General features: G+C 35.1%; 9 protein-coding genes and 1 long non-coding RNA gene across 14 annotated transcripts; 5 read left to right on the top strand and 5 right to left on the bottom strand.

Annotated features, from left to right (window-relative positions):
- Nucleotides 1-1,525: 1,525 nt before the first annotated feature.
- On the bottom strand, nt 1,526-12,581 carry LOC101896519 (putative inorganic phosphate cotransporter). Of its 2 annotated transcripts, XM_059131124.1 has the most exons (3): nt 9,249-9,394; nt 5,540-6,213; nt 1,527-3,103 (listed from the first exon to the last, which is right to left on the bottom strand). In XM_059131124.1, the coding sequence occupies exons 1-3, from the start codon at nt 9,295-9,297 to the stop codon at nt 2,387-2,389; spliced, it is 1,440 nt and encodes a 479-aa protein (XP_058987107.1). In that variant the 5' UTR covers nt 9,298-9,394; the 3' UTR covers nt 1,527-2,386. The 2 variants fall into 2 exon arrangements, with proteins under 2 accessions (XP_058987108.1, XP_058987107.1); XM_059131125.1 differs by lacking the exons at nt 5,540-6,213; nt 9,249-9,394 and adding an exon at nt 11,914-12,581 and having other exon boundaries at nt 1,526-3,103.
- A 5,161-nt stretch (nt 12,582-17,742) lies between these two features.
- Nucleotides 17,743-19,246, top strand: LOC101895199 (cytoplasmic tRNA 2-thiolation protein 1). Of its 2 annotated transcripts, none has more exons than XM_020036381.2 (4): nt 17,743-17,900; nt 17,971-18,109; nt 18,175-18,332; nt 18,387-19,246. In XM_020036381.2, the coding sequence occupies exons 2-4, from the start codon at nt 18,062-18,064 to the stop codon at nt 19,210-19,212; spliced, it is 1,032 nt and encodes a 343-aa protein (XP_019891940.1). In that variant the 5' UTR covers nt 17,743-17,900; nt 17,971-18,061; the 3' UTR covers nt 19,213-19,246. The 2 variants fall into 2 exon arrangements, with proteins under 2 accessions (XP_019891940.1, XP_058987029.1); XM_059131046.1 differs by having other exon boundaries at nt 17,786-17,878.
- Nucleotides 19,247-19,897: 651 nt separating this feature from the next.
- LOC101895030 (uncharacterized) lies at nt 19,898-22,519 on the bottom strand. Of its 2 annotated transcripts, XR_009344098.1 has the most exons (8): nt 22,283-22,516; nt 21,797-21,847; nt 21,548-21,608; nt 21,218-21,278; nt 20,969-21,036; nt 20,690-20,735; nt 20,238-20,301; nt 19,898-19,994 (listed from the first exon to the last, which is right to left on the bottom strand). It is a non-coding gene; the product is annotated as an uncharacterized LOC101895030 (long non-coding RNA). The 2 variants fall into 2 exon arrangements; XR_002194476.2 differs by lacking the exon at nt 21,218-21,278 and having other exon boundaries at nt 22,283-22,519.
- A 1,032-nt stretch (nt 22,520-23,551) lies between these two features.
- On the top strand, nt 23,552-25,421 carry LOC101896340 (putative uncharacterized protein DDB_G0286901). The gene is made up of 4 exons (XM_005182383.4): nt 23,552-23,692; nt 23,747-24,344; nt 24,595-25,027; nt 25,090-25,421. Exons 1-4 carry the CDS (start codon nt 23,653-23,655, stop codon nt 25,207-25,209), a joined length of 1,191 nt encoding a protein of 396 aa, XP_005182440.1. The 5' UTR covers nt 23,552-23,652; the 3' UTR covers nt 25,210-25,421.
- A 1,146-nt stretch (nt 25,422-26,567) lies between these two features.
- On the top strand, nt 26,568-33,511 carry LOC101894592 (NAD kinase 2, mitochondrial). Of its 2 annotated transcripts, none has more exons than XM_005182373.4 (7): nt 26,568-27,165; nt 29,869-30,175; nt 30,423-30,651; nt 30,715-31,058; nt 31,119-31,252; nt 31,314-31,439; nt 33,279-33,511. In XM_005182373.4, exons 1-7 carry the CDS (start codon nt 27,126-27,128, stop codon nt 33,380-33,382), a joined length of 1,284 nt encoding a protein of 427 aa, XP_005182430.1. In that variant the 5' UTR covers nt 26,568-27,125; the 3' UTR covers nt 33,383-33,511. The 2 variants fall into 2 exon arrangements, with proteins under 2 accessions (XP_005182430.1, XP_011292046.1); XM_011293744.3 differs by having other exon boundaries at nt 26,569-27,165; nt 30,411-30,651.
- Nucleotides 33,512-33,539: 28 nt separating this feature from the next.
- On the bottom strand, nt 33,540-35,619 carry LOC101894862 (probable ATP-dependent RNA helicase Dbp45A). Its single transcript, XM_005182375.4, has 6 exons — nt 35,462-35,619; nt 35,212-35,405; nt 34,806-35,153; nt 34,224-34,749; nt 34,011-34,164; nt 33,540-33,853 (listed from the first exon to the last, which is right to left on the bottom strand). The coding sequence occupies exons 1-6, from the start codon at nt 35,535-35,537 to the stop codon at nt 33,553-33,555; spliced, it is 1,599 nt and encodes a 532-aa protein (XP_005182432.1). The 5' UTR covers nt 35,538-35,619; the 3' UTR covers nt 33,540-33,552.
- Nucleotides 35,620-36,504: 885 nt separating this feature from the next.
- Nucleotides 36,505-37,568, bottom strand: LOC101894430 (small ribosomal subunit protein eS24). Its single transcript, XM_005182372.4, has 2 exons — nt 37,418-37,568; nt 36,505-37,110 (listed from the first exon to the last, which is right to left on the bottom strand). Exon 2 carries the CDS (start codon nt 37,098-37,100, stop codon nt 36,708-36,710), a length of 393 nt encoding a protein of 130 aa, XP_005182429.1. The 5' UTR covers nt 37,101-37,110; nt 37,418-37,568; the 3' UTR covers nt 36,505-36,707.
- Nucleotides 37,569-38,705: 1,137 nt separating this feature from the next.
- Nucleotides 38,706-50,014, top strand: LOC101894266 (uncharacterized). Its single transcript, XM_005182371.4, has 3 exons — nt 38,706-38,880; nt 40,998-41,092; nt 48,746-50,014. Exons 2-3 carry the CDS (start codon nt 41,042-41,044, stop codon nt 48,917-48,919), a joined length of 225 nt encoding a protein of 74 aa, XP_005182428.1. The 5' UTR covers nt 38,706-38,880; nt 40,998-41,041; the 3' UTR covers nt 48,920-50,014.
- A 1,494-nt stretch (nt 50,015-51,508) lies between these two features.
- On the top strand, nt 51,509-55,084 carry LOC101894098 (dymeclin). The gene is made up of 5 exons (XM_005182370.4): nt 51,509-52,438; nt 52,495-53,233; nt 53,994-54,491; nt 54,550-54,672; nt 54,734-55,084. Exons 1-5 carry the CDS (start codon nt 51,825-51,827, stop codon nt 54,881-54,883), a joined length of 2,124 nt encoding a protein of 707 aa, XP_005182427.1. The 5' UTR covers nt 51,509-51,824; the 3' UTR covers nt 54,884-55,084.
- Nucleotides 55,085-67,494: 12,410 nt separating this feature from the next.
- Nucleotides 67,495-68,516, bottom strand: LOC101896169 (blackelin-4). The gene has a single exon (XM_005182382.4). It carries the CDS (start codon nt 68,266-68,268, stop codon nt 67,906-67,908), a length of 363 nt encoding a protein of 120 aa, XP_005182439.1. The 5' UTR covers nt 68,269-68,516; the 3' UTR covers nt 67,495-67,905.
- Nucleotides 68,517-110,883: the final 42,367 nt, after the last annotated feature.

Raw genomic sequence — 110,883 nt, 5'->3', positions numbered from 1 at the left:
CAGCATTTAAATGTACCATCGCTCGTTACCGTGATACTGGTAGCGTAGCCCGACGTCAAGAAGTGGACGGAAGAAAAGCGTCAATCACCTCAAGCAAGCTCTTCGCCGGGAATGGGCCAAAATACCGCAGAGCAACCGAAGGTGACCAATTCGAACAAATCTATACAAATTGTAAAATCTATCTATCTATCTATCTGTAAAAATCTATATATTTGTCAAAACATTTTTGACATATCATAAATAAGTTTTAGGTTTACTTAGTTTGATTTCAGCCCTTAAGCTCCTTTGTTTTTTTTTTCAAAGTCAGATGATGAAGTCAGTAAAAAAACCGGGTGTATGTATTCTCACCTTAAGTTTAATTTGGCTGTTGTTTGTCCGTTATTGCATGTAATTAATTTACAAGTGAAGTTATACAATGACATATGTTAATAGCTCAAGTTGAGATGTGTAGTTTGCCGATGTTTTAGTGTGGACGTTATGTCAATGAAAATAAACCAGTCTATTCATCATTCTGAGCATTATAAGTTGTGAAGTTTATTTTGTCAACTTTTTGTTTGTGATATGTGACAAAGTTCATTGTACGTACAAAAACTCCTATAAACTATTTGAAAAATAATTGTAATTCACATATTTATTGCGGCATCATTAGCTTTTCCTTTAGTTTTTAAGTTGATCATTTCTTTATTTTTGTTCTGACGCGGGAACATTGAAATGTATCAATACATTTTTCAACCTTGTTAGCCCTGCCAATTAAATGTCAAATTCACAATTTGCACATTTCTGCTCGGCCAAATTCATGTAGCTAAAACAAGCAGAAATGTGCACCACTCAGCGCCATTTTTTTCTCGAGAGAGCTGCAAGTTTTGCTAGTTTTTGCAGTACGGGAACGTGTTGTAGCAGAATTAGTACTAATTAGTACTAATTTGTAGGTTCTGGAACACAACTATAATTTCGCAAATTCGATTTCGTCAGAAGAGGGTTGCCATATTAATTTTAGGAAATTAGTTTACCTTTATTTTGTTTTGCCATGTAATCCCTATTGGCTCAAAAATTAATTAATATTTAAAAATAAATAAATTTGGTTTTTTATTTACTTTCCTTAAATGAAAGTGGCATGGCAGAAGAATACAAAATTTTAGATTTTTAAAAGTTGTCTTATAAGACATTAATAATTTTATAATATGCATTTTTCAAAAAAATAAATACTAATTTGAATAATTTTTCATTCAAAATGTTCAATTTCAATATTGGTTTGACAATTAATTGTCCCAGCAGCCGTGTCGATGCGACTACCTGTATTCTTCTACCATGCTACACGAGAAATAGCGTTTGGGTCACAAAAGAAAAGACAATCGTATGATTAGATTGTTTATTCGATTCTTAAATTATTTTACAATTCAATATCTTAAGAAATACTTGTACTAATCCAACTTATTCTACCTCAATGCCATGGTAGAAAATACAGGTAGATGTATCAATGTTTGGGAACATTGATGTGGCAAATTTTTTAGAATGTCTTTTTTTAATTATTAATAGATCTTTATAAATTTTCTTAAACGACACCAATCTGACGTGATTATGATAAGAATTTTCCATATATTTTACAAATTTGAATAATTTTTCATTCAAAATTTTCAATTTTAAAATTGGTTTGACAGTTAATTGTCAGCATGTCTCAGCAGCTGTGTCGATTTTTCATTCAAATTTTTCAATTTCAGAATTTGTATGACAGTTCATTGTAGCCGCACCTGTGTCGATGCGACTACCTGTATTCTTCTACCATGATCAATGCACACGCAAGGTTGTTCGGTCCTTACGCTAGAGGGTGCGCAATTGTTTATGCTACTCAATTCGCGCATCGCTATCTTTCCGTGCGGATCTTATCAAATCCTTTATTATCAGCGAATATTATTGCTGTTTGGAATTTTCCATACTTTAAAATGCATTTACCACTTATCGGATATTGCTAACTCACTTATCAGTAAACATAAACATTTGTCATAAGCATACAATAATCTATAACTTAACAGCTATTTAAAAATTATACAATACTAATTTCACCTAATTTTATAGCCCCTTAAAACTTCACAATTTACATTAGTCAGTAATTACTACATTGTCTAACGCACGTCATTGCAGTCTTTGACTATACTCATGGTAGAATTAAGAAGGTAAAGTTATGCGATCATATGTTTACAATTTTTTTTTTCAAAATTATCCATTTGACAACATCTCATTGTCAAAATTCATAATTATAAATCGATTGTTTACACATAAATCAGAGATGGTCATGTAATTTGACAAGGTAAATTACAGAAAATGCATAGCTGGGAATGCTTATTTTTAATGACTTTACCTTCTTAATTCTACCATGACTATACTTCTCTTATGGGTGAGAGTCAGTGTTTGCTGTCGGAACACTTTCGGTGTCATTTGATAATGATGTGCTCGTACTAACCGAGTTATTCACATTGTTCCATGGTTGAACGGTAGCCTTGCCGAATATTAAAAACAAACCATTACAAATCAGATATACACCCGCTGTTATAAAGAAAACTATACGCCATTCATTGGGATCTTCTTCATCTACGACAATAGCTCCTACCACAAGCGGAGTACATATGGATAGAAGATTTGATACCGTGTTCGTGATGCCCATCAGCAATCCGGCAAAGTTGGGCGAAAGATCCATATGGTTTACCAAGTAACCACAAAAAGAAGCTGCGTTCAATCCAACACCTATGGTCAATAAAATAATGGCTGGAGTTTTTTGATCTTCTGTCATGTAACCAAGTCCTATCAGACATACCATGGGCACCCATTGACCAATGGTGTTAAATATTTTTCGAGATGCAGTGACGCTTGTTATATTACGATTGATTAGTGTATCGGCTATAGGACTTACGACTATACACAAGATCCACATTACAAAATAGGGAAGTGCGGAGAGTAGAGCATTTGTTTTCACATTAAAATGAAGCACATTTGCCATGTATGTGGGTATTTCATTCAAGAGTGTGTAGAAGCCCCACGTGTAGCCAGCGTGAGCCGCTGTCAGTCCATAAACACATGCTGATGTCAATATTGTTTTCCAAGGTACGGCCTGAAAGAATAAGAAGAATAATATTAAAGTAACTGAACATAGTAGAAGAATACAGGTAGATGCATCAACGCTTGGGGACATTTATGTCAATTTTTTTCAATGATTTTTATATGTTTTCTCATACGACGCATTTCAGAGTTTGTTAAGATGTACATTTTTAAATAATTTTCACAAATTTGAATTATTTTTCATTCAAAAATTTCGTCGTATAAAAAAACATATAAAAATCTACTTATATTTTAAAAGACATTTAAAAATTTTTGACATATCAATGTTTCCAAGCGTTGATGCATCTATTTACATTCTTCTACCATGATAGTGCGTTTACATTAAAAGTCTTTACACTGATTATAGTAAATTATCAGGATTTATAGTATGTTTACATTAAGCTGCCCTCAGACACACCAACAGTTGGCCCAACTTGTCACTTTTAAGTTGTATGAAAAAGTTGGTCGGTCTCCTCGCACGTACCAACTTTTCATACAACTGTTGTACCAACTTTTCATTTACAAAGTATTTTTGAAGCGTCAACATGAACTCGGATGCTCTTGCGCTACTTGGAATTGATATAATTTTAGAGGAAGAAGAAGAAAGACAACTGCAGAGAAAGAAAAAGCTGAAGAAAAAAATATAGTCAAAGCAGTGGTTCATAAACAGAAATAAATTTTCCACAGTTCAGGCATTTTTTTATATTCCTCTATAAAATTGCGCATTGACGCTTCCTCTTCGCAATCACTCATTTTTATTTATGTTTTATTTTAGTTTTTTTCTTGTTTTGTTTTATGAATATGTTTTGTTTTCGTTTCTCTTCTTGCCCTCAGCGCTCAGCTTATGTGCTGCTTCACCAAAGTCAAGACATAAATGAAGAAAACACTGAAATTGGTACAACTTGCCCTCGCACGCACCAACAGTTGGCCCAACTTACGAAATTATCAACAATCTTTGATATTTCCAACCAACTTCAACCAACTTTCGAAAAAGTTGTACAACTAGCCCTCAGACGCACCAATAGTTGTACCAACTTGTCACAAGTTGGGCCAACTGTTGGTGTGTCTGAGGGCAGCTTTAGAACTTTTTGGCGACTTAAACTCATTTATTTGAGGACATGAAATGGAATTGACAATTTAAATTCAGTATTTGTGACCCATTAAACAGGTTTTAAAAATAAAAAAACCACCATTGTGATTGACAAACCCGCATGCTGTCAAAATAAGTATGTCTGGTTACTTTTCCTGCCGCCATTATGCAGCAACTTCTTTCTGAGAGAGTGAGGTAGTTTTATTCTCTTTTGCAAGAAAACTGTGAAAAGTAAACATACGGAATCCCTGCAAAAACTTGCAATCAGCTGATTACAAAAGCGACATTTTCCCAAAAAAAGAAATTAAAAACATAAAAATTTAAAATGAATCGAGAAACAAAACGATTGTGATTGCGTTTTTCAAAATAAATATCTTTGAAAATTACTTGCCCAAGTATACATTACCGCAAGGAGAAGAAGAAGAGTTGCAAAAAAACAACCCCAAGAATTTGCAAACTCTCAATGAAAGAACTGTCAAAATTGATCTCCCAAAACGCTTTCTTTTGCAAATCTTTTGTGTTAACCGACGACTCTCAATAACAATTTGCAACAATTGTTATACATTTTTTGTGTAACCAGACACACCTAATATTTTCTTTAATTCACAATTGCATGAAATTTGACAATATATATGAAATCAGCTTGTCTTATCGGATAACCTAACAAAAAATCCTTCAGTAAGACCAGCTGATTTTAAATTAATTGCTTTGTTCCAGAAACTGCAAGAATCTACTATTTTTGCAATTTTTTTCGATATCATAAATTGAAAATCGGTTAACGTAGTAAAATGTTTTACTTTTTTGCAGTTCTGGAACGGACCATGGTAGAATCAAGGAGGTAAATTCATGCAATCATATGTTTACAATTTTTTTAAAAAATATTTATTTGACAACATCTCAATGTCAAAATTTGTATTTATATACCCATTGTATATACACAAATCAGAGATGGGAACCTGTTTTTATGTAGTGAAATGTGGCAAGGTAAATTACAGAAAATGCAGAGATGGGAATGCTTATATGAAATGACTTTACCTTCTTAATTTTACCATGGAACGGACCAAATATTTCATAGTACTTTATTGTGATTGAACCCGTAATGATTTAAATAGTGAAAATGGAAGCAAAGGTGAGAGTACATAAAAAGCTTTTTTTGACCGGCTTAATTCATCGTCTGGTTTATTCGTAAAGGAACAAAGAGGGTCTAGGTTGACTTAGTTCGACTTTGGTCCTATGCTCCTTTGTCCTTTTCCGAAGAATCCAGCCGGTGACTTAAGCCAGTAGAACAAGCATTTTATGTATTCTCTCAGCATTTAATATTGGAAGCGCGTTAAAATTCACTTCATCTTCAATACTTACTGCGTTGATTTGCTGATTATCGCTTCCTGTAGAACATTCAATGTACTTCTTTTCAGCCTCGGATATAAACTTTGTATTACGCGGACTATCAGCACCGAAAATTAGGAATACCAAAGACCAAACAATACCAATGGCTCCGGTAATGTAAAATATGCCTGGCCAACCCATCTCAGAATCAAATATGCTGCCGCTAATGGCTAGCAATAGTGCCGTTCCAAATTCTGCACCAGAATAGACAATGCACGATAAGAAGCCTCTTTCTTGGCGTGGAACCCACTTGGCCAAGAGGGTGTGTGTGCATGGGTAGACAGTACCTTGGGTAAAACCGATTAAAACTCTTATTACGCAAACAAACACCCAGTCTCCCTTGTCCGCAATCAATGGATTTAGAATTGTTAAAATTGAACCGACGCACGTCGATATGCCTAGAACCAATTTTCCACCAAATCGTTTTGCCATTAAACTAGCAGGCATCTGGCATGCCACATAACCCCAAAAGAAGCTTGACAAGATGAGACTTTTCTTTGCTGGATCCCATTCGTAAAAGGGTTGATCTGCTGTGGGTTGTGTCATAGGAACAATAGCTGCTGATATATTTACACGAAGAAAGTAGCCAAAACACATTCCAAAGAACAGTAGAATGCTTTGGAAGTGACGAACTCCGAATACATTAGCTGCAAATAAAGAAAAAAAGGTAATTTTCAATATAACAGTTATAAATTAACGGCACTTTCAATTAGGATCTACTAATTGAATTTATTTGTACAATTCTGAATTGGTTATGGTTAAGCAACTCTATTTCTTGTTTAAGTTCAAAGTATATTGGAAAATGCAACTCTGTTGTAGAGTTTTACTGTGTCAAACAGGCTTCAAAAGCATGCAACAATTGGATCTGTTTATTTCAAAAATTCATGGTAAAAATAAGAAGATAGTCATTTTAAATAAGCATTCTCAGCTCTGCATTTTCTGTAATTTACCTTATCACTTTTCACTACATAAAAAACTGGCTCCCATCTCTGATTTAAGTATATACAATAGACTTATAGATATAAATTTTGACAGTGAGATGTTGTCAAATGTATAATTTTGAAAAAAATGTTACCATATGATTGTCTGACTTTACCTTCTTAATTCTACCATGAAAAATTCTTTGAATTAGGATTTTTAGGAGAAAAATATTGTTATTTGCCAGAATTGTAAAATGTCTGCCCTCTTAAAGGTAGTCACATGGTAGAATTAAGAAAGTAAAGCGTTGCAATTATTGCCAAAATTCATATTCATAAATCCATTGTATATTCACAAATCAGAGATGGGAATCCGTTTTCTATGCAGTAAAATTTGACAACGTAAATTACAGGAGATGCAGTGATGGAAATGCCTATTTGAAATGACTTTAACTTCTTAATTTTACCATGGGTAATCACATTTCTAATAATAACATCCAGATATGCATTTTATTGTCAAATATAATGTGGCGTTTCCACTGCACTTGATTCGCTCTCTATTCGTTGTTTGACCCCTAACTATGAAAAAACTACTTAATTCTTCACACAAAATTTCCTGAGCGAACACTTATATTTGTACATTGTTCAAATCAAATCACTCTCAGAACAACGAAAAAATGTGTCCCATCCCTAACAAATGAGAGCATTTATCGAAAAAATAAATTATGACATTTAAAAATTGAAAATAGAAAAATTTTATGAAATTTTGATAATTTTTGGGAAGACTGAAAATTATGAATGAAAACTACAATGTTGAATAGCGTATGTACATTCAAACGAAAGTAAATTTTGTTTTCTTTCTCATCCGAGGTACGCATTTTGTCCACGAGTTGAAATTTCCACAGAAAACTGGAAACAAAAGAAGCAATATTTTCAAAATGTTTGTATCGGCAGAAAAAATGTTTGACAAGTGTCTCTTCAGCAGAATTAAAAAACAGAAAAATACAAAAATATGTTAAAAATGTCAACATTTACACAAAACGTTGAAAACGTGAATGAAAATTATAAAATTAATGATATAATAAATCTTTGGGAGAAAAACAATAATTTCTTCTACTCATATTAGTGAGAATTTAATGTATTTTAGTATAAATTCCCATTAAAATCAACAAACAAAATTTTTGAAAAAATGAATTATTTTACTATGAATTACGAATCGTGCCGTATGAACGGGTTAGTTCGTGTACCTAATTCTGAGAGCGAACAACGTTGTTCGGTTTTCAATGGAAACATGCTATAACTTTATTGAAGATTTTAGTATGGCAAAATAATACAGGTAGCCGCATCAACATCAACAAAGAACTGTAATTTTTTTGAAATTCAAAATTTTTATTGTAAACTTGTTCAAAATTGTTGAAAATCAGATATCACAACACTCTCCCAACGGTACTGTATAAGAAAACATTAAAAAATTGACCCAATTTTACAAAAAATGAAATAATTTAACATATCAATGTTTACAAGTGCTGATGCATCTACTTGAAGATTTTGGAATAATGTAAAAATCTGTTACTGACTTAAGTCATGGGCTGCCTTCATCGTAAAGGAACAAGGGAGTTTTAGATTGACTAAGATCGATTTTGGACCTCTTTATTTACTTTCACCGTTAAAACAAATAGAGCAAAAGTCGGGAATCAAAGGCTTATTCACACCGAACATATTTTCATAAAGCGCGTTATTTAGATTGTCAATTCCTTTAATTATTCGTCAATTCCTTTAATTATTATTTAGGTGTCGGTGTAAAGTAGACATTAGCTGGTACTACTGTGAAACGTTACTATACGACATTGCATGTTCCATGGTAGAAGAATACAGGTAGTCGCTTCGTCGCAGCTGCAGGTACAATGAACTGTCAAACCAATTTTGAAATTGAAAATTTTGAAGGAAATATCATTTAAATTTCTAAAAATTGTTGAAAATAGCATGTCATAACAACCTCAGATTGGTGCCGTATAAGAAAACTAACAAAAATCTACACGCCTTTGAAAAAAACACATTTAAAAAATGTTGACATATCTATGTTCCCAAGCGTTGATGCTTCAACCCATGGTACAATAAGGAGGTAGAACAGCTTCGTAAAACTACAGAAATACAACCCTGAGGCTATGCCTGTCAGAATTATACAAAATTATAGGCAACAATTTTTTTCATTGATTTGATATCTTTTGTTCATTTTTGAAATGAGTTAAATAGCGCAAAAAATAAAGAAATTAATTAATAAATTTCCTTAAAAAAATATGATCTAAACTGTTCGATCTTTCAATTCCATGGCAAAACTTGCGAATAGCTTTAATGCACGTTGCGCAATTCACGATTCTTTCAATCATTGATTTTGAAAATATAATTTGTTTTTCAAAACAATAAATACATACACAAAATTGGCAGAAGTCGGGCACACTTAGAAAAAATTGCAACCAGCTGGTAGCTCTACCTTACCTTTTTATTGTACCATACTTCTACCTATATTCTTCTACTTTGACATGTTCATTGAGTAATCCAAGGTTTACATGAATATATCCAACAAATAAATACTATGTTCCAAATTGGAACTATTTTTTTTTTCAATGCCTTAAGGTTCTCCTTACGGTTATCGTATTAAGATTTTTATATTATTGTAAGTTCTGGAACAGAGCCAAAATGTTTTGGTAGAACCTTTTCAAGCAAATCTCTTCGGCATTGACACAAGGTTAAGCAATCTCACTCACGTCTTTCCACATTGTGATCAGAAGTATCAGATGGTGCTAATACTCCCATGACTTTTTTCTACTTCTCTTTTTATATATATATTTAATGGGTTTTAGTTCCTCGTGATGTGTTGTCACCCAAATACTGTTATTAACTAAAACGGATGGTACCATTGTCGAGGGCTTTTAATGCTCGCGCACTTCAGATCATGCTAATAGATTAGACCCTTAACGATATTTGGGCAACACTTCAAGACAACGATTATCTTCAAATTATCTTTCTGTTGACGGTTGACAGTAATTAGCCGAATTTATAAGATAAAACTGACCCCCATGGAATATTTTTCTTTTATTTAATTGCTATCAGTAGTATATTGTAACACATTATCATTATAATGTATAAACATTTAGCAACCAGGGTTAAATATTAATTAACTAATGATATGATAGTCGAAATAAATTTTGACTTTTTCCCTGTCAACGGACAATTTTAATAAATACGAAATAATAAACAATTTTTTAAATGATAATTGATAAACAAACCATTTATAAATGTCCAATCAAACTAGCCAAATTACGACTAATGGCACTTGAAAATGTTAAATCATCGGCACAGTGTTTTTATATCAAAATAAGCAATGAAATCAGTCATATCTGTTGTGCCACCCACAACAACAACTTGTACATTTAAGATGAATTAGATTACTTTCCGTTAATTTGAAAATTTGAATTGTAAAGTACATTTTTATTAGGTCTGTCTGGTTGTTTATTCAGCAGTACTTTTTCAGCAATTTTTTTAGAGAATAAGGAAGTTGTATACTCTGATGCAATATAACTGTGAAAAGTAAACAGACGGAATCCTTGCATGAACTTGCGAAACAAAAAGGCTGGAGGTGAGAATACATAAAACGCTTTTTTGACTAGCTTAAAGGTGCAAGTACATAAAAAGCTTGAAGTCATGGCTAGGCATACTAATGTCAAATTATAATGGAAAATGACGGCAGGATTTTAGTGCGGCTCTGTAATCCCTTCACAAAATAGGCCTAGCCATGACTTCATGCTTCTTATGTACTTACACCCTAAGTCATCGCCTGGCTTCTTCGGAAACAAACAAAGGAGCCTAGAGCCAATATCGATCTAAGTCAATCCAAAACTCCTTCGTTCCTCGTTTTCCATTCATTTAGTATCCATTCATTCCATTCTTTACTATTTGCAAAATGAAGATGTTAAAAGTGCTTATTTTAGTAAATCACCAGAAGGAAAAGAATAAGAGTTGGAAGTAATTGCAAGAAGAAATTTGTTCAGCAAAAAACTTCAAACTTTTAGTAAAATCACTTTCTGTACTTTTTCGATCACAACAAGACCTATTTTCATCGGAAAATATAAGGGTTGTTCCAGAACCCGCAAGAATCTCTCATTTTGCAATTTCTTTCGATATCATTAAGGGAATATCTGTTATCGTAGTAAAAACGATTACATTCTTGCAGTTCGGGAACAAACCACACGTGTAAAACCCATTTCGCCTGATGTGGCGTTTCCACTGCACTTGATTCGCTCTCAATTCGTTGTTTGACCCTTAACAATGAAAAAACTACTTAATTCTTCACACAAAATTTCCTGAGCGAACAATCATATTTGTACATTGTTCAAATTAAATCACTCTCAGAACAACAAAAAAATATGTCCCATCCCTAACAAATGAGAGCATTTATCGAAAAAATAAATTATGACATTTAAAAATTGAAAATAGAAAAATTTTATGAAATTTTGAAAAATTTTGGGAAGACTGAAATTTATGAATGAAAACTACAATGTAGAATAGCGTATGTAAATTCAAACGAAACTAAATTTTGTTTTCTCTCTCATCCGAGGTACACATTTTGTCCACGAGTTGAAATTACCACAGAAAAGTGGAAACAAAAGAGGCAATATTTTCAAAATGCTTGTATCGGCAGAAAAAATGTTCGACAAGTGTGTCTCCAGCAGACTTAAAAATAGAAAAAATACAAAAATATGTTCAAAATGTCAACATTTACACAAAAAGTGGAAAACGTCAATGAAAATTATAAAATTAATGATATAATAAATCTTTGGGAGAAAAATAATCATTTCTTCTATTCATATTAGTGCGAATTTAATGTATTTTAGTATAAATTCCCATTAAAATCAACAAACAAAATTTTTGAAAAAATGAATTATTTTACTATGAATTACGAATCGTGCCGTATGAACGGGTTAATTCGAGTACCTAATTCTGAGAGCGAACAACGTTGTTCGGTTTTCAATGGAAACATGCTATAACATTTGCTTTAATTCATAATTGCATGAAATTTGACAATATATATGAAATTAGCTGGTCTTATCGGATAACCTTACAAAAAATCCTTTACTAATACCAGCTGTTTGTAAATTAATTGCTTTGTTCCAGAAACTTCATGGTACAAGAATCCAAGTAAATGCATCAACGGTTGGGAACATTGATATGTCAACATTTTTTTGATGTTTTGCATTTTCTTTTCGATAGTATAAAGGGAAAATCGGTTATCGTAAAAGGTTTTGCATTCTTGCAATTCTGGACAGACCAAATATCGCATAGTACATTATTGAACCCGTAAAAAATTCAATAATATAAATGAACATTCAATAATGTAAACACGCTAAAATTCACTTCATCTTCAATACTTACTGCATTGATTTGCTGATTATCGCTTCCTGTAGAACATTCAATGTACTTCTTTTCAGCCTCGGATATAAACTTTGTATTACGCGGACTATCAGCACCGAAAATTAAGAATACCAAAGACCAAGCAATACCAATGGCTCCGGTAATGTAAAATATACCTGGCCAACCCATCTCTGAATCAAATATGCTGCCGCTAATGGCTAGCAATAGTGCCGTTCCAAATTCTGCACCAGAATAGACAATGCACGATAAGAAGCCTCTTTCTTGGCGTGGAACCCACTTGGCCAAGAGGGTGTGTGTGCATGGGTAGACAGTACCTTGGGTAAAACCGATTAAAACTCTTATTACGCAAACAAACACCCAGTCTCCCTTGTCCGCAATCAATGGATTTAGAATTGTTAAAATTGATCCGACGCACGTCGATATGCCCAGAACTAATTTTCCACCAAATCGTTTTGCCATTAGACTAGCCGGCATCTGGCATGCCACATAACCCCAAAAGAAGCTTGACAAGATGAGACTTTTCTTTGCTGGATCCCATTCGTAAAAGGGTTGATCTGCTGTAGGTTGTGTCATAGGAACAATAGCCGCTGATATATTTACACGAAGAAAGTAGCCAAAACACATTCCAAAGAACAGTAAAATGCTTTGGAAGTGGCGAACACCGAATACATTAGCTGTAAATAAAGAAAAAATGTAGTTGTTAATATTACAGTTATAAATTAACGGAACTTTCAATCAGGAACTTCTAATTGAACTTATTTGTACTATTTTGAATTGAAACTCTATTTCTTGTTAACTTCAAAGGATATAGAAAATGCAACTCTGTTGTAGAGTTTTACTGTGTCAAATAGGTTTTCAAAGCATGTACCAATTGGATCTGTTTATTTCAAAAATTCCATGGAAAAATTAAGAAGATAAAGTCATTTCAAAAAAGCATTCCCAGCTCTGCATTTTCCGTATTTTATCTTGTCACATTTCACTACATAAAAAACAAGTTCCCATCTCTGAAATGTTGGCAGTGAGATGTTGTCAAATGTATAATTTTGAAAAAAGTAAAAAAAGCCATAAGATTGTCTGACTTTACCTTCTTAATTCTACCATGAAAAATTCTTTAAATTAGGATTTTTAGAAGGAAAATATTGCTATATGTCATAATTGTAAAATGTGTCCCCTCTTAACGCATAAATAATTCAAGATAATCACATGGTAGAATTAAGAAGGTAAAGTTATGCAATCATATGTTTACAATTTTTTCAAAAATATTCCTTTGACAACATCTCATTGTCAAAATTGCCAAAATTCATATTCATAAATCCATTGTATATTCACAAATCAGAGATTTCTTTGCAGTGAAATTTGACAAGGTAAATTCCAGAAAATGCAGAGATGGTAACGCTTTTTTGAAATGACTTTACCTTCTTAATTTTACCATGTGTAATCACACTTAAAATAATAGCATCCAGCTCTGCATTTTATGTAATTGACCTTGCCAAATATAACTTTATTATCGATTTTTGTATGGCAAAATATAACAGCTGACTGTACAAAGAACTGTCAATTTTTTTGAAATTCAAAATTTTTATTGAAAACTTTGTCAAAATTTTTGAAAATTCGATATCACAACACCTTTTGAATGGTAATGTATAAGAAAACATTTTAAAAATTTACTCAATTTTACAAAAAAAAATCAATAATTTAGACATATCAATGTTTACAAGTTCTGATGTATCTACTTGTAGATTTTTGAATGATTTCGATACCATAAAGTAAAAATCTGTCATTGTGATAACATCTGTTCCAGGACCTGCGAGAATCTACTAATTTTGCAGTTTTTCGATATCGTAAAGGGAAAATCGGTTATCGTAATAACAAATTTTACATTCTTGCAGTTATCGAACAGACCAGTTCTTGCATTCTTAGAGCAAGTACACCAAGAGGAAGGAAGCAAAGGCTAATTCCCACCGAACGTAATTTTATAAAACGCGTTATTTAAATTGTCAGTTCCTTTGATTTAGTTCAAATTAATGAGAAATCTTCGTAAAACTAGTTATTTAGATGTCTGTGAAAAGTAGACATTCGCTGTTCTGTTGTCATTTTTCGAAACAGCTGATGGACAATGAACTGTCAAAATAATTTTGAAATTGAAAATTTTAAATGAAAAATTATTTAAATTTGTAAAAATTGTAGAAAATGCATATCATAACAACCTCCGTTTGGTGTCGTATAAGAAAACATAAAAACCTATTTTTATTTGAAAAACATTTAAACATTTGTGACATATCAAAAGCGTTGATGCATTTACCTGTTTTCTTCTATCATGCCTGCTGTGAAACATGTGAAACATTACATTACGAGCATGGTAGAAAAATACAAGTGTTTTTTCAAATATAAGTAGATTTTAATAAGTTTTCTTATACGACACCAATAGGAGGTTGTTATGATATGCATTTTCTACAATTTTAACAAATTTGAATAATTTTTCATTTAAAATTTTCAATTTCAAAATTGTTTTGACAGTTCTTTGCGGCAGCGACTGGGTCGATGTGACTATCTCATGGTAGAAGAATACATGTAGATGCATAAACGCTTGGGAACATTGATATGTCAAAAAATGTTTGATGCCTTTTCAAATATAAGTAGATTTTTATATATTTTCTTATACGACGTCATTCGGAGGTTATAATAATACGCATTTTTCAACCATTTCTACAAATTTAAATAATTTTTCATTCATAATTGGCTTGACAGTTCATTGTCCCAGCAGCTGTGTCGATGCGTCTACCTATATTCATCTACCATGGACTATCTGTATTCTTCTACAATGTTTACGGCATGGAATGTAATTGAGTAATCCAAGGTTTACATGAATATATCCAAAAAATAAATGTTATATTCCTATTGGTACTATTTTTCATTGCCGTAAACGATAAATCGGTTATCGTATTAAGGTTTTTATATTCTTGTAGGTTCTGAAACAGAGCCAAAATGTTTTGGTAAAACCTTTTCCAGCAAATCTCTTCGGCATTGACACAAGGTTAAGCAATCTCACTCACGTCTTTCCACATTGTGATCAGAAGTATCAGATGGTGCTAATACTCCCATGACTTTTTTCTATTTCTTTTTTTTTTTTAAATGTGTATACTAAATTTGTTTTTATTTCCTCGTGATGTGTTGTCACCCAAATACTGTTATTAACTAAAACGGATGGTGCCATTGTCGAGGGCTTTTAATGCTCGCGCACTTCAGATCATGCTAATAGATTAGACCCTTAACGATATTTGGGCAACACTCCAAGACAACGATTATCTTCAAATTATCTTCTCTGTTGACTGTTGACAGTAATTAGCCGAATTTATAAGATAAAACTGACCCCATGGAATATTTTTCTTTTATTTAATTGGTATCAGTAGTATATTGTAACACTTTATCATTATAATGTATAAACATTTAGCAACCAGGGTTAAATATTAATTAACTTATGATATGATAGTCGAAATAAATTTTGACTTTGTCCCTGTCAACGGACAATTTTAATAAATACGAAATAATAAACAATTTTTTAAATGATAATTGATAAACAAACCATTTGAAATGTCAAATCAAACTAGCCAAATTACGACTAATGGCACTTGAAAATGTTAAATCATCAGCACAGTGTTTTCATATCAAAATAAGCAATGAAATCAGTCATATATGTTGTGCCACCCACAACAACAACTGGTACATTTAAGATGAATTAGATTGCTTTCCGTTAATTAGAAGATTTGAATTGTAAAGTACATATTTATTAGGTCTGTCTGGTTGTTTTTTCAGCAGTACTTTTTCAGCAACTTTTTTTTAGAGAATAAGGAAGTTGTATACTCTGATGCAATATAACTGTGGAAAGTAAACAGACGAAATCCCTGCATAAACTTGCAGCCGAAAAACAAAACAAATAGGCTTGAGGTGACAATATATAAAGCGCTTTTTTGACTAGCTTAAAGGTGCAAGTACATAAAAAGCTTGAAGTCATGGCTAGGCATACTAATGTCAAATTATAATGGAAAATGACGGCAGGATTTTAGTGCGGCTCTGTAATCCCTTCACAAAATAGGCCTAGCCATGACTTCATGCTTCTTATGTACTTACACCCTAAGTCATCGCCTGGCTTCTTCGGAAACAAACAAAGGAGCCTAGAGCCAATATCGATCTAAGTCAATCCAAAACTCCTTCGTTCCTCGTTTTCCATTCATTTAGTATCCATTCATTCCATTCTTTACTTTTTGCAAAATGAAGATGTTAAAAGTGCTTATTTTAGTAAATCACCAGAAGGAAAAGAATAAGAGTTGGAAGTAATTGCAAGAAGAAATTTGTTCAGCAAAAAACTTCAAACTTTTAGTAAAATCACTTTCTGTACTTTTTCGATCACAACAAGACCTATTTTCATCGGAAAATATAAGGGTTGTTCCAGAACCTGCAAGAATCTCCTAATTTTGCTATTTTTTTCCATATCATAAAGGGAAAATTGGTTATCATAGTAAAAACTGTTACATTCTTGCAGTTATGGAACAGACCAATAATTTAATCAAAAGTTTTGTTTGTTTGTATTGTGAAAATATATAAAATTAAATTTGCAGTAAAAAGTATTGTGTCGTATAAGAAAACTTATAAAAATCTACTAAGTTTTGAAAAAAAAAAAACATTTTAAAAATATTGACATATCAATGTTCCCAAGAATTGTTGTGTTGATTTTACACCATCGCTCTGTTCCAGTACCCGCAAGAATCTCTCATTTTGCAATTTCTTTCGATATCATTAAGGGAATATCTGTTATCGTAGTAAAAACGATTACATTCTTGCAGTTCGGGAACAAACCACACGTGTAAAACCCATTTCGCCTGATGTGGCGTTTCCACTGCACTTGATTCGCTCTCAATTCGTTGTTTGACCCTTAACAATGAAAAAACTACTTAATTCTTCACACAAAATTTCCTGAGCGAACACTTATATTTGTACATTGTTCAAATCAAATCACTCTCAGAACAACGAAAAAATGTGTCCCATCCCTAACAAATGAGAGCATTTATCGAAAAAATAAATTATGACATTTAAAAATTGAAAATAGAAAAATTTTGGGAAGACTGAAATTTATGAATGAAAACTACAATGTAGAATAGCGTATGTAAATTCAAACGAAACTAAATTTTGTTTTCTCTCTCATCCGAGGTACACATTTTGTCCACGAGTTGAAATTACCACAGAAAAGTGGAAACAATATTTTCAAAATGCTTGTATCGGCAGAAAAAATGTTCGACAAGTGTGTCTCCAGCAGACTTAAAAATAGAAAAAATACAAAAATATGTTCAAAATGTCAACATTTACACAAAAAGTGGAAAACGTCAATGAAAATTATAAAATTAATGATATAATAAATCTTTGGGAGAAAAATAATCATTTCTTCTATTCATATTAGTGCGAATTTAATGTATTTTAGTATAAATTCCCATTAAAATCAACAAACAAATTTTTGAAAAAAGGAATTATTTTACTATGAATTACGAATCGTGCCGTATGAACGGGTTAATTCGTGTACCTAATTCTGAGAGCGAACAACGTTGTTCGGTTTCCAATGGAAACATGCTATGATAATGCTTGAATAATGTCCTTCAAACACTTATGGGAGCATGTTATAAAATGATAAAATCGATGAAGTAAGTGGGAACATGTTATAAATAATCGATTTTTACATTTCATTTTCACATCAATTAATCGATTACATTAAAGTTCGATTGTATAAACGTGCTAAACGATAATTCCGCGTTCCTTTGGTGAATGTGTGTTCAAACCACTTATGTTGTCGGCCGTTTTGTTTTGATTCAATTTGTGTTGTCGGCCTCTCTGTTATGTTCACATCTTTATTCAGATCTCTTTGTACTGTTCTTCCAGTGTTGTAGTGTTGTCTCTTTCTCGGTGGCGTCGCTTTGAGGTGGCGTGGCTTGAGTAAAAATGTAAAAAATTAATTAATTAACTAAAAAAAATAAAAAAAATAAATAAATTAACTAAAAAATACCGTTGCAGATTCACCTGGATCTCCACAGTCCTAATAAGCATGTATGTTCCCTGTGCGGACTTAAATTGAACTCGAGGGCTTCGTTTTTTTATTGTTAATATGCCTATACTGTGCAAATCTAATTGTGGCAATAAAGCAGTTCTTAAGGTAACTAAGAGTTTAATTTCATTGAATTTATATTATTTATATTAATTCGAAACAACAATTTCTAGCGTCCGAAAACAGCAGATGCATTGTGCAAGGAATGCTTTTTTGCTGCCTTTGAGGCTGAGATTCATCACACAATTACTTCCAGTAAACTGTTTAGACATGGCGAAAAGGTGGCAGTAGCAGCAAGTGGTGGTAAGGACTCCACTGTATTGGCACATGTGTATGTATTGGTGTTTCAACTGCGAAATTGAATAATTAATTTTTTTGATTGCAGTTTAAAACTTCTCAATGAACGTCACAATTATGGTTTGGAATTAGTATTGCTGTCCATCGATGAAGGCATTACAGGCTATCGGGATGACAGCTTGGAGACGGTAAAGAAGAATCGTGATGACTATGAAATGTCGTTGAAAATTTTGTCATATGAAGAGCTTTATGGCTGGACAATGGATCGAATAGTTGCACAAATCGGCAGATCGAATAATTGTACATTCTGTGGAGTGTTTAGAAGGCAAGCGTTGGACAGAGGTGCCAAATTGTTGGGTGTGGACAGCATAGCGACGGGACATAATGCGGATGATATTGCCGAAACCGTTATTATGAATATCTTACGTGGCGATACGGCCAGATTGAGCCGTTGTACCGACATTAAGACCGGTGGAAGTGAAGATTCTATACCAAGAGTGAAACCTCTCAAGTATACATATGAGAAAGAGATTGTAATGTATGCCCATTACAAGAAACTAGTTTATTTTTCTACGGAATGTGTTTTTGCACCAAATGCTTATAGAGGCCACGCTCGAGCATTCCTCAAGGATTTGGAAAAGGTCAGACCATCGGTAATTATGGATATAATACATTCGGGTGAACAGCTACGATTTAAGGATACTGTAAAGAAACCTACACGAGGAATATGCGAAAGGTGTGGTTTCGTATCATCTCAGCAACCCTGTAAAGCCTGTGTACTGCTGGAAGGTCTAAATAGAGGTCTACCAAAGCTGGGCATTGGTAAAAAATCAAAAGGTGACCGAATGATTGCGAATCAGGAGAAGGAAATGGCACTGAGAGATAAAGCGAATCTAGTTAAAAATGATTTTTAGTCAAATAAATAAATGGTCAAATTTAACTAGAAAAGTGTGATATGAATTTTATTATAATTGTATGTTTTTTACAACGACAAAAAACGTTAAAAATAAATATTTTCGGAGTAAAAAAATGATACCCATTAAAATGCGGGGAAAACAGGTAATTGCTTTGATTATATAGGACAAATTCGTATATTTATTCGTAAAGATGCAATTCAATTGCATACTTCTAGGCGGACTATTTAATGAATTCAATGCTTTATTTCGAGCAGCAAAAATTAAATAAATTGTTCCATTTCACCAACTAAACTTGGGGAAGATAGCAAGGAAGACGTTAATGGCTTCATGCATACTTTTGGGAGCAAATAAAAATTAGTCTGTTCGAAGCCGAATTTGTTTAAAGAAAAAAATCCTGACCTCACAAACTATTTACAGCGTATACTCACCGAGTTCATGCTTCAAAAGGTCCTTATAAAATTGTATGTGAGGTATTTAATTTCGAAATGTGTTCCGTCTATCGATGCTTTATCGTTTTGCAAGTCGTAAAACCAAACATTAACTAAAAAACTAGATTATTTTGATACGTTGTAGAAGACAACGATCCCGATGTATGAAATATAGCCGAAATTTACAACCGGTGGGACCGAACCAAAATTCCTTCTATATTACATCCATTTTACTAATTAATAAAATAACAGAATTTTGATTGAAATATATTTATTTATTGGGATTTTTTATTACAAATTAATTCCACACTGCCGCACACCACACACAAGCATCACAATAAGATTTCCAACCTGAAAATTAAAAAAAATATTAATAAAAATATCCTTTTTGATATAGACTTTTTTAATTGAGAATATTGGGTCAGAGCCATTTTCTAACCAGGGTCCACAATTAATTAAAACTAGACTTCCAAACAACAAAAGAATATTGAAGCAGGTTGTCGATGTTTTAATTTGTTTGTGGTGTCTGTGAATGGTTTATAATATCATCATTCAAAGGAGATTCTTTCGTATTAATGACTTTGTTATATTTACCTTTAGGATATACTTCCTCCATAGATTACAGGGCATCAGCATTCCAAATTTTCTTGCAAAAATGCTGAAATAAAATAGATTATTGTAGTAATGTAATGAAGGATATTTCTTTCTAATTTATTATTGTTATATTGGGAATCAGAGCCATTATATAACCATGGTCCACAACTGATTAAAACAAGACTTCCAAACAACAAAAGAATATTGAAGAAGGTTGTCAATGTTTTAATTTGTTTGTGGTGTCTGTGAATGGTTTATAATATCATCATGCAAATCCCACAATCCAATTTACAAATGCTCTGTTCCAGTACCTGCCAGAATCTACTAGTTTTGCAATGTTCTTCGATATCACCAAGGGAGAATCGGTTATCGTTGTAAAATATCTTACATTCTTGCAGTTCTGGAACAGCCTATAAATCATAAATAAGGAACATTTAGTTTATAATATTTACCTTTTTCGGCATTTGGAGCTCGGGTCGGGTGAATGAGTTGTCTTGCCTAGAATATAAAAAAAATATTAAAGTATATTCAAATAATTGAACTACTTCATTATAAGAAAAAAGTATCCACTCCACAAATACATATGCTCCGCAAATATTGGTTAAATCTATTTGGGTATTGCTTGGGTGGAGGGGTTTTTTATGCGAACACATATATAGCACTTTAAAGCAGTGGCATATCTGCAAAATAGCGACTCTGTAGTTCGCGAAAAGTATAAGAATAAAAGTTACCTTTTGGAAAGTTTTTCCAAGATACGAGCAAAGAGTCCACAACCGTTTATAATAAATTGGGAGAGAATCTACAAATAAAAAATACATGATGATAAGTAATACAGTTCGAAAAAAGCAAATCAACTAAAATCCTCAAAGTTTTCAGTTATGTTTATAGAAAATCAATGATATTCATAAGAGATGTCAGAAAATTTAAAACTAATCATCATTGCCAATACAACTCGGGAATAAGTCTTGAAAAATACACACCTTATTCAAAACATTTCACGATTTTAGAGGACTAATCTTCATCCGGCTGTAATTTAGATATCTAAAAATACAATAGAAATGATATGTTAATACTGAAAATCACAATTTAATAATATTAAGATTCAACTCTAAAACAATGTAAGCTCCAAAAAAAAAAATATGCTCCGCAAATCTATATAAAATCAATTTGGGTATTGCTTGGATGAAGTTTGCTTAATCTGCGAACACATGTTTAGCACTTTAAAGCAGTGGAATACTTATCTGCAGAATAGCGACTCTGTGGTTCGCGTGAGTTTGGCTTAAAATAAAACTAATTCAATGGCTGCTTACCGTTTCATAATGTTGATGGTCATGATCATCACATCTTGGGAATAAATCACCAAACCATAACCTACAAAAGAATAAAACAAAACGTTATTGAATGGAACTTAGGTATATGCAAAATATTAATAATAATTGTTTTAATATTCAGAATAAGTTTATGTAAAATCAATATTATTCATAAGAGATGTCAGAAAATTTATAAACTAATCATCATTGCCAAAAGGGTCAAACAATTTTGATATGACAATAGCTTACCATTTGTGAGTGCAATTTCCTTCATCGCCCATAATGAGAAGACCAAGGGACCTAGAAAAGATAGATTTATAGATTTAGTAGATGAATACAAATATAAACTAAGTGGAATGGAACAATCAACATTAAGCCCCTTTTAGTGAAGATTATAAGGTTATGTTTCTCAAACATTGTTGTAATAGGTACTAGACCGCATAGCTTTTTAGTATTTCACATTGCGGCGATAGATATTACATTATTCTTGCAGCAAAAAAGAGTTCCACAACCAAAGCAATTGAATCTTTTGGTCATAGTTATATAAACTGCATAGAAATTAGCCAATTTATAGCTTAATTCTATAGAGCAAGTCGTTGGAATTCGATGTAATGCTCTTCAAACTTAAAGCACTTAATATGGCGAAATGTTTGTCTTTTTGTAATAATAGCACTTACAAAAGTATATAAATTTCGCCACAAGAAAGCAAGAAATTAAAGGTTTCTCAACACTTACATTGTTTCATAAAATTAACTAGCTTCCACAAAATACTCGTAGTTTATAATTATCAACATAGTTCGCTTTATGTTGAAAGAAAAACATATTGAATTTGTTTAAGGATTTCACAGAAAATCGCGGATTAAAATTTTTATTTTTAATGTATTACAAAAGATTCTCTTAAATATATATCAAGAACCGGCCAACAACGTGTACACTCCTCCGTGTTTTTTGTAGTAGAGAAGATATTTCTATCATCAGGGACACCTAAGTCGACTTTAGACAAATCGATTAGTAAATTTACATTTAAGTCAGATACACACTATCGATCAAATGGTGAATAATAATGATGTGTTCCAACGGAAAATTGAATAAATTAATATAAATTTGGAAATGGTAAAACCAGAAATATAGGTTTATTTTAATAGAGATAAGAACAAGTAAAATAGTATCAGCCGTTTTTGCCGACAGATATATACCCCAGCCTTCAGTTATGATTATGGGGGAGGTTCCGAAGCAGTTGGCCAATATTGATTAATTCGTAACTAACCTAAGATGAATATACATATTACAAGGTACCAGATTTGGACTACATCGACTACTTTCTATACTTTATATCATATATTTGCAAATTTTTGGAAAATATGGAAATATGTGTGAAGTATTCCATTTTCATACTTCATCTAATGCAGATAAAAGATTGGTATGTGCAAAATTTGAACATTTATATCCAATTTTATGCGAAATCATAAATTTCGATAAATTACCTATTCATATCAGATTTCTGGTTAAGATAAATATTTAGATATAGCAAGGTGTAAAGAATCGTCGACTTGTTTCGCAAGTTTTGACAGATAAAAGTATTGAAAATCCGATACTTATATCACATTTTATAAGAGTTATATTTATTAAAAATTTTGACCCTTTGTGGGGGAGTTAATCGATGAAATGGACTGTCGTGCGCACAGGCTAGCCAGACAGACAGACGGACGGACATCGCTAGATCGACTCTAAATGTCCTGAAACGGAAAGAGACCTAGTGTCTAAAACCGTATTAGAGTTTTATGTTAAGAAAATCTTCAAAGCACAAATAAAATGTTAGTGTTATTCCACTAAATGGATACAAAAACATTGTTTTATCCGAAAAATTAAAAATATTTGCCCATTAGCATCGAGTATGTGAACTTTTGTGGTAAGTGTGAACGTAGTTTTACAACAATACCTGTTAAATGGGGAATGTAAACTGTACAAAGTATTCAGTATTTTTTATGTTAGTAATTGGTATATCACCTCTCCATCACTAGGAAGAACGGTACATTTGAATCGTCGGTGTTTTTTAAGCGTTCCATTACTTCTAATAAAAAACTTGGTGACAAAATCCTCTAAGGATGGCACTTAAAATTGAAGAGGCCATGGATTTATCCTTGGGTAAACTATTGTGGTATTTCAAAGTATATTTTCTAATAAATATTTCGCTTCTAGACGAATATATAGCGATGACCAAGAAAACCGATGAAACTAGGAAAGCCCCAGTAACAGCGCCAACAACACCTGCGAACAGCAACAATGACGCCAAGTTTGGACGACGTAGAAGTAATGTGGAAGAGGATGAAGATGATCTTGATTTATTCGTAAATGAAGATGAACTTTTGAACGACGAGACGGAAACGACGGTAAATGGCAATGATACGGGTATATGGAAGGGGCCTGATTCCACAATTGCCTATTTAGATTGCAGTAGTCGACAGCAGGATTTACGAGAACGAATTAACAGCAATAATAATAATGGCAGAAAACAACAAATATCGGCTGTTCAATATCGCCTAATGGCCCCCAATAATTCCGCTGATCGTCCACGTGGGTTACCTACACTATTGCCTTTGGATGCATATGTCAAGAAACAAAACAATGGCAATAATAGATGGAATAATAATCAAGGTGGCAGAAAACGTAATAGAAATCGTGGAAATCAAAATGGTTTCAATAATAACAATCGTAACAATAACTGGAATAATTTGGTGAATGGTATTTCAACGGCCAACAATGGTCGTATTCAGCGCAATAGGAACCAGGATTACAGGTATATAATAGGATGGCTATTTTATGTAGCGGATCGTTCAACATAGCATTTGGCAAACTAACTGACAAAACATTTACACATTTGGCCTCATTAATAATCTTAAAAATTTAATATAAAAAATTCTATAAAATTAATTTTAAAATCCAAAAATTTAAACGACAAAAATCTAAGCATTGATTTTTACGCAAGTAAAATTCAAATTTATTTAAAAGCATTTTTTTTAAATTATCCCTCTTTTTACCCATTCCAGCAAAAATTTAAGACTAACGGTGGACTGCAATGAGTTGCTAGCCCCAACTATCAATAACAATAACAAACCCAAAAACATATACATAGAATGTCCAAGAATTTCGCATAACAAGAACACAAATCTAAATTCGAGTTTTCAAATGCAATCTGCCCATATGCAAGATGATTCTAGGAATAGATTCATTCCCATTGGAAATCCAACACCCCAAGCTCAAGCAGCATTAAATCTGCAATCAAATACAATGCCGCAAATGGCTACAAACAGCACAAGTGATAGTCTCAAAGACTTGTTGGGATTTCAGGGCAATTTGGCTGGTGATATGATGCCAGTATTTGCCTCACGGCTCTTAGATCTAATTAAAAATAATGTTCAACCTGCTGTTCATAAACCCATCTATGATATGAAAATTCAAAAGGATATACACGAATTACAGGTAAGAGTTACATTTTTGGTAATTAACAAAGAAACTCATTTAACACGCTGCTTTATCTGCAGAAAAAACCGCTTATATATAAATGCCCTGGTGGCGATGTGGTAAGCTCAGATGGTGCTGGAGTTAATTGTCAAATTACACCGAATACAAGTGGTATTTCAATGAACTGTCGTTTTGCTTAGAGTTTCACCAAAATAAAAATTATTGAATGAATGAATTACTTTACATATTTGAGTTACTACTTTTATTTTCTTAAATCCAGTGAAATCAAATGTTACTTTTTTATTCTTAATTTGTATTTTTACAAAGTCTAATAACTATAAGCTGATCATTTAAAATTGAAAAATTGATTGTTTTAATAAAGCATACATTTAAGAGAGATAAAAGATGTGAATACTGTTTTTAGATCTTAGAAATTTTACCATTCATTTGGGAGGCGGATCCTAAATTATGAAAAAAAAATTAACAAAAAGAACGTTCGTTTTATTCAAAATACTATAGGAATTGTATTTGAAATTACATATAATCGATTGTAATACATTTTATTTGTAATCAAAATTCGTATGCCAACGTATGTATTGAGAAAAAAAATGAGTGCTAGGTCAGGTGCGAAAATGGACAATATCGGTCCACTCCAGTACCTCTCCACAAAAAGGTCAACATTTTGAATAATTACAACTCATTAAATGTGATAAATGAATATGTCCGATTGTATTCAAATTACACAAATCACAATATTTTTATTAATCCAAGGTCCGGTGTGAAGATGGAAAATATCGGTCCACTCCTTCTGGTATCTCCCCCACAAAGGGTCAAAATTAAAATATATTAAATTCATAAAGTGTAAAATTAGCACCCGATTCCATTCATACTTGGCACATCTCAATATTTCCATCAAACCGAGATCTGTTATAACGATGAAGGCCATAATTCGTGCCAAAGATGACCAATTCGAACAAATCTATACTTATTCTAAAGTTTGATGCTATTCCGACATTTTTTGCTTTCATTAAAAAAAAAATTAAAAAAAAATGTAAATAAATTATGGCATTTGTACTAATCAATAAAGTCTTAAGTCAATTAAACTCTTTCCTAAGTTTTTAAAATATTTGCCAAAATTGTTTAACTTAACCTACCTTCTCTTCTTTTCACCATGTTTGGACCCAAGTATGAGTCCTTTTAAAATTTATCAACATTTTTATCTTTATTCAAAATTCTTTACTTCATTTCCTCAGTAAGGAGTGTTCATAAATTATTATATAAATAAAAATCTTGAAACATCCCTTTTAAATTATAATGTACTAATCAATAAAGCCTTAAGCCAATTGAACTCTTTCCCAGGTTTTAAAAATGTCAAGTTGTGTGCTAGTGGACCATTTACACTAGCCAGGAGAAGAACTGAAATCCAAATGCATTTAAAATGTTTAGGATATTCACTTATTTTAAACTATTTCAAACTTAACGGCATAAAATGTCATCGTTAAGTAATCAGCTGTTCTTCAATCTATTCATAATGCACATTCTGTCATCTTGACATTACTTGAAAAAGAGAAGCGTAGTGGGAGCAATAATGAAATATTAAACATTGAAATGGCTCTACTTCAAAAAGTGGAAATATTACTGATAAGAAATAAAAAGAAAAGTATCTACAAGTACCACAACATGGCACAAGTCGTCGGATTTGCTATGTTCAAATGTGTACTCAACAGTTGGATTTTGGGAGTGTTTAGGACAGGCGCCTAAATCGGATAATCGCGTGCAACAACTACAAATAAACAAACGACGACCGGCGACAGTAATCATCAGCATAACAACATACGAATATTTCCAAGATAATTGCATTACGTTGTTTTTTATTTTATCAACATCGGTCGGTTTGCGGTGTTATGCCGGTGCATTTACCTCTGGCCTTGTGATTTCATGGATTCCTAAAGAAAGACATAGTAATTTCGTTAGTGGCTATCAAGAACACGAAATTGTTACCATTGATGTAAAACGAAGACGGTCAAAGGTCAAATATTTGGATATTTTGTTAGCCTCCCTCCCCTCCATACGATTATAAATTCTAATGTAATTGTAACGATAAACGAACTTAAAAATGTTTAAATCAAAATCATTTTTGCAGGGATTTGCAAAAGGTAAGTAGTGGCAAAAGTAATACCTTTTATTTTGTTAATTGGCTGCTTTTTTTGTTAGTGCGTAGATAATTCTTGTCAACCATGATTACTGATTTTGTTTAGTGATATTAATAATGTGCATTATTGTTGGTGTCCATTACGTGTTGAGCACAACTGATAGACAATTGTTGGTATAAGTGACTATATCAATATTTCTTATCAGTTTCATTCATTCTAACACACATTAACCACATCCAAAACTTTACTTTCATCGTCGCAATCTCCAGCTGTCACTGTGTCCGTCGTCGTCGATTAAGTGGAAGCGGAAAATATGTGTGACTTATCTTGATTTTGAATTGAATATTTTTATTATTATTATTTTAATATTGAAATTGTTAAATGTCATCGTGTAATGTCTCTGGTGTGATGTGCTTAAATATGTAGCTATTTTTATTTTACAAAACATGCCCATACACACTTTAGAGATAATGTTCTAAAAACAATTTTAAAAGTGAAATGCGAACTTGTTATTAATTATTTATGGGTATACCCTACCGCAATATGAGCTGATATTTATTTACAGTCGAGGGTGATATAAACTTAAGGCATAAATCAAATAGTTCTTGAAATTCGTATTGTCTAAAGTTTTTAAATCAAAGAGGATATTCTTCTTTTGTTTACAATTATCTTTGTTTTTATATTTTATATATATACATATGTATATGAATTCTTTACTTGATCAGTGGCCCGAGATAATTTTGACAATTTCAATATTATCTTTCATAAACAAAAAACAAAATGCTGTTTAACTGAAATTTTCGAATATATTTGTACGAAGTCCAGAATATTTATAGAGAGAGTTGCGAATTCAATACTCATTTATTCAAATGTAGACTTTTAAATGAAAATTCCATATAGAAATAGTTTCCTAGATTTAGTTAGTTTTTAATAGATTTCTTTCTTACTCGATTTTCTTTGAAGAAAGGTTAATTTTTTTATATAACATTTTTTTGGCAAAAATGTTTGTGTGTGAAATTTAAAGAGGGTTATATGCTTATTTCACTTTGTTTGAGCGTTTTGTTTTTCAAATCTCTACCATCTTTATAACAGATCTTGTGTTGATGGAAATATTGCAATGTACCAAATCTGATTGGAATTGGATGTTTATTTCGCGATTTATGAGCTCAAGCGATATTTAAAATTTTGAGCCTTTGTGAGGGAGGTACCGGAAGGAGTGGACCGATGTTTTCCATCTTCATACCAGACCTTGGGTCAATAAAAATAATGGGATGTGTGAAATATGAAGAGAACCGGATGCTATTTTCGAAAGATCCGATCTCTACCATCTTTATTACAGATCTTGTGTTGATGAAAATATTGAGATGTACCAAGTCTGAATGGAATTGGTTTTTTATTTCGCGTTTTATGAGCTCAACGGATATTTAAAATTTTGACTCTTTGTGATGGAGGTACCAGAAGGAGTCGACGGATGTGTTCCATCTTCACTCCAGACCTTGGGTTATGAAAAATATTGTGATGTGTGAAATATAAAGAGAATTGTACTGTGATCCTTTGCGATGGGGGTACTTGATGGAGTGGACCGATATTGTCAATTTTCGCACCTGACCTGGCACTGATGCAAATATTAGGATTTGCAAAGTTGGAGCAAAATTCGTTTTTTTCTTGCAGTAAATTAATTTATTTGAAAATGTTGACATTTTGTGTGGGAGGTACCAGAAGCAGTGGACCGATATTGCCCATCTCCGAAATCGATCTAAGTTTGACAATAATATAACGATGTACCAAGTTTGGATCAAATCGTATGCTCCCTTCGAGAGTTATTGTGCGCACCAACCAGCCAGACATACATACGGATATGGCAAGATCGACTCCAAATGTCCTGGAACGGATTTGGTATAAAAAGATCTAAGAAGGTCTAAAGCCCTTATTTCGATTAGGCACGTTTTGGCCGTTATATACCCTCCCTAGCCATATGTCTGAGGGTATAAAAAATGCTGTTTAACTGAAATTTTCGAATATTTTCGAAGTCCTGAATATTTATATACCTACATTATATACCTACATCTTAGAGCGGTGGGAAAATACTATGTGGTTCAATCTGAAAAAGCTCAAAATAATTTGGTAAAATGGTGAAAATGGAACCCAAACCTTGGACCGGTATTCTATTTTCAATACCAAACCAGCGGAAATTTAATATACCCTCCTCCATTTTATGTAGAAGTTATAACAGAATCATAGCTCTCATCAATTCTATATTATTTATCGGAGTAGCGCAATATGCTGAAATTCTGAAACACAAGTACACAACCCCTTTCCTTTTGTTTTTAATTGTCGCGTGTTTTTAAGTTATTTTTAGATTTACAAAAAAAATTATGTTGGTAGTGCTGAGTATGTATGATAAGGATTTATTATACAAGCTGTTGTACGCACTTACTTACATTCACATATACATACAGACATGACTTGCGGCCATAACAACGTATTTATTTAAAAAGCGTACGCATTCATTGCTGCTGAGTGCAAAATTTTTGTAAATAGATACTCCAGCTGCATTTGTTTATTAATAAAAATCCAATATGTATGTATGTGTGTGCGCCCGACACATTATTGTATTCGATTTAACATGTATCACACAATTGAGGATTTTTACAATAGATCTCTTACTTGACCTTAGTTAATTTGATGTTTTGATACTTTTTTTAGAATTTCTCTGTGTAAATCGAAACGTTTCTAGCGCTGCCGGCAAACATGGCCAAACAGTACCAACAGTACCTGTGGATCCAACAAATTTTAAATTGCAAAGAGCTTTGTTAGTCTCCAAATTGTCACGTTACGAATTCGAACAGCTGAGGCATCCCAATCTCAGTGCTCAACAATTGGAGGCGAGACTGCGAGACCGTGGCACCGATTTCGATACTCTTATGTATTTACATAATCTACACAAAGACTTTGAACGCACCATTGTAAGGAGTTTTCAAAATGTTGGATGTGAAGTAAAACTGGCCAATCGGTAAGCTATGGCATTTTGTTTGGAATCCTTGTGTAAATAATGTTGTTGTTGTGTCTTTTCATTTCATATCGAACCATTTCTGTTTCACACTGTAAATGCCAAACATTGTAATCCATAATATATTTTGAATACCACCCATCCACCATCTCAACACAAAAAACACAACTGATGTGCCTTTACATACATACGTATATGGCTAACACAAACACCACCATTGTACCTTTAATCTAATCAGAGTCGAATTTAGAAGCTCTTTAAGCAAGGATATAATGCGTTGGGCTGATGTAATTGTGCCCATTGGAGGAGATGGCACATTTCTATTGGCTGCTGGGCGGGCCAGTCCATTATTTGCCCAGTCCCAGCAAAAAACACCAATTGTGGGTTTCAATTCGGATCCCCAACGATCCGAGGGGCGTCTCATGTTACCCAAACACTATTCAGAAAATCCGGCAGATGCTGTGGCAAAAATTAAAAGTGTAAGTTGTTCTGTCCAACAAATATTCTCCAAGATTTTAATAATCTTTCAATTTAATTTTTAGGGGGATTTTCAATGGATGCATCGTTCACGCATTAGAACCACACTTTTGGGTAACAATGGCAATATACCCGAATCCACGGATCTATATCGTCATTGTGTCTCCAAAATGGAACAAGAAAAGACTGAGCCTCAGTATTTGAGCAAAGAAATGGCCAAGAAATATAAGGCCAAAATGCATCGAGTCTTGCCGTATTTGGCCTTGAATGAGGTATTTATTGGAGAATCGTTGTCGGCACGTGTATCGCATTTACAGCTAGTGGTGGATCATCAGAATGTGGTGAATAAAACCAAATGTTCTGGTCTATGTGTTAGTACAGGCACCGGTTCCACGTCCTGGCATACAAGGTAAAGTGTTTTAAGTGAACCTACAAGAACTGTAATATTATTGAAATTTCTTTCGTTTAGCATCAATCGTGTTAGCAAAAAACACATGGAAGATTTATTCCACATTCTACCAGATACAGCAAAGCAAGCTCTGAGCGGCATCAGTACCGAGGAATTGGTGCAAAAATATAATCAGAATTTACTATTCCCTCCAGGTATTTAAAAAGTAGTGTTCTTTTAATTTATTGACCACTCATATATATTTTCTAATTCCAGATGATCCTCGTATATGTTATTCGATAAGAGAACAAATTTGTGTTGGTGTTTGGCCAAGTCCCAAAGATTTCGAGTCGAGAGGATTTGTTAAGAATTTATTTGTGAAATCTCGTTGCATCGATGCAAGTAAGTATTGCCGATGGGGAAGGAGGGTTAAAGTGGACTAAATTCTGTGAAAATGTAAGGGACAACGTACGCATTCAAAGGTCTATACAAATGGATTTCTAATAACTTTTTCCATAGAGAGTTTTTTGCCGGCCATAATGGATTTGTTATTCTATTTTCGCTTAGCTTTTGAAAAGCCTTATTTTAAGGCATTTTTTCAATGCCATGCTGTGGCCCTATAGACTGCATATTTGTAGATTTTTTAAAAGACTGTGTTAGGTGGGTTAATCGTGGACTTTTAAGCTGAGATCAATTGTTGATTTTTTATGATGTGTTCAAACACCATGCTAAGTTTCCAAAAATAGCTTTTCGAAGAGCTTTTTAAATACAATGCAGGGTTCCTTAAGCTTAGATTTAAAAATATCAACTGCCTTCCGATTTCCTTAGGCTCCTAAATCGTAAATTCTTTTAAGATTGCTTTAAGGGCAAAGCTACCTATCTTTAAGTGAGAATACATTTAAGAGTTTTAAAAAGGACACGAGCTCTGATTTCCAATATTTCTTCAAGTGAAGATATTATTGATAGGAAATAGAGTTAAATGCTAATCCACGGTTAGAAATTTTGCCGTGTCGTCTTTAGCCACGTAAGTCTTCTGGCTAATTGAGGAATTACTATAGGGTCCGTGTTAGGGAACGAAGACAAATCATGTGACACTTGTTGCTCCACCAACCTGTCGTTTTTTTAAATCAGGTTTCGACAAGGACAGTAGCGACATTGCTCTCTTCTCCGAGAGTATGGGCCTAATTCTTTTGGAGATGCCAAATTTCCTTTCGTCCATCCATTTTTGTTGAATTCTCTCAGAGTAGTGTCTATGAATAACCTGGAAGGAGTGGCACAGAGGTGGTTTGACCGAGTTCTGAACTTCAATGCTAGCTTATACGGCCCCTAGTCTAGCCAATTCGTCTTCAGTTTCGTTGCCTGGAATATTGTAATGACCAGGACCCCAACAGAGCTTAATAGACAAGCCAGTGTTTTCCAGACAACATTAGGGCATTAAAAGACTAAATGCCTTCACAGCGGTTTTGCGTCCCTCTATTATATTTTTAAAAACTTTTCATAGGCCACGTTAAATTTCTTAAGCGTGGATGTAAAATATTTGTTAAGGGTTTAACATTGTTTTATTTACGTCCTTCATTTTGAACATGCAAATATTCATAGAAACATAGAAACATAGCACTTGCAGTGTTAATTTCGCCTGGAAAGCCAAAATAAATATGGCCACAATAAAAATGGTACTGAACGCATATAAATTTACGCCTAATGACAACATATTCCAAACAATTTCAATCACATTCTCTGCTAACGTTACTATTGTGTAGACATTCCAACCTATACAGGGCAAAAGGAATACGCTAATATCACCATTTGGAAATGTCAATGTATATAAGGGCATTGTATTCATAACGATTGTTAATAAACGAAAATGGAATCCAAATTTTTCAAGCAACTTAGGTTCATTTTGTAAGCCATTCAGCAGGTCACTATAATGCCACACATCCTGTCTGGCAATTAATATTACCAGAAAGTAATTGTAAAGAACCAGGTTTAAGGTACATATTTTATATTCAAATAATGGATTCTGTAAAGATGAATTGTATGGGTTTTATATTTGTTTTATCAAAAGAATGGCCACAACTTACATGGAATAATTTTTTAATGTTTGTGGTAATAATTTGTATGTACATATTTAAATTATTCTAAAGCAGTTATGACACAAATTGTTTTCAAGTTTTTTTATGGCGTCTACAGTTTCTATGCAAAAAATTATACCGAAAAATGCAATTTCTTTTCATTTTGCAGATTTGGTTATAGATGGCAGCATTTCATATCCCTTCAACGATGGTGCAAAGGCCTTATTAGAGATTCATCCTGAAGACGCTTTACTAGCCATAAGTTTGGACTGATTATTGTGCGTTACGACAGCAAACAACAACAATATTTAATATTATTATTACTTTTCTAATTTAACAAAGTGAACTTATTTTATACAAGCAAAGTTAAACCAAATCTATATTATAAGTTGTGATAAGCATTTTCTATACTGTAAATAAAAAAGTGGCGTTTCTTATTTTTTTCATGTTTTCTTTTTATTTTTTTGTCCTATTAACAGTGTTTTGGATTTTTTATTAGGCAGAGCTGTTTTAAAACGTTTATCGACCTTTGTCTTCTTCTTCTTGTTTTGTTGGTCGGAACTTGTGGTTACTTCATTGTTGGTAGATTTTTTCTTCTTCTTTTTCTGGAAACGTTCCGCATTGACATCTTTAAAACGATCATCTTGCACAAGAGCTGGAGGTCCTTCGTTTTGGGTTTCGTTTTGACGTTCTTTACGTTTTCTTTTAATTTCCTTAATTTTGTCCTTTTGTTTTTTACGGTATCTAAAAAGAGAAAATAAAATTACAAATATTAATGTTTGACTTTTGGTGAGCCTTTTCAAATTGTTTTGAAATGAACCATGGTCATCTTTAGTTCATAGAATTTCATTTGGTATTCGAAAATTAACCCTTATGTTTAAATCTACAGAACAACACTTACAGATTTTCCATTTCATCGGGATCTTTACCCTCCAGTATCCATTGCTTTCGCCTATAGTTTTGGGCCCTTTCATCAAAGTCATTATTATCCAATTCAATTTCCGATTCTCGCCGTGTAACATTTACTTGCATGAAAATTCGTTCAACCATTTTTTCTGCAAAAATAATCGCATTACATTACAAATGACGAAATGTCAATTTGTTTATAACTTACGATCGATAGGATGTTCCGTCAATTTTGTATTAATGGCCTGTTCTATTTCACCCAATAACTCCAAGTCTCTCGGAAAACGGAATATAGAAATAGCCATACCCTTTCGTCCGGCTCGTGCTGTACGCCCGACACGATGTATATATTCTTTAGGTGTTCGAGGCAAACGATGATTTATAACCAATTGAACGCTTGGAATATCCAGACCACGAGCTGCCACATCGGTGGCAATGAGAGTACGAACATGACGTGATTTGAAACGATTGAGGGCAGCCACACGTTCCTTTTGACGCATAAACCCATGTAGGCAAACATTTTGTATGCCCACCTTATTCAAAGTCATTGATAATAGTTGGCAGTATTTCTTGGTATTCGTAAAGATCATGACATTTGAATTTTCATCCTCTTCGCGGTATTTACGTAAGGCCTCAATCAGCACCATATCACGATCGTAATCAGCACACAACAGATAACGTTGATCCAATGTTTCCACTGTGGCTACTTGAAATTCTTCTGACCATTCCAAACACTAAAACCAAATGCAATTATTAATTAGTTAAAAAAAGGTTTAATTTTTGTGCTTACATCTTTTGATATTGGGAATATGCTACTCTCCTTGATAAAATCTTTCATGGTTGCCGAAAAGAAAAGATTCTGTCGGTTCTTCGGTATACATTGTTCTATTATCTTCAGACTTTCATCGAAATCACCATTTAACATGCGATCAGCTTCATCCACTACTAAAAACTTTAAATTATCAAATGAAAATGTATCACAGCCAGTTAAATGATCTGCCAAACGTCCAGGCATAGCCACCACAATATGAGGCCTTTGCATCAACTTTTGTGCCTCAATAATTTGATCAGTGCCACCAGAAACAACACATACTCTTACGCCCATTGGTTGGCCAGCCACCAGAAACTGTTCCGAAATCTGTGAAAAACAAAAAGTTATTATGTGATATAATAAAAATTTTCCGCGGCAAACTTACTTGATAGGCCAACTCGTGAGTTGGTGTTAGAATCAAGGCAAAATGGCTGGTAGGTTCCTCACTTAATTTCTCCAAAATGGGTAAGGCAAAGGCAAATGTTTTCCCTGAACCAGTTTTAGCTGCGCCTATACAATCTTTACCATCCAATATTGAGGGAATGCATGCTTGCTGAATGGGAGTAGCTTGTTTCAAGCCTAGGAAGTAATATACGTTAATATAGTTAGATTAGGGAAAATTATATGTTTATTACCAAGTTTTGTTAATTGTTTTGTCAGCCATGGTCTAAGTCCCAGTTGGGCAAAAGGATTTGTATCCTTTTTTAACATTTCTTTCGCTTCTAGTCTTTCTTGGATCGTTGAGCAAAACAATAATAAAAACAAAACGTGCTCTGGTTCAATTAGACTATTCACTGAAATGAACTGTCAATAAACGACAAACAGCTGAAAAGAACGAACTAGTATATAGAAAAGAACTAATAATATAAAATCAAAAGGTTTGTATTTAATTATATGTTTTTTTTTTACCTTCCACTATCCATTCATAATCGACAATGAAATAATTAAACGGTAATCAAAATTACATATTTAAGTCGGCAAAACAATTGCTGCTGGATTATATTCACATAAGGTTGATAACACGCAACAACTATTCACATTGAGATAGTAGCCCATTTAGCTGTTACTTTTAACACATAATTTAAGAAAATATACGTCAGGAGTTGGTGCTGAATAACCCTATGTAACTTTACTTTTAACAGAATAATCTGGGTTGTATAGCGCAAGATTTATCCCAAATACGACAATCCCTAACTTTATTGATTTTGTTCTCAATGGATATGTAGTTCTCCATAATAGTACATTCTATAAGTCAGTCAACTACATCCCTCATTTGGGATTTTTCAGAAAATGTCCTGGTATTCATTTCTATTTATTTGGTTGCTACAAACCATTAGTTTTGGAGCAACAAGTAAAAGTTTTACATTTTCCATAACACTAAAAGCCCGAAAATAACTTATGTAGCTTACAATGCTAATTTCTGCGCCGGAAATGTATTTTCCATTATTTCACACTTGACCTGCAAATTAAATGCTATTTTCTCATAATAGTCTTCAGACATATTCTAGCCATAACAATCGTTAACACAATTTTAGTTCTAATGTGGAATATATATGAAATATTTTCAGCAGGATTTTGCATTAGAAACGAATGCATTATATTTGTTCATTGGATATTTTACACCCCATTTTAGAATTGTGCTCCTTCATTATTTCAAAAGAAAACAGAATGACACAACTAATTTTAGAAATTCAAAATAATTTTGAATTATTTTTTTGTTTTATTTACTTAAAATACAAAAAACGTATCCGTTACATTGTAGACACTTCCTTGAACAAGAAAATGTCAACATCAATAAAACTCCAAAAACAAACGCAAACATTTGTGTTTGAAGATATCTGATGCTTTTTAGGTGTCTGCAAGCGAATGTGAATTCAGAGTTTACTTCTTGGCGGCTTGACCGATCTTGGCCTTGGCGGTACCACGGACCTTCTTCATTCTGTTGCGACGTTCCTTGCGTTGCTTGCGGGTCTGTTTCTTGATTTCCATAAGACCATGACGAACCAAACGGTATTTGGGTTCGAATTTCTTGGCAAAGTCCAAAGTGTCATAGATCAAAGCGAAGCCAGTGGAACGACCACCACCGAAGCAGGTACGGAAACCGAAGACGAAAACAACATCGGGGGTAACTTTGTACATGGCGGCGAGTTTTTCACGGATTTCAGTTTTGCTGACGGAGGCTAAGCCGGGGTGGATGACGTCGCATACCATTTGTTTTCTGGCCAACAAACGGTTGGTCATGAATTTCCGGGTACGAATGGTGGCGGTAGACATGGTTATTTATCTGGAAAAATATTAAAAACACTTCAAATTAGTATTTTAAAATTGATAATATTTTTTAACTATGCTTATCATCAAATGTAGCTGTTTTGGTTTTGGAGACACATCATAACCTCACATAATGGATTTATTTTCGTGCGAGCTACACGACACACATACACACAAAAACCATCCGTCACAAACGACTCCACGTGTTGGACATTTTTCTTGGTCACAAAATAACTTTTCCCACAAGTTTCCATAAACATTCATTTGTTTGTCATTCTAGCATACATTTGGAATAATATTTTAACATTTTTACAAAATTTTACCTGTTAAAACACTTAAAAAGTATTAAAACACGTCTTAGCAGACAAAAAAATTATTAGGAAAGGAACTGACAATAGAGTTGCAAAAATATTGATTATTTTTGTACCGATTACTTGGTACAATTTTCGAAATGAGTAATTGGTAGTTTGATGTGAATAGTCACAAATTCAAATGCTGTTCACATTAAACGTTCTTTGAAAAGAACTTTACATGTGAAAAACACCAGGGCTTAGCATATGTTTCCAACAATTATACGTGTGCAGTACTTTTCACCTGCTTGCGTGGAACAAACGTACAGCCAACACAGCGTACCTTTGGAGAACTTTGGAAATGGAAATGTAACTTCTTGCTTCAAAATTACTTTCGACAAATGACAGGTTGTCTTAATTACATTACATTTTACATTTCTTTTATCTAATTATTACCATGTATTCCCCATGGTACAATAATTTCCAAAGCAGGGCATAGAAATCACCAGAATTAAATTTTGTTTTCACGTTTGCAAGAAAATTGAAGGGTTCCCTGCAAAAAATTGCAAGCAATCAGTTGATCTGTCGAAACGAAAGCATTTTCCCGCTATAAAGAAAACAAAGGACCCAAATACGTTGTATTTTATTAAAAAAGAAAATATGCCAAGAAAATAAGAATTTCCTATTTGTCAACTTAATTATATAAAAATGTTTTAAAATGCAAATCACCGGAATTTTGAATTTTGTCCGTTACTACTTCGCAATCTCACAGTAATGGAACTGTCAACAGTTCTCTCTCTCTTTTTTTCTGCAGAAATTTTGTGTTGTCAGACCATTTCCAGTAACACTAGACAGACCTTTTACCACCATCTCTACTAAAATCATGGTAGAAGAATATAGGTAAATGTATCAACGCTTGGAAACATTAATATTCCAAAAATATTTGTATGTTTTTCAAAAATAAGTAGATTTTTATATGCTTTCTTATACGACGACAATCGTAGGTTGTTATGATATGCATTTTTCCTACAATTGTAACGAATTTAAATAATTTTCCGTTCAAAGTTGTTCATTCCTAAATTGGTTTGACAGTTTATTGTCTCAGCAGCTGTGTTGAAGCGACTACTTGTATTCTTCTACCATGACTAAAATGTAAAAAAAATTGTTTTTAAAAACAGCTGTTTTTATTTTCCTCTCCAACAAGCACTTCTCTGTGTCACCTTATGTTTGTTTTCAAAAATTGATGTTATCGATAGTTAGCAACATTGCTACCTTCAACATTAAAAGTCGAGTTACGTTTACCAAAAAAATCTTATTGGAATTAAACGGGTTACAGTGCAAGACGTCAATTCGCTTGAAGAAAAAATATAAAAAAATTGTAAAAGTTAAAAAAGTTGAACAAAAAAGATTCTAGGTTATAAAATAAATAGCATTTTTGTGTAAAAGGATTGTCAAATAAATCAACAAACAAATTCCCAGAAATATCTTGTGGGAAGGTATGTGCAAAAATTTACATAAGGAACAAAGAAAAACAGGAAAGTTCGTTCTTACATAAGTACATGTAGAGAACAGCTGCAGCAGTTGCAGAGATACTCGTGGAAAATTACCCACAAATTTCTCCTGAATGGAAGTTTTTTTTTTGAAAGAAGCATTGAAAAGTTATAAGCGAAACGAACTCTAAAGAACAAATCACTGAAAGTAAAAACACGTTTTATATATGGTTGTTGTTGCTCTTGCTAGTCTGTGTGCCAACACATTTTTCTAAAGAGGGTGAATCCATGGAAAGGGGGGTGGGGAATAATTCATATGAATTCGGAATTTCTTTTGTTTTTGTGTTCTACAAACATACAAACAGTGACGTTTCAGTGGGTGGTTGTTGGACCTCATTGGCCTTGACTCGCATGCTTTGTGTATTTATACTCTGTATCATCACCCTGTGGTACAGGGTATTATGTCCTTGTGCATTTGTTGTCTATAACGAACAGAAGGAGACATGATAGATCTCATTAATGAATTACATAGAATAACTTTTTTAAAAAAAGGTTTATGCATTTGCGTTCGTCCCTCCTTCCGTCTGTCCGTGTATTTTTGTGAATTGAAATTGGTGAGAATCAGTTCAAATTTTTTACTTTTATTGTGTCCCAGGTGTGTGGTAGCAGAACAGATGACATCAATTAAGGTGAATACGACTGAACTCAGGAGGAGGAAATCTGTCAAATTTTGTGAACATCGGTTGAGATATGTAAATGACGCTTGTCCAATAAATTTGAATTCTGCATCACATGAACAAGTTCCGGCTATAGGCCACGCTATATTAAAATACCTACATCAAATTTAGTGGAAACCGATTCGACTTTAAATTTGAAAAATAATTGTTTTTTCAATTTTTATTTAAAGATCAAATAATGCTCTTATAGGCTATACAGTGTGAGATAAAAAACACTACAACAAAGTCAAATGCCATAATTTTTAAATTTTTTTGAATTTTATTGAATGAAAGCAAAAATTACGGAAATAGTATCAAATTTTAGAATAAGATTGGTCACCTTTGGCACGAATTATGGCCTTCAAACGGCCAATGAAACCGCCACACGTTGCCCGATTGTTGCTCTGCGGTATTTTGGGAAGCGCTTGCTTGAGGTAATCGACACTTTGGTATTTTTTAGTGCCAACCTTGTTTTCCAAAATATTCCAGACACAATAATCCAACGGATTGGTATCCGGAGATTTTGATAGCAATTGCGGCCAAAATGTTTGCATGTCCAAGGCTTTAATATACCCTCTAGAATATTTTGGCGATCATATTCGGCATTTATTCTGATGCCACTGTCGATTAATACGAGCGGAGACCGACCACCATGGCGGCCCACACCATCACCATGGCCGGCGCTTGGGTTCTGGTGGCCTACCGAAGGTGCCCCTTTTAAGCTGACCTCTTTGGCAGTAAACACGATCATTTTGTTTCTTTATAAACTGCTGGACAACGAATGTTATCTCATCGGAGAAAATCAAGTTTTCGACCATGCGAAGCAACTCTTTACTTTACTCTTTTGAGTCTATTTTCTTTCTGTTGCAATGTAAGTTCTTGCACTTTTTGGATTTTCAATGGCTTTACCCCGAGGTCATTTTTCAATATTTACCGAATGGAATATTGTGATATGTTCAGCTCACGAGCCATTTTTCGGCCACTGCGATGCGATGATTCAGAATTTACCAATTGTTTTAAGTGTTTATATCCATTTAGACCCTGAAGGGCTAATTTGCTGTATTTGCACCTCGACGCACTTCCACGTGGGACTCAGCAAATATCTCATTCGATTGGAAATTGAAATTGAATTGAAATTGAAACATTCAATATATTGAAAATTAGGAGGTATAGTTATATGGGGACTATACCTAAACGTAGATCAAAAACCCACTTCCAATACCATTCTTAATATGTTACAGCTTCTTTGCCAAACCTCAAGTCTCTACAAACAATACCATCTTGATAATTTAATGTCCTTGGACTTAAATATTTATCTTAGTTCAAATTATAAACATTATGGCGTCTAAGATGTGTAATCCATTCTATACCAACTAACTTTTTCTATATATTTTCTTTTCATTACAGTTTGCGAATAGAATTCATTATTATTAAAGGATATTAAATAAAACATGAGAACTTCTACTGTTAGCCGATATGCTTTGCGTTTGACTTTTGGACAGGTAAGTCCTTAAATATATAATAATTAATAAAGAAAAAAAGGAAGAATACGTTTTCTTGGGAGATTGCATTGCTCTTTTGTATGTCCTGTAGATAAGCCATTGATGAGTAGACTTTAGATACATAAATCATTAAAGTTTTTTTACTAAAACAAGTTGTATATTATCGCTTTTAGGTATCCCTGAAAAGAGGGCCTTAAAAGTGTTCATATATATTCACAAAACAAGCAAAGAACACACATCACATCACACACATCACTTTTGACATTATGAGCCTGTCCGATGTTTCATACAACCCATCACCACAACTTCAAGTCGGCGACATTTGTTATGATTGCCAGCAAAATGGCATAGAAAATCGTTTGCGACTTTTTATCATTAACTTAGAAGAGGAAACTCTATTAAAATGTGAAAGTGATAATTGTATGTATCCTTATAATGATGATATCTTAACATCTTCCGACGAAGGTGATGATAGCAATTACACCATAACTGAATTGGTAAATTGTCCTGAAAATTATGTGGAGACAAGTGGTATTATAGTGGATAACTTCTTAGATTTTGAAAATAATTTACAGAATGCATCGCCAAGTAGTTTAGGAGAACAACAAAATTTAAATGAAATAAAGATTGAAAAGAAAAAAACAGTTAGAAAAGCAAAACAAGTTAGAACTTCATCTAAATCATCTAAAAAGAATACAGCAAATTTGAATGACATTTTCGCAAAGAATGTTTCAATGAAATCAGAGGAAACAAAGAGTGTAGCAATTAATAATACTTTATCTAAACCTCTAGAAAAGCCACCTACATGTAAGCCCAAAGAAAAAACTAAACTCTTGCCACTTCCAACAACTTTAGCTAAGTTGGAAAAAGCTAAAGACAAAACAAAAATTCCTTCTGCAAAAGTAGAAAGTGATAAGCCTAAACGTAGAAAAGAAATAAAAACTGAAGTAGCAGCAAAAGCAGACACAAAAGAAGACGAAGTTCCCAAAGCTAGTCTTTGTAAAGGACATCAATATCTAAAAATGATTAAAGCTTCCGAGGCATTAAATTCCAAGATTCGAACATCAACAAAAATTAAAAAAAATTAATAAAACCAGATTTGTAATTTTATGAATTTTATGATTTATAATAATGAATTACAACTAAGTATATAACTGTATTGCTTTTAGTATATAGTAAATATTTACATCAATAAACAAAATGTATATACATTTTATTTAAGTCTCTTTTTCATGTCTTAGAGCCTCCTCTTTTTCTTTGTTTCTCATGGATAATAATGCGCATTTTTTGTGTATATATATGTCTGGGTCTCAAATGAAATGTGTCATATAGTTTTACAACCTTTCGGTAGACAGATTACAAAAATTTTTTTTTTCATATCTTTCTTTGCTAGACAACAGTAGCGGAGAATGTGTGTGTGTTCGCGCATTAATGAACTAAAATGGCAACGTAATTGTATTTCGTGCGACCAATTAGAACCAGATGCAGTTAGCAAAACAATGTAAACAAAATAATTTAAAGATAAATTAGTGCAGCGTGCAAAAAATAGCAACAACAAAATAATTTAATTTACATAACTAACACATTTATTTTTTTATTGTTATTTAAGAATACTGAGTTTAATGACTAAAAGTCAAAACAAAAGAAGTCGCCTTAATAACTTTTAGTGGATTTCCGATAATAACAAATCGGAAAAAATGTTTAGGGCTTTGGTTTGATGAGTTGATGGTGTAATAGTTTAGGACCAAAAATTTCCAAAATACCATATATCAGGAGGTACAGTTATATGGGGTACTATAACAAAAAGTGGACCTACATTGAACAACCCACAAAGAATCCAAACTTGGTTGGAAATTTAAGTTGAAACACAAACAAAGGAAGCCGAAACATACATTTGTGGTAAATTAAATTGGAAATCAGGAGGTAACGTTATACGGGGTACTATAACAAAATGTTGACATACATTGTATATTTTTGAGGAGGAGTTTAACTATCCAAAAAGAACCCGAAATATTATTTTGCAGGTGATTTGGTTAAAAATTGGGTCGAAATCTTTAACATTTGGAAAGTCAGGAGGTACAGTTATACGCGGTACTATCGCAATAAGTGAACCTACATTGATTATTTATGAGAGGTTTAAATCTGCACATTGAGAAACTGAAATGTAAAATTACAACTGATTTGGTCGAAAATTGGGGCCGAATTTTGCAAAGAAGTTAATCCGCCCACAAAGAACTCAGAATATGAAATAGCATCTAATTGAGTTGGAAAAATGCGATCAAAACTTGCCAGATAACGAAAATCAGGAGGCAAATTAATATAGGGGCTGCAACTCTATCGTGAGTTTGGCAGACTGATAGCGGTAGCGACATCGAATTTTACCCTGATAATAAATTTTAGTACATATTCAGCGAATTTTTCGAGGAGTATTTCCAGGTGTTGCAAATGGAGTAACAAATTTAATATATCCTCAATTTTATGGTGGAAGGGGTAAAAACTCAGCTAAAATATTTATAAAAGCTATTCGATTACCATACGTAAACAAGTCTTTTTTAAAAGAAAATCTAGACTCATCCATCTTCCTTTTAAACAACTTTAGAGACAGGCTACTCCTTTGCTCACAGGTTATCCTATTAGTGATGATATTATTTGAAAACATTTCCATAAAATAACCTTCTTTTTTTTAATCAACTTTGGTGTCAGGCTACTCCTTTGTTAACAGACAATGATGATATTTGAAAACATTTCCATCATACAAAGGCAAACACGTCATATAAATTGCATCAAAGTGCAAGGTTAAAACTGTTTACTTAACAATAATAGCAGCTCCACAGAGTATTGAGTTGAATAACATCACCTTGATGAAATGACAATAACAGACGAGTAACGTTTTAAAAAATTGCATGCACTCAAGTACCTATAACCTCAGGAAGATGGATTGGTTTTGTGAGTGTGCTGCAATCTGAAATGATAAATGTTTTTAAATCAATAAAAATTTTAAAAACAATTCCTTTAAATGTGATTTCTTGTTATGACGTTGATGGTCTCCTCTGTCAATTGATTGCTATTATTTTTAAATATTCAAATAATGGGAAGCCCACAGGAATGGTAGACAAAGACATGGAAGTATTAAGATTTGACAAGTCAGATTTAAAATATGGACAGCATAATTTTATTTTTATACCCTCCATCATACATAGTATGGATATTTTAAGTTCGACATTCCGTTTGTAGCTCATCGAAATAATAATTTTAAACCCCACAAAGTATATATATTCTTGATCAGCGTAAAATTTTTAGACGATTTATCCCTGTCCGTCTATCCCTCTGTTTTAATCACGCTAGAATCAAAACTAAACTATATATGAAGCTAAAATTTTGCACAGATATCTCTTTTGTCTGCAGGCAGGTCAAGTTTGAAGATCGGTCCGCCATACCGTATAGCCTTCATATAACGGTACCCCCGATATTCGGTATTTTGGCGATTTTAGCCACATTTTTCAATGAAATTGTCTGAAGTGCTATACAAGGAGTTCTTTGTGAGTACTTTACCCCTGAAAGAGAATTATCTATATTGGTCTACGATATCGTATATTCCCCATATAGCGGCACCTCCCGATATTCGGTATTCTTATGATTTCAGACAAATTTTTCAATGGAATTTTCTTAAAATCCACACAAGGGGTTCCTTCTGAGTACTTTACTCCCTTAGAAGAGAATTGTCTACATAGGTCCACGATATCGTATACTCTCCATATAACGGCACCTCCCAATATTCGGTATTTTGATGATTTCAGCCAAATTTTTCAATGGAATTGTCTTAAAATCCACACAAGGAGTCCATTCTGAGTAATCTACCCCCCTAGAAGAGAATTGTCTACATAGGTCCAGGTTTTAGTATAGCGCCCATATAACGGAACCCCCAGATATTTGGTTTTTTTCATAATTATAATTCACCGGAATGGTTTCAAATTTCATGTTTGAAGTTTGGAACCGTTACTACAGCCTATGACAAAAATTACTTATGCAGGACCACATCTTCTTATAATCCGGTTTTCATTAAGCGGTAGATTTCGACGGATTTTTTTTTTTTGAAAATATAAAAAGTTCGTCCCAGCCGAATTTAGCTTCTTTTTTATATGTTAATATTAACATACCTCTGTCATGAGCTGTTACTTAGCATATTATTGTCACAAACCATTTTCTCAGAAAGCATTTTGTCTTCACCATTTTATGTCTATTGTGGTAGTTCCTTACTTTCCAAACATTGCCAAATCTACATTTTTCTTATTCAATCATAAACGATTTTTTGTTTTTAATATTATTTAAAAAAATCCAATTGTATAACCTGGAATAGATATGTATATGCAATTCCATCCTTATCGGCCACACAGATTAGAATTGCAATTCTCAAATAAAAAATAATATATATTTCTTCTTCTAATCAACTTTGCCAAAGTTAGACATTTTTGCACATCATAATTTGATTAGAAATAGTGAATGGCATGCCGAAAGCGATAAGAAGAGCGAACGTTATTAAAATTTATTTAATTAATTCACATGACCATATACTGAATGAATAATGCTGATATGATGGGAACGAGCACGCGTACAATGCATGTTTGCAAATGTGTAAATAATAAAGAAATAAAATAATAAATTGCCATATAAAAGAATAATTATATTTTCTAAAAATATAAATTCTTGTCTGAGTTTTGCATCTATGTATGTGTCACAAATGTTGGTGCACACAAATTTGTTGAACTAAAGCCAAAAGTAAAAAAAAAAAATAACAAGAATTTTTTCATAAGAAAACCTGGCCAAAATGCTTTCAAAAGCAAACACCTCGCTCTGCCAGAAAAAATCAAGTTCAATATTGCTATGCCTCGTACATATTTAATTATCTGTTGTCGCCAAACTTGTATTTCCTTATAAAAAACACAAAAACAACTACCAGAAAATACCATATGATGAAAGTGAGAATAAAAATAAAATAAAAAATATTGGTTGTCGACCTATAAGTTCACATATAAAAAAACACAACAAAAACAAACACAATTACATAAAATCAAATAAAATTGTAAACGATTGTCTTCTTTGCCACCTTAGTAACACATTTCAAATAATTATCTACCTTTTTTACCTAAAGAAATTATCGAGAATACTCGTTCGTCGTGCATACGTCGCCCTCACATGGGTTTAATGGCATTTGGCCAGTATTTGTTTTGTGTTTTTTTGCCATTTTTTTCAATATTTGTTTACATTTTCTTATCTTGGCTAGAGATACTACAACATTCTTTTGATGTTTTGATTGTAGTGGTTGGATTTTCTATTTTTAGTTTTGAAACACTTAATATAGAGGAGCCACTGCATTCTATGTCTAATAAATGCGTATTTTCGAAATCGGCGCCAAATTAAACAAGAAATATCACACATTTTGTTGCGAAATCTCAAACGTAAGACGTATATTTGCATATTTCGGGGAATATATAGATTTTTTTAAGGACAAAATCTAATATATAATTCACTAATGCATAGACAATTTGAAAAATCTCAATTTTTAAGGCATAATTAAAAATCGTCATTATACTATTTATTACGTTACTATTTTGACGTGTTAATTTTTTTTTCTAAAAAAGAAATTATCTTGTATCAGTTTGGCGTACAATGACCGGCCGGCGCCTTGCGTCTACCAGACTTTTTATATGGTGACGTGGAAATTGAGTGTGTGTTTAAATGTAAACAAATTCAAAGTTCAATATTCTATTATGAATTGCGTTCAATGAATGGGGTTTAATAATGCCATGATTTTTATAACAGACTCGTATTGCATACGATGAATCAATTTTGTGTAACAATGGATTTATTAAAAAAATCAAAAGGAAATCCCCTCCATTATAATAGGTCATACACATTGAATTGCGCTGAAAGAACAGTAAACATTTTCGCTTTGAAGAAATATTTTTAAAAAAATTAAATTCGTCCGTGGCGAACTATTGCCTCCGCCCTTTAAAAACAAGCAAAAAAACAGATATTAGATTAAAAAAATTGTTTCGAAAAATACCGCTCAAATAAAAACCTTTATATGGTGACTATACGAAGATATGGTGCTGGACAAGTAATATTCTGTCATAGGGTCTAGTAACGATTCCGAACTTCGAATACAAAATTTCGAAACAATTCCGGTGAATAATGTTTGTAATATCATGAAAATATCTAAAATACTAGGGAGGTATCGTTGTATAGGGGCTTCACTAAGACGTGGACCTGCATAGACAATTATCCGTCATAGTTTGTAGTACCCATTTCGAACTTTAAATACGAAATTTGAAGCAATTCCGGTGAAAAATATAGCGAAAATCCGGGAAATACCGAATATCTCGGGGTAGCTTTATGTGGGTGGTAGCCCTATATGGACAATTCTCTTCCAGAGGGTAAAGTACTCAGAAAGAACTTCTTGTGTGGCTGAAATAATCAAAATACCGAATATCGGGGGTACCGTTTTATGGGGACTATACGACATCGTGGATCTATATAGACAATTCTCTTCCAGGGGTAAAGTACTCAGAGAGAACTCCTTGTGCAGAATTTCAGACAATGTCATTGAAAAATATGGCTAAAATCATCGAAATACCAAATATCGGGGATATACGATATCGTGGTCGTATATAGACAATTCTTTGTCAGGGGTAAAGTAGTCACGAAGACCACCTTGTGTCGAATTTCAGACAATTCCGTTGTCTGTGGCTAAAATCATCAAAATACCGAATATCGGGGTTACCGTTATAAAGGGGCCATTCGATATCATGGTCCGATATAACTCATCTTCGAACTTGGCCTACCTGCACACACACATATTTGACCTACCTGTCCAAAAATGTTGCTTCCTATCTCAATTCGTTTTGACTCTAGCTTCATTACAACAGACGGACAGCTCTAAATCGTCTTAGAATTTTTCGATGATCAAGAATATATAAACTTTGTGGGGTCTAAAATTATTATTCCGATACCCCCTCCATACTATGTATGGTGGAGGGGGGGGGGGGGTATAATAAAAGATTTGGGATTGAATATTGGGCCCATTTTTTTTTTTGGCCAGCGAAATTATTCCTCTGAAAAATGTGGCTAAAGTCATCAGAATACCAAATATCAGGAACCCCTTATGAAATCTATCTATCTATGAACCGAATTTTAACCCATTCCTTTTGAAAATATGGCTTAAATTCCCAAAATACCGAATATCGGGTTTTTCCACTGTTTATAAGACAAGACTATAAGAAAACATGGACCTATATAGACAATATTTAAAATATACAATTTTGGTTTGAAAAAAAAAAAATATATTATAAAAAATCCACTTTTTTTGTTCCGCTCTTTGTTTGTTATTTTGAAACATTTTCGTGGCCTTGAACAATAATCTTAAAAATCCACATCTGGTGGTCCCTTAGTAATCTTTCTATCACTTCTTGGAAATGGCTCATGTTTAGGCGTTTTCCAAGTAAAACCCCGTGAAGACCATTATGTAGCTTTAATTCGTAGCTTAAGTGTATAGTCGCTAAGGATAAAAGGCTCCATAATCTACAAAATCTCTAAAATTTACCCTCAATTCTTACTAATCTTAAATATTTCTTTTCTTTGTTATTTTCTTTACAGTCTTCAGCATCGACACCGAACAGCTTTACCACAACTGCCACCGGTAATCCAGATCGTGTCATAACTCGTTCTGCTACCTGTTTGGCTTTGTTCGGTATCGCTTTGTCGTCGTTCAGTCTCAAACAAATGTTGAGCACCGGTGCCAACAAATCTCCAATTATGCGCAAATTTTAAACTCTCCCCCCGTCATTCGTTCCATTTACTATTTGAGCCATAAGGAGGCTCTTTGTGTATATTTCTTATTATTTTATTTGCTGCTGCGATTCATATCTACAAAATACATATATACATATTTCATTGGATCATAAATCACAAAATGGAAATGATTGGAGGATTTTGTTAAGAATGATAAAAGGAGATGGATGGTAGGAGTGAAAGTGCAGAATACAATGACGTCCGCAAACAGAACATTTATCATGCTACTTTGGAAAGGAAAACAGAATAAAGAAGAAAATACCCACAGCTCTAGAGATGGACAAATGTAGAGTTTTGCAAAGACCTAATGCAGAACTAGCAGGCGCCGAATTTAGAGAGTGGTAGTCAAGGAAAAGAAAAACACATCACAACCAACAATCAATTGCACAAAATCACGGAATACACTAAAAACCCAAAACATGGAAGATGAATATGGAAAATGGCAAAGAATATGACCCATAAGACATGCAGATATTTCTATTGTAAATCTGTGTAATGTGTAAAAAAGAATTATGAAAATACTCGAGTATTAGCAACAATGTACAAGCCACGAACGGAAATGTAGCCAGCAATGTAAGCCAGTTTGTATATAAGAGAGAAAAACAAGAATTTTGGCCAGTTGCTATAAAAACATATAATGATTTTATAAACAAAAGACAAATTTGTGTCACCTTTATTTAGTTTAAAGATTTTTTGTGTTTATATTTTATTGTCAATTTCATTAACATTATTATTCTAGATTTACTGGCAAACGTTGTAGATTTGTAAGTAGGGCCATTATCATGAGCATAACTTAATCTTTTGACTAAATTCTAATCTCTTTACACGAAATTTGTCTTTTGTTTTGAAATAAAAAATGGTGAAAAATACCAATTCTTAAAAGAAAAACAAATTTTAAAACATTTTTATATATTGTATGTGCGTGTTGTAGAGAAAATACTTTTGTCCTTGGTTTGTATTTCCCAAATTCCTTTTTTTGGTTGTAATTTCAAATAAATTGTTTTGTGTATTAATTATGAAGACAGCTTACAATAATAAAAATGGTACTATTATTTTTTCGAAATTCCTTTTTTATTTTATTTTAGTTTTATTTTCATGGACAAGAAATGGGATCGTAAGATGAGCAAAGTATTGTAGACATGTATTGTTCTTACACTTAAATCTTTCTGCTTTTTTTTCTTAGCCAAATTAGCCAATATTTTCCTTAAATAAATGTCTTAAAGAAAACTTAAAAATGTGTGTTTTTATGTGTCGATGGGGCTATTCCCAAGGTTTCGAATTATGCGCTTAAGGAACATTGTAAACGTTGGTCATCAGACGGAGAAGAGATTTTACTTGAATTTTGGAAAAATAATATAGGTAAGATTTGAGTAGGCAGAAAAAATTGCCCTGTACTGGGTGAGATAAAAAAACCGCAACTATCTTCAGACTGCTGTCATTTCTAAGCCACTCGCCTGACAGCTGTTAAAATTATTCCAGTGACAGCTTATTATATTGTTTACAAGCGTACAAAAGCATTTTGGTGAGAAGTTTCCAGAAAAAAAGTTATTCGTGATGGAATTCAAGCGTCATAGTGTGCTTTCCTTATATTTGGCTGGAAAACCACAAGTGGTTATCGTTAGAGCACTCCAGCATTTAAATTTGAATAAATCTTTTGTATCTCGTACCGTGATACTGCTGGTAGCGTAGGCCGAAGTCAAGGAAGTGGACGGAAGAAAACGGCAACATTACCAGAAATGGTTCGAAAAGTAAAGAAGTGACTTGAAATTACAGAAAGTGCAAGAACTTACACCGCAACAGAAAGAAAATAGACTCAAAAGAACTAAAGAATTGCTTCGCTTGGCCGAAAGTGGCGGTGGTGAACTGCCGAATTTGGTTTTCTCCGATGAGAAAACGGTCAGCTGAAAATGTGCAGCTCAAGCGCCAGCCGTGGTGATGGTGTAGGCCGCCATAACAGCCGATGTACGCTCTCCGTTTGTATTAGTCAACCGTGGCATCAGAATAAATGCCGAATATTATTGCGAAAATATTCTGGAGGATGTTTTAAAGCCTTGGGCACGCAAAAATTTTGGCCGCAGACCTTGGACATTCCAACAGGATTCATCACCATAATAAAATAATAAAAAAAGTAATGGTAAGTATGGAATATGAAGAGAACCGGATGCTTATTTCGGATTTTATAATCGTTTTGGTGATTCAAAATTTTGACCCTTTGTGGGGAAGTACCAGAAGAAATGGTCCAATCTCTACCATCTTTAAAACAGATGTTGAGTTTATAGAAATATTGAAATGTACTAAGTCTGGGAGGAATCGGACGTTTATTTCGCGTCTTATGAGCTTAATGAATATTCAAAATATTCATCGCTAGATCGACTCCAATTTATAAAATAATAATATTAATTAGTACAAAAAACATGTAAAATTAAATACATGGTTACTGCCTTTTTAACATGTCTCCGTCTGAACATGCATTATCATCACCTGTTACAGGGATGCCAGACTGTTAGTGAATTTGACATTTGGCAAGACAGTTATTTTGTTTGTGTTTCCATTATTCATGCCTGCCAGACCGGCAACTCAGCACCAGATGATTTATGATGACGTCTGTTCTGTCAGAAAACAATCCACATCACAGAAAAAACTAAAACTATTCTTTTGACTTAATTTGGTCTTTTTAAAAATTAAAATAAATAATAATGTTTGTGTACTAAAGTTGTGCAGTGTTGTGTGTAACAATAAAACACAGGATATCCATAAGACGAGCTAGTACGAGGAGGTGACTAAAAACTTGCAATTGCACCGCAACCGGAGGAAAGGCAAATCAAAGAAATTACTGTGTGAAAACTGACAACTAAGCTCATTTGGGCAAGTGGGCAAGAACAAAATGGGCATCAACGTTAGCAGACAAACCGATTTGGCCAGCAATGTACTGCTGCAACAGTTTGTGGGTCGCAGCCACATTGCACCCGATGATGAGTTTTGGGCCAAGTTATTAAACTACAACATAACAATGCCGGAGAATACACAGGATCAATTGAATCTGGACTCAAGGCTGGAATCTTTGTGTCAATCGTTTATTAGCAATAATCTAAAGACTGGAAATTTTGGTTCATTGATAACGGTGTTTTTGACCAAAACTTCGGAATTGCTATCACTTTCCGATCAGGAGAGTAATATGCACATATGGCAGACATTCAATGCATTGTTTATAATACGTTCATTGGTGAAGTATATCACAGAGACTGGTTCAGAATTTCAATTGTTGCAACATTTTGAGGCAATGCCAAATGAGGAGTTCCTTAAGGCCGAGGAAGAAGCGGCAGCAGCCAGTGGATCACATCCCGAGAGTACAGCTATTGCTGTGGAGGCGACTGAAAATGATGATCCCTCGGCCACATTGAAGGCAGCAGCTGCTGCAGCCGCTGTTATGGTGGATGGTTCAAAGTTTGAAACATTTATAGATGCAATTTTCAATTTGATAGTTGTGATTCCGGTCAAGTAAGTATTTGTCTTTACGATACTGGAATATTTTTATAACTTCCCTCTATTTACAGAGAATTCACATATCACTTACATTTGGAAGCTGTCAACACACTGATTACCCTGTTGTCGGTACATCTATTCACCCAACAGCCTACTGAGAAATCCATTATCTTCCGCACGGTATACAAGTGCCAGCATGCCAATGTTTTAATGTCTGCCTTATTACACTTCGTTGCCCGTCTGGTGGAGGTGCCACAGACAATGTTCGGTTCGTCGTCGGCTGGTTCCTTTGTTTTTGGCATTGCCGAGTCCTTGCTATCGATATTTAGTTTCCGCAAACAACAGGATGTCTTGAGTACCCAACACTCAACCGGTGCTGAACTATCGCAGCAATTTCGACTCCACTATCCTTTGGCCAATCAAAGTCTTCTGTTAATTTTGATACTCACCAATCACTGTACCACGAAGGAGAATTCATATCGTTCATCGTTGTTCGGCTGTGCCGACTCCAAAGATGTTGCCAGCAAGGATGGTGCCACATTTCACATTGACTTCGGTGCAGTTTACGAGACTCTGTGTCGCATTGTGACTATCGATCAGGCAACGTTGTTGCTGTATTTGCTATTGCATCGTAATGAACGTTTCTATCGTTTCGTTATGGCTCAGCAAGACTTAGAAAAATTGGTCACACCAATTCTACAGACATTGTATCATGCTCCGGACAGTACATCTCATCATATTTATATGTCATTGATTGTCTTGTTGATATTGAGCGAAGATGATGGTTTCAATAAGAATGTACATAATATTGTGAGTATATGCCTTTAAGATCTTATTAGGACATTATAGGAAAAATGTCAAATCAAAAAAAATCCTTAAGAAGATCTTTTGAGTATAGAATAGGTTTGAAAGCTTTCCTATACATGAAAGGTATTTGAAAGGCCTCTGTTTATTATGCCCTTAAGAATATTTCCTAGAATATATATTTCCGGAATATCTTTCGTGTATGATCTTCTGAAGATCTATCTACAAATAGCCTTTAGGAATATGTATCGTTGTTTCGTTCCGTTCAAATTTATTCTGTGCATAGATGGCCTATAGGCAATCTTGTATGTATTGAATGTGTTCAATGTATAAATATATAGAAAACCTTTGTGTGGAATATCAACCATGCATAGAATATTTTAAATGGTCTTCTGCGTATAAAGTATCTTTAGAACATTTTTTGTGTATAGAGAACCATCCGGATGTATTCTTTGTGAAGGGAACCTTTGAAGTCATTCTGTACATAGAAGACGTTGTATTTATTCAAGTTGCGTGGAAGGCCTTTCCAATCAATGATTCTCATACTTATTTTGTCAAAAGATCTATGGACGTTATTCAATTTATAGGAGACCATCTATGAATCGAAGACCTTGAGAAGACTCTCTGCGTGGAAGATCTTTCGAAGACCAATTAATAAAGAATCTTTTTGAGGTCTTTTCAATCACTGATCCTAACATATATTGCCAAAAGAAAACATTATTTATATTTCCTTTATTAATCCTTTTGTATGTTTTTCCTCTTTCAGATGCTTAAAAACATAACCTGGTATACGGAGAGAACAATTTCTGAAATCTCCTTGGGTGGCCTATTAATCCTGGTAGTTATACGTACCATACAATATAACATGTTGAAAATGCGTGATAAATATCTACATACAAACTGCTTGGCTGCCTTGGCGAATATGTCGGGACAATTTAGGAATCTTCATCCATATGTGGCGCAACGTTTAATATCACTCTTCGAAACATTGGCCAAGAAACACACACGTCTTGATGCTCAGCTCAAAGAGCCAGTTAATAGTGCCGTTTTTGTAAATGTTTCCACAACACCTGAAGATATGTTGCAAGACTTGACCGTGCTGGAAGAGGTTTTACGTATGGTTTTGGAAATACTAAACTCTTGCCTCTCCAATCAACTGGTGTATTGTCCGAATTTGGTGTATACTTTGTTGTACAAACGAAGTGTCTTTGAGGGCTTTCGGTCACATCATGCTTTTCAGGATATAATACAAAATATTGATATGGTAAAGATGCATTTTGGATTTATGAAATATTTAATGATCTCAAAAATTATTTTCTTAGGTGGTGGGCTTCTTTTCATCACGTTTACAGCGCGTCCAAGAACAGAGAGGGGAATTGGGTGTCAATGAAGTATTCGAAGTTATTTCCAAGGGAGCCAGTCAATGGTCTAGCGATCGTTTAAGGGTAAGTTATGGGAAACACTTATAAATGTTAATAATAATCTCATTCTTCATGTTGGTTTTAGAAATTCCCCGATTTGAAATTCAAATATGTCGAAGAAGATGCCCCCGAAGAGTTTTTCATTCCATATGTGTGGACATTAGTGTGTAAATACGGTTGTGTTCACTTTAGTTCGGAAAGCATCAAGGGCGTGACCACCGAAATATCTTGCTAATACACTGTAGATTTTGAAACATTTTTATAATAAGATGCATAGAGTGGCGGCGTATAACACAATAGGCAACCCCACAAAAAACCCCCATTTTTTCACATATTTAAATGATTATATTTCAAAAAACAAAGCTTCTGCAAATGTTTGTATAATTTTTATGTTAAATATTTCTTCTTTTCCGTGTTCTTATCGAAATGTTATAACGATGTGTAGCTTCAACTTGCGTTAATGTCTTTGTCCCTTTTTTGAACACAATTTTTGCCATAACCGTAATTGAAACTCCTCTTTTTTTCCTTTGAAAGAGAAAAACAAACAAACAAAACACTCCCCTATACAATAAATACTTATATACATTATATAACCTATATATTATATAATTTGATTTGAATATATGTAAATGTAATTTAAGATTGTATTTAGCAAAGCGTAATCAAACAAACAACCTTTAAAACTAACAAAAAAATAATAGCAATTTCGAAATCTTAAACCAAATCTGTCCACACCTTTTAATTGTTGAAACAAAAATTATAGGCCCGAACAGAATAATTGAAACACAATACAAAATATATATGGTATTAAACATGGTTTGTAAATTACACACACACATACACTATACACAATCTTATTATTCTAATTATTATAAATTAAAAGAAATAATATGAAAAAAAATAGTGAAAACCATGTTTCCAACAAAAAAGATTATTAGAAGTAATGCGAAAAAAAAAACAAATTATGAACGTCTCTAGGAATAATTTGCAATAAAAATAATAATAATAAAAAAGATTGACTATAAATATATATACATAGATATGAACAATTGTAAATGTGTCTTATTATTATGTATACAAGCATAGTAGTTCTCTTATTTATATAGTACTAATTTCGACATTATTATTTTCCAGGTTACTGAGCTAGAATTAACTCTTATGAACCCAAGAAACCATGCCAGTTTTGGTGATTAGCTTTGGCCTTACAATCTGGTAGATCGCAAGCCGAGAGTGACAGCGTCTTTCTACTTAGTTTGTGGTGAGCGATGGTACAATTTTCATCCGAAACACAAAGTCATTGAAAACGTTCGGCCGTGATGGAATCACAATTATTTTTATACCCTACACCACTTAGTGGTAAGGGTATTTTGTCTTTGTTTATTTGTTTGTAACATGGAGAAGGAAACGAGATAGACCCATAGTTCCTTTTGGTGATCGGCATAAAATGACATTTTGTGTCGATTTATGCATGTCCGTCCGTCCGTCAAATTTGGTGAAAATCGGTTCAGATATAGCTATGGCTCCCATATATGTGTTTCGAACATGTATTTCGGATGTGTTTCATCCGATTTTGGTGTTTAAGCCCCTTACATTCATTATATGCACTCCACAAGACTGACATTTAGCACAAGATATCAGATACAGCCTAGCAATTCATGGATCAGATTTGGATATGGCTCCCATATATATCTTCATCCGATTTTAGGTTTCTTTTGCATCAAATGGCTAATATCAGTCCAAATGGTATGAATCTTGGCACTTCCGACCGAATTTAGTATAGAAATAAGTACTTCAAATTTGGTGGAAATCGGTTCAGATTTGGGTATAGCTCCCATATATAACTTCGGTCGATTTCGGGTTAATTGAGCACCAAATGACCAATATCAGCCCAAACAGCCTGAAGTTTGGCACATTCGGCCAATGTTAGCCTAGGAGCAAATACATCAAAAATCAGTTCAGATATAGCTATATATCCCTTATATATATGTGTCATCCGATCTGGCGTTTAAGTCCCGAATAATATTTGGTACCAGATATCAGATATAGCCAAGAAATAGCTGTTTTCAGTTGTACAAAGATCGATTCAGATTTGGATATAGCTCCCATATCATTATTCGATTTCACGTTTATTGTGCACCAAATGGCTAATATTAGTCCAAATGAATTTTCGCACTTCAACCGAATTTAGCAAATTCGCTCCCATATGTTTCATCCGATTTGGTGTTTAAATTACCAGCTTTCGGAATATGCACTCTACCATAATCGTATTTTGTACCAGATATCTCATAGAGCTCAGAAATGCCCAATATAAATCATTCTTTTACGAGAGCTCTACTAAATATGCATGGTGGTGTAGGGTATATAGTCGGCCCCGCTTGACTTTTGAGATTTCCTTGCTGGTTAAACAGTGCATTGCAAATGCACTTTGGCTCATGGTAGTCGAGTTAATTAATCTAGGTAAGTATGCCGACAAAGGCGAGTCGTACAGACAGATTTATCTAAGACCCCAGTAGCGCAGCCTCTTTAGACTTTATCCTCCCCGTCACCGATCATCGTATGGTAATGCTCTGAGTCGATGCCCGTCCGCCCGTCCGCCCGTCCGCCTGTCCATGTTTTTTTGTTAACAGTAATATCAGCCCAATACCATACCCAAATGGGATGGAATTTGGCACTCACCACCAAATTGAGCCTAGAAGCCCCCATATAATGGTACCTCCCTATTTTCGGTATTTTGGTGATTTGGGCGACATTGTTCACCGGAATTGTTTCAAATTTGGTATTTGAAGTTTGTAATAGATACCACAGCCTAAGACATAAAATTGTCTGAGCAGGTCCACGTCTTCGTATATCCACCATATAACGGTACCCCCCGATATTCGGTGTTTTGATGATTTTAGCGACATTCTTCACCGCAATTGTTTCAAATTTGGTATTTGAAGTTCGTAATGGATACTACAGCCTATGACAAAAATTGTCTGTGCAGGTCCGCGTTTTGGTTTAGCCCCCATATAACGGAACCTCCCGATATTCGGTATTTTGATGATTTTAGCGACATTATACAGCGGAGTTGTTTCAAATTTGGTATTTGAAATTCGTAATGGATACTACAGCCTATGACAGACAAATTGGGTGTGCAGGCCCACTTTTGGTATAGTCAAAAATCAATATAGAGTCTCTTGCAGCAGGACAAGGTGCGGATTACAAAGACAAACCAGAAATCTATGTCAAATTAAAGTCATACTGGGCACGGATTGATGTCATTTGTCCAGGGTGTCGTAAAGTCCCACATATCATGTAAGATCATTCTCGTCTCCATACAGAAGGTCCTTTGACCGATGATCTATCCAGAAAACCATTTGAGTAGTCTTTTACTTATAGAAGGATAATTAATGTTTTCCAAATGTAAAAGGTGGATTAACCGGTCTAGTATGTAGAAGCACAATAGGATGGTATTTTACATAAAGAAGTCCATTTATGTGATCTCTCGTGCACGAATGACCAATTGAAGCGTCGAACATTTCTCAGACATTCTGGAAAACAAAACAATGGATCCATATGGCCAGTGAGTCACCCATTGAAAAACCAAACTATTTATGTTTGACGACGTAAGTCCATAAAATTATGCAAATAGTTTCTATTTGATAAAAAAAGAAGAAAAAAACATTTTATCAATGAATTTGAATAAATTGTTGTTGTTGTTTTTGTGGTTGCATATCGCGTGAATAGTAGTAGTATTCGTATAGCAGTTGTTATTGTTGTCGCCGTGTTTTTATTTTTGCTAAATGACATAATTAACACCTTTTTATTGAGCTTAACGAATAAATCTCGATCTTTTGTATATGCCAAACGATATCGATACAACTGTACAAATAACGATCAAATTAAGTCAAATATGTCAGAGATTTATTTATATACCTATGTACGTACATATGTCTGTCTGTATGAATGAAATCGAAAATTAGTCGCAAAATGATGAATGCGCCTTTGGGCTACAAAAAAATTTCGCTACGAGGTTTCGAATGGCAAAAGAGATAAACATGTGAGTTGTTGTTTTTGTCTTCGTTTTTTGCGCTATATTTGTTTATTAGATTGCTATTATTTAAACAAATGATTAACAGCATAAAAACACACAGATGTCTAAAGATGTTGTTAACCTAGACCTAACTAAGTTATTTGCCAAAAAAACAAATAGGGTATGTAAATGCTGTATTAAAAAGAAAGATGTATTGATTCCAGGAATAGTTTTTAATGCATTAGATCTATTTTTAGTAATGGCCTTTAAATATATACAGGGTGAGATAAAAAAAAAACTGCAACAAAGTCAAACGCCATAATTTTGTTATTTTTTTCTAAATTTTATTAAATGAAAGCAAATAGTATCAAATTTTAAGAATAAGTTTAGATTTGTTTAAATTGGTCAACTTTGGCACGAATTATGGCCTTCAAACGGCCAATGAAACCGTCCACCACTGCCCGAATGTTGCTCTGCGGTATTTTGGCCCATTCCCGGCGAAGCGCTTGCTTGAGATTATCGACATTTTGGTATTTTTTAGTGGCAACCTTGCTTTCCAAAATACTCCAGACACAATAGTCCAACAGATTGATATCCGGAGTTTTTGGTGGCCATTGTGCGCTGGAAATGAAGCGAGGAACATCATTTTGTAAACATTCTTTGGAGGCGCGTGCTGAGTGCGATGGTGCTGAGTCCTGTTGGAATGCAACCTCCAGAATATTTTCCCGATAATATTTTACATTTATTCTGATGCCACGGTCGATCAATACGAGCGTAGAGCGACCATCGGCTGTTATGACGGCCCACACTGTCACCATGGCTGGCGCTTCAGTTATGAGTTCTGGTGGCCAACCGAAGGCGCACATTTTCAGCTAACCTCCTTGGCAAGTAAACACGATAATTTAGTTTGTTTGAGTTCTGGTGGCCAACCGAAGGTGCACATTTTCAGCTGACCTCTTTGGCAAGTAAACACGATCTTTTTATTTGTTTACAAACTGCTGGACAACGAATGTTTTCTCATCGGATAAACCCAAATTCGACAGTTCAAAACTTTTGGCAAAGCGAAGCAACTCTTTAGCTCTTTTGAGTCTATTTTTTTCTGTTGCGGTGAAGGTTTTGCATTTATTGAAATTTCAATGGCTTTACCCCGAGCTCATTTTTCAGTATTTGCCGAATGGAATATTGCGATATATTCAGCTCACGAGCCATTTTTCGGCCACTGCTGATGTTGCTGTTTTCTTCTGTCCACTTCCTTGACGTCGGGCTACGCTACAAGTATCACGGTAACGAGCGATGGCACGAGACACAAAAGATTTATTCACATATAAATGCTGGAGTGCTCTAACGATTGCCTCTTGTGGTTTTCCAGCCAAATATAAAGATATCACACTATCACGCTTGAATTCCATCACGAATAACTTTGTTTCTGGAAAAGTCTCATAAAAATGCTTTTGTACGCTTGTAAAGAATATAATGAGCTGTCACTGGAATGATTTAAACAGCTGTCGGACGAGTGGCTTAGAAATAACAGCAGTCTGAAGTTGGTTGTAGTTTTTTCATCTCACCCTGTATATAACAAAAATTTGACTTGAAATTTATTTAGAAGGAATTTCATTGACATTTTCAACATTCAGATTGTCGGGGATAGAGAGAAAACCAAGCGGCGTATCATAAGTTTTAAAATTTCTAAAAAGTGGTCTTCGTTGCGGCTTAGAATTGTTTTCCCAATTTTGTCTTGACTTTTAGTTCCCCTCAAAAATAGTTTGAAAACACTGTTCCATTTTATGCATCGCCCCCTATGTTGCTAATAAATTCTCAAAAAAAAAAAAAAACAGAATAATTATTAAAGTGCAAATAAACAAGTGAAAATGAAAACAACATGTTTATGCGTGATTTTTTTTTTGCGGAAAAAAGTGATCAAAATATATATTTAATGAATTATTAAAAGGGACAAATATTTTCAAGATGTTCTCAATTCATTAGCAACGCCATTGATTTATTAAAGAACGAGACAGTCGGGTGACAACGTGTCTGTTTACACGTACATATATTTTTCAATTTCTATCTTTAGTATGTAAATATTGTTGTTAAAATTATTTGAACATCTGTTAAATATTGACAGAGTATATTTTGCATATGTGATTGATAATTAATTTAATTGGGAAATGTTTTTGAGGAAATTCAAGCATGATGGAATTTTTGCGTACCCTCAGTTCTAATGAGCTTCATACAATTAACGGTATTCTATATTTATAAGAGAGGAAAATGTTTGTACGTTTAATTTGATTTTTGTAATTTATAGACTCAAAAACTGCTAAACAGATTTTCCTGAAAATTTCCATAGATTCTGCAGCATCGCCTGAAAGTAACATAGACGATATACATTTTTAAAATTCCACTTGGAACTGGAATGCACATATCTATTGATCGGTTATAGATACAGTCTTAAATAAATTTGCCAAATTATATTGAAATCGGTTTAGATTTGAATATAGCTCCCATATATATTTTCGGCAGATCTCATATATTTGAAGCACCAAACACTGTATGCTTGTCCGATTCCTATGAAATTTGGAATGAGTCAGGGAATTTGGTACAAAAATACATTTGCCAAAATCATATTGAAATCGGTTCAGATGTGGATATAGCTCCCATATATATTTTCGACCGATTTCCTTTATTTGATGCACCAAACACGATATGTACGCCCGATTCCAATAAAATTCGTAATAAGTGACGAAGTTTGGAAAAAAAAAAACAATTTTGCGAAATTATATTGAAATCGGTACAGATTTGGATATAGCTTCCACATATATATTCGACCGATTTCGTTTATTTGCTCATATCCCTTCCCCCAAAAAAATTGTTAAAGAAATTTTTTTTTAACGATGATCTTACCAAAATTCGTGGAATCTATTAAGAAGATTTTAAAGGATCTTCTTAGTGGAATTGTGTGGGATATTTTTTTAAAGAATATATTTAAGATTTCCTGGACGTCAACCTTTAAACTTTTTAAGAACTTTTTACCAAAAATCATGGAATTTGTATGAGGACAATTACAAAGAGTTTCTAAGTAATGTTTGACCAATTTTTTTTTAATTTTTTTAAAAATACAATTTCAAGGACTTTTCAAATGATTTTTTAGGATAAAAAAATTCAGGGACCTCAGAAATCTTTCTAAAAACGAAATGTGTGGAATTAAAAAAAAAAACTGAACTTAACCAAAACTTAACCGAAAATCTTAGAATTGTTTAGAAAATTTCTGCAAAGAATTTTTTTACTAAAAATCGTTGTTTATTTAATAAAAAAAATAAATTCTTTAAAAAAATTAAGATGTTTTTAAGAAAAAAATATATGAAGATATCCCTAATTTTTATTAATTTTTACTGCCAAAATTCGTGGAATTGAAAAATATTAGTTAAGGATTTCTTTCGTGGATTTTTTTTTGATAAAATTCGTCAAATTTTTGGAAAAAAGTTATTTTTAAAATTACCTTACCACCTGGTAAACATTACTATCGTTCTCCACTAATAAACAAACGTTGTTTTTATAAAAATAACAGGGATTAGGGATTAAGCCTGAACATTTTGCAACAACAAAAAGGAAAAATTTTAAGAAATTTTACATGAAATTCGTATGGGCTACGACCTACGACTTTTAAAAATTTTTTTTCCAAGGACCTCCTAATTAAAAATCATGGATTTTTCTAAAAAAATGTTTTTAAGATTTTTTGACAAAAAATGCTGAATTTTTAAGGACTTCGTGGAAAAAATAAACTTTTCAAGGGCATCATGACCGAGATAAGTGAAATTTTTAAAGCTTCCAGTTTTTTATACCCTCCAGCATACATAGTATGGAGGGTATATTATTATTCGATACCGATATTCGGTATTTTGACGATTTTAACCACATTTTTCAATGGAGTGATTTTAACCACATACACAAGAAGTTCTCTGTGAGTACTTTACCCCCTGAAAGAGAATTGTCTATATAGGTCAATGATGTCGTATAGCCCCCATAAAATGGTGGCCGCCGATATTGGGCATTTTGATGATGTTAGCCAAATTTTTTAATGGAATTGTCTGAAATTCTACACAAGAAGTTCTCTGTGAGTACTTTATCCCCTGAAAGAGAATTGTCTATATAGGTCCACGATATCGTATAGCCCCCATAAAATTGTGGTCCCCGATATTGGGAATTTTGATGATTTTAGCCACATTTTTTAATGGAATTGTCTGAAATTCTACACAAGGAGTTCTTTCTGAGTACTTTACCCTCTGAAAGAAATTTGTCTATATATGTCCACGATGTCGTATATCCCCCATATACTCATAACTGTACCCCCGACATTTGGTATTTTGATGATTTTAGTCAGTTTAGTTCAATGGCATTGTCTGATATTCCACACAAGGAGTTATCTGTGAGTAATTTACCTCCTGAAAGAGAATTGTCCATGATATAGCCTCCATACAATGGTGCCCCCCGATATTGGATATTTTAAAGATTTTAGCCAAAATGTTCAATGGAATAACCTGAAAATCCACACAAGGAGTTCCTTCTGAGTACTTTACCTTCTGAAAGAGGATTGTCTATATAGGTCTACGTTTATACGGAATTGCGTCAAATTTCGTATTTGAAGTTCGTAATGGGTACTACAACCTATGACGGAAAATTGTCTATGCAGGTCCATGTCTTAGCAAAGCCCCTATACAACGGTACCTTCCTATATTTAGACATTATTTGCCGGAATTGTTTCGAATTTCGTATTTGAAGTTCAGAATCGTTACTACAGCGTATGACAAAACAATTACTTATCCAGAACCACGTGTTCGTATTTACATTTATCAAATTCCTTCCGAATGGCGGAGGGTATAGAAAGTTCTGGTGGAGGATATAAAAAGTTCTGCCCGGCCAAACTTAGTTGATTTTTTAATTGTTTTATCTATTGGAGATCTATTAAGGGACTTCTTTTTAGATAAGTCCTATGGGAGAAATGTTATTTATCGAAGGTTTGTTTATGACCAGAAGCTCTCTGTCTATATATGTCAATGTCTTAATGGCATATCGAAACCATGTTAAAACCAGGTTAACCATGAACAGATATATAGAAGGACTTTAATGTGAAGATTATTTTAAATATTTTGTGTTTCACTTTAAAAAATGACTACATGCTATAAAAAGTTAAAGCTAAATATAAGTCCCTCTCCATCTGGACTTAACCATGATGATAATGATGTTAATGATAATTATGATAGCTAGCAGTGGCCATTGCTATTTATGTTTGTTTATCTTTTTTTTAATTTTTTATTTCTTTTGCTTGTGTTGCTTTACAAACAGCTCCCCAGCACCCTGCGCTCCTTTATGCACCTCTTGGATTGTCATTATCATAATTCATAAGTTACCACGTTACCTACCAACTAACCATCCATCCATCCGCCAGTCACCAACTATGGGCGAGCGGCGAGCAAGTCAAGTCATGGTTTGTTTATTCGAATACCGCACTATTATTTACCAAGATCTTTTGCAATACATTATTGTTATTGTTTTTATTATTTTAGTTTTTTTTTTGCATTTTTCATAACAACAAATGCGAGCGGCCACTAATATTGGCCATTAGTGCAACATGCCGGAGCAAAAGCGAGGTAATTTTTTCTCTGGTTTTTTCCAGAGAATTATTCTAGAGGAGTTTATTTGCTTAAAGTCATCAGCGCCATTGCCATCGTCGTCATCATCGTCGTTGTTCTCGTAGTTTCCAAAGGCAATAGTTATTAGGGGGAAAAACTACCTGGCGGCATAGAATTTAAATTTCAGTTTAATATCAAAGAGTAACAACTCCCCACAACCACTCTCCTCCTCCAAATCCATCCATTACACTTTATTTAGGCATTATTTTAATTCACTTGGCACTTGGCCAAGAATTGTTGGAGGTGGGCTGGTGGGTGGGTGCATCATTGATGGCTGTTTGTTTGGGTGCATCGATCCGATCATTGTGGCTCGTTCGTCGCCAGGTGAATGAACTCCATTGGGTTGCTGTTTGGTTAGATGTTTGCAGTTCTGAGTACTAGTTGTTGCTATTGTTGTAATTTGAATTAAATGTGCGGATTATGCAAAGCCATTGCTATTAATTGTTCCCCCTTCCCACCACCCCGAAACCCCTGACTTTACAACAACCAATACATGAATGACAGCTGGAAAAACTGCAACCAAGTCAATAAACTTTTATTAACCCGCATTTCTTCTGCTTCGGCTTCTCTTTTTTTGGCCAGCTATCTTTGCTAGTTTGACAAATTGGCGTCATTTCAATATTTTTTTTTAAATTTTAATTGTGTGTATTTTCTGTAAATCCTCCCATGAATATTTATAAATTTAATAGTATTTTTTTTTGTTGTTATTACTATTGCAGCGTTATCGCTTTTGTTTACATTTTTGAAAACTATTTTTAGATATTTATTTACTATTTTTTTTTTGATTCGTGTGAAAAATTCCCCATGGGGTAATTCACCTTTTTAATTGGAATTTTATGTTGCAAATAAATTATGATTATTAGGGCTTGAAGATAGGTATTGGGGAAGCACAAAATGCCGGTATGAATATTTTTTGGAACAAGAAAAAATATCAAGAGGTTAACAGAAACTAAAATTTAACAAGTTAAAAAGTATCAGTCGGTTTTGCCGACAGATGTATACTCAAAGCCTGGAATTATGATTATTCTAACTGTTGGCCCTTTATGGGGGAGGTTTCGAAGCAGTTTGCCAATATCGTCCAAATCGAATCTGACCTCAGTCTGATATAAATATTATAACCTGCCAGATCAATTCCGAGATTTCTGGTAAAGCTTTATATTTAGATATAGCAAGCTGTATAGAAGCAGATATAAGTATTGGAAATTGTAACGCTTTGTTGGTGTGCTACCAGAAGATGTTGGCATAGAGGGTGAGATGAAAAACTGCAACAAAGTCAAAAGCCATATTTTTAACATTTTTTTTAAATTTTATTGAATGAAAGGAAAAAATGCCGAAAATAGTATTAAATTTTAGAATAAGTTTAGATATGTTCGAATTGGTCACCTTTGGCACGAATTATGGCCTTCAAACGGCTAATAAAACCGTCACATGCTGCCCGGATGTGGTTCTGCGGTATTTTGGCCCATTTCCGGCTAAGCGCTTGCTTGAGGTGATCGACAATTTGGTACTTTTTAGTGTCAACCTTGCTTTCCAAAATACTCCAGACACAATAGTCCAACGGATAGGTATCCGGAGATTGTGGGCCAGAAATGAAGCGTGGCACGTGCTGAGTGCGATGGTGCAGAGTCCTATTAGAATGTCCAAGGTCTGCGGCCAAAATTTTTGCGTGCCCAAGGCTTTATACACCCTCCAGAATATTTTCGCGATAATATTCGGCATTTATTCTGATGCCCACGGTCGATTAATACGATTAATACGGCTCCAGCTCTTCTATAGACAATAGAAGAGCTCCAGCTCTCTCTATAGACAATAGAAGAGCTCCAGCTCTCTCTATAGACAATAGAAGAGCTCCAGCTCTCTCTATAGAGCTGGACAATAGAAGAGCTCCAGCTCTCTCTATAGAGCTGGACAATAGAAGAGCTCCAGCTCTCTCTATAGACAATAGAAGACCTCCAGCTCTTCTATAGACAATAGAAGACCTCCAGCTCTTCTATGACAATAGAAGACCTCCAGCTCTTCTATAGACAATAGAAGACCTCCAGCTCTTCTATAGACACTAGAAGACCTCTAGGTCTTCTATGGACACTAGAAGACCTCTAGGTCTTCTATGGACACTAGCAGACCTCCAAGTCTTCTATAGACAATAGAAGACCTCCAGCTCTTCTATAGACAATAGAAGACCTCCAGCTCTTCTATAGACAATAGAAGACCTCCAGCTCTTCTATAGACACTAGAAGACCTCTAGGTCTTCTATGAACACTAGCAGACCTCCAAGTCTTCTAAAACAATAGAAGACCTCCAAGTCTTCTAAAACAATAGAAGACCTCCAGGTCTTCTAGGGACACTAGAAGATCTCCAGGTCTTCTATAGAAACTACAAGACCTCCTGGTCTTCTAGACACTTGAGGACCTCCAAGTCTTCTATAGGCACGAGAAGACCTCCGAGTCTTCTACAGACAGTGGAAGACCTCCAGGTCTTCTATAGACAGCAGAAGATCTCCTGGTCTTCTGTAGACAATAGAAGACCTCCAGGTCTTCTATAGACAATAGAAGACATACAGGCCTTCTAGAAACATTAGAAGTCCTCCAGGCCTTCTGTAAGCAATAGAAAGCATCCAGGTCCTCTATAGAGAATAGAAGACCTCCAGGTCTTCTATAGACACTAGAAGACCTCTAGGTCTTCTATAGACACTAGAAGATATCCAGGTCTTCTATAGACACTAGCAGACCTCCAGGTCTTCTATAGACGGTAGAAGACCTCCAGGTCTTATATAGACACTAGAAGATCTCCGGGTCTTCTATAGACACTACAAGACCTCCTGGTCTTCTATATACACTAGAGAACCTCCAGGTCTTCTATAGGCACGAGAAGACCTCCGATTCGTTTACAGACAGTAGAAGATCTCCAGGTCTTCTAGAGACTATAGAAGACTTCCAGGTCTTCTAGAGACCTCCAGTTAATAAATCTTTCCATTTAAAATATTTTTTTTCTCCCCTTTTTGGATTTTCTGCACGCGCGAATAAATGTTGTCTTTATCGTCATCCTGATTTCCATTTTCCCAAACAAATTAAATAAATTCAAAAATTGAGATTATTTTTTTTTAAATAATATATTTTATTTGTATAAATTAATAATATAATAATTACAGCGCTGCTTCTACATTGAAACAATAAAAACAATATTATCATTGATAATATCTGAAAAATAAAATAAACTTAAAACTAACAAATATAGGAAACATAGATTTGGTAGTGGGTTTGAATTTTCTAAAATGAAAATGTTTATAAACTTAGAAGATGGAAACAAATAAATATGGAAATAAGAACAATTTTTTTGAATTAAAGTTAAAAAATAAATTAACCAAAACCCAATTTCCATTTTTCAAACAGTTTGGGATTACATTCTTAAGCCTAGGGACCTTTTCTGGCCATTCAAATGGTAATGCTCCAAAAAAGGAACATTTGTATTTTTTTAATTTTTTTTTTTAATTTATCACATATTTTAAAAATTATGAAATTAAAATTTGCGGTTTGAAAAATACTTAAAAATATACACTCCTCCTTACATGCCCTGGCAGGTGGCCATGCAGGACTTGTAACTGGGGAAGTTGTTGTCATTACCATCACAGCCACCAAATTTGAATTCAATGCAGTCCTTTTTCTGGGCATCATAACTCCAGCGTGGTATGAGAGCCCTGCACACACCCTTGCGGGCTGGCATACGGCAAAAATCTTTGGTTTGACGTTTCTCGGCTTCCTTGGCCCCGGGCACATCATCCAAAGACATGGCATCGAAGAGTTCCGAAACATCATCATACAAATCCCATGGCTTAGCTTCGGTGCTGGGGGTGTTTAGGCACAGCAGAACCAGGATGACAACACTGACCACACACAACACAGATGAGGAGGAAATTTTCCAGAACATTTTTAGTTTTAATTTTTTTTTCAAATATTCAAAAGTTTAACAAAAAAACACTTTCACAATTTTTGAAATGTGGCGCCCAATAGGTTTTTTATTTCTTTATGTTTTTTTTTCTTGACCAATTGCTTGGTTTCTCTGACGGAGTGTATGAAGCAACTGAAGCAGAGGTTTAAGCCGCATGTGGTTATATACTTTTCCATGTTCGCAAAAAACACACTGCGAAACCAAAACAACACAAACTAATCGAAGTGACGTGATGTTGTGGAGGCAAACAAAACCGCCATCAGGCGGATGGATGGATGGTGGTGATCGCAGCAATGCTGCTGGTGGTATTCAAAAATGTAGACACCCCACCAGACGACAGCTTACCTCCAGAGCACACCTTTCGCAAAGGCACGCAGCAAGTGCGAATATTGTTCTCAGCTAAAAAAATTTCGTCACTAGTTGGGTGTTAATTGCGCTGTTTACCCTTCTGGCCCAGAAGGGCCTTATCGTAAATTCTCTCTTGTTTTATATGGGCTTTTTCTCTTTCTCTCTCTCTCTCTCTCTACCCAGTCATGGCCCACTGCACATGCGTCACGTCACATTTTTTTTGGTTTACAATTTTGTTTTGAATTTTCTCGTTGTTGTTGTTGTTGTTGGGGGTTTTACCAATCGATTTTGTTTTGGCCACACATATTTGGCGCGTTATGGCTATGGCCAAATGGTTTGTTTTGTTTGTGACGTTTTGGTTTTATGAACAGTTGATAATCGACTCAGTTATGATGCTCTTCTTCCATGGCTGACTCTGCACTCCGCCTTGGTCTTGGTAGTGGCGTAGATATGTAACGAAGTTAATCATCATGTCTTGTCTTTGTTGTCAATTGCACGTTTGTAGTGAGGAGTAGTAAACGGCAGTACGTCACTCTTGAATTGTTTTAACAAGACAATAATTTTTAATTGTCTTTACAAAGAAAAATAATTGCGGATGAGATTCCCGGGGAAATACCTCACATAACAGATACGCATATAAATGTACATATGTATGGTGAAGGTGTTTGTGAATTTTATGTGGGTGTCTTCTACGGGTAGAAGAAATTTAATAGGTCTTATTTAGATACAAAATTTTCTGAAGCACTTTTGTAGGTAGTAAATATTTTACATAGAAATTGTTCTCTGGGCTACCGTACCTCAAAAATCTTCTTCAGAACTTCCCATTACCTTCCAATCTAGTACAATATACTGTAGACCATATCAGGCTTCTTATTCAAAACAGAATCTAGGACTATTGTACACCAAAACTAATCCCAGACGCACAGAAATGGTACGATAGAAAACATGGAGAGGTAAATTATTTAACATGAAGCTATCAGGTCTTGGTTTCTATTGAAAGTAAAATGGGAAAAAGCAGCTCTCCGTTTTATATGGAACACACTTTTTTTCTAGTGCAGCTCCTGGTCGGAAGTACAGGGTGAGATGAAAAAACTGCAACCAACTTCAGACTACTGTCATTTCTAAGTCACTCGTCCGACAGCTGTTAAAATTATTCCAGTGACAGCTCATTATATTGTTTACAAGCGTAAAAAATCATTTTGGCGAGAATTTTCCAGAAAAAATTTATTCGTGATGGAATTCAAGCGTGATTTCTTTATATTTGGCTGGAAAACCACAAGTGGCTATCGTTAGAGCACTTCAGCATTTAAATATGAATAAATCTTTTGTGTCTCGTACCATCGCTCGTTACCGTGATAATGGTAGCGTAACACGATGTCAAGGGAGTGGGCGGAAGAAAACAGCAACATCAGCAGAAATGGTTCGAAAAGTAAAGAAGCGACATGATAGAAACCCGCGTCGCAGTGGAAATAGCAAAAAATGGCTCGTGAGCTGAACATATCGCAATATTCCAAATATTGAAAAATGAACTCGGGGTTAAGCCACTGAAATTCCAAAAAGTGCAAGAACTTACACCGCAACAGAAAGAAAATAGACTCAAAAGAGATAAAAAGTTGCTTCGTTGGCCGAAATGGGGGGAATTGCCGAATTTGATTTTCTCCGATGAGAAAGCATTCTTTGTCCAGCAGTTTGTAAACAAACAAAATGATCGTGTTGACTTGACAAAGAGGTCAGCTGAAAATGTAAACCTTCGGTTGGCCACCAGAACTCAAGCCTCAAGCCGGCCATGGTGAAGGTGTGGGCCGCCATAGTTGCCAATTGCTCTCCGCTCGTATTAATCGACCGTGGCATCAGAATAAATCGAACATATCTAAACTTATTCTAAAATTTGATGCTCTTTCCGATATTTTTTGCTTTCATTTAATAAAATTTAAAACAAAATGTAAAAATTATGGCGATTGACTTTGAAACAGTTTTTGTATCTCAAAATGTCTGCAGAGATGTCCGAAATGGAATATGTAAATTGGACGAGCTTCTAGACGTAATTGCAGAAGGAATTGGAAAACAGCTGAAAAGGAAAGCTAGGTGAGCAAGCGCCAAAGAATGTATCAAGAGATGTTTTCTCTCTCTCACACACCTCCGGCTGAAACAGATCCTGAAAAATAGAGTTGCAGAGATCACCCCAAAAATGGTTTCCACTAGAAAGCAGGTGGAAGATGGGTCTAAATGGGAAAAATTTGGCGAAAAAAGAAGAGAAACCTGTCCGATGCAGTAATAATTAAGTCAGTCGTAGAACACACCTATTCTGAATGTAAAGCCTAAAGAAACGGAAGCTGTTATACGATCTATTAGCAAAACCAAAATAGGAGCAATAAGAGTGGAGATTGTGGATTTTATGAGGTCATAAAAGGATCCTTTTGAGAAAACCCAAATCCACAGTAGAAATACAAGACCTGGATACCTCCAAAGTGGACCTCTTTCCCGGTTCCAGAATTTTCAGCTCAAGCAAACTGCCACTGTAGAAATACAAGACCTGGACGCTTTGACGACCGCAGAAGAGGTACAACATGCCATTCATACGACTACAACAGTACCAGATGCAGACATTGGAGGGAACTTAGCAGAAATTTCCGAGAACAGCGAAGAACTTTTGTAACGATACCCGTACCTGATGTCAAGAAGATCCTGGAGGTAAAACGCTTTATAGTGGAAATCACAGGCTATATTATTAAATACAGAGAGGATATCAAACGCTGATACAGATACTTTGGTACCGGCCACAGACAATATGAGTGTAAAGGACCTGATTGAAAGAGCATGTATTTGTGCATCACCTGGGGAGAAAAGTCAAGCAAACATCATGTCTGCTATCTAAACCCAGCGTTTGTTTTTTACTTATGAAAAATTGAAGACCTCCTGAGGGCCTTTCAAAATATAATAAAACATTTTATATGTATTTTCACAATGACATATCAAAGGGTCATCTAAATGTGGAAGACCTAAAAGATTCTTTAAAAAGAAGAGGTTCCAAAATGTCTCTGTAGATTGACACCGTCCTGTATTACCTTCTAAAGATATTATGTGGATATAATACCTCTTCTATAAGGTCTTCTAAAAATAGAAAACCTCCTTAATATCCTAAAGTTCAATAAAAGATAGAAATACTTTTAAAGAGTTTCTTCAGCTTCTTAAATTTGTTCCAAAAATAGAAATCCCAAATGTATTTTTTAAATGGAAGACCTTCGAAAATTACTCTAAAGTAATAAGGCCCAATAGATTTGTTAAATGTAGATAAGCTTTTGGTCTTTTGCAGAGAGAAGACTTCCCTAAAGCCTTCCGTACACACAAGATTTTCTAAACGTGTTCTACAGATACAAGTAATTTTAAAAAGCGATTAAAATGGAGGGTCCTCTATATCTCATAAAATACTTTTAGAATTGAAGGATTCATTAAAAGTCTTCTGTAGATCACATGAAGGTCTTCTAACCATAGAAAACCTCCTAAGGGCTTACTTTACAAAAATACTTCACAAAGATCTATCCATTATTGAAATATAATTTTTTTACAGATCTTATTTAAAACAAGACAACATTTTCCATAAAACAATCATCCAATCTTCCTTCTTGTATTACCCATCAAAATAATGCACCCCCCACAACCCTTCGCCAACTTACTTACTAGCCACCACTTATGTGGTAGAGATGTGGCTGCCACCGCGTAGCCGTCACAAGCAGTAACAATTTAATGCCTGTTCACTAACCATAAAATGTTCAAAATTATGACCGAAATGAGAGTTTAATCGAAGTACGTGAACGGAAAAATGAGAATTTGAGTGCAACTTGGGAAATGCACGTAACGGGCGAATCACCTGGAACATCTTCTCCTGCCTCTGGCGAATGGATTGTTTTCTTTGTTTCTTTTCGGAGTTTGCTTTATTTTTTTTTTCGAGAGGTTGAGTTGGTTGGTTAGCTGGCTTACTTGCTTGCCTATGATTTGGTGTCTTACATGGAATGAATGGGCGAGTAAACAGTGTGCGACTTGTTGTGTCTGCTGGCGAGAAATCGCATTGTGGTACAGTGGTTTTGAACTGAAAGAGAGCTTGGATTTTTTTCGAGCAGAACTTTGGGAATAAGCACTTCTAAGGGAACGAAAAGAAAACTAAATTGTATATTGCCAGTGGATCGGAGATTATGGGTTACCTTTTAATAAAAAAAAACAAGTAAAATAGTATCAGTCGGTTTTGCCAACAGATGTATACCCCCAGCCTTGTGTTATGATTATTCAAACTGTTTACCCTTTATGGGGAAGGTTCCGACTCAGCAAGACAATATTGACCAATTCGCATCTGACCTAAGACTGATAAAAAAATAGTACAACTACTTCCTATACTTTATATGAGACATGTGCAATTTTTGGAGAATGTGCAAATATACGTGAGGTAACAAATATACAGGGTGAGATAAAAAAAACTGCAACAAAGTCAAACGTCATAATTTTTAATTTTTTTTTAAATTTTATTAATTGAAAGCAAAATATCGAAAATAGCATCAAATTTTAGAATAAGTTTAGATTTGTTCGAATTGTTCACCTTTGGCACGAATTATGGCCTTCAAGCGGCCAACGAACCCATCACACGCTGCCCGAATATTGCTCTGCTGCATTTTGGCTCATTCCCAGCGAAGGGCTTGCTTGAGGTGATCGACACTTTGGTGTTTTTTAGTGCAACCTTGCTTTCCAAAATAATCCAGACACAATAGTGGTGGCCATTGTGCGCTGGAAATGAAGCGAGGAATCTCATTTTGTAATCATTCTTGGATGGTGCGTGCTGAGTGCGATGGTGCTGAGTCCTGCTGGAATGTCCAAGGTCTGCGGCCAAAATGTTTGCGCGCCCAAGGCTTTAATACATTTATTTATTTATTCTGATGACACGGTTGATTAATACGAGGGGAGAGGGACCATCGGCTGTTATAGCGGCCCACAACATCACCATGACCGGCGCTTGAGTTCTGCTGGCCAACAGAAGGTGCACATTTTCAGCTGACCTCTTTGGCAAGTAAACATCATAATTTTGTTTGTTTACAAACTGGTGGACAACGAATGTTTTCTCATCGGAGAATATCAAATTCGGCAGTTCACCACCTTCGGCCAATGGTATCAAAGGAATTGTCCGATCTCTACCATCATTATAACAGTTATTTTGTTGATGGAAATAGAGAGATATACCAAGTCTGAGTGGAATCGGATGTTAATTTAGCGTTTTATAAGTTTCATTGATATTCAATTTTTGACCCTTTGTGGGGGAGGTACCAGAAGGAGGGGACCAATATATCCCATCTGTGCAGCAGATCTTGTGTTAGTAAAAATAATGGGATGTCTGAAATATGAAGAGAACTCGATGCTTATTTCGTATTTTATAGTCGTTTTGGTTATTCAAAACTTTGATCCTTTGTGGGGGAGGTGCCAGAAGGAATGATCCGCTCTCTTCCATTTTTATAACAGATCTTGTGTTAGTGGAAATATTGAGATGTACCAAGTTTGAATGGAATAAGATGACCATTTCGCTTTTTATGAGCTTCATAAATATTCAAAATTTTGACCCTTTGTGGGGAAGGAACTTGAATGAGTGGGCCGATATTGTCCATTTCCGCACCTGACCTTACACCGATGCAAGTATTAAGATTTGCAAAATTTGAAGCAAAATCTCTTTCTGTGAAGTATTTTTTTTGAAAATTTCGACCTTTTGTGGCGTAGGTACCAGAAGGAGTGGACCGATATTGTCCATCTTCGAACTCGATCTAAGTTTGATAATAATATTATTATGTGCCAAGTTTGGACCAAATCGGATACTACCTTCAAACAGACGGACGGACATCGTTAGATCGATTCCAAATGTCATGAAATCATGACATCATGTCATGGATTTGGTCCAAGGAGATCTAGGGATTTAAACCTATAATTTCGATGAGGCACCATATGACTGAGGGTATAATTAAGACAACATTCGATGTTGAAAAAAATTTCAAAACTTCTCTTAAACATCTCTTTATTTGATTTTGCTTAAGTCTGCTTAAAATAATAAAAATGAAAAATGAGAAAACCTTTTTTTTCCCTTTCTTCAGAAGAGCTACTGGTCTCTAATCCAACAAAATTAAGAGAACCTATTGGACTGCTATGAGAAGAGCTATGTGCTCTCTGTTAGAAAAATCACAATTATTCCCTTTAACACCACTTTACATCTTGTTGCGTTTATGTTTTTTTATTCCTCCTTCCACTTTTCCCATCCTTTCGCTTCTGGCTGCCACATAAAAAAACATTTTGTGTTCGGTGTTCATGCATTTTTTAACACAGCCTTACACTGACTACTCTTCGTCCGTTGGCTGGTGTCGTGTTTAACGTATCGCCCGGGAAGCCGAAAGAAAACTGTTGCTCTTTTTCTATCTCTCTCTCCATCGACTCCCTGCAGGATGGCCTTTGGTGTGTTATCTCAGCTAGGACACAGAAACATGCCAACACCCCAGGTTTCCTCCTAGATAAGTACTGAGATCTTTTTTTCACTGTGAAAATCATTTTCATCGCTGTTTGTTTTTATATTTGTTTTGGCTACATCGGTGGAGTGTTTGAATGGATGGGTGTGAGTGAGTGAGTGTGTGGAGTATGCTTTGGGGATATGGAGGCAAAAGGATGACACAACGAAAGGGATACATTTGAACATTTCCACAATTGTAAAAAAAGGAATAAAGAGGCTCACATTGGCTTGAATGGGACAAGGAGCCTACCCGAATCACATATGCATGGATGGCTGAGTCTGTTCAAAGAGTCAATGTTGTTGGAGAGAGCAACAGGAGAGAAAATATCTATACAACTGAACACATACCGGCTCAATGTGTATAATTACTTTGGCATCACATTTTCACAACTTACTTTTGCACAACAATTGGTGAGATATATCATTGCAGTTATACCTACTCATTCAGCTATATTTCCCCACCTTTCATGTCCAGAAGCAATTTTCCATTTGCTGCCCCATAACGCCTTAGTGCATTCAATACTTTTTCACAGATGGAATTCCAGATGGAGTACTTTTTACACCATTCATTTTTTTGGCCATTGGCGAACTTAACAAATAATTGTCGTCCATGCAGCTGCAGCACTCATGGTCGCCTTCAACAAGGGGGCTAGCCAGGCAGCGAACAAGTGCAAGTTGAGTTTGAAGTTCCTCTGCAACAGAACCAACAACAAGGGAAACAAAATCATATTAAAAATGCCCCAAGAAAGAGTATCAAAGTCATTGCCACAGGGCGATGTCCGGAAATGGTGAAAGGCGTTGCACTGAGTTTTTTTGTTATTATTTTTGGATGGTAACGACCGTTTGTGGTTCGCCAGCGTGCAGTGCAATTCCCCAATGACTCCGTTAATAAAATTGTTTATTTTATTGATGTGTCATTGGGAGAATACGGAATCGTGAATATTTTTGGTAGAATTTCAAGAGGTGGGGAGAAGATTTAAAGAGAGTGCAGTTGATTGGGAGTAAAACAGATACAGTTAAAGTCTTCTCATTGAAGACCTTCCGGATTTCTATACGAAGACCGTCTGAACTTCTTCCGGAATTCTATACGAAGACATTTCGGACTTCTATACGAAGACCTTCCGGACTTCTATACGAAGACCTTCCGGACTTCTATACGAAGACCTTCCGGACTTCTATACGAAGACCTTCCTTCTGGCCTTCTATACGAAGACCTTCTTTCTGGCCTTCTATACGAAGACCTTCCTTCTGGCCTTCTATACGAAGACCTTCCTTCTGGTCTTCTATACAAAGACCTTCCTTCTGGCCTTCTATACGAAGACCTTCCTTCTGGCCTTCTATACGAAGACCTTCCTTCTGGCCTTCTATACGAAGACCTTCCTTCTGGCCTTCTATACGAAGACCTTCCTTCTGGTCTTCTATACAAAGACCTTCCTTCTGGCCTTCTATACGAAGACCTTCCTTCTGGCCTTCTATACGAAGACCTTCCGGACTTCTATACGAAGACCTTCCGGACTTCTATACGAAGACCTTCCGGACTTCTATACGAAGACCTTCCGGACTTCTATACGAAGACTTTCCGGACTTCTATACGAAGACTTTCCGGACTTCTATACGAAGACCTTCCGCTCTTTTATACGAAGACCTTCCGCTCTTCTATACGAAGACCTTCCGCTCTTCTATACGAAGACCTTCCGCTCTTCTATACGAAGACCTTCCGCTCTTCTATACGAAGACCTTCTCGTCTTCTATACGAAGACCTTCCGGTCTCCTATACGAAGACCTTCCGGTCTCCTATACGAAGACCTTCCGGTCTCCTATACGAAGACCTTCCGGTCTCCTATACGAAGACCTTCCGGTCTCCTATAAGAAGATCTTCCCGTCTCCTATACGAAGACCTTCTCGTCTTCTATACGAAGACCTTTTCGTCTTCTATGCGAAGACCTTCTGGTCTTCTGTACGAACACCTTCTGGTCTTCTATACAAACACCTTCTGGTCTTCTATACAAAGACCTTCTCGTCTTCTATACGAAGACCTTCCGGACTTCTATTCGAAGATCTTCCGGACTTCTATACGACGACCTTCTCGTCTTCTATAAGAATACCCTCTGATCTTCTATGAGATGACCCTTGGTTTTTTTGTGAGAAGACCTTCTCGTCTTCTATACGAAGACCTTCTCGTCTTCTATACGAAGACCTTCTCGTCTTCTATACGAAGACCTTCTCGTCTTCTATACGAAGACCTTCTCGTCTTCTATACGAAGACCTTCTCGTCTTCTATACGAAGACCTTCTCGTCTTCTATACGAAGACCTTCTCGTCTTCTATACGAAGACCTTCTGGTCTCCTGTACGAAGACCTTCTGGTCTTCTGTACGAACACCTTCTGGTCTTCTATACAAACACCTTCTGGTCTTCTATACAAAGACCTTCTCGTCTTCTATACGAAGACCTTCCGGACTTCTATTCGAAGACCTTCTGGTCTTCTATGAAAAGACCTTCCCGTCTTTTTTGAAAATACTTTCTTATCTTCTATGAGAAAACCTTCTTGTCTTCGATGAGAAGACCTTCTGGTCCTCTATGATAATGCCTTTTCGTCTCCTGAGTAGACCTTTTGTTTTTTTATCTATCTATGAGAAGACCTTTGATATTACCTTCGTCTTCCATAAGAAGACCTTCCAGTCTCCTATGAGAAGTTCTTCTGTGAGATTTTATGGTCCTCTTTGAGAAAACCTTCTTGCCCTCCGCCTTATGGCATATCTACTTTTTTTCTAGACCTTAGTTAAATCTTGTGTTCTTGCGAAATTTATTTCAAAATTTCACGCATAGACTCTTAAATCCATCACGATTATTACCAATTGTCATAAGTGAATTACCCTCAGCAGTAAGAGTGTCTGTCAGTATGTCTGCGTGTGTGTTTGTGTGTGTGTAAAGAGAAAATAAAATTGAAATAAATCCTTTTTACTTTAGTTTCGTACATACACCTGATGCTCTTCACCACACACACACATATTCACTGCTCCCCACTTCAGACACATGCACACATACATCTTTGGCTAACAATTTAGTTAATTTCCACAAACTATCAGCAGCCAATGAGACCGACCAAGAGGTGCTCGGCAGCGAGTGGAAATAGAAATAAACGTACCATTCCTATTTCCTGTTTCCTTATTCAGTTGTCGTCGTCGCCAGCCAGTCAGTCAGTCAGTCATTTCAGTAAAACAACAAAAATGTACAACAATGTTATTCACACGTTTCTCCTTGAATTGGCAGACATATCCGACAACATTTTCCCTTTTCCTTCCCCCCAGAGCAACGTGTCATAAGTATTCTCTGTGTATGAGAGTGTGTGTGTGTGCAGGCGTGAGATTTGTTTGATTTTCATTGTTTTCTCCGAGGAGTGTTGAGTGGGAGTATGGGAGTGTGTGTGTGTTCTGCTCTGTTAGATGTATCAGTTGGTCCACCAGATTTGGCATTCACGCCACTAAATTCCCCACGGAAATGCAACAAATCAGTGTAAACGCCGTAATGTGAAGTTTTATTAAAACAAAAGGAAACAAAAACACCAACATCTCTAAAAACGTTCGATGAAATTCAATGACTTCTGAGGATTTGTGAGTATGTGTTAGATTTAAGGCAGGAAAGTTGATTTGAAAAAAAAAAAAATTATATCTACGTTTTAAAGAGAAGGACCTATTGATCTGCTTTAAGAACTCCAATAGTTTTTTTTTTCTGGGAATATTGCGAGAGAAATTCGAAAAGGAGTGAGACAACCAATTGAATTTGTCCTGCCTTTTTATAAAAGTATTTTGAAGGTCTTCAGAAGATTTTTTACAAGTATTTGGAGAAAAAATCGTTCATATTTTAATAGGTCCTCCATAAATCTAACACCTTCAGAGAGTCTTTTATAGTTAAAATAGCCTCTGTAAGTCTTCTATGGAACTCATTTAGACTTTCCTGCCTTTAAGGAATCCCTGCACAATGTGGGAAGACAGACTAAAGGTAAGAGTACATAAGCAGCTTAGCATAATGGCTAGGCATATTAATGTCAAAGGGAAATGACGGCAGACTTCGAGTGTGGCTTTGACATCCCTTTATGATATGTCGCAAAATAAGCCATGCGAAGATTTCAAAGTGTTTATGTACTCTCACCGTAGGATTCTAAAATACGAACTCTTACATTTTATATAAGAAATACCCCTGATAAGTTTCACAAAGATATCCTGGACAAGTAAGAATTTAAAACTAAGTTGGTGATCCTGGTCTTCTGTAAGAATATCTTCTGGTCTTCTAAAAGAAAAAAAATTTTTGAATTTGGAAAAACCAACTTGACTTCTAAGAGAAGAACCTGTCTCCGATTCAGGACTTCTTTAGAAAACTTTAGGCATATTTATACCCTACAACACTATGTGTTGGGGGTATTATAAGTTTGATTGGGCCAAAAATTATGTAACACCTCGAAATATTGATTTCCCACATAGGAAAGTATATATGGATCTTCCTAGCTCGCCGAGCTGAGTCGATCTAGCTATGTATGTCCGTCCGTCTGTCCGTCTGTCCATGTTAATTTGTAATCACGCTACAGGTCGCAATTATGGCCCGATCCTTACGAAATTTTGCACGAAGGTGGGGTTAAGGTCAGAATAGAGGCCTATTTCTTTTGGAGATGATCGCCAAATGTTTAGGGGTTGAAATGGACCAAATACTGAACAAATTTCGGAATTTCGCATGTAGCTAGAGTTAAGGGCGGGGAAGAAGCCTACCAATTTGGGTGGTCATCGGATAATATTTAGCGGGTAAAATAGACCATATCTTTTGTGTTGAAAAAATTCAAAATTTTTCATTAAACCACGAATATTTTAAATCCCGGCGAAATCACAAAGCCATGACAAGGTTACTTCTGATCTTTACATTGATGTTAATATCCAAGAAATCAGATATATAGCAAAATATGTGTGATATATATGTATATCAAAGAAGATATGCTTCAAAAATCTCTTATATGCCGAGAACGGCTGAACTGATTTCGACAGTTCTCATTAATTCAGAATGGCCTCTTGGCAGGAAAGAAAAACCGTCTAAAAAAAAATTGTAGACAAAATACGAAAATGTCCATTCCAGTTACTTTTTGGAGAATTCACATACACAGGAAAGGCGCACTTCTGACTATTTCGTTAACGCTGATTTCATTGTAGAATATAGTCAAATGTCTGTATCTCATATAGATGCGTTTCAGTCAAAAACCAATAATAAATGTTATTCTTTTGCCACTTCTGAGAGATTATAGGTCTTTGGGAAATATTGGTTCCAGATCTAGGAAGACCATTTACGTGCAACATCTACCAATAAATTGGAAATGAGCAAATTAGTTTAAGTTGCTATTATTCGAAAATTAGGGAATGAAACCTGATGGTTCTCTTTTATTATTTGTCATAATATCTTGTGGAATTCTTTCAAGTATCTCGCCTATATAAACTGTATCGTTTATTATAGTGTTGTAGGGTATTCAACGGTCGGCCCCGCTCGACTGTAGCCTTTGCTTACTTGTTTTAAGAAGAGAATTATTCTTAAAGACTTATATGGAAATACCTAAGTTTCTTCAATGAGAAGAACTCCTGGTCATTTATGAAAAGACCTTATGATACTCTAAAAGAAGAGCTTATGGCCTTCTATGAGTTAGCTTCGACCTCTTATGTGGTCTTCAATGGGAAAATCTTCGTTTTCTTTTTTGTTGTGTACTTTTCTAGAAAATATCATGGTCTTCAATGAGAAGTCCTAATGTTCTTTCAAAGGCCTTTTAGATATTAATTGAAGACCATTTATAGATTTTCCGTGGATCTTTTTAAAAGAATGTCTGGTTCTATGGAACTTCTATAAATTGATGGCCTTCCAGAGATCATCTATAGGTTGGTCTTCAAATATTTGAAGATCTCCTATTGAGCCTCGCTGGATCTTTTGAAGATATAAGACTTACCATAAGTCTCCTAAATACTGGGGAATTTCATAAAATCGTCTGTGTGGTCTTTACAGATAAAATATCTTCGAAGACCTTTAATGGGTTAAGGATGCTATGAGTCTCCTATAATGGAAGGGAAATTTTCCCATATATTTTTTAACTTTGAAGGTCCCATATTAATCTTGAATAGAAGGAAGACTCTCTAGAAGTCTTCCATAGAAAAAGAAGAGAACTGTTCCATGTATGTAGAAAAAATACTTCTGTCGGTCCTACGCAGAATAGAGACTTACTATAGATCTTTCATAGAAATGGGTATTTTATCGACAGAATAACTTTAATATGCCTGGTAAAGATGAAAGATTCTCCTTCCATTGATCTTCTTTACAGGATGAGATAAAAAACTGCAACAAAGTCAAGCGCCATAATTTTTACATTTTTTTTAGATTTTATTGAATGAAAGAAACAAATGTCGGAAATATTATAAAATTTTAGAATAAGTTTAGATTTGTTCGAATTGGTCACCTTTGGCCCAAATTTTGGCCTTCAAACGGCCAATGAAACCGTCACATGCTTCCCGAATGTTGCTCTGCGATATTTTGGCCCATTCTCGACGAAGCGCTTGCTTGAGGTGATCGACGCTTTGGTACTATTTTAGTAGCAACCTGCCTTTTCAAAATTCTCCAGACACAATAGTCCAACAGATTAGTATCCGGAGATTTTGGTGGCCATTGTGCGCTAGAAATGATGCGAGGAACCTTATTTTGTGACCATTCTTGGGTAGCGCGTGCTGAGTGCGATGGTGCTGAGTCCTGTTGGAATGTCCAAGGTTTTAATACATCCTCCAGAGTATTTTCGCAATAACATTCGGCATTTATTCTGATGCAACGGTCGATTAGTGCGAGCGGAAGGCGACCATCGGCTGTTATGGCGGAATGTCCCGCGCTTGAGTTCTTGTGGCCAACCGAAGGTGCACATTTTCAGTTAACCTTTTTGGCAACACGATCATTTTGTTTGTTTACAAACTGCTGGACAACGAATGTTTTCTCATCGGAGAAAACCAAATTCGGCAGTTTTTTCACTTTCGGCCAAGCGAAGCAACTCTTTAACTCTTTTGAGTCTATTTTCTTTCTGTTGGGGTGTAAGTTTTTGCACTTTTTGGAATGTCAATGGCTTTACCCCGAGCACATTTTTCAATATTTGCCGAATGGAATATTGCGATATGTTACGCTTGTAAACAATATAATGAGCTGTCACTGGAATAATTTAAACAGCTGTCGGACGAGTAGCTTGGAAATGACAGCAGTCTGAAATTGGTTGCAGTTTTTTCATCTCACCTTGTATATTATCCATAGGTCCTCGACAGATGGACGACATTACATTGACCAAGGAGTCTCTACAGGCCGTATATGCATAGAAGACCTTCAAAAGGTCTGCTATAAACATTAATTTATCTTCTACATGCCCTTAGTAGTTCAAATACATTTTATTGGTCAATCGTAAAGTTAGGATTTATGCGAATTACCAACATTTTATAAATTAAATACCTCCTGTAAAGAGAAGACCTTCTACAGACCCTTCATAATTTAAATACCTCTTAGAATACCTCTTATAGCTTATCCATATATGTAGAGGAGTTCTCCTACCCTCTGTGATATTACATTTTTGTATTCTGTACAAAAATATCCATTTTTCTATAAGAAGAGCTATTGTTCCTCTATTGTTATCCATCACTGTTCCCTGGGACGCTTTTGAATCGGTATTCTTTTCGATCCAATGGAAGACCCACTAGTCCTCCCTCTAAAAGGGCATGTGTTTCCAACACACAAAATGTTATAGCAATTTATTACTTAATTTACCAATTAACAGATTATGCTGGGCTCAAAACAACAACAGCAATAACAGCAATTAGCTCTCCTCCATGTCCTTATGACATGTCAATACAACAAATACTTCCCCGCTTAACACTGAGTGAAAAACAGAAATATTTTGAAAAACGGTTATTCGAAAAAAAAAACAAAAACCTCTGACAGCCAAATAATTTGATTATGAGGAATATTTTCCACTTCAAAAAAGCATTTATGTGTAAATGTGTGTGTGTGTGTGTGTGTGTGCGGTTCGCATGAGTGTGTCCGTGTGAGAGGATACAAAGAAACGACACATTTTTGTTTATTGGCATGGATTATGCGGTGTTGACAGATTTAATTTATTTGTGGCTTCAAATTAAATTAGCAAATATTTTCATAAAACAAGCAATCGCACACACATACACACTTGTCCATGTAAACACTTACACACAATCATATGATGGTAGAGTAAAACCCCTAAATCCAGGCATTCAAAAATTTGTTTGGCCAAAAACGAAAAAAAAAACATTCACACACACAAATCCACAACGACAGATGACAGACAATACAATGGCAGGGTACTAGTGCCTGGTCGCTGGTTGCCATGCCTAATAAGCCATGCACAAAAGCAGTATCGACCACATCAAAAATGAACTTTTTTTGTATTTGACTATGTGCGGAAATTTCAATGTTCGACAGTTTGACAGTATCGCCCCCCAAACACACACACATCCAAAAAAAAAAAAGAGAAATACAAATAATAAAATCACTGAGAAACAGAGAGAGAGAAAGAGAGAGAGAGCGGTCCTTTATGGTAATGGCCAGAAAGCAAAGTGTTGCACACCCATTGGCCCATGCAGAAATCCCTGTTTTTTTGTCCTACCAAAGGCCATCACAAAGTGCTGTCCTTGCCAATGCTTGGTCGTGTGTGAGTGCGCGTGTGTGTTCCGTTCACTATGTCATTCTGTGGATTAACGTGTATTAATAATAGTCAATAATAAAATTGTTGTCGAAGCAACAGTTACAAAGGACCAGCGAACATAAACACACACACACACACACTAATATGCACGCTAGGCCAGAGGTATTCCCAAAAAATCGCATGAAACCAATTAAAAGCCCCAACCAAAAAATAGGTTGAAATCAACACCCGCATCCACCCCAGAGGATAAATGCCGAGTTATGTTCACCAAATTTGCATAAAGGGGGGAATGTGAAATTGCTGCGCCTGCCTTGATGTACTATTGTTCCTGCCCGCTGTGATGATGGTGGCATGGTGAGCCTTACCAATTTTCGAGAATAAAATTATGAAAATTTTAGTAAAGTTGAGGCGTTAATACTAAAGTGTTCAGGTCTAGAAGAGATTTTAGATTTTATGCGGAGAAAAGACTACCAGGATAAATATATTTCTATAAACAAGTCGGCCATTTGCAACGAATTTGGCAATTTTCAAAAAAAAAATCCGTTGAAAATGCTGTTTAAATCTTAAAAATATCGAATGTAGCCGTTATATTAGAGTCTATACGACGACGTGGACCTGCAACTCTTATCATAAGCCATTACAATATTCAAATGCGAAAATAAAAAAATATCGGTGAATAATGTCGCTAACATCTTCAAAATACCGAATTTCGGCGGGTACCGTTATATGGGGGCTATACGAAGACGTGTACCTGCACAGACAATTTTCTATCTCAGGCTGTAGTATCTATTGCTAACTGCAAATACCAAATTTGAAACAATTCCGGTCAATAATATCGCTAAAATCATCAAAACACCGAAAATAGGGAGGTACCGTTATATGGGAGCTATACGAAGACAGACAATTTCCTGTCGTAAGCTGTAATATCCATTACAAACTTCAAATACCAAATTTGAAACATTTCCGTTGAATAATGTCGCTTAAATCATCAAAATACCGAAAATATGGAGGTACCATTATATATATACATTTCGAGTTGTTAAAAACGGAATGATAAACTTAATATACCCTCCATACTATGGAGGAGGGTATAAAAACGACGGAGGACCTGTTTGAGGTATTTTGTTAACAGGAGAAAATATAACCCCTGTGAGAAGGCCATCTCCCTGTTTTGCCAATAAAATGCCTCAGAAGGTCTTCTGTGTTAAAAAATTATATAAAAGATTATTGAAAGTGTTTTTCCCATAGGTGATGTTTTGTCTAAAGAAGACTTTTCCAAGGTCAAATTGCTATAGAAGACCCATAAAGGTCGTATGTCCAAGGAAGGCAAAAAAAGGAATTCTGACAGAGGACACTTGCAAAAGGTCTTCTTTCTAAATAAAACAGGTAAAATTTGTATACCCTCAGCCTTATGACTGGAGAGGGTATATATCATTTGATACGACCAAAACGTGCCTCATCGAAAAAACGGTTTTAGACCCTATGTCTCCTTGGACCAAATCAGGAGTCGATCCCGTCTGTCTGGCTGCATTATGCGCACCATAACTCTCGAAGGGAGTATTCGATTTGGTCCAAACTTGGTATATCTTGATATTATTCTCAAGCTTAGATCGACTTTGGAGATGGGCAATATCGGTCCACTCCTTCTGGTAGCTCACCCACAAAAGGTCGAAATTCCAAAAAAAATATTTTAATCCACAGAAAGATTTTGCTCAACATTTGCAAATCCTAACATTTGCATTAGTGCTAGGTCAGGTGCGAAAATGGACAATATCGGTCTACTCCTTCAAGTAACTCCCCCACAAAGGGAGAAAATTTTGAATAATTATAAAATGTAATATAGGGGTCCGATTGTCTTCAAATTGTACACATCACAATGTTTATACTAACCCAAGGTCTGGTGTGAAGATGGAGTATATTGTTCCACTCCTCCTGATACCTTCACCACAAAGGGTCAAAAATTTGAATAACCATGAAGCTCATAAAACACGAAATCAACAGCCGATTCCATTCAGTCTTAGCACATCTCAATATTTCCATCAACACTAGATCTGTTATAAAGATGGAAGAGATCAGACCAGTTCTACTGGTACCTCCCGCACAAAGGGCCAAAGTTTTGAATAACCAAAACTATTATAAAGATCGAAATAAGCGATCACTTCTCTTCAAATTTTACACGTCCCATTATTTCTACTAACAAAAGATCTGCAGTTGGGATGAGATATATCGGTCCACTCCTTCTGGAACCTCTCCCACGGAGGGTCAATTATTGAAGCCTATAAAACGCGAAATTAACACCCGATTCCATATAGATTTGGTACATCTCAATATTTCCATCAACACAAGATCTGTTTAAATATTGCAGAGATCGGACCATCTCTTCAGGTACCTCCCCCACAAAGGGTCAAACGTTTTAAATAACCAAAACGATTATAAAATCCGAAATAAGCATTCGGTTCTCTTTATATTTCATACATTTCATTATTTCTACTAACACAAGATCTCCTGTGAAGATGGAGGATATCGGTATACTCCTTCTGGTACCTGCCCCACAAAGGGTCAAAATTTTGAATATCTATGAAGCTCATAAAAATTAATACCAGATTCCATTTAGACTTGGCACATCTCAATATTCTATCAACACAGAGTCTATAATAAAGATGGTAGCGTTCGGACCGGTTTAACTGGTACCTCCCCCACAAAGGGTTAAAATTTTGAATAACCAAAACGATTAAAGAGTTTGAAATAAGAATACGGTTCTCTTCATATTTCATACATCCGATAATTTCTACTAACACAAGATCTGCTGTGATGATGGAATATGTCGGACCATTCCTTCTGCTACCTCCCCTACAAAGAGTCAAAATTTTGAATATCCAAAATGCTCATATAACGTGAAATGAACATCCAATATCATTCAGACTTGGCGCATCTCAATATTTCCATCAACACAAGATCTGTTTTAAATGTGATAGAGATCGGATCATTCCTTCTGATATCTCACCCACAAAGGGTGAACGACAATAAACTCCGAAATAGACGTCCGGTTCCCTTTAAATTCCACACATGTCATTATTTCTACTAACATAAAATCTGTTCCATAGAATGGTGGAGGGTATAAAAAGGAATTCTGGCAGAGGAACTTTAGAAATTTCTATCACAGTAAAATTGTAAAACATCTTCTGTCTTAGGAATTCCTCTTGAAGGAGTTATCTTTATAGAAGACATGCAAAACTTCTTCAATCTTTGGACACTTTGCCCAAGGTCCTCTCTTTGAATGAGACGTGTAAAATTTCTTGCCTTCATAGAAGACCTGGAAAATATTGCAAAAAACAACATTAGTAGGATAGACTTACAAACTTTCGTCGTCCTCAGCAGTCCTTTGAAAAGGTCATCTTTGGTACGGTGTGTTATAACATTTCGACCCTGGCCACTTCAGAAACGCCACACGCACTTATGCCGCAACCTATGCGGGAGTTTCACTGGTACTCCCCAGGCTGTTACTGTTCCCTGTGTAAACGGCAACAGAGATTGTTTTGTGACCATGTTAAATATTGAAATAATTGAGAGAGGACTGCTATCCAAATTGCGTTAGCAGGACAGCCTTGGTGCCCTAGCCTCCACTGTGTGCGAGTGTGTGGAGAAAACACTTGGCTACCTTTGTTATCCACATCATGTGTCGATGGGGGAAAAAATGGTCATGTAATTGAGAATGTATGTGTGTATCACCATGTGAGTGGTGTATTTGTGTGTGTGTGTGAACATAATATAATTATGATTTTAATTTGCTTAATTGAATTTCCGTTTTTAAACAAGGCATCTCTCGATTTCAGGCATTCAATAGTAATTGCAGGAAATAATGCCGCAACAGCGGCCATGGTATCCATCCACTGGCATAGAAGTGGCATTTTGATACAGTTACCAGTTTGTGTGGTTGTGCGAGAGTGCAAGAGTGGGTGTGTATTCAAAAGGATCACTCGTCAATTATATGATTATGGAAATTACTCGGTTATTAAATGATATGCCGCCATACATGACGATGATGATGATGATTATGGTCCAATAATCGCTTCTTTGGCCATTGATAGCACAGATTGATGACAATTATGAATGGCTATTGGTGTGGTATTCATATTCGCAATGGAGTGGGGGATTTTTGATGAAGGAGTTATAAATAAATAAATAACAAGTAAAAAAGCATTAAGTTCGGCCGGGCCGAACTTTGAATACCCTCCACCATTTAGAACGAATTTGAAAAATTTTCGGAAAAGATAACATTCGTCAAAAATTCTGTTAACATTTTAAAAATACCAAATATAGCCATTATATTAGGGCCTGTACGACGTGCACCTACATAGGCATTGTTTGTCACAAGCCATTACCATATTCAAATTCGAAACTTGAAATAAACGGTAAATAACGTAGCCAAAACTATCAAAATACCGTACATAGGGAGGTACCGTTATATAGGAGCTATACGAAGACCTGGACCTGTATGGACAATTTTCTGTCACAGTCTGTAGCTTCCATTACGAACTTCAAATACGACATCTCAAACAATATCAGTGAGTATTGTACCTAAAATTGTCAAAATACCGAATATAAGGAGGTACTGATATATGGGGCCTATACGAAGACCTGAACCTGCACAGGCAATTTTCTGTCACAGACTGTAGTTTCCATTACGAACTCTAAATACGTAATTTGAAACTACTACGGTGAATAATGACGCTAAAATCATCCAAATATCGAATATTGGGAGGTACCGTTATATACGAAGACCTGAGCCTGAATAGGCAATTTTCTGTCTCAGGCTGTAGTATCCATTTCGATCTTCAAATGCCAAATTTGAAACAATTCCGGTGAATAATGTCGCTGATATCATCAAAATACCGAATATCGGGAGGTACCGTTATATGGGGGCTATATGAAAACGTGGACCTACATGGCCCATTTACGAACTTAACCTGGCAAAATAAACATGTGTACAAAATTTTAGCCTTCTATCTCAATTCATTCGAAAGATAGAGTGATGACAACAGACAGACGGACAGACAGACAGACAGACGGACATGGCTAAATCGTCTTAGAATTTTTTGAGGTATTTTAATACAGGTGCACATAGAAGACTTCCAAGAGGCCTTTTTTAACATGGGAAGGTAAGTAGATGGCGTTATAGCCAGAAAGGTTTTGATAGAATATTTTATGTTGTTGAAGAAGTTCCCCGTCCACACATAGAAGACCTTATATGGGCTTCTGTGGAAGACCATCAGCAAGACGTTTTTTTAAGATGACCTTCGAGAGATCTCAAACATAGCTTGTTAAGGTTTCACTTCTGTAGCTTTTATAGAAATAATATGGAAGGTCACAGCACCAACGTGTCGAAAACATGTGAGGTGGCGCCCAAGTTAAAAAGTGCCACTCAGCTTTGCCGACAGATGTATACCCTCAGCCATTGTTAGATTATTTAAATATATTTTTACTTCTGTTATGATTATTCAAATTGTTGAACCTCAATAGAGTAGGCTCCGCAGGAATGGGCCAATATTGTCCATTTCGTATCAGACCTAAATAAATATGATATAAAAGTTGCAACATGCCAGGTTTAGATTCTATTGATTACTTCCTTTACTTTATATGATGTTCCAAATATGGTCGACTGAAGTATTCCATTTTTATAACCTGCGCCATATATAGTATGGAGGGTATATTAAGTTCGTAATTCCGTTTGTAACTCATCGAAATAATAATTTTAGACTCAACAAAGTATATATATTCTTGATCAGCGTAAAAGACGACTTAGAATTTTACGCTGTCCGTCCGTCTGTTGTAATCACGCTAGAGTCAAGACGAATGAAGATAGAAAACTAAAATTTTGCACCGATCTGTCTTTTGTCTGCAGGCAGGTAAAGTTCGAAGATGTGCTATATCGGTTTACGATATCGTTTATCCCCCATATAACTGTACCTCCCGATATTCGGTATTTTGATGATTTTAGCAATATTTTTTTAATGGAATAGTCTGAAAATCCACACAAGAAGTTCCCTCTGCGTACCTAACTCCCTGGAAAAGAATTGTCTATATAGGTGTACGTTTTAGTATAGCACCCATATAACGCTACCCCGAGATATTCGGTATTTCCAGGATTTTTGCGACATTATTCACTGGAATTGCGTCAAATTTCATGTTTAAAGTTCGTAATGTGTACTACAACCTATGAGGAAAAATTGTCTCCGCAATTCCACATTTTAGTATAGCCCCCATTCATCTACATACCTTCCTTTATTCGGTATTTTGGTGAAATTAGCGACAGTATTCGACGGAATTGTTTTCAATTTCGTATTTGAAGTTCGGAATCGTAACTACAGCCTATGAAAAAAAAGTACTTATCCAGTACCATATCTTCGTAAAGCCCCCATATAATGACATGTGTGAAATTTGGGGAGAAACGGAACCTAATTTCGGATTTTATGATCGTTTTGGTTATTCGACCCTTTGTGGGGGAGGAACCAGAAGGAATGGTTCGATCTCTACCATCTTTATAATAGATCTTGAGTTTATGGAAATATTGAGATGTGCCAAGTCTGAATGGAATCGGATGTTAATTTTGCGTTTTATGAGCTCCATAGGTATTCAAAATGTTGACTCTTTGTGGGGGAGGTACCAGAAGTAGTGGTCCTATATATGTCATATTTACATTACACCTTGGGTTAATAAAAATATTGTGATGTGTGAAATATGAGGAGAAACGGATGCTAATTTCGGATTTTTGATCGTTTTGGTTATTGACCCTTGTGGAGGAGGTACCAGAAGGAATGGTCCGATCTGTACCATAATAGATCTTGAGTTTATGGAAATATTGAGATGTGCCAATTCTGAATGGAATCGGATGTGATTTTGCGTTTTATGAGCTTCATGGATATACAAAATTTTGAGCCTTTGTGGGGGAGGTACCAGAAGAAGTGGACCGATATATATTATTTTCACACCAGACCTTGGGTTAATAAAAATATTGTGATGTGTGTAATTTGAAGAGAACTGGATGCTTATTTTGGATTTTATGATCGTTTTGGTTATTGACCCTTGGGGGAGGTACCATAAGGAATGGTCCGATCTCTACCATCTTTTTAATAGATCTTGAGTTAATGGAAATATTGAGATGTATCAAGTCTGAATGGAACCGGACGTTAATATCGCGTTTTATGAGCTTCGTGGATATTCAACATGTTGACCCTTTGTGGGGGAGGTAACAGAAGGAGTGGACCGATATATCCCATCTTCACATCAGACCTTGGGTTAGTAAAGATATTCTGATGTTTGTAATTTGAAGACAATCGGACTCTTATATTACATTTTATAAGACTTATAATTATTCAAAATGTTGACCCTTTGTGGGCGAGTTACTTGATGGTGTGGACTGATATTGACCATTTTCTCAGGAGTTGCAAAGTTGGGGCAAAATCGGATTATCCTTTCTCTTTCTGTGCAGTAAAATATTTTTTTTTTTTTGGAAATTTCGATCTTTTCTCGGGGAGGTACCAGAAAGAGTGGATCGATATTGCCCATCTCCGAACCCGATATAAGTTTGATAATAAGATTACGATATACCAAGTTGGGACCAAATCGGATACTCCCTTCGAGGGTTATCGTCGTAAGAAGTAAGAACTTTAGAAACTATCACCAAGAGTTAGGAAATCAGTTTCTCATTTCTTGTTTAATTTGCTGGCACGGAGATTTGAACTGACAACCTTAGGTATTGTAGATGGACATGTGTCGCCATCAATAATGATGAGTTTCTTGCCTTGTAAATGTTATAGGAATAACTGATTATTTTCTATGGAGATACTAGCAATGCAGAGGGTATGTGGTTGTCTTCACTGGTAATGCTGAAAATTGATTGAATTCTTTCCAAATATTTTGCTGTGTATAGGAACTCGTCTAGAAGGCTTGTGGAATATCGTCAGTACATAAAATACCTATGTAAAGCCAACGACGAAGACAATGACCGGATGGGAAATAGTAGATTTTTAGGGATTTTTTTACTTTTTTAGACATTTCACAAAAAACAGAAAACAGTCAAGTGTTTTTCCGTTGGGCGCCACCTCACATGGTTTCGACACGTTGCTGCTGAGAACCTGTAAATGATTTTCTTGAGCTAGAATGTGTATTAAGATTGTAAAAGCTATAGAAGAGAAGCCTTTAGAAGGTATGTTTGAGGACTTTCGAAGGTCTTCTTGAAAAGACGTCTTGCAGAGGGTCTTCTGCAGAAGCCCATAGAAGGTTTCGACACGTTGCTGCTGAGATCGTAAAATCTAAGATCGTAAAAGCTATAAAGTATAGCCTTTAGAAGGTATGTTTGAGGCCTTTCGAAGGTCTTCTTGAAAAGACGTCTTGTATAGGGTCTTCTACAGAAGCCCATAGAAGCTTTTCTATTAGTGGAAGGCGAAGTTCTTCAAATATACATGAACAACATAAAATATTCTATGCCTTAAATACCCTTTTAAGTCTTTCTGGTTATGACGCCTACTACTTACCTTCCTATGTCCAAAGGGCCTCTTGAAAGTCTTCTATGTGCACGGATACCCTTAGATCGACTCCAAATGTTCTGAAACGGATTTGATTGATTTTGATTATTTTGGCCGTGTCAAATGATATTTACCCTCTATACGGCCACACGGCCATACGGCTCAGAGTATAAAAACGCGTGCCTACGTAAAATGCCTATAAAAATCTGAAAATGATTAGAAAAATCTGAAAAAATATTAAAATATTTAATATTCACAAATGTTGCCAAAACTATTTTCCATTTCCGCATATTAAATAAAATGACAAAAAAAATATTTTGTTGTAATTCTAGATTTTGTTGCATCTTTAGAGCTTGTCAGATGTCCGTCTAGGACTTGTCATACAAGGGGATCACAAATGAAGAAAAAACCTACCAAAAGAGAAAAAAAACCTTGCCATGGAACTGAACACCAAATTCCACTTAATGCATTCCAGGCCATTTGTTCACAAAACAAGAAGGGCCTGAAATGGGGGGGACCCCAAAAACACAATGGAAGCTTGTCAGGCGACAAAGACAAGCTATTGTTTTCAATTCCATTGTCTAAATGCGGATTCTTTTCAACTACTTTTGGGTGCAAACGCCCAGATGTCCGAAAAGTATTTTTGGGGGTGGGGAGAGAGAAAAGTCTTTTCTTTTTGTGTTTCCTTTTTTTTCGGATTTGAATGATTGGGTTGTGTTGACTGACAATTTTATGCCTAATGGCCAGAAAAATGCAAAAACAACAATACGAACAACACCGAGGCGAGCAAATGGAAGGCGATATCATGGCATGTGAAGCAATGCAATGTGGTAGGATGGAAACCAAACCCTCCAACTTAAGATTTGCATGCTCCCCTTATTTGAATCACCAATATTGAAGGGGTTGGGTGGGTAGGAGGCAAATGGAGTCTAAATGCAATATCATATTTCATACAAATGTTGAATTTCCTTTTGGCCACATGTTTGTTGGTGGATTTGTTGTTGCAGCAACCATATTTTTTTTCTCTGGCATTCATAAAGATTTCAACTAAAAAATTATCATGTCACAACATGTCTCATTTTTGTAAGGGAAGTTTCTTTCTTTTTTCCATATTTGTGTCCTTTGGTCCAAAGTTTTGTAAAGTAAAATATGATGTTCGACAAAAAATGGAAATATTGCAAACAGGACAAATAAGGAGGACAGAATATTTGTTGGCAATATAAAGGAAATAATTTTCATATTGCAGAAGTGTTTTCCGTTTTTCACAGTATGTTATTTGTATTGGAAATATTTCACCAATACAACGATAAAAACGGCGAGATATGGGTATTTAATAAAAATCCAATTGTTATTTAAATTTCAATCCTCAAAAATCAAACCGAATGGACTTCTAAATATAAAAGGTGACATTCAAGAGGTTCTCCCTTCAGAAAAAAAAATTTGTTAAGGTCTTCTATAATAAAAGATATTTCAGAGGTCTCCACTAAATGGAAAATATTCTAGAGACTTTGAAAACGCTGAAAAATTCCGCATATACTCAATTTAATGTCGAATTTCTATAAGTCTTCTACACAAAAGCTAAAGAGGACTTTTACACCCGGAAGACAATTTGAAGATAATCAATGTCTAAGAAGTCTTCTAAAGGTGTTATCTTCAAAAAATACCTTGCAGAGTAGTTCTACACATACCCGAGCTTTAAGAAGCTTCCTATAAAAGAGAGTTTTCATGGCTTTTGTTTACAAAAAACTAGGATAAAATATTCCAGGGTTACAAAAACAAGGAGAAATTATTCCAGGGTTATTTTATAAAGAGGGGATCCTCGAGAGGACTTTCTTAAATAGGAGACCCTGTAGAGGCATTCTGTAAAAGTTTTACAGTATTCTTCTATAAAGGGAAGATGTTTCTTCTATATAGACATGATCCTCGAATTTCGTATATAATGAAAAGAGAAGATTCTCTACAGAGGAGGTCTTCCATAAAGTTAAGGCATTTCAGAAGTCTATATAGAATAGAAAAGAACTTAAGGAACTTTATAGAAAAAAAATCTTCTCAGATGTCTTTTATATTGAGAAGACCATCCAGAGGTCTTTTGTATAAAGTAGACCTCCCAGGCACTTTTACGAAGAGGAGACCTTCCACAGGTCTTGTATGAAATGAAAGCCTTCTACAGGTCTTCTTTATACAAAAAAAAAAGGTTTTAAAGGTCTCATATTAAGGGATCATATTCCAGATATTTCCTAAAAAATCGTTTCGCAGATATATTCCTTATAAAAAATGGCTTCCAAATGCCTTTTCTATGTAGAGAAGACCTTTCTGAGGCATTATATATAGAGAAATCTTCCCAGAGGTCTGCAATCTTAAGAAGTCCTCCCACAGGTGTTTTAAGTAGAGAAAACCTTTGAGAGATCTTCTAGATAACGTAGAACTTCCAAAGGTCTTCTACACTGAGAAAACCAACCAGAGGTGTTCTATATATAAAACAGGTCTCCTCCCAGTGGTATTCTATATAGAGAAGACTTTCGAGAGATCTTCTGTAAAAGGAAGACCTCCAGAGGTGTTCTGTGAAGAGAATATCTACCAGAGATTTCCGTTACGAGAGAGAAAGAAACTTTCAGAGGTCTTCCATGTAGAGAAAACAGAGGTGTTCTATGTAGAGAAGATCTCCCAGAGGTAAGGAATCTTTCAGAGGTCTTGTATGTATTTTAAGAGGTCTTTTATATAGAGAAGACCTTGTAAAGGTGTTCTATCTAGAGAAAATCTTGTTGAGAATTCTATATACAAAAACAAGAAAAAAACTGTAAGTTCGGCCGGTCCGAACTTTGAATAACCTCCACCATTTGGAACGAATTTGCCAATTTTCAAAAAAATTCGTTTAAAATTCTGTTAAAATCTTAAAAATACTGAAAGTAGCCGTTATATTAGGGTCTATACGCGACGTATAGACTCTAATATGACAACTTTTTTCATAAGCCATTACAACATTCAAATGCGAAACTTGAAAAAAATCGGTGAATAATGTCGCTATAATCATCGAAATACCGAATATCGGTAGGTACCGCTATATGGAGGCTATACCAAAACGAGGACCTGCACATACAGTTTTCTGTCATAGGCTGTAATATCCCTTACGAACTTCAAATGCCAAATTTGAAACTTCCAGTGAATAATGTAGCTCAAATCACCAAAATTCCGAAAATAGGGAGGTACCATTATATGGGGGCTATGCCAAAACGTGGACCTGCAGACATAATATATTTTTGAGTAAAGTTTTATCAACCTACATTATATCGTTTGGAAGCTAGAATGGTTTCCGCAGACGGACAGAGGAACAGACACACGGGCATCGCTAAATCGACATATAATTTTATGCTGATCAAGAATATATATACTTTTTGGGGTATAAAATGTATATTTCGAGGTGTTACAAACGGAATGGCAAACTTAATACCCTACATACTATGGTGGAGGCTATAAAAAAAGCATTATAATATTCTTTCTATTAGACATTATCTCCAAGAGGTCTTCTGTATTGGGAATACCTTTTTAAAGGCTTCTACCTGGAGAAAACCTCCCATAGGTATCCTATGAAGAGAAGACCTTTGAGAGGTCTCTCATGCAGAGAACATATTCCAGAGATTTTTGTATAGAGACGTGTTGCCAGAGGTCTTCTACATAGATAGGTGAAGAGGTATATTGCATTGAGAAGACATTTCAAGGATTTCCATCCTGAGGTATTATTTATGAAGTAGAGTTTTCCAATGTTTTCCATATAGAGAAGAACTTTTATAGAAAATAAATTATTTTTTTCTTTTCCCGACTATCCATCCTTTATTATACCCCCATATCTTTCAATAAACACTGGCTACCTTCCGTATTCTACATCTCCTCTTAGTTACTTTGGCAGAGTGGTGTGTGGATGCGAGATCCTCAGGCATACAGCGGCTTTGTTTAAATGTGAAACATAAAAATTGAGGCAACATTACTGCCACTGCCTCCCTTTATGCGGCAGTGCATTTGCCGACAGTTTATGGGCTCATTGGTATCCGAGATGTAAATGCACCTCTCACACAGACACTGGATTTTTCTTCCTACTTAGGTTTATTTGTGTTTTTTTTTGTTTGTGCAAAAGTGTTAGGCAGTGTGGGCGTACAAGGAGAGGGAGGCTGATAAGTATTCCAAAAATATAAGTTGGGCACAATGGGACAGAATATATAAAAATAAAAACATTGTGGACCAAAGAGTCAAAAAATTAATACCAAAAACAGATCGAGGACGCACAAAAGGCTTCATCAAGTCAATATCTTGAGTTTCAAGACATTCTGATGGTCTGTCTCAATAGAATAAAAAGAGGGCAATCAAATTAAAGTGAGATAATACCCAAAATCATTAATGTGATTGGAACTTAAACTCCAAATTAAAGTAAAGTTACTTTTTCCTCTTTATAGAGCAGTGCTAGGCAAAGAGATTCCCATGGGATTCACAACACATTTGTAAAAAAAATGTTTAGAATTTTCTGTCAAAATGGTTTTGGTAGAATATTTAGTTTTATTCAAGCAGTCGATGAGGAAGGTATTGCAGGTATATATCAGATATATTGGTGTACATAAATATAACTTCCTAATTTTTTTGCGGAAAACTTTATAGATTTACCGGTGGAGTGTTTGGGTTATATCGAACACACACTTCAGCACATTTAAATATCTATTTTTTATTTCAGAAAAAAGTGTGAAAAAATGGCGTTGAACTATTTGTCTGCTTTCATTGATTACACAAAAAAAATATATATTTTTTTAGTTTTATTTCCATAGTGAATGAGAAAGGTTCTAAATATCCTTTTGTTTGACACATATCTTAAAAAATATTCTTTAAAAATGCACGTCTCGAAGGTTCTTCAAAAATATTCTTTAAAAAATCCACGTTTCAAAGTTTCTTCAAAAATATATATGTTTTTTAAAAATCCACTATCTTCAAAAAATATTCTTTAAAAATGCACGCCTCGAAGGTTCTTCAAAAAATATTCCTTAAAAATCCACGTTTCGAAGATTTTTCAAAAAATATTTTTTTTTTTAAATCTACGTCTCGAAGGCTCTTCAAAAAATATTCTTTAAAAAATCCAATACTCAAAGGTTCTTTAAAAAAAATATTTTTTAAAAAATCCACGTTTCGTTGGCTCTTCAAGAAATATTCCTCAAAAAAAAAAAAAAAAAACGACGCAAAGGATCTTCAAAAAATATTCTTTATAAAATCCAATACTCGAAAATTCTTTAAAAAAAATATTTTTTAAAAAATCCACGTTTCGTAGGCTCTTCAAGAAATATTCCATAAAAAACACGACGCAAAGGATCTTCAAAAAAATATTCTATATAAAATCCACGTCTCTGTTTTTTAAAAATCCATGCCACGAAGGCTCTTTAAAAAATCCACGACTCGAAGGCTCTTCAAAAAATATCCTTTAAAAAATACATAACTCGAAAGCTCTTAAAAAATATTCTTTAAAAAATCCGAGCCCCTAAGGCTCTTCAAAAAAAAAAAATGGCCACCAAAATCTCCGGATACCAATCTGTTGGACTATTGTGTCTGAAGTATTTTGGAAAGCAAAGTTGACACTAAAAAATACCAAAGTGTCGATCGCCTCAAGCAAGCGCCTCGCAGGGAATGGACCCAAATACCGCAGAGCAACAACATCGGGCAGCGTATGACGGTTATCGTTTCATTGGCCGTTTGAAAGCCATAATTCGTGCCAAAGGGGACCAATTCGAACAAATTTAAACTTATTCTAAAATTTGATGATATTTCCGACATTTTTTGCTTTCATTGAACAAAATTAAAAAAAATGAATAAAAATTATGCCATTGGACTTTATTGCAGTTTTTTTTATCTCACCCTGTATAGAGAGGTAAAGACACAATTGTAATATTTTTTATTTCAAAGCACACACAATCCCAAAATAATTTCGAATTTCTCTGCCTACCTCTGGTATAGAATATATAATAGTGTAGTATATAGTTTATATAGCATAGTCTTACTTTTGAGATTGGAGCGCTTAAAAGTATGCTTTAAAAAAGCTAAATAGAGAATATGAAGAAATCATATAACATTTGACTCGAATGTAATTGTTAAACTAGCCCTTAAACCATGGTAGAAGAATATAGGTACACGCATCGACACAACTACCTATCTTCACAGAAATGTGAAACCAATTTTGGAATTGAAAATATTAAAATAACCACCGTATGACGTCGTATAAGTAAACATATAAAAATCCATTTATTTTTGAAGAAACATTTAACATTTTTTGACATATTAATGTTCCCAACTAAAAACCTATATTTCTTATAAAGATAAAATTCCTTCCATAAGTCGTCCGTGGCTGGGGTGACTTTTATTGATGTTTTACAGAAAGAAGCCTACAATAATTCCGAATATCCAAATTTTGTTTTTTTGGACCCATTGTGAATTTTATCCACCACCATTCACACGATGCAGTTTCATTACCATTTCACAATATTTACAACATGAAACATTTCATTTTATGGGTCTCGAAATGAACAAATGGCATTCGTGCCTCTTAGCTTAGTCGGAGTGCGGATATGCCTTCGGATTACAATATTGTCTTAATATGTGAGTGGATGAACGAACGAACGAACATTGGTTACTCTGTGAGGTATGTACGTCGAATTTTTTGTTCAACAGAAAAATTCATGGCTAAACAACATTTTGTGAACATGACTCCCACAAAGGTGGCTACAGCCTCCTCACAAAATCCAAACACATGAATGTGTTCGCCATGACGTACAAGTGAGAGTCACACTTTACCCAAAAAAAAAAAAAAAAAAAAAAATTCTCTTTTCTTTTTTCGGAAAATCATTTTGCATAATTTATGAATTGAATTCATGGTGTAAACACATGCAACCAGCAACGACCGAAAGTCGCATTCACATTTTAAAACAACACTCCCTGCTCGACCACAGGCTGGCAGATGGTCCAGTCATTGGGCTGGAACCTTTTTTTTGGCATAGACCAAAAATAAAAACACAAAGAGAAAAAAAAAAAACAAACAGACGCTTCATCTTAAATCGAAGTCGTCGAATTTTGTCGTATTGCTGCGGTAAATTGTGTTGTTTACCTCAAATTGAATTCGTGCAGATCCTTGACATCCATATGTTATCCTTTCTGTGGTCGGTCGCATTGAATTCGATTTGGGGAATGCAAAATATTATCGAACAGGTGAAGTGATAACAAAGAAATAGAGTTTTTTTTTTTTGGGTAGAAAAGGAGGGACAATATAGGAGGGCAGGTTATAACTTTATGCAGGTTCTTTATAGAGAAAACAAGTTAAAAAGTATCAGTCGATTTTGCCGACAGATGTATAGCCCCAGCCTTGAGTTATGATATACTGTTGACCCTTAATGGAGGAGGGTCCGAAGCAGTTGGCCGATATTGGCCAAGACGTATCTGACCTTAGTCTGATATAACAATTATAAAATAATGAATGGAATCGAAGGTTAATTTCACGTTTTATGAGCTTCATGGATATTCAAAATATTGAACCTTTGTGGGAGAGGTACCAGAAGCAGTGGACTGATGTATCCCATTTTCACAGCATATCTTGTGTAAGTAGAAATAATGGGATGTGTGAAATATGAGGAAAACCGAATGCTTATTTCGGACTTTATAATAGTTTTGGTTATTAAAAACGATGTGCCTTTGTGGGGGAGGTACAAAGAGAAATGGTCCGATCCCTACCTTCTTTATAACAGATCTTCTGTTGTTAGAAATATTGAGATCTACCAAGTCTGGATGGAATCGAATGTTAATTTCGCGTCTCATGAGTCTCAGAGATATTCAAAATTTTGACCCTTTGTGGGGAAGTACCAGAAGGAGTGGCTCGATATATGCCATCTTTACAGCCGATCTTGTGCTAGTAAAAATAATGGAATGTGTGAGATATGAAGAGAACCGGATGCTTATTTAGGATTTTGTGATAGTTTTGGTTATTCAAAATGTTAACCCTTTTGTGGGGGAGGTACCAGAAGGAATAATCTGATTTCTACCATTTTTATAACAGATCTTCTGTTGATAGAAATATTGAGAAGTACCAAGTCTGAATGGAATCGAATGTTAATTTCACGTTTTATGAGTTGCATGGATATTCAAAATTTTGAACCATTGTGGGAGAGGTACCAGAAGGAATGGCCCGATATATGCCATCTTCACACCAGACCTTGGGTTAATGAAAATATTGTAATGTGTGTAATTTGAAGACAATCGGATTCTCACATCACAGTTTACATAAGTTATAATTATTCGAAATTTTGACCCTTTGTGGGGGAGGTACTTGATGGAGTGCACCGATATTTTTCATTTTCGCACCTGAAGTAGCACTGATGCAAATATTAGGATTTGCAAAGTTAGAGCAAAGTCGGATTATCCTTTCTCTTTCTGTGCAGTAAAGCATTTTTTTTTTGAAAATGTCGACCATTTGTGGGGGAGGTACCAGAAGGAGTGGATCGGAAGAAGAATTTGAAAGTTGTTCTATAAAAAATACCCTCGAAGGATCGTCTGCAGAAAAACGAGTTATGGAGGTCTTCTTCAGGACGTACTCTTACGAAAGAAGCCCTTCGAAGGATCTCCAATGAAAAGAAGTGTTTCGGAAGACATTCTATGAACGCAAAACCTACGAGAGATCTTCCATAGGAAAAGGATCTCTTAATTGTCTTCTATTGAGAAAAAAACTGCTGAAAATTATTCTATAGGAAGAAGACTTCGAGTGGAAATCCAGACAAAGAAGACAATTAATGGGTTTCCATGAAGAGAAGATTTTCGGCAGATCATCGACAGCTTGAAGACCTTCTAAAAGTGTTCTGGAGAAAAAAAAAATCGGTTTGAAGGTCCCTGATGTAAAGAGTAGCTTCGAATGATTTTCTATGTACAAAAGGTCTTATGTGGCGATAAACCCTCTTCCTCTTAGGAAGAAGAGTTCTGAAAGTCTTCTTTATTTCGAAGGCCTACATCAAGATAATCTTTGGAAAGAAGTCCTTCTAAGGGGCTGCAAGGAATAGAAAATTTTTGAAATTCTTTTTATGAACGGAAAACTTTCGAGAGATCTTCTATAGGAAGGGGGCCATCTAATGTTGAAAATTCTTCTAAAGGAAGATCATCGAGCGGTTATCTAGACAAAGAAGATACAGGTTTCCATGAAAAAAAAAAAAAAATAAGATATTCGCCATAGAAATAATCTGCAAAAAGTTATCTTCAAAAGACTTTCTTCTCGATCTTTGTCGAAATGTCTTCTTTGTGAAGCCGCAGACCATCCAAAGAAGACCTTCTAGAGGTCTTTAAAAAAACGTTAGAAAAAAATATGATTTTCAATAGAAAGGAACCTTTGGAAGGGGTTTCTTTGGAAATAAAAAAAGAAGTTCTATCTAAAAGAAGCAATTTTTAAGATTTTCTCTTTAAATAAGACCTTCCAAAGGGAGAAGGTCTTCTTTGGAAACCTGGAAGGACCAAGGAAGAGCGTTTTCCTTGGGGAAAGGGCTTCAAAATTGTCCATAGAAAGAATTCTTTCCAATGAACTTTTAAGGAAATATTCAAAATTTCTTTTATAGAGAGAAATCTTTCTAAGAGTGATCTGCAGGTCTGCGATTGGATACAGACCTTGTAAATGTCTTCTCTAGTAAAAAGACGTTTTAAAGTCTTCTCTGTAAGGAGAAGCTACGAATTTTAATCTATGGAAAAAGTCTTCTATCAGTAGAAAAAAATATTAGGAGTCTCCGAAAAGAATTTTTTTTTTCAGAATTTTAAAGGATATTCTTCGATCTGTCGTGGATAAATTGGTTTCAAAAAGTTTTTCTCAGAAAGTTTACAGAAACGTTCATAATTTCTTTTAAAGAGGGAATTCCTTCTAAGTATAGCAAAAACGACTACTAATGGTCTCCTGTATGAAAATGCCTGGGAATCATATTTTTTAAAGCTCTTCTCTAAAAAAAGAACATTTGCAGACCTTCCCTGCCAAAAAGTCCTTCTATGGGCATCTTAACCAAATTAAACCTCTCACCCCTCGTATGTAATTCTCCTGAGCCTTGAAATTTTGCAGCAACAACCTATTTAGGAGCTGCTTGCAGCAGTAACATCAAGAAGCCGTAAATTCGAAACATGTGTGAGTACCCGGCTATTGAGTTCAATGTTTCTTTTAGCCAAACATCATTCTTTCTTAGACTTTAATAGTTTTCTTCACTTCGAAAGCGTTGGCCCCTTCTTTGGTAGAAGAAGAGGATGCAGGATTCGAAGAAAAATTCAATTTTTGCTCGTTTCGTTTTTATGAAATTTATGTGACACTTTGGATGCAATTGATCAAATTAAATAAACATGAACTTGATGTGCAGTCAGACAGACGGGTGGGCTTTACAATAGTGGAGGCCATGGGGGAGAGTGCTTAAAGGTGATGCTATGGATTTTGTGGAATTGTTTTACACAGAAACACGATTCTATTTGGAAATGGAAAAACAAGTCATTGTTCGATTTTTTTACAAAATATTTTTGAGAATTTGTTAGAAGGAAAATAAATTTTTAATAATTCTCCTATAATGGGGCATTAATTTAAAATTCGAATTTAAAATATTGAAAAAATTGCATGCATATATAAATGATTTCCAACTCATAAAGAATATGTCGAATGTATATTCAAATGTTTGGAAAATATGCCCTTCCAGCATCATGTTCGAATTTCCTTTTTTTCCTATAATTCAATAATAAATTAAATAAATTAAAGAGTACATATATAATATACAAGCAAATACCCCTCTCTCTCCCCTTGCCCTCCTGGTCTCTCGCAAAAGGCCTTCTACTGTAATACGCCAACGGAAATGTTCAAATGTTCCTGACAGAAATCGGAAGTTATTGTTAAAGTTACGAGTAGTTGGGTTGTAAGTGTGTGCGGTTACACGGATGAATATGTATTGTTGTTGTTGGTGTAAATGTTGTAGTTTTTTGTTCTCAAATGCGAGTTGAATTGCATATTGTAACCGCAGTACAACAAATAAGAAAAACTGAGAACCATTTCGAACCCTAACGCAACAAAGTACAATCATACAGATAGACATACCGCCATCCAGGGACAACGATATTTATGATGACATCCATAAATGATGGGGGAGCTACACTATGGAAGGAGGGCATTATCTGTATAGGAAAGTTTACGAAGCAAGTAGAAATTCGGAGTAGGGGTTTCTAAGAGATCGAAGACCCGTTAAAGGTTTTCTGTAAATAGAAAAACTAGAAAAAAATCTTTTTGGATAGAAAAATGGATTTGCATAACAAGGATACATTTTTAGAGGGTCCTTGTAGACAGGGAACTTGTAGGGATATGCTATTGACCAGAGACCCTTTAAAGGTATGATGTAGTCTGAAAGTCATTTGAAAGTCTTTTATCGATAGTCGAGCGGTTTAGGGTCTTCTACGGAAAGATTTAATACCAGAGGTCTTTCAAATAAAGTCCAACTTTAAAAGCTCTGCTAAAGACAGATTTCTTCTATGAAGATAATAACCTTCACACACCTTCAAAGAACCTCTTTGGTCAAAAGAAAGACTTTTCTGAAGCCAGGATTCCTTTTAACTGCTATACACAGAAGATATCTTAAAAGGGGTTTGGTAAACAGAATGTCGTTTAAACTCTTTTGAAGACAAATCGGAAATCTGATAGTTATATTTATTAAGGAAAAGATCTTTTCAAGGATTTCTATAGTCCAGAGAACATTGAGAGCCTTCTAAAGACCGACGAACTTTGAAATACTTTTAAGAGTCTTCTAAAGCCATATGCCCCCCCTCTTCAGAAGAACATTTTTCTTGAAGATGGAGTATCTTGAAATAGTCTCTATAAACCGGAGAGCTCTTAGAGTTTTTTTAAAGCCACACAACCTTTTTTGAAGTCAGAGCATATCCAATTACATTCTATAGACGACAGAGCTTTTAGAGCTCTGAGCTTTAGAGCCAATGGACCAAAGATCTCTTCTGAAGATGGAGGACCTTAAAATAATTTTTATCGACTTGAGAGCTTAGGAGTCTTCTAAAGCTTTCTAAGTTCATATTTTGACAGAACACCAAATAAGTGCCATCTATAGACAATAGAACTTTGGGAGATCGTTTATAGCCAGAAAACTTAAAATTGTCTTCTCTAGACCAGAGAACTTCTAACGGCCTTCAAAGAAGCAAATATCATTAAAAGACGTTCTACATGCCGATGATATTCTTTTGATCATTTTAAAGATCCATTATAGACAGAAGAGTTTTCTAAGATTTCTATAGACAAAGGACAATTTTAATCAATCAAAGGACAATTTTCTATAGGTCTAGGTTTCTTTCAACCATTTTAAATGCCTGAGAACCAATAAAAAATCTTCCCTAGATCGGGGATTGTCACAAGGTTTTCTATAGACTAATGACGTCTATAAATGTTTCCTTAGACCGAAGATCTCCTTAAAATCCAATGGAGATTGAAACCTACCAAAGTTCTCCACATACCAAGGAACTTTTAAGGGTCCTCCATAAATCAAGGAAATTTAAAGCTTTTTTAGGGTCGAATAATTTATATGGCTGATGATTATTCTGAAGTCTTCTGTAAGGACCAAGGACTATTTCAAATCCTTTAAAAGCCCGAGGATCTTTTAAAGTTATTCCTTAAATTGAAGAGCTTTCATAGACCGGCATCTTCTTAAGGTCGTATATGCGCAGGAATATTTAAGTTTCCTCTATTCAAAAGCCATTCAAATGTTGAAAAATTTATACAAATCCCTTAAAAGCACGAGGATCTTTTGAAGTTCCTGCTAAAACTGAGAAACTTTCATTTCATTTTCTAAAGTTTGTATATGCGCCTAATTTAAAATGTAGCTTTTTAAAAACTTCTTTGTAGATTCTAAAAGGCTTCTGTAAATACACAAGAGTATTTATATAAAGGGCTTCTCTAGACCAAGGTCTCTTTTAAGGTATCACCATCAAAATATCTTAGTTGGATCGAGGATTTATTTTTAATCTTTTAAAGTTTTTACGTTGATCGCGGAATTTCTTTATAACAGGACCTTAAAATTTTTCATCAAAAAAATTTTTTATATGTCCTTTAAAAACGAATGGCATTTGAAGGTATTCTTAAAATCAAGGACTTTCTAAAGGTCTTCTATAGATCAAGGACCTTTAACGTTTTTCCAAGAACGAGAAAAGTCCTTTTATATATCAATGCCTCTCTTTGAGTCTTTTGAAGTTTATTTGCACCGAGGACATATTGTAGGACTTCTTTAGACAAATGTCCTGTTTAAGCTCTATTAAAAACCGAAGGCTATCGAAATATCTTTATGTAGACTAAGAACCTTATTTATATTTTTTAAAGACCAAGGACCTTTTAATATCTAGGACCTTTAAAAATCTTCTTCAAAGGACATTTTTAAATGTCCTTTAATAACCAACGACATTTGAATGTTTTTATACCCTCCACATTGGAAAGGAGGGTATATTAACTTTGTCATTCCGTTTGTAACATCCTTAAATATTCGTCTTAGACCCCACAAAGTACATATATTCATAATCAGCATAAAATTCTAAGTCGATTTAACGATGTCCGTCTGTCTGTTGAAATCACGATACAGCCCACATTATTTGACGTAGAGCGCCAAAATTTAGCAGAGCTATTTGCATTGTGTCTAGGATGGTTGGTATTGAAAATGAGATATATCGGTCCACGTTCTGGTATAGTCCCCATATAACGGTACCTCCCGATATTCGGTATTTTGATGATTTATGCCACATTTTTTCACGGATTTGTCTTGAAATTGGTATTTGTAGGTCATAACGAGTCCCTGAGCGTGTGGCAAAACATTGCATGTATTGGTCCACGTTGTGGTATAGCCCCCATATAAAGGTACCTCCCGTTATTCGATATTTTATTTTTTTTGCCACAGTTTTTCACGGATTTGTCTAAAAATTGGTATTTGTGGGTCATAATGGTTTCTAGCTCCGGTGGCGAAACATTGCATGCATGGGTCCATGATTTGGTATAGCCCCCATATAACGGTACCTCCCGATATTCGGTAATTTGATGATTTTTGCAATCTTTTTTCACGGATTTGTCTGAAAATTGGTATTTGTTTGTCATAATGGGTTCCAGCTCCGGTGGCGAAACATTGCATGCATGGGTCCATGATTTGATATAGCCCCCATATAACGGTACATCTCGATATTCGGTATTTTTATGGTTTCTGCCACATTTTTTTACTGATTTGTCTAAAAATTGATATTTGTGGGTCATAATGGGTCCTAGTTCGTGTAGCGAAACATTGTAATTATATGTCCACGTTTTGGTATAGCCCCCCTTTAACGGTACCTCCCGATATTCGGTAATAATTTTCTTCCGAGAAAACCAAAGACTCTCTTTGAGTCTTTCAAAGATCATTTGCACCGAGGACATGTTGTAGGACTTCTATAGGCCAAGGTACATTTTAAGGTTTTCGAAAAAACCGACGGCCATCAAAAGATCTTCGTTGGACCGTGTTTTTTATTTTTTCAAAATATTCTCTTGATATTTTTCACAGACCAAGGACCTTCTAATATCTATTACCTCTAAAAATCTTCTACAAACAGATTTATATATCCCTTTAAAGACCAATGACATTTATTAAAGAGTTTTCCGAGGTATTTTTAAAGTTCTTCCGAGAACACGAAAAGTCCTTTTTTTCTTTGTTGTTGGACTTCTGTGGACCAACGATCTTTTACAGATTTTCTATAGACCGAGGATATTTACGATTTATATTAAAGAGGCCTTTTAAATCTATTACATAGGCCATTCAGGAGTCTCCTAAAAATAATTAACTTTTAAAAGGCTATTTACAGACAAAGGACTTTTAAAAGATATTCAAGAACCTTCTAGGGAATTTTGAAGAGGGAGAACCCTCAAAAAGATTATTTATGAGCCGAGGCCTCTTTAAGTGTCTTCTACGGATCGAGGAGCTTTTAAAGATCTGTTTTGGGGCGAAGAATTTCTAAAGGTCTTTAATAGACCGAGGACTTGTTAAAGATTCTCCTCTTTAAGTGTCTTCTACGGATCGAGGAGCTTTTAAAGATCTGTTTTGGGGCGAAGAATTTCTAAAGGTCTTTAATAGACCGAGGACTTGTTAAAGATTCTCCAAGAATGAGAAAAGTTCTTTTATATGTCAATGCATATTTCTAAGTCTTTTGAACCTCATTTGCACCGAGGACATGTTACAGGCCTTCTATAGACCAAGGATCTTTTACAAATTTTCTTTAGACCAAGGACTTTTTCAATATATTTTATAAAGAACCATTTAAAGATATTTCATTGCCCGAGGAACGTTTAAAGTTCTACTATAGTCAGAGGATCATTTAAGAGTCCTCTATAAAACAACAACTTTTAAAAGGCACTTTACGGACACAGGACTTTTTAACGATTTTTAATAGACAAAGAGCCTTCTAGGACTCCTTCAAAATGTCGTTTATGGGCCGATGGTTATTTGAAATTCTTCTATGGATCCCGTAACTAACCTCCAAAAAACCTCTATAGACCAATAAGAAGAAAGAAACAATTTTAACGTTTTTTTTAGACTTAGCGAGTCGAACATATTTTCCCTTACCTATCCCCCAAGTCGACCAATCTCCAGAAAAATAAAAAAATGCTTAGCTACTGATTTCTTCTTTCTTTACTCATTTGTAGATATTTGTTATGCAAATACAATAAACCCTAACAGGGCACACCTTAACCGAACCAGAAATCAAACATCATGGCCAACACCGTAATAGAGGGGAAAAACAATGGACTTTTCCTACACCCACACATACACACACCCATATGATGTGATCATACATTTTTCTCCATTTTTATGTGTTATTGAAATCTCAGAACTTGCAACGGATACAACGTCAAACTTTTGCGTTATCAATACATGTGTATACAATGCCAGACCACACACTCCCACATGGATGGCTTGTTGGATGACATCGTCAAGGAATTATACTTTCAATGGCACAAAACAAACGCCATGTTACCAGTTACCCCTGGTCCTGCCTCCATGGCTGCCATTGATTCATTGAAATGCATTTCATGTCGTTTTGAATGTTCAAACAAAACTTTTGGATAATTTCTATGCATGTCTATGGAGTGGTTCACACCACCTCTTCACACATGCATACATGTTGGCAATGCGTTGCAGGTGTGGGTCCGAGGGAGTGCGTGCTAGTGTACAAAAGTGCTGGCATTGTTTGTGGAAAAGTTAGTTTTTTGTTGTTGTTCAGTACAAAACGTAAGAATAATTTCATTTAACACTTCATAACAACACCTGTTGAGCATTGAGTTGCCACATACATGCATGTACTCTCCCATCCTTCCATACATGCTCGGGTAAATGAACAAACAAAGAACAGCTTCATTTATTTTTTAGTTTTTAAACGCCAAAGTTACGAAAAGAGTTACTCTTTGGGTTTGTGGAAAACTTTTGTTATGATGCTCCTTAGTTTTCAATTCTATTAGGCGTTAACTTTTTGAGCTCATACGAGTTATTGTGTCTGATTTTGGTTGATTTCATTATTAAGTTAGAGAGTTTGTAATATCTTTGGAACAAAAAGTTTCGAATTTAATTTTCTTCGATTTGAAAAGACAAAGCACTTGGGGAGTAATTCAATTTGGATTCGTGTAATAAATGACTCTTTGGATATCAATGAAAGTAACCACAAGGAGGTTTGGAAATAAAGATGTTTTAATTCAAAGAAAAAAATTCAATAGACTTTGCTCTTTCGTCATTGTCTTCTAAACTAAGTGATATTTAAAGGGGGATCGTAGAATGTATTTTGGCTATAGAAAACCAAGAGAAGCAGTGGCAAGTCTACTGCCTACAGAAGACCCTTGAATATTTCTGAAACTAAAAGGAGCTACTATTACTACCCCCTGCGGGTCTAAAAACCTGCTACCTATATAAGAAGTTTAAAAAGTGCTCTGTAGCTCGAGAAGTTTTAAAAAGCCGTTGTAAAGTGGACCGAGCCATGCCCAACTGCTGAGAACGGCGTTTTTGAGATGTTCTTGGGGACCTCTCAACACTGGCTCGTACGGCAGCGATATTCTCGGCCGATCGCGTTGGTCGACTTTTATATGGCTTCTTCGGATTAGAAAGAGCCTTACCAGTCGAAAATTTTTCGTATAAACGCGTAATGGTGTTCTTAGAAGGCGCACTTCTCACATTTTTTAATGTTTTAAAAGCACGTTGAGTTTTCAAAATTGACTTCTTCTGTTGAATGCAAATTTCAGAGCGCTCGCGTGGCGTGTATTGTTTCATGGTAAAAATCTGCTTGGACTGACGCTTCAAACGCGGTATGTCATTAAGCGATGTGACATCTCTGTCAAAAGTTATGGCGTTGCCAGATGGGTCCGTAGAATATGGACAACCCTGTACACTTAAAAATTTCCGAACATAGAGAATTTAAAAAATTGTCTACTAAGGGAAGAATTTTAGGGTCTGTATGGCAGTTTTAAAAATTTTTCTCAACAAGAGCGCTTTTGAGGGTATTTTTTTATAGAAGAGCTTTTGAGGCCTTTTATATTCGTGATGGAATTCAAGCGTGATAGTGAGATTTCTTTACATTTGGCTGGAAAACCACAACTGGCTATCGTTAGAGCACTTCAGCATTCAAATGGTAACGTATCCCGACGTCAAGGAAGTGGACGGATGAAAACAGCAACATCAGCAGAAATGGTTCGAAAAGTAAAGAAGCGACTTGTACGAAACCGGCGTCGTAGTTGCCGATAAATGGCTTGTGAGATGAACATATCGCAACATTCCATTCGGCAAATATTGAAAAATGAGCTCGGGGTGAAGACATTGAAATTCAAAAAAGTGCAAGAGCTTACACCGCAACAGAAAGAAAATAGACTCAAAAGAGCTAAAGAGTTGCTTCGCTTGGCCGAAATTGGTGAACTGCCGAATTTGGTTTTCTCCGATGAGAAAACATTCGTTATACAGCAGTTTGTAAACTTACCAAAGAGGTCAGCTGAAAATGTGCACCTTCGGTTGGTCACCAGAACTCAAGCCTCAAGCCGGCCATCGTGGTGATGTGGGCCGCCATAACAGCCGATGGTCGCTCTCCGCTCGTATTAATCGACAGTGGCATCAGAATAAATACCGAATATTATTGCGAAAATATTCTGAAGGATGTATTAAAGTCTTGGGCACGCAAACATTTTGGCCGCAGACCTTGGAGAAAATGTCGCACTTAGCACGTGCCACCCAAGAATGCTTACAAAATGAGGTTACTCGCTTCATTTCCAGCTCACAATGACCACAAAAATCTCCGGATACCAATCCGTTGGACTATTGTGTCTGGAGTATTTTTAAAGCAAGGTTGGCACTAATACCAAAGTGTCGATCACCTCAAGCAAGCTCTTTGCCAGGAATGGTCCAAAATGCGGCAGAGCAACATTCGGGCAGCA

Source organism: Musca domestica, unplaced genomic scaffold (assembly GCF_030504385.1).
Source record: "Musca domestica strain aabys unplaced genomic scaffold, Musca_domestica.polishedcontigs.V.1.1 8, whole genome shotgun sequence".
Classification (NCBI taxonomy): domain Eukaryota; kingdom Metazoa; phylum Arthropoda; class Insecta; order Diptera; family Muscidae; genus Musca; species Musca domestica.
Note: the sequence above shows the minus strand (reverse complement) of the source record. Positions and strands in the feature narration are given on the sequence as shown.

Coding starts and splice junctions, on each gene's coding strand:
- LOC101896519 (XM_059131124.1), bottom strand. CDS start 9,297: ATGGGAGTATTAGCACCATCTGATACTTCTGATCACAATGTGGAAAGA. Junction 6,214..9,248: donor TGATCACAATGTGGAAAGAC/GTGAGTGAGATT, acceptor CTTTATTTGCAG/CTAATGTATTCGGAGTTCGT. Junction 3,104..5,539: donor ATAATCAGCAAATCAACGCA/GTAAGTATTGAA, acceptor TTATTCTTTCAG/GCCGTACCTTGGAAAACAAT.
- LOC101895199 (XM_020036381.2), top strand. CDS start 18,062: ATGCCTATACTGTGCAAATCTAATTGTGGCAATAAAGCAGTTCTTAAG. Junction 18,110..18,174: donor GCAATAAAGCAGTTCTTAAG/GTAACTAAGAGT, acceptor AACAATTTCTAG/CGTCCGAAAACAGCAGATGC. Junction 18,333..18,386: donor TCCACTGTATTGGCACATGT/GTATGTATTGGT, acceptor TTTTGATTGCAG/TTTAAAACTTCTCAATGAAC.
- LOC101896340 (XM_005182383.4), top strand. CDS start 23,653: ATGGCACTTAAAATTGAAGAGGCCATGGATTTATCCTTGG. Junction 24,345..24,594: donor AATAGGAACCAGGATTACAG/GTATATAATAGG, acceptor TACCCATTCCAG/CAAAAATTTAAGACTAACGG. Junction 25,028..25,089: donor AGGATATACACGAATTACAG/GTAAGAGTTACA, acceptor CTTTATCTGCAG/AAAAAACCGCTTATATATAA.
- LOC101894592 (XM_011293744.3), top strand. CDS start 27,126: ATGTTTAAATCAAAATCATTTTTGCAGGGATTTGCAAAAG. Junction 27,166..29,868: donor TTTGCAGGGATTTGCAAAAG/GTAAGTAGTGGC, acceptor TACTTTTTTTAG/AATTTCTCTGTGTAAATCGA. Junction 30,176..30,410: donor GAAGTAAAACTGGCCAATCG/GTAAGCTATGGC, acceptor TAATCTAATCAG/AGTCGAATTTAGAAGCTCTT.
- LOC101894862 (XM_005182375.4), bottom strand. CDS start 35,537: ATGTTAAAAAAGGATACAAATCCTTTTGCCCAACTGGGACTTAGACCA. Junction 35,406..35,461: donor AAAACAATTAACAAAACTTG/GTAATAAACATA, acceptor ATTACTTCCTAG/GCTTGAAACAAGCTACTCCC. Junction 34,165..34,223: donor GACGGAACATCCTATCGATC/GTAAGTTATAAA, acceptor TTATTTTTGCAG/AAAAAATGGTTGAACGAATT.
- LOC101894430 (XM_005182372.4), bottom strand. CDS start 37,100: ATGTCTACCGCCACCATTCGTACCCGGAAATTCATGACCAACCGTTTG.
- LOC101894266 (XM_005182371.4), top strand. CDS start 41,042: ATGAGAACTTCTACTGTTAGCCGATATGCTTTGCGTTTGACTTTTGGA. Junction 41,093..48,745: donor TGCGTTTGACTTTTGGACAG/GTAAGTCCTTAA, acceptor TTTTCTTTACAG/TCTTCAGCATCGACACCGAA.
- LOC101894098 (XM_005182370.4), top strand. CDS start 51,825: ATGGGCATCAACGTTAGCAGACAAACCGATTTGGCCAGCAATGTACTG. Junction 52,439..52,494: donor ATAGTTGTGATTCCGGTCAA/GTAAGTATTTGT, acceptor CTCTATTTACAG/AGAATTCACATATCACTTAC. Junction 54,673..54,733: donor GGTCTAGCGATCGTTTAAGG/GTAAGTTATGGG, acceptor TGTTGGTTTTAG/AAATTCCCCGATTTGAAATT.
- LOC101896169 (XM_005182382.4), bottom strand. CDS start 68,268: ATGTTCTGGAAAATTTCCTCCTCATCTGTGTTGTGTGTGGTCAGTGTT.